Raw genomic sequence first — 144,179 nt, forward strand, 5'->3', positions numbered from 1 at the left:
TCATAGTTTGCACAGTCATGTATCGGCTCTCCTTCAGTGACTGGCTCAGCTATGAACGTAGCTGGTTTTACTGTTTTACATCAAACTATTTTGATTGATGGATTAGATATAATCACTTCATAGGCAGAAGCCCTTTGAAATGTCAATGTGCCTTTTGTTCTAATATGGCAAATAATGAGTGCTCGACGTATAATGTCATGGAGCATCCTATTACAATGGTTATTGCCTTCTCTATGGTGAACGCGGCGGCAGCTAAGCTTTGTTCGCATGGGAACTGGCCTCTCATTACTGGGTCCAGATTCCCACTGTAATATGCCAGGGGCTTGTATTCCAATGAGGTTTTTTGAGCGAGCACTGCCGTCATAACGCTGCCATTTGTGTGCGAGAACAGGTAGAATTCCTCTGCATAATTGGGAATTCTGAGAACAGGATACGCGCAAATTGCTCTCTTGAGTTCTGTGAACCCCTCTTCCATCGCTTTAGTCCATTCCATTTTTTCTTTTGTCGCTCGGCCCTTCTTCAGGGCCTGGAGCAAGGGCTTGGTATATGAGCTCTAATCGAAGACCCATGCTCTAACATAATTGCACAGGCCTAGGAAGCTCTGCATTTGTTTTATCGTGAGCGGCTTAGCCGTGTTCATGATAGCTTCATCCTTTTCTGGGGTGACCTTTTTTCCTTCATGCGAGATTAGCTGGCCTATGTACAGCACCTCTTGTTGACAATATTGTAACTTTTCTTTGTCAACCTTATATCCTTTCTCAGCCAATATAGTCAGTAGCTTGATAGAATCGCGTCTGCATTGTTCTTCAGTGGTGCTGCAGATCAGAATGTCATCCATGTACTGCAAAACAACACTGTCTACTGTAATATTGCCTAGGTCCATTTGCAAGACTCTGTTGAAAATGGATTGGGACTCACAGTACCCCTGCGGCAATCTCATAATGTTTAGGCGCATTTGTCTGAACGTGAAGGACGTCAGATCTTGTGAGTCACGCTGCAGTGAGATTGAGAAAAAAAGCATTTTTCAAATCAATCACCGTGAAATATTTTTCCTCAGTGGGTATGTTGCATAGGATTGTAGATGGATTAGGGACTAGAGGGAACTCGGCTTCAACAATATTGTTTAATGCTCTTAAATTTTGGATTAAACGCCAAGACCCTTTGATTTCTTGACGGAATAAATTACTGTATTACAGGGTGATTCTGACATCACTAAGATGCCCTGTGCCATCATAGCGGAAATTGTCTTTGCGATCCCTTCATCCGCTTCTCTGGACATGGGATATTGTCGCACTCTTGGTAAAATTGCTCCTGGTTTCGGTTTAATTTTCACTTCTCCTGCCCCTTTCAGGAGTCCTACATCATAGGGTCCTGTAGTCCATACTGAGACAGGCACTTGGGCCATGTCATCATCGAAGTATTCTGGGTGCATCAGTGCCAACATCATTCTCTGTGGCACTTCTCGTTTGATCATTTTGACCCAAAATATGAGACTCACTTCCACCCTAGTCTCTTCTAGGTCAGGGTGTTCTTCGAACAGATCATCATCAGTGACGTCAGTCACTCAGTACCCTTCTTCAATGGCGATAATTGCACACCATTGTCTTCCTTCATCGTCGAACCCTTCAACCATTACTACCTCCCCTCGTACTGCTGCAATATGTATCGATAAGGGAAATACTTGTCCCTCTTCTTCATGCATAGGTATTCTTGGTCTGAATAGAAACTCATCAGGGGTTCTCATAGTTCTATCTGTGAGGCCAGGCAATCCCGCCATAAGCACACGCACGCCATATGCAAAGACTTCCGGTTCTAATGGTATAGCTCTCATGGCTATGCGTCCTGAGTATGCTCTGATCATGTTGCACACGTGAGAATAATGCATTCCTGGAGTGGAACATACTATGCCCTCCTCTGTAAATGATATAGTCATATTCAACTTTGTCATTAAATCTCAACCCAAAATGTTTACTGGGGTCTGGCGTGAATATAACAAGGGTACATTCATTTCACAATCCCCCACCGAGACTGGGAGATTGTCCGTAAAGGGAACTCTGCTGTGAGCTCCTGTAAAACTCTGAGTATCTATGGCCTGGCCGGACAAGGAAAACTTGCCTTCCCGTATGCACGAGCGTGTAGCATCCGTGTCAACTAAGAAGGAATATTCTCTCCCCCCTATGATGACATTTCCCCTTGGTTCCCTGTTAGGGTCTGGTGTCACTGATAGGATAGAACACAACAGGGTTCCCAGCGAGCTGTCCTGTTTCATGTATAAGTTCGGTCCACTGTATACTTGTGGATTTCCTCCATTTCTAGGGTTAACTCCCCCTCCGGAGTCTGTTACCTGTGATATTTGCGGCGGTGCCTGTTGGGATTGCCCCTGTGGCAAGTTCCCCATGTTCGAGGGATGAACTCCTTGCTGCCCACCTTGCTGCACTCCCGGTGCTTGCTGCTGCACTGTGTGAATCTGTGCACCGCCCTGTGCGGGAAGACAGGCTGGTTCACCATGCCGGTTCCCATCCCTTGTCCATTTTGCCACGCGACTTGGCTTCTGCACGTGCGTGCCACATGTCTTGTTATTCCACACAGCCAACACACTGGTGGTGGTCGGGCCATTTGTCCATTTGGCATATCTGGACTGCCCATCTGCATGTTTTGAAAACCCCCTTGATTATTCTGGAAACCTCCCGGATTGCTTTGAAACCCTCCCTGATTATTCTGCCATCCTCTTCCTCTGAATCCCCTTCCCCTTGGGTAAAATCCTGCGTTACCCTAGTTGTACTGCGGCAGGTTAGGGCTGGTCAGCATAGCTCCTTCGAGAGCATACTTTGATAACTTCTTTTGCACCAGCTTTGCTTCCTCACCCTTATGAGTTGCCTCTTTTTTTCGATTCTTTTCTTGCAACAATCTACAGTAGTGTGCAATTGTCAACTGTATTTCGGCCCATGGTTTAGCTTCTACTCCTACCAATTTCTTGAGCTGTTTCTGCACTGGTTCAGGCAACCCTTGGCACAATATATGGTAGAATACAGGGATAGATTTCGACCAAGATTTGTGTGTTTCGAGCACCCACACGTCTTGAAAATTCTGGATAAAAATCAACGGATCCTCTGACTCTTTCATTTTTCGAGTCATTATAGCTCCCATATCGGAAGTGTCTGGGTACAGCACTCGTAGCGCTTGATTACCCCAGAGTACCCAGCCCGTTTCCATACATCGTCTGCTCTCTCACCAAGTATGGCGATCAGGAGACCCTTAATGTCCCCTATAGCTAACATGACACCCCCTGTCATTTTTTCTAACTCGTGTATCCACTTCTCAGCTCCTGACGTCAGCATTGGAAGCTTGTTTTTCAGGTTCTCTCAATCCATGTGTGGCGATGGAATATATTGTGGTCTTGCACCCCTCTTTTCTAGCAGTGGGAATTGAAATGCGCAGTCTTCCCTTTCCTTCCCCATAGCTCTCCTGTCTATCGCTGGGGTAGCATTCCCGCATCACTGTCTTCCTGGTAATGTCCTCAATCTGTCTACATAGGCAGGTGCTGGCACCCCCCTCTGACCGTGGGGTATACCCTCCTGTCGACCAGGCTGCGCATCGGATTCTGATGCCCTAGGTGCGGACTAGCTAGCGTCCGACCATCGTGCCCCTTCGTCCCTTGGGAGCCTCTTCTCGCACCGTCTCCCTTCTTCGTGTGTCTCGTCCTCTGTCTCCCCACCGGAGTCGGACGCTGATTGTTCCCATTTCACGCAACTCCTTGCATCTTCATTCTTACTAATTTCTAGCATGTCCAAGGACAGTCCCCTGCTCCCACTACTTCGGGTGACATCCTCGGTGTCATATAGTTGAGTGCTTTCCAAGCGCTCGTCTTCCCTTCCCCCTTGGGAAATTTGTTCCAGCCCCATTTCATTGTATATTTTATCAATCATTTCCCCGATGCTTCTGGTGTCGAAGTCATCTTCAATATTTGCCCCACTCTTGCCTGGTACTGAGTCATACGCAGGAAAAAGATTCTTCGATGTCTTCCCATTCTACAACAGGATTGGGTTTTTTAACTTCCCACTCCAAATATTCAAGATCCCGTGCCCTCTGTCTACGTTTGCGTTCCATATCATCATCGACTTCCTTGCGTTTCCTTGCTTCTTCTCTAGTCTTATGTTCTCCCTTCTCCTTTCATTTCTCTGTTCTTTTGCCCTTCTAACTTCCTCATCTTCCCGTTTCTTTACTCTCTTTTCACATACTCTTTGCTCTTCTTGCAACCTTAGCATGTTCTGCCTGTACTGTTCATAGGCTGCGTATTGTGTGAGACTGAGCGTTATTCCTTGCTCTTCACGATAAAGTTGTTCTCGTCTCAGCCTAGCCTTCCTTTTTACCTTTTCGTCCCTCATTACCTTCTCCTTTTCTCTCTCCCTTCTTTGCGTCTCATCATACTTCTCTCTCGGTCTCACATCATCACTTCCTTCACCATCGAGTTTCAACAATATCTGTCCTCCCATCCATTCGTCTTTTGCAAATGCTATCTCATCAGATCTGCCATTGCTTCCTTTCCATTTCTTTCCATCTCTCTCCTTAAAGAGAGATGCACTAATCTGTGCCTCGTCCTTCCTTTCATCATCGCATCTCTCCTTGTACCTCGGGACTACGGAGGTAAGATTAATCTCCTGCTCCTTTTCCTTGATTTCGTCACTACTGTACGTAGGTGACTCATACGTGGGATTACTGTACATCGTAGCTGCCTTAAGCTCTCTTAATGGGTAGAGTCCCTCGGACTTACTCCCCTCAATCTCTGGCTCAGGCGGGGCTGGCGGCGCAGTAGGCGTCTCACCCCCCTCCATGCATACGTTTAGTATCCAGTCTGCAGGAGGCTCTTCCTCCTTTGGTTGTTCAAACATTTTCCACAGTTCTAGAACAGCAAGATGTTTCTTTAGTTTCTTGCCTGTGTATGTGGCATGTAGATAAGTCATTATATACTGTAAGACGGCTTTAGATAAAGACCCGTTCTGTGGCCACGGCATAAACATTTTGTGGGCAGTACCCTTAACCCACTCCGTACTATACTTCTTAAGTTTGGGTGCGTGTTTGGGCAATTGCTTGCACAAATGGGCAAGTGGGGTAACCTCCTCCATTCTCAACTTTCGTTACCAACAATATTTCATGCTATTTTCACACGTCCAACAGTATGAGCGAGCACCACATACGCAAGCTCCAATCCAATCTTTCCCGCCAAAATTCTATATCATCAATTTACTCAAGAACATCAATCCATTGGCGATTCCCTCTTAGTTACGGAATCGTGTAAAGCCCAAACTTCATTTCAAACAATCAATGATACAGATCTTTACATTTGACATATAACAGGACACGCATGACAGACATTTGACAGACTAGACGGACACCAGCTGGACACACATATACCTGCCTTCTAATCAATACCCCGACATGAGGTTTAAACGAACCCCATTACTGCCATCTTTAATCGTCACCGTAGCCTAATCGTCCCCCATTATGTGGGCTCTGAGTTCACGTTTGTTCTGACCACTGTATTAAAGCGCAGGAGCAAGGCGAATCCTCTTTACTTTTTCTCTCGGGTGCCCTCCCGGTATCCTCTACTTTTTCCTCTCGGGTGTCTTCCCGGTATCCACTACTTTTTCCTCTCGGGTGTCCTCCCGGTATCATCTACTTTTTATCTCGGGTGTCTATCCCGGTAACCACCTTTTATCAATTTACACTCGAGTCATTAACCCCTTATATATATATACAGTCTTCTCTACTTCTGACTATTTTTATTTTTCTCCGCAACCCTCCTTTACCTTTCCCTTACTTGTTCTAATGCCTACAAGACATTTGCCAAAGTAATGAGTTTATTGTTTCACTCACCGTTCGATCTTTTCCTCTCTGGAATTTCGGGATCACCGCCCCTCCTTTTTCCCGCCTCTTGCAGTCTTTTGCAGGTACCTTTTTCCCGCCTCTTGCAGGTACCGTGCAGCCCATGGCTGTCTGGCTATAGGCATTTCAGCCGGTATTGCTCTTCTGATGGGCATCGGGCATAGGCCCCGTATAGCTCTCTGTTGGTTCAATTTCTCCTCATATGTCACATATCTTGGCGAGTATGCTTCTGGCATCTCCACATGGGTGGCTGGAGTGCAGGCCATATATGGGACCTCCACTACAGATGTACATATATCACTAAAGAAAAAGAAAACGTATAAATGAAAACGTGATATATCAATGAAAACTGTCTTGCCTCTTCTTTTTCTCTTTCTCTCTTTATGCCATTCTCTCACTCTCTCCTTCTCTATCCCCCTTTATTTCCCTCTATTTCTAAATAACGAATGTATAAAGAGGTACTTAACCCATTTTTATCCCACTCTGTAGGAGCAACAATGGCTGAGACTAGGCCTCTGAATACAGCCAGAAGAGAGTTAGATAGCAGTAGGGACAATGTTAGTGCCACTAGGGCTTATTCTTATGACTGTGGACTTTATTTTGTGGCCATTGTTTTTTCTGTTTTATTACTTTGTTTCGGTCTATACTGGAGCTTATCTTTTATCATTCGGAATGTAAAGGATGGGGGACAGGGGGAAAATTAATACAAGAAGGGAATAAGCTGATATGGGATGGTGTAAAGCTGATATGGGACCACGGAACCTCTGTAAATTTAATCTTATTGCATAAAAAGCACACAATGAAAACACTGCAGCCTGGGTTATCCATAATGAATGCTAGTGAAAATATAATATATGTATATGATGATTATCGACCAACCTCACCAGTAGTTTCCATACAGCACACCTATTCGCAGGCAAACTCTGATGCTACCTCTAATGTCTAATTTATGTACGGTCTATCCCCGGTTACCTCCTCAAATACTCCCCAAATGCACAGTGTGGGCAATTCAATGGTAATCAGGATGAAATGTTGAACATAGGAATTTTTCCCATATATTACCAGAATCCTAGATATGTACATAATGGCATAGGGGGGTATGGGAGAAGTAAACGGGGAAGACAACAACACAAATATGACGAATACCATGGGCTGGTACTAGACACATTAGAAGAACCCCGTCACCATGAGCAGTCTAACAAGTGGTACTCAGATATGAGTGCCAGAGGGATACAAACCACAAATGAGAGTTGTTATGTGTGTTCTCTGATCCCTCATGCATCAGGAACACCCAAGGTTTTAGTGCCACAAGAAACTCCAATAATTGAAGCCTAGTGTCGCCTTCATCTTGCATTGTGTAGAATTCAAAGTACCTTCCAGGCACACACAGTGGAACTTCAATTACTCCCTCCCGACGAAAAATGGTGCAAAAAGAAGCCAGAAGGTGTGACATGTTTCAATGAACCGTACATTATGATAAAAGGAACAATGTTCACAGAAAGCAAATGGCATGACGCAACGGTAATGTGCAAGGGTGAAGCACTTCGTGTCGAGCCGGATGACAGATTGAAATGGATAGAAGACACATGTGCTAAAACGTGGTCTGAACACATCACAAAGCTCACTTGGGTCACGGCTCTTGAAAAACCAATCAAAATACAGAATGAAGAAAAGTTTGTACTTTACTTTCACGGAGAAGGAAAGGTGCTCTTGGGAACGGACAGACATTGCAACAGAACACTTGTTATTCCTGACATGCGAAAAGGAACTGCTGCCTTGATAGACAATTCTTGGGTGTGTGGCAACCAGGCATACTGGCACCTCCTGCAATCATGGAGGGGTGATTGTGCTCTGGCATTGCTGCACTCTGTCCTGATGGTATCGTTGGGACCAGGTCACTATCAACGCTCAGTTTTCATTGGGCTGGCTTAGCTCATCCATAATGGGTGTTGTTACATGCCATCGCCCTTCATGGACAAGCTGCCCTGCAGTAGCAGTATGAACCACTACTATTCCTAATCCTTTCCTATCCCCTAAACTGGGATTGAAATAATTTGAAAAATATAACATGCAGGGTTTATGAAATATTGTACTCCGTAATATCAGCCTACTTTACTGCTGCAGTGGTAAGCCCTCACTAGGTTTAAGCACTCATATTATCGCATATGGTAAAAGTAATAATGGCATGTGAATATTCGGTCTAAAATTCTGCATAGATCAAATGGAGTACTGAGTTTGACCATCATGTGGTATTATTATAAATATACTGAACGCAGTAAATTGAGCACACAAATGGGTTGAAATGTATCCTGAAAATCCTAGGTATTTTCCCATAATGTTACCTCCACCCATCTCCATAACACTTCTATTTATCCTGTAGGTGAAAGTTTGTAGTGCAAAGATGCAGGGTACCCCCAAAAGTGGGTGAGCATGTCAGATGACAATATACAGAGGTGTCCTTACTGACACGTGTGGAACAGCAGTGGTATGGCCCCCTGCGGCCACATATGCATCAGTATCACTCTCACAAGCATTTAAAGGGCACGTGGGGTATTTAAGAAATTGGGCATTTCCACATGACTTTAACACCCTTGTAGCGGTAAAGTCATAATGAGCGTGACCCTCTGTATACCACATGTGGTAACGGTATTCACTGCCTACTGTTACGGGCCCAGGGGTGCCGGCCCACACTTGTAAAGGGCTCTGATGGCAGGCCCTCTGCCTCGCTCACGGTAAAAGCACAGAGGCGGGGTCAGATGGGATTGACTGGTGCATGGGGACAGCATCACAGACACATCACTGTCCATTCGGGCATTGGGAGACACACATCAAAAGGGGTGACATTTTAATTAGTAGCCCTTGAACCAAACGTCCACTGACCACATGCAGACAAAGCTGCACCCATGTTACCGGGGGCCACATCTGCTCTGCGGTACCAGTCCTTGGATAGCGGAGTCCCTGATGACACACAGTGCCAGTGAGATGTTGGGGCTGGCCAATGGCAGCACACATCCCGTGTCTGTGTTGTGGCAGCACCCAGGGGGAGGCAACGAAGGTAAGAATCTGCTCTCCCACCAGGACTTCTTTCCATTTTCCCCTTCCAGGCAAACATCAAGCAGGACCTGCCCCTGGCCCATGCTGCACAGCGGAGCCACAAGAATATGCAGGTTGATGGAGAAGAATGTTCCAGCCTCTCAGGCAGCACTGGCCTACATTCAGTCAGGTCCTCGGTGGTACGGCCAACGGTTGTCAGACATGGTTGGGGGGATTAGGTGAAAGTTATTGTGGTGGCGGTCCTTGCCGTGCCTCTCTCCACCCAGGCTGGAGCATTGTACTGTATTATGGGGGTCACCTCATAGAACTCACCAAAAAATTACAAAAGTAGTCAAAAAGAAGTGTACACTGGTGCAAGAAGTAATGCAGTTTTATTCAGGGCCTCAGATGCAATTGGGACAGCAAATTCAAACAGATTGCAGAAGAGATATTATTCCCCCTTTTATTAATAACTACATCTTTGTGTGCCTCTCATTCCTTTTTAGCGACTTCATCTTTATCCACATTTTTTCCAATAATGTCATGTCTCCTCCGAACCACTCAGATCCCTCACCCATACACACCCTGTCCCATCCTTCCGACATTGTATCCAACATTCCTCGTAATTCTCAACATCAGCAGGTTGTGTAAAAACCCATCCATCAGGATCCTCCCCCTGATTTACCCCCATTATTTTCTTCCTGCTCTTCACTTCAAAACTATTTTTTTCAATACTCAAGGGTAACATCAGATGTCCTTTTTGCTTGTTAAAATATACTTTAAGAATGTGCTTAATAACACAGAAGGTGATGGGAATGAGCACCAACATGGGGACGGTCACTCAAAACAAACCGGAAAGCCAGGTGGGAACGCATGCAAATACTCTGACTAGCCAGTGTTTTGCTTGCACTCCTTTAACCTCGATTTGTCCTCTTTCCCTGGAGTGTCCGTATCTCTTGTATAGCTGCACTTAAAGAATTCAATTAGAGGCATCATCATCAGGTGGTGCGGTGCAGCAGCTTGTCCCGAGCTTGGCACAAACACCTCCTTCCGTGGCTGTCAGGAGGTCCAAAATAAATCTATTTTGAAGAGCCACCAACCGCTAAGCCCTCATCTCTTCCTTGATTGCATTCAACCCTTTTGCTGTTGAGTTAGCCAGCTGCAATAACATGTAATGGGTTAGCTGCAACCATTTCAAAATTGCTGCAGCCTGTACTTTTGGAAGCAACAACAAAGTGAAAAATGTAGCAGCAGTAGAAAACAAGCAGTACCCATCCGGGATAGCAGCCAGGTTATCCACAATCTCCTTGGAGAAGTAATTATTTCTTCTTTTCCTGGTCCTCATTATTTTTTGCTGCTCATTTTGATGTGCCACATTCCCATATAGAGAAATCTTCGAATGGCACCACCAGTGCAGGGCTGAGCAGAGTGACGAGAGCGCAGACACCACTCCAGTCAGGGAGAAGCTGGACATATGCTTTGAATCCACAGGCCCACCAATAATCCATTATCGCCTCTATACCCCCCGGCCCCATCAGCGCTGTATTCTTCACCACCTTGGTGCAGCCCAAATTAGTTCCCAGGAGAAATTTGAGTCATTTGACCTGAAAGACAAAGGGAATCGTGTAAAGCTACTTATATCGACTGGTTGAGGTTTTTCATGTAATAAAGTTAAAGCATGAACATATTTTCCCCAAGATGCTCATCAGCTGTCATTAACCTTGGCTGCCACGCTTGTCCAAAGCCCACCAGTCCTTCAGCCCAACACTGCATTATTCCCTTCCCCCCCATCTTGTCCCCATACTATACTGCTCCTTCTATTCTCATCAGTGGCCTTGTGTGACACCAGGGGACACTTTGCCCTTCTTTAGTGGTACATTAGTTGTGCCACTTGAAGGGCCTCCATCTAAGGGCCCTGCCTGATCCTGGAGAAGCCTTGTCGCCTCCACTGTCCACCAACCACCCACCAGTATCACTCCATTCAATTAGATCTGTCCTTTAGCTGTGGTATTATACCTCTTCAATGCCCATACATGTAAGAGTGCCTGCAATCCCACATGATGCATACCATCTTCCTGTTCTTCCCAGTGTGCCTCTACTCCACTTGTATGTCCTACCTATTGCATTCCTCCCACCGTCCCCTTGTGTCTCTCTCACTTGCACATCACAGGGTGCCTCTGTCCCTCCAACATCCCTTGGTTCTGGTTCCATCCCAGCGTCTTTCATTGGGTTCCCATCTTGGCACCCCTTCCTGTGATACAAATGTATGCTTTGCCTGGACACTCAAACCTCATTGACTTGACATCACCTCGGTGTGCTTAGTGCCTATCCCTAGCCCCCCTTTTTTCTTTTCTTTCTCTACCTAAACACATCCTGGCACTTATGATTGTCTCTTCTGTTCATCTTATTCTACTCTCCCTCCTCCCCTCTCTCCTCACTCTATGTATAGCGCCTGCATTATTGCAACGACCATCTGGCACGTACAGTCTTTTTTTGTCATATGATGTATGCAGTTTGTCTCTACCTGTTCTATGTTTTACCTCTGCACGCATAGCACTTGCCCATTCAGAATTTCCAATGCATATTAAGAAGGTTAATTTGTTTTATTCATCCTCCTTCCAGCCCTTGTGTTGGATCGCTTTGAAATGCTTGTGCTATGTAAATGACCAATAAATAAATAAATACATTGCAATCTTTTATCGTCTCTTATTTGTAATTCCCCCTGTTTAGGACCTTCAGTGACATACTCCATCACCTTATACTGGGTTTCCTCATTTCAAAGCATTTGTGTTCATTTTACGAAGTTGTTTTCATATACATTTTGCCCTTCACCCACCCAAGGAATGGGTACGTTTTTCTGCTAGAATAACAGAACAGATTCAGTATGTAGATTAGGCTGGGAGATGACCAGCCTTTCCAAGAGTTTGTCGAGGAAAGGAATGATGGGGATCGGGTGATAGTTAGCCAGAGAGGAAGGATCGGCCAAGGGCTTCTTTGGAAGGGGATGCACAAGAGAGTGCTTAATGAGGGAGGGGAAAATTCCAGTGGCAAAGGAGTGATTGCTGAAATTGGCCAGGGCAGGAGCAAGGGTGTCGATGTAGTCTTTGATGGTTCTGGATGAGCAAGGGAGAACCTGCTTTGACAAGACTTTCATAGATCAGACTTGCCTAGAAACATCGACAGGGGTGAACATGGGAAAGGAGAAGAAATGAGGAGGAGAGACGGCCTCAGATGGGCCAGGAGTGGTAGAGCAGGAGGAAGAGGAGGTAGAGGAAGAGAGGGTGGGCAGGGAGTCCTGAATTTTAGTGGTGAAATGAGAGGCCAAGGCCGTGCAGAGGGCCTGAGAGGGAACAGGAGAAGTAAAGACTGCAGCAGGATTTGTCAGCTCCTTGTAGATTTTGAAACGTTCAACCGAGTTGCCGCAGAGCTGTGGGCTTGGATGTAGGCTCCCTTCCTAGAGAGGATAGTCTGTACTGCCTTTGGAGCAGGCGGCAGGTCTGTTTGTCAGGGGTGTGCCTGATGCCCTCCACTTCATCTCGGCCGCCCTACTCTTGCGTTTAAGGGTGGCGAGGTCAGAATCGTACCAAGGGTTGCACTTGGATTTTGGCTTCCAACGGATCCTCATGACAGGGGCATGGATATCCAGAGTATTAGAGATACAAAGATGAAGGTTAGAGGGCTGTGTCAAAGTGTGAGTCAGCCAAAGGTGCAGGAGGAGGAGAGAAAGTAGCGGCGATAGCCTCAAATGACACACGCTTCATGGGTTGGATGACCGAGAAGGTAGGTGGCAGTGCTGGAGTCGGCTTTAACTGCGGGTAAGAGAGAGAGAAGTGGGAAGAAAGGAGAAACTGATAACTCCAAGAGAGAAGAATGCAGAGAGCATTAGAGAACGGAAGGTCTGAGGAGATCAGAACATCCAGGGTGTGTCCTGCAGATTGAGTCGTGCCAGATGGAAGAATAGAGAGAGAGAGAGAGAGAGAGAGAAAGACAGAGAAAATCGCAGAGGTTGCGAAAGAGTCCTGAACAAGGGCTGGTAGCATCGAGGTGGATGTTCAAGTCTACGAGGAGAAGTTGAGAGGTAGAGGCAAGGAGCGAGCATGAGAGCTCAGCCCACTCAGAGAGTTAGAGGGTGACCTGGCCAGGTGGCCTGTAGCTAGTGGCCAGGAGAGATAGAGAGCCTGCAGACCAGGCATTCAAAGGAGGAGTAGTTCTGCATTGGAATGATAGAAACAGGGATCCACTCTGGGAAAATCAAGGCTACACCGCCACCGGGACATTTAGTTCTGAGTTCGGAGAGGATCTTGTAGCCATTGGGAAAGAGAGTATCACAACTCGTGTCAGAGCTTCCCGTGAACCAAGTCTCTGTGAGACCGAGTACATCCAAATCAAACTATTCCACTAGATGGCAAATGTCAGAGGAGTATTTGATAGCTGAACAAGAGTTAAGAGTAGCGATGTGGAGCAGGTTGCCACATTTTAAGGACTTCCAGGGAGGGGTACAGGCCAGAAGTACACCCTGCAGGAGTGTTGGAGATGCCCGAGGAAGGGCAGAGGAGGAATGAAGAGAAGGGAGGCAACAGGGTGGCCAGAGAAGCAGCAGGGGTGCTGAAAAGGTGGCAAGAGAAGGATGTGGCACAGGAGCCAGAGAGGGGTAAGAAGGGATAGCCGGAGAGGAAAGGAAGTTGATAAGGTGCAAGAAACGTCTATCAAAGAAGAGAATGGCCTGAGGGCCCTGGACCAAGACGGTGCCATTTTAGACATTAATGATGGTCTTAGAGGAGTGGAAGGGGGCCAGGAGGGCCTCCCACCAGGTGCCACCATTAATGGGAGAAGATGAAAAAGGAGGGTGGTGCACTTCCTTACTCCTCCTCCCCCTCCTCTTTCCCTTTCTCCGTCTCTTTTTACTTCTCTTCGTACCATTTCCAAAGCCCCAGAATGTCCTGCCTCTTTTTAAGCTTTGCTCCTTTGTATGTAGCTGCCAAGTAAGAGTTCATAATTTCTAAAATGTCTTTATCGAACATCCCCTCTCCAGGCCATTCTTTTATAACACTTGCCCACTGTGCTGTCTACCGACTCAAAATGGTACTTTGATATTTTATCACGACATTGGGGCAATTTCCTACACATGTGATTAAACGGAGCACTGATCCAATAGGATGTCATTGTCTCTACCTTATTCTTTTACTCAAATGTTATACACTTTGCTCGATCCCCCTAGTTTCACTTGCTCCAGCCTTCTCTGGCTTGTTATATCGTATTAGTACAGAAATGGCCCTCTCCCCAGGCCCACCACCTTAACAATGAGGCCCTATGTTAGTTCGTTACAAAAAGCGGTTATGTCGCCTCTCGCTCGACTTATTTCGGCTCTGGCTCTTCCGTTTGTTCTACAACCACATAAAAGGAACACCAACATCACTTTTTTTAACTAAAAGACCAACTGTTGCTACTCACGAAACATGTGCGCGTCTATACCCCACAAGAATCTTTCCCCAAAGGAAATAAAAATGATGCAACTATACCAATTGCCTGTACTACGCGCAACTGTCGTCTAACAAGGTCCCCCACCTACTACGCAACCCTCTGCTCTAGCGTAGATGTGCACCACCCACCTACTCCCCATCGGAACAGCAGACCTAATATATAATACGGTCAATCGCCCAATTCACTACTAATGAGGGTGCGTCCCATTCACCATAAAAAGAGTCCCTAGCGCCTTTCATGCACGGGTACACTCACGCAACCTTTTAGGAGATTCTTCACTTCTCTCGACCTCAGAGTCTCCCTTTAAAGGCCTGCACTTCAGTCGGAGTAAAGGCAGCGCCGGACCAGGCGGATCTTCTGGGAAGTGTCATCCGCGTACCTCTCCTGTTTCGAGTTCTTAGCACTGGCCAACGGACGCTGTACTGCACTCTTCCGGGAGTACGGCTGAACTACCCACGCCTCGATGGAACAGCAGAGATATCTCGCTGAGGCCTCCAAAAATGTATCATGCCGTTACCTCGTAGAACTCACCAAAAAATTACAAAAGTAGACAAAAAGGAGTGTACGCCGGGCAAGAAGTACTGCAATTTTATTCAGGGCCCCAGACGCAGCTCAGACAGCACATTCAAACAGATCGTGGAACAGAACTGCATGAAAAGGTGCTGTCAAAGAAACACCCTCAAGGTTAGAACTTTTATACAATGCAAGTAATTAGTTATTAGTAATCGTGCCACATGAAAAAATCTCCCCACACAAATCAGTTTGGACTTTGCACTTTGAACCCTTATGGAAAAGCATACATTGCGATAAATGATTGGACCTTCCCACACCGCCCTCATGTATACCCTGTGATGTCACAGTCCACCCCAATTCCCACAACACAAAGTTAAGTCATTGAAACATTTGAGATGACCAGCGGAATTTTATTCAGCTGCCTTTTTTCACCTCATCCTGATTTACATGAGAATAGCCCTTCACCATGACACCATCAGAGCCTTGAACTACGAACATTCTACCATATAATTGTTTCATATTGGGAACACTCTAACCTGTTTCCCAGGGAAGATGTCCTACGGGGCAATTTGAAACCGCTGTGGTTCTTTTCGATTGTATTAGAAAATTGTATTTCAGAAATGATTTTGAATTATAAAATGGTCATGTATTACTTATTTGTTGGCAAAACGTGTGAGCTCTAATCTGTGACCTAGAAAAATAACAACCACCGTGGACTTCTCTCAGCACTTGTCTGGGATTGCAGACTCTGCACTAAATCACCAGCCACAGGGACCTTTGCCACGCATAAAATGCTAACCCACGTTTAAAGTAAAAGCAAGCTTTTAAGGCCTATTTACAGAGTTTTGTTTTACCACTGAGTTTGATTATACTTACCTGGGATCCTGTATTTATGGATTAGTTTTATTAAGGATTTTCTTTCACAGATATAAGAAGGAGCCCCCTTCCCTCTTGCAGTACTACTCCCACAGCTGAGAAGTGCTTTCCTTCATACCACGCTGAACTTGCATTTTTATTACAGTAACATGACTGCGTCAGTGACCGTCCTTGCTGCACCTCTCTCCCTGAGGCAGAAGCACAATGGAGCAGTGATGCTGCACCAGTCTTTTGCACACCGATCTTCTCTCTCCCACAGACAGGAGCTTGACCTGGCTTTGTTTTTGTTTTTTTGCAACTGCAGCATGCACCAGGGACTCCGGGGCATGCGCCCGTTTGGTGCAGGGACCTCGTCAGAAGTACCGACCAGCCAACGTGCACTACAAGGTGGGCACATAGAGCAGCATGGTCCAGCACGGCTGGGCGTCACACCGCGTACATAATCCTTCGTCGCCAGATTTTAGGGGGCCAAGCCAGGTGCCTGGCCCATACTTGTAAAGGGCTCTATTGGCAGGACCCCTGCCTCGCTCGTGGTGCCGCAAATACACACGGAGACAAGGTCAGATGGGATTGAGTGGCACACATGGAGCCATGTGCCACTTTTATTGGAAGCACCCTGCTGTGGGGCCACGTGAGCATAGCACTTGACACGGCACGAGCCCAGGAGGGGCTTACGTTACAACACCTACTGTATTTCTGACTGGAATACCCCGAACACACAATCGGCCCCAAATTCACTATCTAGCACGGGCGTAGTAATGGATAACAGCAGCGGAATGACTGGAAGAGATCTGAACAGCAGTTGTACGCCTATTTAACATTGATGACATGCAGTTTTCCCCCTTTTTAGGGATTAAAACAATGCTGGAGGCCAATAGATTAGAGACTAGATTAATGCGGTTTTGGCGAACATGACTTGTTTTACCTTCCATCACATTACTGCCTTGCAGTTCAGTTACCACCAGCAGTATTGCAAGTGAACACCGTTGGTGGTAAATATTCCATGATCAGGAAGTGGCATACCAGCATTAACATCTGAAATATTTACCTCCACCCAAAACGTGATGGTAAAAATTGTATGTCTAAGGAATGTGTTAATTTCCTGTGGTAAATGAGTCACTGCAGGAGACACATTTCTGCAAGAAGGTTCCCAAAATGGAGTGACAAATTGGCAATCTCTGATGCCCAACTTCTCACCCTCTTTGTAATGAAATACAGACATGTATAAATCATGACTCTTCTCTGCATTATAACACATTGTACATAAGATGTATGACTTGCTACTACATACAATACACTGCAGTCCTAAAGATGTGAAATGGTAAAAAAATAATATCCTGAATACATGTGGATTTATTGCACTACCACCAGCGGTATTTCAGTAAATGGCGGTAATCGGGATAAAAACTCTCCCTTGTGCGTTACTTTTCTTGATCAGTTTTCGCCAGGTGGACATTCATTCAAATAAAAGGTGGTTGTGATGACCAAAAGCAACATCGCCCCCCTTACCACACACAACCCTTTGGACCACTTCACTTCATACAGAATACACCCCGCCACAACTATTGGTGCAACCCCAGTGGTGGCACTTAAACTGCTAAGTGGTATGCATCCTCATCCCAGAAAACGTGGAAAAGTGTACCTTTTTGAAGTAAAACACAGAGGTCTGCCTCCATTAAATCCTAAGAAAGGGTTCTTTTTTGTATGAGCAGCATGGAACCTTTCACATACTTGCCAACCCTACAGATTTAGGCAGTAGACTACTGCTTTTTAAGCAGTCCTACCGCCTACAGATTTGGATGACAGATCCTACTGCTTTTTACAGTGTCAGGTGATTCACATGACCCTTAGACAGGCTGCAGGACAAAGCATGCAACACATTAACTAGTCTGTCTGTACAATGGGCTGGTAGGTGATTACATAGATTGGGCTCAGGCCAATCCACTGACCTGACAGCTACGTGACTCTCTTGGGTGATCCCCAGTGAAGGCAAGCAGCAGAGCGTAACACCACCACACAGCATTTGCCTATCAGACTGAGGGGGGTATCAGTCTCCATGTCATTAGTGTTCAACTTGCACTGCAGGAATACATGTGTACTGCCCAGGCTGCTGCTACAGAGCAGTGGCAAACGTTGCCTACCAGCTGTGTGTGATTACCTTCTGTGAATTTGGTGTTAATTTACCATTGAGAAAAATATACATTTTTAACATTTGAACATCTTTCCATGTTGTGCTGTTTGATGGGTTGTGAATTTTAGAAAGCTCAATGGTGCCAACAATGTATGTTTTGTATTTTCTTGTGATGTCATTGTTATGTGAATTATTTTTGTTTGTTTGTTTGTTTGTTTTTATTACTTATATTGCGCACCAGACCCAGGGGTAACCGGGTGCATTTTATAAGACAACTTAAAGCTTGGTTACAAGATCAGATGGCAAATAGAGCAACAAGAAACATATAAAGTAGTAATATACAACAAAATATACAGGAATATACAGAAGGCGAAAATGAGTAAGCATGTATTTACAGTCCTAATCAGAAACTCCTAGGGATTGAATAAGTCCAGGCAGTGGATGATCTATTGTGTGTCTGCATTTTTGATCCACGTTATGAGATTGTGTCGGAAAGTGAGGTAAGGTTGGTCAGTCTTCAAGGTGGATGGTAGGGAGTTCCAGAGTTGAGCTGCTTTCACCCGAAAGCAGCAGCCGCCGACTTTAGTTAATTTAACTCTAGGTATAGATATGTTGTTGGAGTTAGCAGATCTGGTGAGTCTTGTTGGTTTTAATCTCGTGAATCTCGCAGATAGGTACTGCGGTGCGGCGTTGTTAAGGCATTTGTGGACCAAAGAGGCGACTTTTAGTTGGATTTTCTCCTGAGTAGAGAGACAGTTATTGGCTCGTCTGAATTCGGTGATGTGGGCTCGCCTGGGAATACTAAGTGCTGCTCTAAGCGCGTTGTTCTGCAAAATTTGAATTCTTTTGATAACTTCCTTATTAGCCCCAATATAGAGCGAATTGCAGTAGTCCAGCTTTGATAACACGAGCGCTCTCGCGAGTGCGATGCAGCTATTGTTTGATAGGAAGGGTTTGCCTGCTCTTATCAATTTACAGGTGTAGGCAGTTGCAGAAGCCATCGCATTGACCTGCTTGTTGAAAGAGAGGGTGGAGTCCAGGTAGAAACCCAGAGTTTTTACCGCGTGGGCGGTTGTAATTTGGTAGTTGTCAATATTAAAAGAGGAGTAGTTGGGGCCCAGTTTTTTGAGGGTGGGAGGTGTGCCTAGGATGATGATTTCAGTTTTGTCATCATTCAGGCATAGTCCGTGAGTGGCCATCCATGCCTGGATGATGAGATACACCCTGTTCACCAAGGCCAAATCCTTGTCGTAATCACCGATAAGTGGTAGGAGAATCTGAGTATCATCTGCATAATTAGTGTAGGTAATACCAAGAAGGTCCAGATCATCGAAAAGGGGCTTAGTGAAGATGTTGTAGAGTGTAGGAGAAACACAAGATCCCTGGGGCACACCACATGTGATGGGGATGGAGTCTGCTGTCGCAGTGGTGGAGAAGACTCTCATGGTCTTGTTATTGAGGAAGGATTGGATCCAATTTGTGGCTTCTTCTGAGAAATGCGTGGCTATATCCAGGTGCCTACAAAGGACCTTGTGGTCAACAAGATCAAATGCAGCTGATAAGTCCAGGAGGAGGAGTAAGGCTGGTTTGCCTTGATCCCTTAGCTCATCAATTTGCACCTTTAGGTCTAAGAGGGCAGTTTCGGTCCCATGCTGAGGACGGAAGCCAGACTGCCGTACTCCTAGTAAGTTGTTGGTTTCAAGGTGTTTCTGTATTTGTGAGTACGCCACATTGTCTATAATTTTAAAAAGGAATGGCACAGTAGTGATTGGGCAGTAGTTCGTGGGTATGGCAGGGTCTAGCGTCTGTTTTTTAAGCAATGGGAGTACCCAAGATTCTTTTAAGTTACTAGGTATGGACCCTGTTGCGAATGAGGCGTTAATACGTTTTGAGATAAAGGGAGCCAGGTCTCTAGCTGCGTCCTTTATCAGTTGGGCTGGACATTGATCCCCCTGGCAGTTAGATGGTTTGAGTGACAATATGATTTTTTCTGTCTCAATAATAGATACTTTAGAGAACTTGAAGCGAGTATTGTTGATGTTATTTTTAGAAGGGGTGATAGCTGTTTTGGGCTTAGTATCGAGACTGAGCGAGGATTTTTTCGTGGCAATTTTAGATTGGAGAGTTGTCACTTTGTTAGCTAGGGCTTGCTGAATGTTGGTGCACCATGTTTTATCTTTGACACAGTTGTCAGGCACTGGGATGGGGGATTCTATTTCCTTTAGGATAATGAAGAGTTCCATCATGCTTGAGTTGGCTTGGGCTGTTCTAGTGTTGTAAGTTTCCCGTTTAGCCGACAGTATTTCCTTTTTGTAGAGGGTAGATATATCTCTCAGGGTGCTCTTATTTTCTTCCGATGGTTGTAGTTTCCATGCGACCTTGCATTGTCTTTTTTTGGTACGAAGAGTTTTTAGATGGGGGGTGTACCAGGAGTTGAGGTGGGCTTTGGGTTTGCTGTGTCTCACTTTGAGTGGTGCAATTATGTCCAAGGCAGAGGACATAACTTTGTTGTACTCATTCACTAGAGTTTCAGAGTCCAGGTTATCTGGTAGTGAATTAAGTGTGGGGAGGATGAGTGGGAGTAGGTTTTCTGGGGTGATGTTTTTCTTGTTCCTGGTCGGGATGGATGGTGCTGGCTGGACTGAGGTAGAAGTAGGTCTGACCATTTCTAGAGCAAATGTTATAAGGTGGTGGTCTGTCCAAATTAGTGGGGAGATCGATAGGATGTAGGCATTGCAGTTATGGTCTGCCACCCAATCAAGTATTCTACCCTTGTTGTGGGTTGGGTGAAGTACTTTTTGTGAGAAGCCTAGTTCAGAGAGTAAGTTAGCCACTCTGCTTGCCTGTGGGTCATTTTGGTCATTGAAGCCTAGGTTAAGATCCCCTAGCAGGATGACTTGTGGTGATTGTTTTAGGTTATGCGATAGAATGGTAGAGATGTCTTCCTCGAAGGTTCCAATAGGGCCTGGTGGTCTATAAATAAGGTGGATGCTGAAGGTTTGGGAGTTGTTAATAACTAGTTTAGCAGTTAGGCTTTCGCATGATTTAGTGTCATTCGAGGGAGCTAGCCTGGTGGATAAGTTGGATTTAACAATAAGGGCTATGCCACCTCCACGGGCTTCGCCTCTGTCTGCTCTTAGGATGGTGTAGCCGTTGGGGATTGCTAACATGATGGCTGGTCCTGCGGCGGCATGTAGCCAGGATTCCGTGATGGCCAGGAAGTCAAGGTTTTCGGTCTGGATAAGATCAGCAATTTTAGTGGCATGAGCAATCAAGGACCTAGCATTAACTAGTGCACCTTTTAGGTGTGGGCTGGTGAATAGGAATGTGCATATCTTTTCTTGGGTCGTGACAGAGGTGTGCATACGTGCATTCTGTGTGTTCAGGTTTAGGCTGTATGGTCTTTCTATACCCCTATTAGGTGTGGGTTTGCTACGGTTAGATGCTGTCAGTGTTCTGGCGCGTGGTTCATAAAGTTTTGCAAGTCTGGCTCGGAGTCTAGTATTTCTAGATATGGTGTTGCATGGTTTAGATTCGAAGGTCCTATATTGTTGAGGTTCTTCAGTTTGGTCATTACGACTCATCAATGGTTGGGGTTGAGTCTGTGTCATGGCAGGGGAGTGGGCTGAGCGTTGAAGGGTAGTGTATTCAATGGTGGGGGTGAGTCTAAGTATGTAGACTAGGAATGTTGTTGATGTGAGAAGGGCGAATGTGCCTTGTAAGGTTTGCATCTTGTGGCGTCACCGTGGAAAGGTGGCAGTTCGATCTAAAATGAAGCTATGTATTCCAGCCTAATCAAGGTTAGAGCATGTGCGAATAAGACAGATAACTCAGGTATAGTAGGCGGCATCTAGGTTTGAGAAGGTGGCAATTGACTAAAATACAATGGGCAGTACATTTGACTCAGAAGCAGTAGGCAGCACATATGTACAAGGTGGCTCAAAGCAATGGGGAAAAGACTTAGATGGAACACCTAAATTTGAGATAGTAGCAATTGACCAAAAATAAATGCAGCTATCATGGGCAGGCTAGATGTAACTAACATAAGCAGGCTAAATGCAACTATCATGGGCAAGCTGAATGCAGTTATCATGGATAGGCTAAGTGCTTATCACAGGTAGGCTAAATTCAACTTTCAAAATACAGCTTTCAAGGGCAGGCTAAATGCAACTATCATGGGCAGGCTAAATGCTTATCACAGGTAGGCTAAATTCAACTTTCAAAATGCAGCTTTCATGGGCAGGCTAAATGCTTATCACAGGTAGGCTAAATTCAACTTTCAAAATGCAGCTTTCATGGGCAGGCTAAATGCTTATCACAGGGTGGCTAAATTCAACTTTCAAAATACAGCTTTCAAGGGCAGGCTAAATGCAACTATCATGGGCAGGCTAAATGCTTACCACAGGTAGGCTAAATTCAACTTTCAAAATACAGCTTTCAGGGGCAGGCTAAATGCAACTATTATGGGCAGGCTAAATGCTTATCACAGGTAGCTAAATTAAACTTTCAAAATGCAGCTTTCCCCTGCGCGTTCTCAATGTCACTGCGCCTAGCAAGATCGCTGTTTTGTCGTCCCCTGTTATCCTTCATTTGCCTCATAGTGCCCTGAAACACTTGTGTATGGGTGCGATATAAATACAATATCATTCCTTCATGCAAGCATGTGTAACACTTTAGACTGAGGGTGCCATCACAGAGTCGCGCACGCATGCGCTAACTTCTCACAATATCAAGCATGACTTTCGTTCTCCCTCTTAGATTTCTATAATAAAATAACATGATTGCAATAACAAAAACGCTATAAATTCCAAAAGGCGAACAATTAAGATTTCCCCCTCGCCCATCTTCCCATGGTTCACTGCAGCGAGGCTACACACAGGTGCAAGAGGCCCAGCAATGAACGAACTGTCAGCCTGTGAGCGAGTGCTTCGACACAAATATGTCCCCCTGGACGCTGTGTTCTCACAAACCGTTCTCCCTCACAAGACTCGGGCTCTCAAAGCGGTTCTAAACACCTCCCCTGGGCCCCCTCGTTTATTTACCCCACGCAACTCGTGACATGCAACATTATTGCTGTAAGTACATTTTCCTCCCTGGGGCTTAGCTTGCAGATTTAATTAAATGCGCACATTGCAATCCATCAAGGCCGAGGAGTGCTGTATGCTGGAGCAGTGGGGTGTGTATGAGCAATCGCAGAACAGAGGCGCCGCGGGCAGGTTGAAATGTAACCTGCCCCCCTATTGGACGGGGAGGAGCGCTTAACCACAGACCAGAGCCTCTAATAGGATGTCACCGCCAGGAGACGCTTTCTACGCATTTACAGCACGTGCTAAGGGTCGCTCATAGAAACCGACGGCTTATTCAATTCTGAGATCAGAGAGTTCAGTGCTGCAGTCAATGGTGTGACCTCTGTTCTGGAAGCCCCACAAATGGCAATTTATTCCACTGATCGATCCTGATGGTCCACGTTAACCTTCCACGTGCAATGTACTACCCATGATTTGGAATGGCAAATTACGTTTTATGATATATTGATCACTGATGTTATGACAACATTCAATATTAAGGGCCCTGAGTAATGTATTGGCCTTCAATTACTACAGGACACTTCAGTGATAGGAAGAGGTGTTTATTTAGCATCTGATAACAACATTGATAACAGGGGGCAAGGGGGTATTTTGAGTCCAGGGGTGTGGATGGGGCAGTACTCACAGTTCAGTCCCTTTGCCTCAAGCAGTTGTCTTCACTGCATGTTGCATCTGCTGGGGCATTGAAAACCCCTGCTGGCTGGAGCTCCCAAGAGGCTGCCCCCAGCCATGCATTACAACCCAGCTATCAAGGATTTGCATCTGTGGCAGACTTCACAGGAGGGCCGACTTCCCTCATTAAGGAGGAGCGCTGAGGCCCAACTGTATTCTCCTGCCTCGCTCCCACTCTGGCCGGATCCGTGCCTTTTGAGCTTCCTGTGCGAACACTAACGAGATCTCTCTGTGAACGAGATCTCGGCAGGTGAGTCCCCACCTGTAGGTTTACCGAATTAAGGGCATTCCTCTCAACTCGCACGCTTTTGGCGGGTGTCACCCGCCACTTAGGCAGCTCACTCACCCACCAAGCTTCCCACATGCCCATAGGAATCAATGGGCCTTCACCCACCAAATACAAAATCGGGTGTTTTCACCCGCTCAGTGCCAATAAAAGGTTGAGAGCTACTTAAGGGTGATCCCAGAGGATTTGTTTGTGAATTGGCTTTAAGCTTTCAGGATAGTACCCACAAATGTCTGCAACCTGTGGCTCTCCAGATGTTTTGGGCTACTATTCAGATCAACCCTCACCATTGATTACTCTGCCTATGGTTGATAGGAGTTGTAGTTCAAAACACCTGCTGAACAGCCAAAGGTTGCAGAAAGATGGACTTCAGAAGTGTAATGCCCTAAAAACATGAGCTGGAACTCAACATCCCCAGCTGTTCCCAATGATCAAATGAGAAGAGTGTACTCCAAATCCGGCATCAGTGGACATGCGTACATCAGGATGAAGATGTGAGAGGGAAACGGGCCATGTTGCCCTAATGAAGACATGTTAAAACAGGAATAAGAAGATAAAAAGGGATTGACTTTTGTATTGTGATTTAATATGAGGGTAGATTATCAGAAAGTACAGTTCAAATTGTCAACCCATCGAGAGTGATGTCCTGTCCATCAATGTGTCCTGTTCGCGCCGGTGGTTCATTAAAATTCACCCTCATTAAAAGCTTCCATCCACCACCCTCTGCATAGTGGGTATTTCATGTGTTCAAATTCTTCTAATTGATAGTGAATGCGTGTCTATGCACAATACGCATTCTCCATCTTCATGGCCAAGGGACTGTTAACACTACAACGTTACTTCCGCAAAGCAACAAAGTACCGTATTAAAATAATATATGGCAAAAGAAAGCATTGTCTGTTAATTATAGAGTGGGTTTTTAAATTGTATTCTGTTTCAGTGTCATCCTGAATATTCGAATTTGGCTTTGCCAACTATTAAAGGACTATCTGGATAGCTTAAAACGGAGCAGACATGATTTTTAATGGTGGGGGTGGCAAGTACTGTTGAACAGATTGCTGTTTACCGAAAGGCCAGCGGAACAAGCAGGCGCAAGGATAAGAAAGGCAGGAACCAAAGGTGTTCATCCATGTGAAGGAAACTAAGACCTTCCTTAAATTCCTCCATCATTGCAGAAAATGGCATATTACTTTCCAAAGAACACCTGCCAATGAATATTCAGAAATATGTGTGGCCTGTCTCAACTGAGCAGAACCAAATGAAGCCCAATGACCTTTTTTGAGGTCTCCCGGGGAGTACCCGGCCACTCATGAGATGTGTCCTTCATGCTGCAGCATAACTCATCAACAGACTCTGAAAATTCTAGCACAGCCCCCTAACCCTCGTCAAGCTGCACTGGCTCCTGCTGCAAGCTTGTGCCATCTTCAAATTGAGCTGCATCATCTGCACGGCTGCCAAGCTGAATACCCCACACTGCCACACTGAGAAGCTCAGCATCTCTGCAGTCCTAGGATCCACCAGACATAAGGGCATGTGCAGACTTGAACTCTGCAGAACCAGAAGAACGGTGTTATCTGTCTATGCCTCACAACTCTGGAACCTCCTCCCTGTCAACATCAGACTTGCCCCCTTCTTCTAGAACTCAGCAAGGAGCACAAGAAAGTCCTCTTCAAGGAATGACTCCTTGCTAAAAACTAGGTCCACTATGCTCCCCTCCCCTTCCCACTCTATCTAGGACTGGGTGATCTGATCCCCACTGTTTGTTCCCCAGGTTATGTTCCCCAGGTTATGTGTAGATCGCTGGTTTATAGTGATTCCCTCAAAAGAAATGGTTGACATGCCAAAGCAACAAATACAAACAGTCGAATGCAAAGGCATCGACAACCTATATTTTATATGTAAAAATGCAATTCCATTGAAACCAGTCCATCAACAATATACATGGGCTGGTTTCAATGAAAATGCACTTTTACATGTAAAAAGTAGCATTTTCATGCATTTTTGTGTAACTTTAAAACGTTACATGGCTCTGTCCAGTGCTGAAATTTCAGCACTGGCCAGCCCCTTTTAACTTTTTTTTTTTGTTTTTTATATTGAGGAGTTTCCCCCTTCTACTCCCCCAATCCCCATGCCTACCCCCACAACCCTAACCCAAGCCCCAACCCTAACCCTAGCCCTGGCCCCAACCCATAACCCTAACTCTAATGTAACCCTTATACTAACCCAAGCCCCAACCCTAACCCTAACCTTAATTTAACCCTTAAACTAACCCTAGCCCCAACCCTAACCCCAACCCTAACTCTAGCCCCAACCCTAACCCTAACCCTACTTTAACCCTTAAACTATCCCAAGCCCCATCCCTAACCCTAGCCCCAGCCCTAACCCTAATTCAACCCTTAAACTAACCCAAGCCCCAACCCCAACCACAACCCTAACCCTAACCCTAGCCCCAGCCCTAACCCTAATTCAACCCTTAAACTAACCCAAACCTCTACCCAACATCTTAAACTAACCCAAGCCCCAACCCTAATACTTACCATTACCTGTCGATGGAACCATTGAATTTTGTTCAACGAAATGGCCATTAAATGTAATGGTATTACGATGAAAAAAATGTGATGGTTTGACATTCAATGGTTTGGGTTTAGATGGAATGACTGGATACCTAGATCGCTTTCTGCCAAATTAACCAACTTCCCCCCTTTCAGGTTGTTAGGCCCCACTCCCTTGTTTCTCTGCTCCCTTCACCATCTTGATTGAGAGCACTCTGTTGCTTATCCAAGCTAGGTCTGCTCTCAATCAATATTGGATGAGGGGACCAATCAGAGTAGTGGCTGAGAGTGGTGCAGAGGAAGTATGCGAGTAAAATACATTGGTCTGCAATGATAGTATGTAGATGGGTGTGGATCACTTCACATCATTATTAGGATATTACCACTGATAACCAAACTGGATGGCAATTCGGGACCATGAAATGGTCTGCACAATGCATGTTATGTCCTATATGATCTGGTGGTTAGGAAGTGGCAACATAAATGTTTTTGTAAAAGACCCCTGGAATAAGCAGAGGCAGGCCAGGGGAAATCCCCAGCCCAGAAAATGGAGGAGACCAAAAAGTTAACAAACAACTGTTTTATTGAACAAATCCATATAAAACATGGACCAGCATGAACATTACACAAACATCTCCATGTCTCTCAGCCTGCTTCAGGATTGACAGCTGGTTTTAAGGGACTGTGATTTCACAAACAATGATACATTGCACAAACCTACAGTGGATTGGTTGAGTAGTATGGTGAAGTATACATCCTATATGGTGTTAGTAATCTAATTGGTCTAGCCATATCAGGTAGCTCCGCCTGGGACCACCAACAATATGATACATGGGAACACATGTTATCAGGGTGCTTTAGGAATGGTGGATGCAACACTGTTAAGGTGGTGTGAAAGGTGGATGGTGATTGGTCAGAGATGGCTTTCTGAAGCTTGGTACCTTGGTCTGTTGTCAGCACATGAGCATAATAGGGGGTGGTGAGAATGGCCTCATGGTGCTGCCTGTCCCAATAAGGTTACCACCCTCTGATTCAGCAGGCAGCAAACCAGGACATTTTAGCTTTTCATTTTCATGCTGTATTGTATATTTTGTTCCAAGGAGATGGATGGGAAGGGTGGTGTCTGTCTACCCCGTCTGGCTCTAATGAATAAGCATTCTCTGCCAGCTGCTAGTCACGTGTGTAGGGACAGCATTTGGAATTATTCTGATCAGTAATTTATGAATATTTTAACCCTTTAACTATGGGTGTTATTGCCTCCTTGGCCTCTAGAGGCTTGTCGATTTACTTTCCACTCTGTGTCAGGTCTGATCTGGTGGGAACTTGACCTTCCCGCAGCATATTTTTCTTTGCTTTTCAGGATATACTTATGTCCATTGTCTGGGATCTGCTTGTTGTCTGTACTTTTCCAATGCTGGTTTAAACCTGCCTTTCTCTCCTAGCCTTGGCAAACTGTGCGCTTGCGATCTGAGCTGTTCAGGCTTGGCTCAGTTCCTGGCTCAGCAAGACAGGCACCTCATTTCGGGTCTGGCGGTAAACCTGCCGGTGATACCGGTGGTTTTCCGCCAGACCGGAAAAAAATTACTGGCGCCTGACTTCCCAGGAACACAGTAGTATTACAACCCCAGTCGCCGGGAAGTCAGGGGCCGGTGCTTTCGTGAAACTCTGGCGGTGGGTCAGACCTGGCGGGCGGGCCGGCACCCGCCCGCAGTGTTGTACTTTGCCAGTCAGGTAACAACGGTGCAGGTAGGCTTACCGGCACCATTGTTGCCGCACTGGCACAGTTAGAGTGAGGCCTGTGGTCTCTCTGCAGTGGTAAGGCTTCTCAATGTCTGCATTCACCTACTGTGGCTGCGTACTCCATTTTAATTTGCATAGGCACTCATTTTAGTTCCGTTCTGCATTAAGCAAGCATGTGTGTGCATTCTCATGCTACTTGCGTTTCAGCATAGAAAGAAGAGTATTTGTCTTCTACGCTAGTGGATGCAAGCATGCTCTTTGTGTCCAAACGCAATTTGACCTAGTGTTCATGTATCTTCGTGATTGGATGTATATGTACCTTGTGTTCTAATGCACCTACGTGTGCTGGTCTCAGCCATGACGTCATTTACCTTCTTCATGATCACAGCTCATCTAGTTGCTCCACCGTTTGCAAGTTTATTGCCTGGGTGAGGTCATCTTGGTAGGGTCTGTAGCGCTGCCTCAGTGAGTAGTGTCTCTCATTTCGGCGGTACAATGGCGCGGAGGTAGACGCTAAAAGTGATGTGCACTGTTCATGTCTGTAACGTCGAAGCAAGGGGAAGGCCCAATGCAATCTATCTCTCTTCACTCTGACCTACTAAAGACCAACAGTAGCAGTGAGTGGTCACAATGTCATGGCCACTGCTTCTGGCCATCCTTGTACACAAGACTTTCACAGAGTTATGGTCTGAATGTTACGCATGCATGCATGTCACTAAAGCATGGCATGCAGCTCTATTGCATGAACTCTCTCCCAATGTATGGCCACACACAAATAAATACATGTATGTCCGGAAATGTTCATAACTGTAGTGTGATGTGCGTGCAGAATTTGTTTGTCCAAAACCTATATGCTGGCCGGGTCAAACACTTCTGATCTTGCTGAGAGGCAGAGCCATTGTGGTCAGAATGAGCAACCTTCTCGAATAGAGGACGAGAAGTCACATACACCATGTAGTGCTCCCTACATGCAGGACACTTCCAGTGGCCTTCCTCATAACTGGCGTCTGGCACCGTTCAAATGTCAAGTATTTCAGACTACAAATCCCATCAGGTCTAGTAAGCATAGTCACTGTTGAGGAATCATGGGAGTCGTAGTCCAAAACATCAGGATAGCCACAGGTTGCATATTCATGGCAACATGAGACAAGGATAAATCATACCCTGATAGAGAATGTTATGTTATGTTACTGCGCCTAATATAGTGTGGCTCCTGTGATTTCCATGGCCTTTTGGCCATTTGTGTCCTATAAGAGAGCAAGCAGGTTGGGTAGTGAAACGGAAGGCAAAGAGTAAAGTTGCTTTTGCTTAAACGGTGCTTTGAGTCACCCCAGAGAATATGTGATCCGTTGCTGGTATGTGTCTCTGCATTGGGAAACGTGCTGATGTTGACATTGCAGGGGCGGATATCACAAGTTACATTATAACTGGTTGAGTCCAAATGCATCTAACTGACCAGCGTGTGCTTGGTCATTCAGTGGTGGTTTGTTCGCTTTTTCAGTGTCTGGGGCAAAGGTCAGGAAAAGGGTTCTCAGTGTAAGTGGATATTGGCATTACCCTCATGAGCAGAGTACTAAGAGGCATGTGAGGGTGTGAAGGATTGCCATCTGGAAAATGTGAAAAAGCCCTGGCTTTTATATTTTTATTATTAATAACATGATACAGGCAGGGACGTCATTTAGGGGTTGCCAGCTGAGGTCTCCCTTGCTATCCCTGTGGTCTCCCTTGCTACCCCTACAAAAAAAAGACAAAAAAGTGTTTTTTATTCTTCATTTTTTTGTTGTAATCCAAGCTCCTGGGCTGTGGCCAGCACCATATGGCTCTTTGCTTCTGGAGTGGCTGGCTTTCTTGTTCAGGCCCCTTAAAAAATAAAATAAAAAATAAAATAAAAAGAAGAGTGGTGCCCAAGTCTCACACTTTCAGCACTGACCCTAAATAAGAAAGAATAGGAATACCAAATGATATGTCTTTCTGGAATTCTATACAATAATTACTTGACTCATTAAAGGTCTATTTCAGGCACACTTTAGGGGGTGAGTCACTAATTTAGTCCGTTCTTAAGCACCTCAACTCAGACTTTACTCCTTCCGAGGTCGATAAATGAGTGCCAACACAGGTTCGGTGATGTTGGGTGTATATTTTTTCTTTATAAAGCGCTTAAGCGCAAGTGCTATATAATAACACATAATCATTTGGCCGTGGACGTCTGCTTGCATTCACAGTAATTTGGTAATACAGCTATGAGCGTCTATGTGGAGTCCAGCCATCTGCCTGTCTGCATTCCATAGAATGAAATGAAGGCGAAGATGGATGCCTCCATTGCCTCCATTGCCTCCTTTGACTTTCCGGGGGGATGTTTAAGCTCTCCTTGCAGTGCCTGGGAACTACCAGCTAGAGATGCCCTGTGAGTCTAGCTTGAAAGAGCTACGTGCATATGAAAGGCCTGCCTCACACTTGGGGGCTACACACCCCCTCCTGCAGGCTGGGAAAGAGGCAGGTTTAGTACAGCCAGGGAAACCAGATGGGTTGGAAGAAGGGTTCAATCATCGTTTGCTTCAGTGGGCTTTTCTCTCCTTCCTCTGCCCATCTACTTCATTGGTACAAGGTACTCTGGGGATGTGAAAAGAAAAACAAAATATCGAGGCTGAGTACCCCAAAAAGAAATACACCAAACACAGGTTTCAAAGGAACATACAAAGTACTTTATTCTCTATCGAATACAATTACAAAACAGTGCAAAATCAGATAGCTATCGGCCCTCAGTACAACACAACGAACTCTAGCGTGGTTCAGTGTGTTCAGTGAGAGAGTGTACATTAGAATGCATTAGCTTTTTATACATTTTGTGAGCGCTATGGCCAACCCCTTTTCGGGTTAATATTCTACTTTATATGTTACCAATTCTAGGGTTCGTTGCAGAGTCTCAAATAACCGCATCTAACTGGTTCATTCTTTATTACATGTAACAATAAGCGTATGCATTAACTGTGTATTCTAAGTTTCGTATTGCAGGTCTTCTTAAACATTATTATAATATAGTAAAACAGATGTTCTTTGTCCAATGTGTAAATACATTATCATAATACATACTCGTGGATCGGTTTACTTGCACGAGTAATCCTTTTACACAAAGGGCAACGTAGGACGAGGTCTCAGTTCATGACCTCAACAAGTAGCCTGCAGGCAGATTGCACATTAGCGATGTACAGAGGTCAAGACGGCCATGTTGTATTTTGCAATGACATCGTCCACCATTTTAGCTCACAGGGTGACTTTTCAACATAAATCCTAAAATGGCGGTTTGACCTAAAATGGCGGCCTACATAGATTAAAGGTCAGGACCTTGTAACACAGATCTCGCAAATGACTTTTCCAACAGCTTGGCGTAGGCCAATATTAATATATTTATTACAATAGGATGCACGATATACTTTTTATTCCGACAAACCCTCCTTTTGGCCTATGCCAAGTGCTAAAAGCTATTTTGGGTCTCCATATGAATAACTCCATACATCAGTATCCATGTACCCTGAATCACTATCTGAAATATCTATTGCCATTAGGTCTTTTACTAATATATCTTTTAACACATATTCTTTGGAAGTTTTATCCGAGACATACACCTCATGTCCTATCGAATTTATTGCTTGTGCACAACACCTCCCTAGCATCGAACACATACCAGGCACACACTGAATACAGCAACAAAGGAACAACAGAACTCCTAAAATAGTTAATAAAACCGAAAGTACCTTCCAACCCCAAGATCGCAAGATGTCCCAGAACCAAGCGCTTAGATGCCAGTTTCCCTCGGGAACATGCACTTCGGAACCAAGGACGTGCAGATTTTGCACTGCCTTAAAGATAGTTGGGGAGGAATCTGGTACAAAAACACAGCAAGCGGACCCCACTAATTTACATACTCCACCACACTTAGCTAGAATGACATCTAATGCCATTCGATTTTGGAGTGCTACTAATCTTATTGCTTTCTGCTCTAATGTCATATTGTAGAGTATATCTGTGGTCCGGTTGATTGTTCTCTCCAGTACTCTCGCTAGTTTTCTGATATCTTCTGAATTCGGTATCTGCCCCCAAAATGGCACGACTGATTTTGCTATATCTCCCAATACTTGTGCCGGTGTATCACCATTCTCATCCCGTCGTAATCGAGCCTTCAAAACTTCTTTAGTACTTGCTGTAAACACCCCAGGTAACAGGATCCCTAAATAGCAGGTTCCTTGCCAATCCCTGGGCAACCATGGAAACGCTATATTACCGCAAACAAAATAGACAGGTTCGCCTACATACAAAGGTCTGTCTTCCCCAGTCAAATTTGCAACGTTGGCACAACCTTTAAAGTCTCCCATTGACCGAGTGCCATTCCTCTGTATGCAGAAAGAAACTGAATCGGGGCTATGGTTAACAGTGTAAGAAGGAGGCATGGCATCCTTATTGCCTATCGGAGCCATTTTGAAGGAAATCAAAGATTGAAAAGGACGAGACAGTCTATCAGAAGGCCTAATAGAAGCAACATCCGGTCTACTCCTACTCGAAAAAAGAGAGCATCCCAGGGGAGTCAAAACATGTTTCTCAAAACTATTCAAATTGGTGCCATCAAAGTTCCCTGAGACGCTATCATTCCATCGGCCAAAGAATAGTGCTCTAAGAGAAGCATAGCAAGCAGTTGTCAACGGTAAAGGATGAATATACCAACCTAGCCCTTTATCCCTGTGTTGTGGTAAATGTGAACAGACCCAACAATTGGATCTATTAAAAATGGCATGTGTAGCGTTCATTATAAGTATCAAAGTATTATTATGATACTTTTGTCTGTGCTGGGAATCTCTAGGGGACAAAGTATGCAAATGCAAAAAAAGGTGTATGAACAGTGGGTACATTTACAGTCTGTAGCGAAAACTCTAAAGGATAAGCTTCTTCTAAATACCAAAGGCCTACAACAGTGCCTATTATAAAACCAAATATTATTACAAAAACACAGCAGTACGTTTTCGGGGCCCAGGCATTTTGTCCATTGTCCCGGTTGGTCACCCCCTTATTTGCAAGTCCAATACGAGCGGCGGCAGTAGCAGGCATTGCAGTCTTCAGACGGAAACCCCAATGTTCGTTGCTGGCGACCCCCCGGTCACACGATTTCTGTGTCCTTCCAAAACCTTAGCCAACAGAATCCCCTTTCTCAAATTTGGGCAAAAGTAAGCCCTCAATGATTCTTTTCCTTTCTAGAATGCACAGTTGAACTGTGCCGTATGTCTATTTTCTTGGACGCAAGTGATATCTGATTTTTCCTGGTACTGATTGATCCAGAAGCAATGTGTCGTCACTTCCCGTTGGAAGCAACGTATCTGGGACAACCGAAGGGGCTGCGTTTGAAACAACCGCTCCCGGGTGCAAAATCGGTGGAGAGTGTGGAAACAAAATGGCAGCTTCCCCAAGCCTCTCGGGCTTAGAGATATTCTCTGACACACTCTCGGTGCTGTTTACTGCTTTGGGATCATTGGTTGCAGTATCAGCAAGGGGTTCTGCTTCTTCTGTAGCGTGTGGCACAGGGTGAGGAAGTTTCTTGATGTGTGACGCGTGGATCCAATTCTTTCGGCCAGCTACCCGCACCGTTGTTTGGGTGACCAACAAGACCTGGAATGGCCCATGCCAGCGAGGCGTGAGGCAGGAGGTGCGTTCAAATGACTTAGCAAGCACCCAGCTACCAGGTCATATGCCGTGGCCCGGGTCATTGTACCGCACAGGTAAGGCCTCTCGTACCGGGTGGTAAATCAAATACAGGTTTTTAGTCAATTGGCTACAATAATCTGAAAGTAATACATTTTCAATATCTCTTAACTTTCAACATTTTGGCAAATTCCAGATATTGGCAGGTCTCCCCATTACCACCTCAAATGGAGAGAGCCCAGTCTTAGTTTGAGTGGTTGTACACATGGCTAGTAACACGATCGGTAAGGCGTCCAGCCATTTTAGTTTGGTGCCGGCACACGTTTTAGCGAGTTTGTTCTTGATGATACCGTTGTGTCTTTCTACTAGTCCGGCGCTCTGAGGATATCTGGCCGAATGGAACCGTTTGTCAATTTGTAATGCTGTACATATCTGTCGGATTACAGCCGCGACAAAGTGTGGACCATTGTCCGACCAGATAACTCTCGGCAAACCGAACCGGGGAAAGTATTCTTTTAACATAGTTTTCGCAGTGGTCATAGCTGTGGCATCTTTAACAGGGAAAGCCTCGACCCACTTACTAAAAGCACAAATAACTACCAATACATATTAGAAATTATTGCATCGCTCCATTTCAATGAAATAAAAGTGAATTACTTCAAATGGGACAGAGGGTGGCCCAAAACTTCCCCTTGGGGTTGCTGTCCCCTTTCCCACATTATGTTGTAGGCAAATCATACAATTCTGGACATAGTTCTGAGCAATTTTTGAAATTTTGTCCCTTACCCTCACTCTTTCTAACATTTTCATCATCTGTTGAGCACATACATGCGTAGGACCGTGTGCCATTACAACCATCATTAGCACATACGCATCGGGGAGTAACCATTTCCCATCCACCATGTCCACCTAACACCCATCGCCATCAAATTCTCCCAAGCCATCAGTCCACCTCTTGGCTTCTTCTACTGTGGCATCGGCTTGGATATCCCGTACAGACCTCACTCCCTCATCCATCACATTAGCATTTTCAGTTTTCCTAGAAACATATATCTCCATATAGAGATCAGTGGCAGTTTGTTTGGCTATTTGATCAGCAAAAGCATTCTCTTTTCCAATGTTATCTATAATCTTGCGATGTGCTGCACATTTCACAACTGCTAACTTGGTCGGGAGCGCAAGTGCTGAGAGAAGTTGCACTATTAGTGTACCATGTTGGATCTTGGTGCCATGCGAGGTTAGGAATCCTCTTTCCGACCAAAGTCTCCCAGAGTTATGAACCACCCCAAAGGCATACTGACTATATATATATATATTCACTGCAAGCCCTTCGGAAAGTTCACAAGCTCGGGTTAAGGCTATAATCTCTGTGGCCTGCGCAGAATTATGTGTAATTCTCTTAGTTTCCACAACCGTGCTTAAGGTAGTGATTGCATAAGCGGCTGTGGATGTACCATCCGGAAATTTAAAGCAGGAGCCGTCACAAAACAGCTCTCCTTGCGGATTATCCAAAGGGGTATCTTTCAAATCAATCCTGCCCTTTGTTTCTTGCTCGGTCTTGTACAAACAATCATGTGAGTCTTCATAGCCGCAAGTAATATTTTGCGGGAAAGGTAGGAGTTCAGCCGGATTAAGAACACAATACCTCCTAATTTGAATGTGAGGGGAAAACAAGATCAATTCGTATCTTGTCAACCGTGCGGAAGTGAGGTGTTGCGTTTGATTTAGGTGCAATAGAACATCTACAGAGTGAGGCAGGCACCATCAGGGTCAAATCATGGCCTAGGACCATTCCCTCACTCTGTTTTACAGACGCAGCAGCAGCAGCGACAGCGCGCAAACATCTTGGCAAAGCGCATGCTACAGGATCAAGGGCGGAGGAATAGTAACCTCACGGCCTATTCTTCCCTCCATGCTCCTGCATTAATACAGCCAAAGCACATCCATCACGTTCATGCACAAACAATTCGAAGGCCTTTTCATAGTTTGGTGTTCCCAAAACTGGTGCAGAGCATAATGCAGTCTTAAGCAAGTCAAACGATTGCTGGTGTTCCGATGTCCATGGCAACGGCGAATAAATGCCCTTCTTCGTCAAGGCCAAAATCGGTTTTATCACTAGTGAAAAATTAGGGATCCACAACCTACAGTAAGAAACCATACCTTTCAAGGCCCTAACTTCCTTCTGCGTATTTGGGACAGACATACCATAAATGTGTTTTATTCTTTCAGTTGTCAATCTTCTTCCCTCCTTTGACAGGAGATAGCCTAAATAGGCTACCACCTGGCAACAATATTGAAATTTCTTAAGCAAAGCTTTGTGACCATGCTTAGCTAGATGAATAAGTAGTAACACGGTGCCCTCCTACAGGCACTCTCAGAGTCTGCAGCCAGAAGCAAATCGTCAACGTACTGAAGCAAAGTACAAGTAGAGGGCAATTCAAGGGTATCAAGTTGCTCTTTCAAAGCCCTACTATAAATAATAGGACTTTCTGTGTACCCTGGAGGTGCACGAGTAAATGTAAATGATCGTCCTCCTAAGGTGAACGCAAACAAATATCTACTATCCTTGTGTATAGGAATACTAAAGAACGCATTCTTTAGGTCCACAACACTAAAATAAGTAGCTGTAGCTGGAATCATGGTTAAGATCGTTGTAGCAATTGGAAACTGCGGTGCCACAACTTTATTAATGGCACGTAAATCAAATATAAAACGAAACGGAATTACATTATCGCCTTTCTTGTACACTGGTAAAATCGGACTATTACACAAACTTCCTGAAATTTCTTCAATCACACCACGGTGCACAAAATCGGAAACAATACATTTCAAGGCTCGCTCGCACTCAACCGAAATCTTATATTGGGGAATGCATGGCAGCTCAATTCCATGTTTCAAAACTATCTTAACGGGCTCAATCTGCAAAACACCGACATCATTGTCGTCAACAGCCCATAAGCTCTCTGGTACATCAATGAATTCTGGAGGCAAAGGTCTAGTCAGAAATTGCGAGATGGAAGATTGCTGCGGTGAAATTTTCAATCGTACTCCATCAGAAGAACAATGAATCACTGCATTTAATTCTTTTAACAAGTTCAATCCCAGCAAGTTTTCCCCGCAATCCGAGGTCAATAGAAAAGGGCACTTGTCCGTAAAAGGACCCAAAGAAATAGGTACTGGCATAGAGACCGGACAAACAACGGGAGTACCGGAAAACCCTACAGAAATGTTGGTTTGCCCTGACAGTGGAACGTTTGGAACCCGTGAACGATCAATGGAACACTTCTGTGCTCCAGTGTCTATTAAAAACTGATGTTTCCTATTTCCCACTAACATTTCAACGTAGGGACCTTTCTGATTGACGGGAATAGGTTTAGGTTCCAAGCCCTGCTTCGGGCAATCCTAATGAAACAAAATATTGTCAAAAGGAAGCTCTTCAGACAAATATGAAGCGGAAGGATGATCGAATATGTTCCTATGGTCCACACTCGGAGTCTGATTGTCCTGCAAAAAAGGTTGTTGAGGTTCCTCTGTGAACTGACATCTACCAGGGCCCCCTACGCCCAGGCGACCTCTAGATCGCCTACCCATACTATTATTTGACCTCTGTTGAAGGACGGGGCATTGTGCTCGCCAATGACCCTCTAATTGATAATAAGCACATTGATTAATGTTCACAGGACCCAAGGGCACCTTCCCTTGTGGGACATACTGACCTCTAACCTGAGAGTTACCCCCTCTGGGGCCTCTAACAATTTGCTGAAATAGCACCTTTGTTTTTAAATCACCTTTCCGTTTTTCAATCCTATCTTTTATATTGTTGACACGATTTGCATAATACTGAGCCATATGAAGTACTTCTGATTGCGATTTCGCCTGCCAAGCGCTCTCAGAGGACATAATCTGTGACTGGATGTCAGACAGCAATCCACGTACAAATTTGTCCACAAATAACCTTTTCCCAGACTCTGTGCCTAAGTCTTATCCACTGAAATCTGTAAATACCTGTTAGAACCGATTAAAGAACTCGGTAGCACTTTCAGACTTTCCTTGGACACAGGCCGTAAGCTTGTCCCATATAATTCTTTTTTCGGGGATTATGGTTTTTAATTTAGCAATGATTGTATCAGGCAAGGTTAATATCACCTGCTGTGGTCTTTCACCAGCTGGTCTTTCCCCATCGAATCTAATTAAATTCGCCCATGTACATTGTCAATAGTTCTTACTTGTTTCCTTAAATCTACGGGCAGGAGTACTGGAAACAACAAATCAATGTCACCCAAGGTGAACACTGAGGATTGCAAAACGGATTCCATCTCTTTATGGAACCCTGTTCGATTTTTCCTAATATCAGGAATAGATTGTCTAATGGTGTTCACTTCCTGTCGTGAAAACGGGACGTGAACAAACTGTGATACATAATGTGCGGGAATGTCCACAGCGACTATACCTCGTGCAGCATCAGCCGCAACCTCAACCTTCGGGACAAATGTCAGAGGAACCTCTCTCATAGGCAACCGAGATGTAGGCAACTCCGAACGCTTACTAAGCAACAGAGCCAAATCAAGTGCTAAAGCAGTCGAAGAATTGTCAAACGAAAAAGCTCTCTTATAAATATTCAATAACTCTTTCGGACAACTAATCTTCCTCTTTACACATTCATCTTGCAGGTACTCAATCATTACCTGTATCACTTTTCTCTGAATTTCCAACGTATATTGACTATATGTGTCATATACCTCAACTGGAGTTATCAATATGTCTGAAATCCATCTAATCGCATCTTTCTTACAAATTCGCATTTCCTCCGATATCGGTTTACGACACGGAAGGTACCGTTTCTGTACATACATACTTTCCTCTTCATCATCCTATTCCGTATCCTTTCTAACTCCTTTCTATATTCAAATAGCCTTTCGACATGCTCATTTACCTTCTCCACAGTATCTCTGCAAAGTGCTAAAGTATTTAGATCCCTTCACCCTTGCAGAACATCTGTATTATTTAATCTTCCCCACATTATACATAACTGAATCACCAAACCTTCAATAAAAACATTTTTCTCAGGAAAATTATCCGTATTAGAAAGTGTGGAAAAACACTAGCCTGATCATCCTTTTCCATACAATGTTTAGCCCATGCAATTAACTCACGTTTCTTCTCCGGTGGGTCAGTACTGCGAGTGACAACCTTCGAGCCTGCACCATGATCAATTACATGCGGCCCAAGACCACTTGGAAGAGAGGGGACAGGCAATTTCGATGGAGGAGCTATAACTGGTGTGACAGGAAGAGGCAGAGGAGCAGGCGGTGGAACAACAGTCAAAGGAATAGGAACAACAGGTTGAGCAGGAAGAGTAGGAATAACAGCAGGAAAAGGTATCGCAGCAGGAAGAGGAACATACGGACGTGGCGCAGAGGCACCAGGCCTTCGTTCATTTAATATTTTCTCAAAAAACTCATCAGAATCATGGAGATCTTTGGAAGGATAGATTTTCTGAATGCCAAGTGAAAAAGCCCTTTCCATATTCTTAGCCGACTCAGCCTGTTTATCCTGATCATATAATAATGCTTTTTCGGCAACCGTCTTATGACGGCGCGCATGTTTTTCTCTACTCTTAAGCTGTTGTAATGCCTCTTTTTTCCAATTCTGTAAAACATCAAATGCTGCAGGTCTAGACTTTTTTTTTTAACAATACTGACTCCAAATATTCAATGCGAGGGATCTCGAAACTACCATTGATTGGCCACTGAAGTTCGGAGGTATGCCCACCTCGATAAGTGGACCCTCGTCAAGATGCCGTCTCAGACCACAGGCTAGTCGTCCAGGGATCGGATTGTGCAGCGCTGCTGAGGTGTCGCGTCTCATACAGGGGCCCCTTACTTTTGTACACCGTCCGATCCCGGTCCGATAGCAAGTGTCAACCTTCAACAATCTAGCATCAATCTTGAGGGTCCCTATTCGGGCGCCAACTGTGAAAAGAGAAACAAAATATCGAGGCTGAGTACCCCAAAAGGAAATACACCAAACACATGTTTCAAAGGAACATACAAAGTACTTTATTCTCTATCGAATACAATTACAAAACAGTGCAAAATCAGATAGCTATCGGCCCTCAGTACAACACAACGAACTCCAGCGTGGTTCAGTGTGTTCAGTGAGAGAGTGTACATTAGAATGCATTCGCTTTTGATACATTTTGTGAGCGCTATGGCCAACCCCTCTTCGGGTTAATATTCTACTTTATATGTTACCAATTCTAGGGTTCATTGCCGAGTCTCAAATAACCAGATCTAACTGGTTTGTTCTTTATTACATATAACAATAAGCGCATGCATTAACTGTGTATTCTAAGTTTCGTATTGCAGGTCTTCTTAAACATTAATACAATATAGTAAAACAGACGTTCTTTGTCCAATGTGTAAATACATTATCATAATACATACTCGTGGATTGTTTTAGTTACACGAGTAATCCTTTTACACATAGGTCAACGTAGGACGAGGTCTCAGTTCATGACCTCAAGAAGTAGCCTGTAGGCAGATTACACATTAGCGATGTACAGAGGTCAAGACGGCCATGTTGTATTTTGCAATGACATCGTCCACCATTTTAGCTCACAGGGTGACTTTTCCACATAAATCCTAAAATGGCGGTTTGACCTAAAATGGCGGCCTATATAGATTAAAGGTCAGGACCTTGCAACACAGATCTCGCAAATGACTTTTCGAACAGCTTGGCGTAGGCCAATATTAATATATTTGTTACAATAGGAGGCATGATATACTTTTTATTCCGACAGGGATGTCATGAGAATTCAAAGAGTGCTTGTCACAAGGACAGGGATCGAAACCCTTAAATAAGGCCTGCTTTCATCTAATCCAATTTAACATTGTGGCTGTAAAAGAAGCTGTCTCTGATTCAATTCTGGACCCTCCAGGGCGTAAGGAAAGATTTCATTGGACCATTTCTGTGAGAGTTTATCTTTCAAAAGCCTCAGCTATTGTGGTGAAGAGGAGTGTTCCAAGGCAGAGGCAGACTCTGCTTCCTACCCACTCCCAGGGCACATTTTGATTGTTTCTTGCAGAGGACCAATGCCTGACACTCTGCTTGGAAACCTCCATAGGCTTGGAGATGAGAGAATGAGAAGGACTCATCTTGTCCTGGAGCCCCTGCTGTGCTTCTCACAGCAGAACCAAAACAGTCAGGATCCCTGTTTTGATCACAAAAAACAAAGTGGACCACTATTAAGCAGTGTTAGCCACACTGAAGCCCAGGGACCTGCTTGTTCTGCTTTTGGCACTCTCTCAAACTTTGAACCACCAATGTTTTCATCCGTTGAACCAGCTCGCTGCATCGCAGAAAGTAAAGCACTTCACCTGTTTGGTTTGAAGAACCAGTTGTGGCTGCAGATTACTTCTAACCACTACCCCACATCTACAGCATCGCAAAGCCTGTTTCAACACCATCAAACCATCCAACACTGGAATCAGGTACTCTCAAGTGACCATGTCCCCCTCGTCCTCCATTAAGTGGTCCCTAGAAACAGGTTAGGCCCCTCTTGCACCTTTTCCATCAGGAAATATGCTTGTCTAATACATTGTTGCATTTCATGTCTGTTTCCATCCCTGATTAAGTATCCAGAGTGCTTCTGCATTTCTGTTTTGCATCTTCTGTCCGCTTTTACAAGAGCTTGATTTTACAGTGTTTTAATAGTTAATTTGTCCATTAGTGTCTTTGATTAAAGTATATATATATATATATTTTTATAGTGACTTGATTGAACATTCCTTTATATTTTGGCGTGTTTTTACTTTGTTCTTTGGGTTGCTACAGGATCACATTCACACCCCTTCTCAGAGTACAGCCTTCCCTGAGCCCACATTACCTCAAAAGGCAAATGAAGTATTTCTCTGGGCTGTGTCTGTTTAACCTTTATGATTGGGATCAATGTTTGTATAAGTGTGAGGTTTGAGTTTGCGGTCTAGCCACAGGTGCTAGTAATGAAAGTTCTCTAGGGAACTAATGTAAAGGGGTGCCGGTACCAGTTAGTATACAAGGCTGAGAATACAATGTTAACGTTAGGTCAATGGTTACATCACAGCGTACTGCACGTAAAAGAGGGGCTAAGTTATCTCGCTCTTCCTTCTCTATTGCTACTGTTCCCATTACCACCCTCCTCCCAGAGATGTCTGGAGACATCTCAATTTTTCACTGTCTGTCTCTGAGTGTGCCTCTCTCAGATATAATTTCCTCTCTCTCTCTGCTCTCTCTCCCCCCGCTCTCTCTTTCTCTCTTGCTTACTCTGTCTCTTTATTTATTTCTCACACATTCTTCAGCAAGAATCAGTAAATACGAGGTCTCGGGAAGGCCCACCTAGGAACTCCCCTTTTTTCCTTAAGTAGTATGAGTGATTACAACCCTAGGATATGTTTATGGCATAATCCTAAAGTGATGGTGATCGCACATTGCATACGCAACAAAACACCCACTCTATTTTGGGGGTGTTTGCAAGGGCTGAGCCCCAGCATTTTTATTTTAGTGTGGAACTTATCTCAGACTCAGTTCGATTATGATGTGGTGTTTTTGCAACTTTGTTTCAACTGTCAGTCATCGTAGTCAAACATCAAGCAACTACAGTGTGCAATGGCTAGGCTCTCTGCATCTTGGGTCAGCTCATTGTTATTCATGAACCTGATGAGTCAAGTGGTGGGGCAATGCTAGTCCGTTTCCAGGGAGAGCAATGAGTGGGAAGGTGGCAGTCAATCCTCCGTGCTTGTGGACCAGACAGTGGCCATGCAAGCAGCACCAACATAGGGCAAAGGACAGGGAATAAGTCCATAACCAAGGCTAAGAACAGTGCCTGACATGAGTGCCAACCTACACAGAAGGATATAGCCTCAGGGTAGTTCATTAGTTTAGTTCTGACTTTTTCCTGAATTTGTTCATCATTTTTCTATAGGAGATAAGCATATTTGCTCCTTGTCTGTGGATAGAGGGTCAACATGTTCTATTTGCCACTTATAGAATCATAGCCATATGTTAATAATTAAGGGGCTGATTCATGGAATTATTTGCTCCGAAAAACGGGGTTTTGTACGCCATTCTGGCGTAAATCACTTAAATATTTCTCTCACTTCACGGCACAACTAGCATGTGGAGTTATTTTGCGTTAGGATGATTGATATCTGTAAAACGCATATCTGCCTTGGGTATTGTATCCATCATCCCTGATGAGCCAGTGAGAGTTACAGCTTTAACCCCGAATATCCTGACATTTGTGCAGCAGCCCATGGGTAGTGGGTGGCAAAAGTGGACTGCGGTGTGTAACAGGCATGCTCGAAAATAATTGGTCCATGACGCTTACTGTTTTGCAAATTAAGCACTGCAAGCATTTTCCATTTGTGTATCTTCCAAAGCAGCAGGACAAAATAACATACAGCTGACAGGACATTCCATGCAAACGTATGAGTTTGTGTTTCTAAAATGGAGTAATACAGTATAATTCGCTATGTCTGCCATTACAGGGACCTGGTACAACTGTGGTTCCCTTCAGGGGCCAAGTTACCAACAGACACTCACTCAACAGAATGCAACAATAACCAGAATGCAAGTCAAAGGTGTTTGCATAAGAGGTGAGTATGGATAGAGATGCCCAAGAATCAATCCATGTGAAAGATGTGAGGTAGGTGGTCTTGATGTAAGACCAGTGCGTAGGGAGAGTGGAGGAAATGCATGCAAGGATGTAAAGTTGCACACACCGTGCAGAGGATGACTCTACACCCAGAAGCCACACACCTCCATTTTGGGAACTGGGAATGGTGCAGTCAGATGTAGACCACATCAGGGTGATTGGGCTTTTAAAGTGGGGATTCTTTTGATAAGTAATTCAAAGGGAACAAATGTAATACATAGAAGAGTACACACCATGCAAGAACAACACAGCTTTATTGACCACCAAGAGCTGGGAAAATATGTTCAGACAGTCCTGTGGACTGAACTGGGTGAAGTGCTCTCAACCCTGCCCTCAGCTGAGACACTATTAATGGAGCAAAACATGAATTACAATTTGGGGCAGGGCACAATAAATAATTGGCCAGTGTCACTGATCCCCCTAAGGGAACCTATACATTAGTTAATGCTAATTGGTGAATACATTTCCTGGAACAAAACCCTCTACCACCCCTTCATGACATCATGATACATAAATATAGCACCCCTTGATTACATCACTTGAGCTGACCAGCAGAAAAACTCTTAGCTGTAATTGTCTGGCACAGTTCAACCCTGTGTTTAGAGATAGCACGTGGCGACTATGGATATTATTGTTGCAACCTTAGGACGCCCAGTCTTGTCCCCCTGATTAGCTCCCTGTCACTTGCTCCTCAGCCTCTGCCATGTCGCCCTTGCTTCCCAGCTCCCCTCTCATGATACTCTGCCAATTATGCTCTGCAAATCTATGCAGCACCATGCTGGATTTTAATTAACTTCATTTGATTCCTTTTCCCCAGCCAATTTTGCTTGGGCAGCCAGGTGCCAAGCCTTGTGGCCTTTAAAGTATCTCACTACGAGGCCCAGGACGAACTGCAGTGCCCTGAGAACCAGTTCCCTTGCAACTTTTCCCCACACCCTGCTTGTACCAGTCCCATCATTCTGCCTGATCTGCTTCACTTTTTCTGCTCAGATTGCAAAAATAAAACACTGCAAGCTGCACCCTTTAATATGTGCCTGCTTATTAATGCCTGGTCTTCCTCTGGGCCTACGAAAACATGGCCACCCTTCTGTTCAAATATTGTTCATAAAAAACCCTGCCCCTCCATCGCGCAGGGCCCAAAACACACACCCCTTCACCTGCTCCCCTTCTCATCCACAGGGGTAGGGATGGGGACACAGCACATTTTTTTTGGCTTCCAGCCAATAATGAGGAGGGCATGGGCTGTGGCATGCATAAGCTAGAAATCATAGAGTAGCTGAAGTGGATGCTTAGTGCAATTCACTGAAAACAGAATTAGTGTAATAGAAGGTGATCTCTGCAGAGGATACAACATGTCTTTAATGTGCAACATTACAAAACTCTGAGCGCTGCCTGGAAAGTAGCTGATGCGGGTGATTTAAATCCCAGGTTGTGACGTGTATTATTGGCATTGAAAATGGCATTTAAGCAGCAGAGGGGTTTGGTGCATCCAGTAGTTGTTGCAGAGTCTGCGTCTGATCACCTTTCTTGTCACACATATCACCCCTCTCATTTCCTCTAACATGTCCAGTACTTCTGTACTTAGAGATGACTGGGCCTTTTCTTCTGACATGGTCCTACAGATGCTCATTCTGCTCAACTGCTACCGGAGAACTGCATAGCTGACCTCGCTCTGCCTGGACACACCCTGCATCCTTGTTTGTTTGCTCTTTTAAAGTAAGTTGTACTTTTCTATTCTGTGTTGTGACTTAAGAACGTCTCCATGCTGTCACATGTTGTTGCTTGAGTGATCACTGCACGTCTCCCAAAGGGATGACTGTGATCATGTGGAATGCTTCAATAAAAAGGGTGAGCGGCTTCACGTTTGCCAGTTACGTAGACTCTCAAGCTGGCTCCCGTGCGTTATTATGTTGTGTGCATCATAGCAGGGCCTGGGCCTCCCTGGTGCCCATAACAGCTGCCGACAAGGGTTATAAATACCCACATGTGCTGCCTCCCCAGCCAATACACACTGTCTGTCCCCTGGTGTGTGGGGGCTACCGACCGGAGGTGCAAACTGCTGCATTGCCTGTCTACCCGGCGTGTACGTGGCATCCTCGGTGCAGAGGTGTCAAGGGACAGCTGGGTAGCTCTCACAGCAGGCCTGCTTCCCGGCCCATGACAGACTATCTGATTTCCTGCTGAGAGCCCTGAACCGGCGTGTAGCACCAGCGCTGTGCCGGAGTGAAAGGGGGAGCCAGCGCCAAGGGAAAAAAAAGGAAATAAGTAATGCTGGAAGGCAGGCATGTTGGCTCGCGACCTACCGGCTCATCACGATACTCACTTGTGCCGCATTGTCGGCAGGAAGGGCGCGAGCAGGGTGCACAGACAATTCTAACAGTTTAAAGAAGTTATCAGGATAAGGATAGGGTGGCTTAGAGAGTGGGATAAGGACAAAGGCGAGACAAGATAGGTTATGGGTTTCTTTGGGGATTATACTCACAGTCCACTTTTAGTTTTGAGACCGTCAACAAGTTCTGGTCACCACACAGCTGCGCGTCTGGCAAAGGAAAACTGCTGGGCCGTTCTGGTCACCAGATGGCAAGGACAGCGGAATGGCAATTCTGGTCACTGGATGTTAAAGGTCAGCGGGATAGCAGGATTGCAGCAGACATGCAGTTAGTGGGCAGCAAGCCAGTCTGATTTCAGGATGCAAAAGGAACCACAGCTTTCCCCTTTGGTCATTTGAGATTTTAGTGGATTTTTCTGGATCAATAATCTTGCTGGAGTGCTTGGGTTTTGCAGGGGGCCCTGGAGTAGGGTCAGCATTGCTTTGGCCTAATGGTGGGGTCTGGAATCTGGATGGAGCAGATCAGGAACACAGCATAGGAACTTCAGGAAATGTATGTGTCTAGAGTCATGTTAGGGACTCTTATTTATAATACATAGTGACATCATCAAAGTGTATGGCTGGCCAGGCTTAGCTAAGCACACCTCTAACAGACGGGATTAGTCAGGGGTGCTAGTCTCCACCTCGCACTCAACTGGTTGGATTTCGCAGCAGGAGGGCAGATTTATGATGTGAGTTTACAATGTTCAAAAACCCTCCCACAGTTATTTTAGATAACATCCGATTTTGTCACAAACAATACATTTACACAGTGGGAAATCTCTTAGCAAATTATATACACAGGTTACATATTTTATGTAGAGCATAACACTCCAACTCTGCAATCTGTGAGACATTGTTTTGCCCTTCTAATACTTTTTGGTAATGTTTAGTATGAACGATTGAAGCGTAAAATTCCATAATTGTATACACTTGTGTGGATTATCATAAGGGATGTAAGTATAAAAATGTCTATTGGTATCATTGATACTTTTCTTATATTCCCCAATAATTTGCCATTTCTATTCCCAAGGTGTCAGTGACTTCTACAATGTCTCAAATGATAAAACACAAAATCACTTTTAATGCAAAATCTTCACATATTTACAAAGTTTTGCTGCAGAGATAAAAGTCTTTACATTTTTATTCATAAATATTCTTTGGAAACAAATGGCAGTCCTTTGTTCCCCATATTTGATAATAGCTTCCAAGCTACCCCCCTGAAGGGCAGGGTCATCATGGAAATCTCCTCTGAATCCTCCTGTAGAAATCACAAAGACGTGCAACTTTCTTTTCACATATCCTTGTACTGGAAATTCCACTGTCAGTGGGCTCAGCCTAGACTAGATTCTGTCCAACCTAATAATTATCACTGGGGTGTTAGTATCTGATGAGAGAGGCCCTCCTGTTGGTAGCACCCCCAGCCCCCAAGCAGAACCCTAATTTTATTAAATCTAGCCAATATAGTTTAACAGTTTTACTTTCTTATATTTGGTCCTGAATGAAACAAGCCAGTTGAATAAAATAACCAATGTGTGCATTTTCCCCAGCAACAAATCCTTTCACATTGCTAGATAATGGCAGGCTTTCATTCAACAGTTTATTTTTTAAAATGGCATTTTTCTCCTTGAGTTTGCAAAGCCCATTTTACATGTGTGGTGAAAAGCTGGCATTTTTCTTTAAATTCGGTTTTTCATCTCCCTCTGGATTCCCACACTGTCTTGCAGCTATAGTTATTTTCCTTGTATGCAGGAGTTTTGGTTGAAGCACCAATGTATTGAAATTGACATGGCTCAGATAACTGGAGTTTCTTTGAACTACTGAGCTTTGATACTTTGTGATGAAAATGAACATGTTTTCCTGTGCGGGTAAAAGTGGAGTTCCTTGTTGATTTTTCTCAGAGTTGGTTTGACAGGGCCTATCATTCAGAAATCATGCCTGGTTTTGCTGAAGCACAATGAGATATACTGGGCATGGCAGGGCCTTCTTAATAACAGTGGTTTAAGGAAGAACAGATGGACATACCGTCCATGCAGCATTTGTAAAGGTGAAAAAGTTTCCTTTTTAATGAAGATTTTGGGCTTGCAGCAAGGCAACACTGCTTTTCCACTCTATTCCATTTGTATATATCAGAACACACGGGCATGCTCCCTCAGTGTATTCCCTTGTTCCATCCTGCCCAATATATGCTTGGCAAGACGGTGCAGCCATCTTTTTGTTGCTGCAAAATGCAGTTTTGAGGCCATGGTGCTCACAGGAGCCAGCACAACCATTTTGCTGTTTCTGTGCAAATGCAGCTTGGTTTTGGTGAGATTCTGTTCAGTGGGTCAATGTAGCCCACAGGAGGTATATAATACATTTGGGAATTAAACATCCAGGCCAGCCTGGGTGGTTCGCTAATGACTGGCTGGTGCATTTCTGTTTGTGCCGCCTGTGGCTTGCGCCTGCGCATTTGTGAAGGGCAATGCCCGGGGCTGGGCATTTAGCATGCACATGCCCTACTGTTTGCTGTGCTCGCATGATCAGAACGTATCATATGCGCAGGTGCAGCGCAGACTAGCCCACCCATGCCGACAGTGCTGACTGACTCTGCTGCTGAGAGGTCAGCGACTGAACTCAGGCGCTGCCATTCCTGGTAAGAATTGAGGATTGCTATATTAGTTTTATTTTTTTATTTTAAGCATATCTTGATTGCTTGGTCTCCATGCAGGGTCTGCTTGTGAGAGTAAACAGGAGCTGGGCAGTAACTGGGCACATACTCCGAGTCCTGTTCTGCCTGTTCATTAATTCCAAGACCCACCGCCAATCTCAGCAGCCTGCACTCCAATGTATGTGACGTCCTTCAGGGCTGCGCTTTGTCAGGTCTTTCTTCGCTTGCCGAGTGTCAGCTTTCCATCTGCATATAATGGGCTTTCGTGTCACAATATGTGTGCACACAAGGTATTTGTGCACTGGGTATGTATAATTTCCAACCGCACTTTAAAGGGTAAAGGCTCGCTGCACAATGCATTTTCAGTGTATATGTGATGTGGAGGACGGCGGTGTTAATCTAAATGCACCACTGTCTTCTAACATTCGAAATGATTGCAATTTTGCCAACAGTGAAACTTTTAAAAATGTATCCATCTCAGCCTATGTCGGTGAAAGTCTGCAAGATCCAAAGGGGGGCAGGTATGGACCGGGCGGTGCCTAAGTGCCTTGAATGCGGCACATGTTTACCCCAGAGACTGCCAAGCATAGAGGCTATGGGCCTGATTACACGGATGGCGGTAAGGATTTACCGGTACCAGTAAAATACCGGTACCGGTAAATCCTTACCGCCTTACTACGAGGTCCCTTTGCGGGTTGGGGGATTTAACGCCTGCTTTTTGCAGGCGTTAAAAACCAACCCGCAAAGGGACCCAGGGAGCTAATTACGGTACCGCAATTTGCGGTACCACAATTAGCGCCTTCCCCATTCCCATTATGCCCTATGGGGCAAAAATGGGAATGGGGAAGGGCAATGGTGGAAGGGGGAATTACTGCCCCGCCAACCTTGGAATGGGGCGGTAATTACCCTTTCCGCCAAGGCGGTGCCGGTATTTTACCGGCATGAACCATGGCGCTAATAGCGCCATGGTTCTCTGCCATCCGTGTAATGAGGCGCTATATTTCTGTAAATCACCTGCGGTTTAGCGTCTCCCTCATAGGGGACACTGTTGGCGATCAGGTTATGTTTTGGGCGTTCAGGCTTTCTAAAGCGTTAGGGTTGTACTAGCCCCTTGATAATCATGTGCCAATTTTCTCCAAATACCCCCTGCATTCTGCCAGCGATGGGAGTCACCAATATGGCTTGACCCACCCACCACTGACTTTGCAAGTGTTATCCACAGAGGAAGGACTGCATATACCCTGGGAGGGAGGGAGCCGGGTCAAATCTGCAATGGGCGCCGTAGAATAATCACACAAAAGGACCATTCAAACCAAGCAATATGATGTCCACAGTCTTAATTTAACACATTTTTACTTTGCAATATTTGTAAAACGTGCTGCAATTTTTTACCACCTCCTTGTCATCACGTTAAGAATGTCATACATTTTAGTCAGAGTTCACCGTTATTGAGTGCCGGTTCCAAGCGTGTGCACACCTTTTATTAGCTCGATAAGGCTGTGCTGGAGCATGTCCTCTCATGACATGTCTTATTGCAAGCTTATAATATGCTCCCACGTGCCTCGGGAGGCTTGGGGCCTCATCATGAGTTGGGCCTTAGTCCTTAAATGCGGCAGTAACGCTATTATCGCCGCATTTAAGGGTTGGCCCAATCATGAGTTGGGCGGTAAATCAGAGTTTTACCTCCAGCTTTTAACTGGAGGTTAAAAAATGCCAGTCTCTGAAATTTTCAAAATGGACACCCTGAGTTATTTTGTTCTTACGGTATGATCTTCAAAACAGCCTCACTCATGCTTTTCAGTGGCTATAGGTTTGCTTCCTCTATAATAATAATGAACATTGGAATACTGTACACTACAGCCACCAATGGCAATACTACTGGCAAACCATGTCCCTCTGCTAATCTCAATCTGCCTGTATATGGCACAGGCGAGAATGGCATTGGTGGCTGTGCATGACTCTCGGGCCTATGAAGCAGTAGAAAGAGAACTTGATTTCTCTGATTGTTGTGACATCTGACGAGTACAGGTTGTGTACATTCCATTGGCGCCAAAGTGGTGAACGGTGCTCCTCCTTTCCTCCTGTTCATGTATAGCTAAATTCAACAGTTATAATATGCCGACTTCCTGCTCTATCCCTCTCCTCCCTCTCTCTCTCTCTTTCTCTCTCTCTCTCTCTCCCTCCGTCTTTATCGCTGCACTCTCTTTCTCTCTCTCTCCCCCTCTTTCTCTCTCTCTCTCTGCCTCTCTCTCTTTGTCTCTGTCGCTTTGTCTCTCCCTCTCCACTTTGCATTCTCTTTCTTGCTCTACCTCTTTCACTCTCTGTCTCTTTCACTCTCACCCTTCCTCGCTCTCTCTTCTTTCCCGGCACTCTCTTTCTCTGACTGTCTGTCTACCCCTGCCTCTCTTGCTCACTGTCTTTCTATCCCTTTCTTTTTCTCTTTCTCTGCACCCTCCTTCTCTCTCTGGCCTTTTCCCTCTCAGCTTCTCTACCTCGGTCTCTCTCTCTCTCTCTCTTTCTACCTCTTCCTCTTTCCCTCTCTGTCTCTCTCTTTTTAACCCTTTCTCTTTCTCTGCACTCTTTTTCTCTCTCTGCCCTTTTCCCTCTTTGCCCCTCTCTCTCTCTTTCTCTCTTCCTCTTTCCCTCTCTGTCTCTCTCTCTCTCTCCCTGCACTCTCTTTATATGCCTCTATGTCTCCCTCTGCCTTTTTCTCTCTTTCTATATATCTCGGTTGCTCTCTCTTTCTCTGCACTCTCTTTCTCTGCATCTCTCTCCCTCTCTCTTAATCTCTTTCGCACTCTCTCTCTCAAACACTCTCTCGCTCCCTCTCTCTTTCTCATTTCCTCTCTGTCTTTCACTCGTTTTCTCCTTCTCGCTCTCTCTGCACTCTCTTTATCTGTCCCTGTCTCTTTCTTTCTTTCTCTGCCCCTTTCTTTCTCTCTATCTCCCTCTCTCCCTTACTGTTTCTCCCCCTTTTAACTCTGCCTCTCCCTCTCTACACTCTATTTCTTTCTCTGCCTTTTTCTCACTCTCTCCCTCACTCCCTCTTTCTTCCTCTCTGTTTCTGTGTCATTGCACACTTTTTCTCTCTCTTGCTCTCTCACTTCTCGATTTCTCCTTCTCTGCACTCTCTTTATCTCTCTGCCTCTCTCTCTTTTGCGTTTTCCATCTCTGCGTCTTTCTCTCTCTCCCGCTCTCTTTCTCTATCTCCTTTTATGTTTTTTCTGTGCCACACAGCCAGGTGTTTGTTTGCTAGAGCCACCACAGCCATTGCTGAAAGCAGTGACACCAGAGACAAATACAGCTATCTTGTGGGGTTCAGTGGGAGTTTGCAAAAGCAGCTATCAGGAAAGGGAATTATTTAATTGCACTAAAATTGTAAACTGCCTCTTTTTAAAATGTCACACTGCTACTTTCTAATGCTCATATGAATGTTATTATATTCGCATTGATTATATTCGCATTGTGATTGAATTATTTACAACATAGCAAAACAAGACAAACTGGGATTAAAACACAGGGTATAAATTACATTATATCCAGAAACCTTCCCCAAATTCCTTCATACAGATTATACTTCCTCATTTTCCTTAAAATGACTCCTTCAATCAAGGACATTTTAGGTGGAACTCCCTTCCATGTTGCCCAGGACTGGAAGTTGGCATTCTTCCAGTCATGCCATATTGCCGATGACGGGAAGTTGGCATTCTTCCAGTCTTGCCGTATTGCCCATGATGGGAAGTTGGAATTCTTCCAGTCTTGCCATATTGCCCATGATGGGAAGTTGACATTCTTCCAGTCTTGCCATATTGCCCATGATGGGAAGTTGACATTCTTCCAGTCTTGCCATATTGCCCAGGACTGGAAGTTGGCATTCTTCCAGTCATGCCATATTGCCGATGACGGGAAGTTGGCATTCTTCCAGTCTTGCTGTATGGAAGTTGGCATTCTTCCAGTCTTGCCATATTGCCCATGATGGGAAGTTGGAATTCTTCCAGTCTTGCCATATTGCCCATGATGGGAAGTTGACATTCTTCCAGTCTTGCCATATTGCCCATGACAGGAAGTTGGCATTCTTCCAGTCTTGCCATATTGCCCATGATGGGAAGTTGACATTCTTCCTGTCTTGCCATATTGCCCATGACGGGAAGTTGACATTCTTCCAAGGAAGTTGGCATTCTTCCAGTCTTGCCATATTGCCCAGGACTGGAAGTTGGCATTCTTCCAGTCATGCCATATTGCCGATGACGGGAAGTTGGCATTCTTCCAGTCTTGCCGTATGGAAGTTGGCATTCTTCCTGTCTTGCCATATTGCCCATGACAGGAAGTTGACATTCTTCCAGTCTTGCCGTATGGAAGTTGGCATTCTTCCTGTCTTGCCACATTGCCGATGACGGAAGTTGACATTCTTCCTGTCTTGCCATATTGCCCATGACGGGAAGTTGACATTCTTCCAAGGAAGTTGGCATTCTTCCAGTCTTGCCATATTGCCCAGGACTGGAAGTTGGCATTCTTCCAGTCATGCCATATTGCCGATGACGGGAAGTTGGCATTCTTCCAGTCTTGCCGTATGGAAGTTGGCATTCTTCCAGTCTTGCCATATTGCCCATGATGGGAAGTTGGAATTCTTCCAGTCTTGCCATATTGCCCATGACAGGAAGTTGACATTCTTCCAGTCTTGCCGTATGGAAGTTGGCATTCTTCCTGTCTTGCCATATTGCCGATGACGGGAAGTTGGCATTCTTCCAGTCTTGCCATATTGCCCATGACAGGAAGTTGACATTCTTCCTGTCTTGCCATATTGCCGATGACGGGAAGTTGGCATTCTTCCAGTCTTGCCATATTGCCGATGACGGGAAGTTGGCATTCTTCCAGTCTTGCCGTATGGAAGTTGGCATTCTTCCTGTCTTGCCATATTGCCCATGACAGGAAGCTGACATTCTTCCAGTCTTGCCGTATGGAAGTTGGCATTCTTCCTGTCTTGCCATATTGCCGATGACGGGAAGTTGGCATTCTTCCAGTCTTGCCATATTGCCCATGACAGGAAGTTGACATTCTTCCTGTCTTGCCATATTGCCCATGACGGGAAGTTGACATTCTTCCAAGGAAGTTGGCATTCTTCCAGTCTTGCCATATTGCCCAGGACTGGAAGTTGGCATTCTTCCAGTCATGCCATATTGCCGATGACGGGAAGTTGGCATTCTTCCAGTCTTGCCGTATGGAAGTTGGCATTCTTCCAGTCTTGCCATATTGCCCATGATGGGAAGTTGGCATTCTTCCAGTCTTGCCATATTGCCCATGACAGGAAGTTGACATTCTTCCTGTCTTGCCATATTGCCCATGACGGGAAGTTGACATTCTTCCAAGGAAGTTGGCATTCTTCCAGTCTTGCCATATTGCCCAGGACTGGAAGTTGGCATTCTTCCAGTCATGCCATATTGCCGATGACGGGAAGTTGGCATTCTTCCAGTCTTGCCATATTGCCGATGACGGGAAGTTGGCATTCTTCCAGTCTTGCCGTATGGAAGTTGGCATTCTTCCTGTCTTGCCATATTGCCCATGACAGGAAGTTGACATTCTTCCAGTCTTGCCGTATGGAAGTTGGCATTCTTCCTGTCTTGCCATATTGCCGATGACGGGAAGTTGGCATTGTTCCAGTCTTGCCATATTGCCCATGACAGGAAGTTGACATTCTTCCTGTCTTGCCATATTGCCCATGACGGGAAGTTGACATTCTTCCAAGGAAGTTGGCATTCTTCCAGTCTTGCCATATTGCCCAGGACTGGAAGTTGGCATTCTTCCAGTCATGCCATATTGCCGATGACAGGAAGTTGGCATTCTTCCAGTCTTGCCGTATGGAAGTTGGCATTCTTCCAGTCTTGCCGTATGGAAGTTGGCATTCTTCCAGTCTTGCCATATTGCCCATGATGGGAAGTTGGCATTCTTCCAGTCTTGCCATATTGCCCATGACAGGAAGTTGACATTCTTCCTGTCTTGCCATATTGCCCATGACGGGAAGTTGACATTCTTCCAAGGAAGTTGGCATTCTTCCAGTCTTGCCATATTGCCCAGGACTGGAAGTTGGCATTCTTCCAGTCATGCCATATTGCCGATGACGGGAAGTTGGCATTCTTCCAGTCTTGCCGTATGGAAGTTGGCATTCTTCCAGTCTTGCCATATTGCCAATGACGGGAATTTCCTCCAGTCTCTCAGTATGATATTTTTTGCAGAGAGGTACGCCCCGAAAAGCCAACATTTCTGATGGTAGTATGAGATACGTAGGAGATCATCGTCTCCCGAAACAATGGTCTGAAAATCAACATCCAGCTCATTTAGCACGACCTTATTCATGCTTTCAGTTACTTTGATCCCCTAACATGTGCTCAAAGGAGTCCACGCTTTGACCCCACCCCCAGCAAACATCTGATTCACTCATCCCCATAGCACTCAAATTGGACAGAGCCCATAAGACGTTGTTAAGAATTGTAGCCTCCCGTACTCCTTCCCCCAGATTTACTGAGGTCAGAGCAGTATTCATGCATCGATGTTCCCACCTCCACACCGTCATCTAAGTGCCCATTGAATCTGACCAACACCCGAGGAGTTTTTCATTGGCTTTCCTGCTGCCCAATAAATGTCTGTACACATTGGATGCAAAGTGACCTTTCCTTTTGAGATCCAGCAAGTGGTCCTTGAGAGCACCTTTTCCATAAACTTGCACTCCCCCAAGCACTCTCTCCAACTTCCTGTACTCCTTGCAGTTGCAATCCTGAAGGCTCTTTGATGACGACATTATAGTAAAGGGTGTCCATGTTTTGTCTACAATCAAATCACTAATCCACTGTACATCCTTCAGAGACCAGTTTGATTAGAAAGACCATAATGAGGATGTTACACTTGTTTTACTGAGCAAAGCACAGAATCACAGAATAAATGATCCTCCGATAGAAGGTTATCGTTCCAAGTTGGGCAGTCTGATACACTCCCATTCAACTCTGTTGAAATACCCCATCCCAGAAAGGGGAAGGGGATATATAACTCCAGTAAGGGTTCAGGACTGAATCCGAATGCATTAGAATAGCCAGAGATATTTAGAGTTGGCAAATAAGCGTATCATAAAAGGGTTCCATGCTTGCACTAATAAGTGCATGATGCCCAATGGGCTTGGTGCTCATTTCAAAACACACTCACCTTGATATTAAATATCATTTTCATTTACACTGATTTGGAGAACACAAGATGTTGATGTGAGGAGAGAATGGCTGCAACATCAGCCACCCCACTTAGATCTACAGGGCCTCTCCGATGTGTCAGTGTAGTGATGGCTGTTCACATGCTCAGTTCCACAGTCCCCAATGCACAAGCATCCCAAGATGTATGGAATAGGACCATTGCAAACATCCTCCATCTGCCAGTGCTTATTTTATGACCGGCTGGTAACGGTTTCTCTTTTCATTGAGGCCAGATCCTTCGCCTTCCTTACCTTCGATGTGATCTTTTATGGTCCAGCAGATTTATTAAGCTCTTTGAATGTGTCCTCCTTTGGAGACCATTTCAAAAAGTCATACTCTCTTTCTGTGTAGAATAATTTAAAACCAGCATGGTTGGTTTGGATAAGTGCCAATGGATTCTTAATATAAAGGGCAAATGGGTCAAGAATAAACTTTACATCATGAAAGACATAACATTTGGAGAATGTTACTTTTTGCGGAGGGTGTTGAGGTTTCCCTTTGACAGTTCAGTAGTACCCCAGTATGCGTGCCCATTGAACCATCCAAGACTGGGGAATGCTGCTTTCCCAATCTTGCATAGCCCATTCATAATGCAGGCTGGGTACTGTAGTGCGGAAAGTCCATAGCTGGGGTGGGTGCTGGCACTTCACCTCCTGCAAACTCAGAGGCCTCGACGCGGCACAATGGAGGAACTCTGGCTCCACTGCACGGAGAATGTGCAAGAAACAGGAATCTCTCCCTGAATCCTTGTTCCTAATGTGTGCTGTACAGGAGCAGAAGGGCTGTTGGGGGAGCCTGAAGAGGCATGCAACTGAGCAGAGCCTGGTCCATGGCTGCAGGTAAGAAAGAACATGTACATATGCATACATGTGCGTAAGCAAACCTTCAAGGGTTTCTCTCTTTAAGTACAGATGTGAATGTGAAAGCATATTAAAACCCTGCTTTTCAACTAACCTCCCTCCCTACTTCCCCACCAATTTTCCACTTTTGTCTGATTGCATGTAACTTGCCCACAGGCTTTGAGTGCTGCTATAAATGCTCAAATAAAATAAATACATAAATAAATATGTTTTTAGGGTTGTGCATGTGAGTGAGAGTGTATGATGTATGCATATGTTGGTGAATGAGAGAGTGTATGAATGTGTGCATGATTGGATATAAATGCTGTTTGGATGCTTTGTATGTGCCGCAGAGTAGCCACCTTTTTAGGGAGAGGTAGTGCAGGAGCAGCTAGTCTGGACATATTTCCTTACTATGGCATGCCATTTGTTACTGTTATTAAGGGTAAAGCCAGGATGATAAATGTCCTTACATGGCCATACTGGCCTATATAGGTGCAGCCTGTTTGTACATATTGTTTACTCTGGCATGGCATCTCTAGTGGTCATCAAGGTTAAAGCCAACATGAAGAGTGTTCTTACGTGGCTGTTCTGGCCTACATTGGTGCAGCCAGCAAGCACATGTTTTCTTACTGTGACAGGTCATATTTTACTGGACATTAAGGATAAAGCCAACATGAGTGTTCCTTCATGGCCATGCCTGCCTATATTGGTGCAACCAGCGTGGACATGTTTTCTTACTGTGACATGGGAATGTATACTGGCATCAAGAGTAAAGCAAGCATGGCAAGTGTTTTACATGGCTGTAATGGCCTACATTGGTGCAAACAACCTGGATATAGTTTCTTATTATGGCATGGCATTTTTCTACTGGCATCAAGTGTAAAGCCAACATGATACTTGTTCTTACATGGTCATATTGGACTACAATGGTGCAGCCAGTGTGGGCATCTTTTCTTACTATAGCATGTCATTTATTAGTTTCATTAAAGGCAAAACAAACATGATAAGTGTTCTTAAAACATGGCCATGCTGGCCTACATTGTTACAGTCAGTCTGGCCTTGATCTCTTACTGTGGCATGTGTTACTGGCACAACCAACAGGAGTATCTTCTTATATGTTTGGGCAGTTATTGGTGCAGTCAGCATGGGCATCTATGGGCAAACCAGCATTTCTTATGCGGACATATATTGTTGCCAAAAAAAATCATGAAAATGTGTTGAAAAATGCTCCTGTACAATGTTGGTGGCTTGCATCTCTTGGATTGTATCATACGTTACCCTAATAAACTGATCGCAAACCTTGTGGCTTTTCACCCAGTTTTTCACAGCAACCAGCCATGGCTGGTAGGGGCTCCCTGGCTACAAGAGGCAGCTCCAAATATTAGCTGGAAATATTTACGCCCCTCAAATGAAAAAAAAGAAATCACCAGTCGCCACTGATTACCGCCAGCATGGAAATGCATGCTGATGGTCAGACTCCTGCATTTGTAAGGCACAGCGGGAATTAGCGGTGGACATTGTGTGTCCGCCATAATGACCGACTCTGGCAAAATGGAACAAATGGTGATTAAACACTTTTTAGGCAATGTTTTCAAATCCGCTTCTTCTGGAACATGACCGCTAGTGTGTTCGCAAACTGCAGCTGCACATTCTGCCGGAACTTATAGTCAGTGCATTTTTATACCTTTGGATATGAGGCAGCAAATAGGGTAGGTGAAAAGACTTACCTTGGGAAAAAGATTTGCAAGCAACTTTTGCGCCTAAGATTGATTACTGTGTAACCTGAAAGTAAAACCAAGCTCTCTGCCTCCACTGTGAGTCTGTTCTATTTCTCAGAATTCCAGCATGAAAAGCCAGCCCTATTTATGGCTCAGCCATAGATCCGGGAGCCATGTCACAGGAATGAGGGGCACAGCAATATATTTTCTGAATCCACCCTTCTTATTTTATTCCTTTTAAGATGTCCTAATAAATCTGTGCAACCCATCTCCTCTACTTCCCAGTAAGATCAGGGGAACACCTGCCAAAAAGAAGTGTATCATTTAAAGCCAGGGAGCTCCAAGTGTTCCTTCTAAAAGGAGCAGTCCCTATATTAAGAACCGAAGTGGAACATTCAGCCTATATAGAAAATAAATCATTGAAATTGGTAGAATAGTCATGAATGTGTAAAAGTCCCTATGGATCCATCCTGATGTTACCGCCATAAAGACTAAGCGGAATGCTTAGCGACGTCCATGGTGGCTGGCCTTACTGCTTGTTTTTCGTTAGTGCTCTGAAAAGTCATCGCCCTCTCCCCTCTATAACAGCCTGGATAGCAATGACTTTTTTACACCCCTAATTAAAACAATTAAAACTGAATGGAGAGGGCTGCTGACCTGCAAGTCCAAGTGGCCATGGTCCTCTCCAAGCAATTTACTCTCCTGAATTGCTATGATATATAACACCAGAGGTGCCCTGTGCCTATACATTATCCCTTGCGTGGGTTGTGGGGGGCAGGAGGGATCAGCCGCATTGGCTGACCATGTCTGAATGTGGCCTGGTATTTTATAAGGCGCTGTTTTCACGCAAAGCCTCCCAAGGGGTATAAAAGAAGACTCACACAACTTCTCTACGGCTGGGGCTTTGCACAGGCACCCCTTGAATGCCAGCTGCTTGAAGAACTGAAGCTCTGGACCACCCTCCTTTGGCACTCTACCCAATCTGATGGCAGAGCTATGCCTTTCCTGGCAACCTTAAGGAACATACCGTTGCTTTGCCCCCTCACCTGCTGGGAGGAGCTCTATCAGCTCTCCTGTTTGAAGGCTCAGTCTCCTTGAAAGTTCTGATTGTTCCTGCCTTGCTGCATCCAGAAGTAGGAGATCATTTGCTGCCAGAAGACTGAAGACGCGCCAACACCTGGATCTGACTATCTTCATCCTAGGACACCTGGCAAGTGCCCTGCTTCCATCTCCCCCATCTCAGGGTCCTTAGCTGCCATTTGTTTTTCAAGAGCTTATTAACTCTCCTCCTGGTCTTCCTTCTGTGGATGGCCCAGTCCAGTGTGACTCCATGAGCAAATCTTTAGTGACTAAGATCATCTTAACCGGACATGAATATAACATAAGCCATCATGTCCAATACTATACATGGGAGCGTGCCCCTAATACTGACATAAAACCTCATTAACATGGGTTACATAGTCATTTCTAATTTAGATAAGACATCAAGTTTAGTCCTCACTTTGAGTCTGCCGTGCGGTACACACCTATTATATAGAATTCATATTATTTTTCAACCAAAGGCATATATATTCAGAAAACAATCCATACAACATAAGACCCCCTTTCCATCAGTTCATCCGCTGCCGCTCCTTTCCAAGATAATTTGATACAGCACAGACCCCCACCTTGACCAGCTGTTGACTTGCAAAACCCTACTGCATGGTTTTGCGTATTATCTCATGATTATTAATGCAGGTCTTTAAATTCAGTCAATTAAGGTGTTTACTCAGAGGCAATAAGAGCATGAAATATTGGACTCACTCCCTGAATGGCATACATGCTGGACCTAATTCTGATGAAGTGTTTCTGTACCTGCGTGAATGGTGAGACTGTATCTTCCACATATCGCTCAGGATAGTCTGTTTTGACCATGGAATAAGTTCCTATCAATATACTAGATGCGCTACCTGCTTCCATGTGACCGTACGTTTTGCTTGGCCTGGAGAAGCGATTCTTGAATAATGCATGTTGGACTACTTTCTGTACCAGATGGCACTCGCTTCTTGCTCCACCTGCATGGAATTCTCTTCCCCATTGCATACGAGAAACAGCCCACACCGATTTGTTCAAAGCCAAATTGAAAGCCCACCTGCTAGCCTCCGAGCTACCCTCTTAACCTACCTCTCATCTGCCTTCAAGCTAACATTTTTCCCTCCTCTTTATCACTTTCTCTGCCTCCAGTCTAACACTTCATTCATCATGGTCACATCCCTAACACAGTGGGCCGTACCGTCTACCTGCACTAAAAAATGTCTAATGTTGATTGTCCTTAATCTATGTAAGTCCATTGATGTATTGTCCCCGGTGATTGTTCCATTTAGTCCCCACCACAACCTGGTCAGAATGTCACTCATTAACACTCCCTTGTAAGATGTTCACTGCTGCCAGTGACATCTGATATCATATCTATTGTGCATCCTTTTGTGATCAAAAGAGTATTGTTCTTCCCTGTATTCATACATAAATGATAAATAAATAAAATTTAAAAGAAAACATGAGTAAACCCGAGCTGGCTACCGCTGCCTTCCTGACCTAAAGCACCTAGCATACCTACCTTGTAGCTAAGCAACTGTGGGGCCAGCCATGGCTTTATCCAGCATTTGAATGGTTTTAGAGTAGCCGTATCATAGATATAAATCCAATCAAGTACATAGTGGAGGACATATGTTGGTGTCATTCGAGGAAGGCCCAGTATCTATTTGAATATGCTTAGCAATTTGATATTATGGTGGCTCCATACTTCAGTGCTCTTTTGCAAGTGCATATTCCAGTTTCTGGGCAAAGAACACAAAGCTAAGTAATCATAAACATTTACTTCAACAAAATTGTGTTAATCCTATTCCCAGACTTGTTTGTTTTCTAGGGGCTCCCTTCGTCTAGGGGACCATGAAGTAGGCCCAGAATCACTGTTCTGACCACGTGGGCTCATTGTGACCTCATCTTGGCAGCCTCCCTAATGTTCCTAACTGGTTTAGCCTAGTAAAGGTCTCTGGACTAGTCCTCTCACTTCCTGTGGGGCTAGCTTTGGCTGAGTGGCAGCATGGTTTGTCATCTGAGACTCTGCTTCCGGGACTTTTTTGCAATTGGCTGGTTGGCTTGTGGCCAAGCCTCTTTCACAGTGATATATAGGTTCTGCCTTCCTCCTAACTCAGTCTCTTGCTGCTGTGTTCGTTGAACTTGGAGGAGGCACGTCTGCTGACCTGCTGAAAGAGTTTCCGCGCAGATACCTGCAACTTTGACCATTTTTAAAGCCCTCCCTTGGCAATAGTTGCTAAGTGCAGCGGCTTGGCTTTATCCGGATCAGCTTTGGTCCGCTGATGTGTAATCTCTACAAGAGACTGTTGGCTGACCTAATCAGATTTTTTGGAGCCAAAGTTTACATCTGAGCAGACGATACGCAATTGCGCCTAGATCATTCAGACAGACAACAGATGAAAAGTCAAAGTGATTGTCTAGTAAAGGTTAGACTGTGGATGCATCATAATCGCCTTAAGTCTAATGTGCGAAAAACTGAGATCTTAATCCGTGCATCTCCTTCCCTTAAACATACTGAAGACTATGCTTGCAACGGGGAGGAAAGAAAGCTCAGGGGCAACGTGCTTCTCTTGGAAGCAAGACAACAAAGTGTTACACAGGTTTGAATCCCGATCCCATGCTTAAAAACCACTCACTGGTATTCAGCGCATTATTAATTAACAATAAAATAAATAAATAAATAGAATGTACCAGAAGATTGTCCAGTATTAGCTCCATGGCTGGATGATCTTTGGTCCAAAACCCCTGCTACCTGGCCAGCTCCCTCTCAGAAAGTGTGGGATGTAGGAGTTTGGTTGGACCCACAGTTGTCTGTAGAGTGCCATGTCTCTACCATCTCTAGACCTTCTGCCATTAAGGGGCTGGATGTCGTGGCAGTTTAGATCTAAGCACTGCACTTGGGGTTGTTGTGCATAGAGGATCTACAGCACTTTGTGTTCATCCGTACAACAGTATTAGATCAAAGATGCAAGTCGCTTAAAAAACATTTTATTTGTAATAATATTAGAACTGTTTTGGAGGCAATGAATTGTGTTCTGTCTTGCACTGATTTATGTTTTGTGAACGATGTGTGCGTATATATTGTCGCCACTTTTAAGCACTTGGAAAGGACATTTTAATTTAATTTTGATCATTATATATTATTATACATGTACATCATTTATCTTTTTTAGCAACTTCTGTTTTAATAGGGTTTTATTTTTGTAATCTGTATTACATTGTATTTCTTTTGTAAATGGTGAAAACCAAAATAAAGTGTTACCTACCTAGTTCTTGTTTAATTTTCAATTAGGACCTGTGAGGAGATTTTTGAATTATTTTGCCTTCCTGTTGGTTAACATGTTTGAGTCCACATGGTTGGATTTTTGCAATGTTGTTTTTTTGGGGGGGGGCAAGGGGGCTACCCAAAGTGCTTCTCCATCAACTGAATATAATTCAAAATGTGGACGCAGAGTGCATGTCTCACCATCCTTGCATTCACTTCGCTGCCTGCATGTCTCACCATCCGTGCATTCACTTCGCTGGCTGCATGTCTCACCATCCTTGCATTCACTTCGCAGGCTGCATGTCTCACCATCCGTGCATTCACTTCGCTGGCTGCATGTCTCACCATCCTTGCATTCACTTCGCTGGCTGCATGTCTCACCATCCTTGCATTCACTTCGCTGCCTGCATGTCTCACCATCCTTGCATTCACTTCGCAGGCTGCATGTCTCACCATCCGTGCATTCACTTTGCTGGCTGCATGTCCCACCATCCGTGCATTCACTTCGCTGGCTGCATGTGTCACCATCCCTGCATTCACTTCGCTGGCTGCATGTCTCACCATCCTTGCATTTTCTTTACTGGCAGAATGTCTCACCATCCGTGCATTCCCTTTGCTGGCTGCATGTCTCACCATCCTTGCATTCACTTCGCTGGCTGCATGTCTCACCATCCTTGCATTTTCTTTACTGGCTGCATGTCTCACCATCCTTGCATTCACTTCGCTGGCTGCATGTCTCACCATCCTTGCATTTTCTTTACTGGCTGCATGTCTCACCATCCTTGCAGTCACTTTGCTGGCTGCATGTCTCACCATCCTTGCATTCACTTCGCTGGCTGCATGTCTCACCATCCTTGCATTTTCTTTACTGGCTGCATGTCTCACCATCCTTGCAGTCACTTTGCTGGCTGCATGTCTCACCATCCTTGCATTCACTTCGCTGGCTGCATGTCTCACCATCCTTGCATTTTCTTTACTGGCTTATATTTGATTAAGTTCAGAGCTTTGTGCCTGGAACACAAAGCTTATTAAAATCTCACCACTGTGTTTTTTGGAAAAATATCTCCCTTCCAGAGCATTTCGCTCAGCATCGGCAGGACTGCTAGTTGTGCCTAGATTTAGATTAGCATGATGGGGCGGTTGGGCTTCCAGGCCTCGAGTGAAACACTTTTTGGAATTCAAAACAGAAACTGAAGACTTTCCTATTTCTTTGATAGGTCCGTTTTGGCCTATGGTTTCTGGGTATTGTTGTTTCTTATTTTGTTCTGTGTCAGGATGCTTTTCCATAGTGATTGTTTGCACTTCATAGGTCTTATGCCATACCGCACCAACCCGTTGTTTTTTTGTTGCTGCCAGAAGTCCAGTCTGGATTTGTTAGAGACTCCAGGTGACTACTCACATCTGCTAGGTCAAGCCCTCTACTTTGGGACCATTTCTGGGCCATTTCACTGCTCATCCCACCGTTCACTTCTAGGGTGCTCCTTGTGGCTGGCGGTTGCTGCAGGATTCCAGAGAGGTGCTGCAACCTCATCACTAGACTGGATCCTCTGTTTGGGATGTGCAAGGAGGCCATGAGCCCTTGTCGTCATCATGGGACTGTTTTCTGCCTTGATGCAGCATTTTGTTTTTCCCCAGCTTCTGGGAGCCTCCTGTTCAAGTTTGCTCTTCTTCGTGGACTCTTATTCACAGGATCTTTCACTCCTGGATTGAAGGTAGATGTCCTTGGACGGCTCTCTGTTCATCTCCTGTGTCAGTGAGGTTCAAGGTTAGTATTTCAGTGTAGCCACCTGGATGGCCTTATCCCATTCTTATACTGTAGGATCTTAGGTTTCTTACTTTTATTTTTCAGTCATTTGGATTTGGTGGGACTCTGTATACTCGTGACTGCTTACTGCGGCTTATTGACTCCTCAGGTGTTATTAATCTTCAGGCTTCGTACAAAATTAGGCATTTACAAACACAGTGAAATACCATTCTCTGAACCTGTTACGAGTGATAATAATGTTCCCTGTTTACAAGTAGCACCAATTAATGCCAGGTCTGCCATAAAGATCTTATTACTGATTTAAATTTGGATTGTCTTTTTATAACTGAAACTTGGTTTACAGCCAACTCTGTCTCACATCTTCATTTGCTTCATCCTTCTAATTTCTTGATGTAATGGCAGAACCGTGAGCAACAATAAGGCCCGGGTGGGTTGCTATTGATTTTTAATCTTGATTTACATTCTCTAATCTTCAGAGCCTGAACTGGGAAGAGCTATCTCAGGTTTCTGCTTGTACTCCGTCAATCTCACCAAATGAGTCTATGCGGGTTGTTCTTTGTTACAGACCGCCAGGCCCTATTGGATCTTTTTTGAGACAATCTGGAGCTGTATCTTGGGTCAGAAGCGTTACAGTGTCCCAAATAGATGATTTCTGGTGATTTTAATCTGTGGTGCAATGTTCCTGATAATCCCGACTGCCTCAAATTGAATGCAATTCTTTAGACACATGACTTATCACTACTTACTACACTACACTGCCTGGATTTAGTTCCGTCCAGAGGTCTAAGTGTATGTCATCAGGAAAACCTGGTAGTGACATGGTCATTTCCATTCTTATTGAGTATGTGGGTTTCTCTAAGATCGGCTTGACGACTGCTGTTATTTCACGCAGCAAAAAAGAACTTGATACTATTACAGGATCCCAATTAATAGCAGCACTTATACCCTTTGATACTGATACTAATAGTGCTAATTGTTTTAAGATAAGTATGTCACATTTAAAGAATTGTTGTGATGCGACAGCACCTCTCAAAGCCAACCAAGCAAAGGAGGAAGGGAAATAAGCTGTGGTTCTCAGAGTTCCTAAAGCATCTAAAGCAAATCTATCCTAGGAAAGAAAAAAATGGGCTTAACCCTGAGGAAGTCAGTGATCGTCAAAGTGCTAAACTGGCACTGGGTGTATTTAATCAGGCAACTGTGATAGCAAAGTTACTGTTTTCTTTTCAAAAACAGATTGATTCTTCTAAGAATCAATCCAAGGAGCTCTTTGCCATGAGTGTATAGAGCGGATGAGTGTATAGAGCTGGTGAGTGCGTATGAGCGAACAACTTTGTAGAGCAAATGAGTGCATATAGCAGATGAGTGCGTGTAAAGAACGAGTGCGTCGAGTGGATGAGTGCAGGGAGCGGATGAGTGCGCAGAGCGTGATGGGTGCGCAGCGCGGAAGAGTGCGCAGAGCGGAAGAGTGCACAGAGCGATGAGTGCGCAGAGCGGAAGAGTGCCCAGGGCGGAAGAGTGTGTAGAGCGGAGGAGTGTGTAAGAACGGAGGAGTGTGTAGAGTGGATGAATGCGTAGAACAGACTAGTGGGTAGAGTGGACGAGTGTATGGAGCAGACGAGTGCGTAAGAGCGGAGGGGTGCGTAAGAGCGGAGGGGTGCGTAAGAGCAGAGGGGTGCGTAAGAGCGGGTGAGTGCGCAGAGCGGGTGAGTGTGTAGAGCAGGTGAGGGCGTAGAGCGGGTGAGTGCGTAGAGCGGTTGAGTGAGTAGAGCGGGTGAATGCGTAGAGCGTGCGAGGGCATAAAGCGGATGAGTGCCTTGAGCGGACGAGTGCCTAGAGCGGACGAGTGCCCTGAGCGGACGAGTGCGTAGGGTGGATGAATGCGTAGAGCGGATGACTACGTAGAGTGGATGAGTGCGTAGAGCGGATGAGTGCGTAGAGTGGATGAGCGCATAGAGCGGATGAGTGCACAGAGCATGTAGAGCAGATGAGTGCCTAGAGCGGATAAGTGCCTAGAGCAGATGAGTGCCTAGAGTGAATGAGTGCATAGAGCGGATAATAATAATAATAATAATAATAATAATTTAGCATTTATATAGTGCTATGAACCCTCAGGTATCTGAGCGCTGCTTATTATTACCCACGGTGTGTGGTGCTCATTTATCAACCTCGGAAGGATGAAAGGCTGAGTTTGGCCCTGCCGGGATTCAAACCTGCGATAGCAGGCTCTGCACAGATGTCAAAGCAAGCGCTCTACTTGCTCTGCTATCGCACCGGCTATGAGTCCGTAGAGCCGTTAAGTGCGTAGAGCGGGCGGAACGGGTGAAGTATGTGGATGTAATGGGTGACTGTAGAGCGGACGAGTGCCTACAGCGGATGAGTGCCTAGAGTGAATGAGTGCGTAGAGCGGATGAGTGTGTAGAGCCGTTGTGTGCATAGAGCGGATCGAACGGGTGAAGTATGTGGATGGAATGGTGACATATGTGGATAGAATGAGTGATGTATGTGAATAGAACGGGTGAAGTATGTGATGGAACGGGTGAAATAAGGGGATGGAACGGATGAAGTATGTGGAAGGTACTGGTGTAATATGTGAAAGGTACGGGGAAGTATATGGATGGTACGGGTGAAATACGTGGATGGAGTGCATAAAACAACTTAGAATACACAGAACGGATCGGAATACATGGAACAGATTCGGATACATGGAACAGATTCAAGTGCGTGGAACGGATTGGAGTGCGTGGAGCAGATTGAAGTGCGTGGAGCGGATTGGAGGGTGTGGAGCGGACTGGAGGGCGTGGAGCAGACTGGGGAGCGTGGAGCGGACTGGAGTGCATGGAGCGGACTGGAGTGCATGGAGCGGACTGGAGTTCATGGAGCGGACTGGAGTGCATGAAGTGGACAGAAGTGCATGGAACGGATTGGAACGCATAGAATTGCGCGACTTACATGGAATGTATTGGAGGGTGTGGAGCGGACTGGAGGGCGTGGAGCAGACTGGAGTGCGTGGAGTGGACTGGAGTGCGTGGAGTGGACTGGAGTGCATGGAGCAGACTGGAGTGCATGGAGCGGACTGGAGTGCATGAAGCGGACAGAAGTGCATGGAACGGATTGGAACGCATAGAATTGCGCGACTTACATGGAATGGTTTGGAGTGCATGGAAAGTTTGAAAGAGCATGTAACCCATCACATCACATCACCACACTCACTTCTTTACATCACCATTCAACTAGAACACAGAGATTCTATGACACCATTCGGTATAGCTGTTCTCATACCAACATCTGCCTCATACTCCCCATCACTCTAACTAAACACTGCTGGTTACACCCCCCCCAGCCAGGCGTTCTCCTCGGGCTTAACGCAGCCACAATCGGTCTGGATACATCCTGCCAGAACTAATACATACTCTTTATCTCTCAACCACCACACCTACCGCTAAGAAGCAGCTACTACATGAATGCCACACCAGCTGCACACATATCCGGTGCTCACACGCACCATTGACTCTCTCTAGTCTCTCTACTGACTTGAACTTCGGTTCCCAAAGGTGTTCAACCTACCAGCGCTTTCAGACTATACCAATGGTACATAAGGTGCTATATAAATGCAAAGTAACATAACATAACATAACATAACATAACATAACATAATAAAGAACTTAATATCACCTGAATGTGTTTCACTTAAGTTACCTCCATCTTTGACCTTTGCAAATGAGTTTAACTCTTTTTTTCAAGAAACAGCCAATTCTATTCATCTGAATATTGACTTACAAATGTCCGATCAACAAACTCAGATTTGAAACTCAGATTCTTTAATTGCAGCCCCCTTGCCATTGTCGGAGTTTCTGTTTTCTTTAGTAAAATCAGACGATATAGAAATCTTGATTTGGAATTTCAAACCGACGAATCATGATTATAATCCCATTCCTGCCTATTTAGCAAGGCAACATGCTTCTTCCCTTAAAGACTTCCTTACAGATGTTGTCAATGCTGCATTATCTCAGGGGAGTGTGCCTTGAGAACTTAAAACATCTGTTCTTATTCCATTGCTGAAGAAACCATCTCTAGATCATCAAGTCCGTGCAAATTTCCACCCAACTGCCGGTCTGCCCTGGCCTTCAAAGATTCTGGAGAAGATCGTTATCATACAGCTCCAGAGCTACTTGAATGAGATCTCCATTCTCGATAACTTCCAGTCTGGTTTAAGGCCTGGTCATGTAACTGAGACAGCCCTGGTAGCTGTGCAGGATGATATTCTTAGGACCGATGATGACTGAGATGTGTGCATGTTAATCTATCAGCAGCCTTGGATACGGTTGTCTTTGGACAGCTGTTGACCAGAATTAATGAGTTTGCCACGTGCTGAAGTGGTTCTCCTCTTTTCTGCAAGATTGAACTCAAGCAGTTAAACTGCGAACATTCTACTCTGATAATCTCCCAGTTTTATGTGGAGAGCCTCAGGGGTCCTCTCTGTCCCCGATACTGTTAAATATTTATCTGAGGCCACTAAGGGACATCTTTGCAAGGTTTGATTTGAAATATCATTCCTATGCCGATAATACTCAAATCTATGTTAAACTAAAATCCTCACCTGAATTCATTGAATGTATCTTGGCATGTGCAAATGCAATAAAAAGTTTGATGCTTGAGACTGGACTTGAGACTGGACTTGAGACTGGACTTGAGACTGGACTTGAGAATGGACTTTTATGCTGCAACCTCTTGTCCTGCTATCTTCTGTGTCACAACCACCTTTTCCGGTAAGGTATAAAACGTGAGTTGTATATGGCAGGCATCTATGAACTCTAAAGCTCATGTTACGGAAGTTATCAGATCTGTTTAACAACTCAGGATTCTAAAACCTGCTCTGCCATTTATCCATGAACCGGACTGTGCTGTGGTGCTGGGAACGAGGCTCGACTATTGTGGCACTGGTCTCCTAGGAGCACCAGTGAGTCAGGTACATCGTCTTCAAGTAGCTCAAAATGCTGCAGTTAGGTTGATATATAATCTCTCTAAAACAGTATCTGCCTCTGGGTATCGGAGGAAGCTGCACTGACGGCATGTTCAGAAGCAAATTGATTTAAATGTATTCAGAATGGGGCACCTTGCTGCCTGGTTTCTAAAACTAGGCCTTATCACCGGTCTCGTTCTCTTCGCTCGATGGGGCAAAATCAGCTGGTGATGGTGCCACCGTCCCATTTTGTTTTCCGATGTGACTGATGTTTTTCAATTAGGGACCCTCAATGCCCTACCTGCTGATATGCAGAAAATATCCTCCTTTATTCTTTTTCGTGAAAAGCTGAAGACTCTGTGCTGAAAGGGCTTAAACTGGTCATGTAGGAATGGAACAGCTGTGCATACATGCAGCTTTCCTGCTTGGTTCAGAAAGGATATGCGCTATATAAATTATAAAACAAAACATCATCATAAACCCTGGGAACCGGTTACTGAAAACCAGATCTGTGGAGAAGAACCATTTATTTGCTAGGTTGTTTTGGGTTACTAGGGCTATTTCTGCTGAATCCACTGATGTGAGCACCTACCTTTGGGTCATAGGAAGGGTGACTATTCACAATATTCACTCCAGGGTTCTCCTCTGGTCTATGGTAGTGATTCCTGGGAGGCAGGTCCTAATTGTGTTTCCCCATAGACTTGCATTGGATGGTCCTTCTGTTCTACAACTTCTTCTTCTGGAGTCCATCTTCTGAACTCTGGAATCCTTCCTTGAGGTCTCCTGTGGACTTCCCTGGGGTTGATCATTGCAGCCATCTCAGTTTCTACCTGTGCCTTTATACTTCATTTTCAAGTCATCTACACAGGCAAGTAGAAAGTCCTTTATTAAGGAGCTCCCCAGAGCCCTCCTCTCTCCCAGCCTCGTCGTATTCCCAACTCGACTTCCAACCGCCTCCTGTGGTCACGCGGCTCTCCTTCTAAACAATGACCCGAGAGTGCGCGTGACCACAGCGAGGCTTACAAGTAAATCTCTACATCATCCCTTTCATTTCTTCACTGGTTAATGTATTGGAAACACTCTGTCTGCATTTAGTATCAAGGTGTATATTTTTTCACATGACAAGTTTGGTGTTGTGACATAGAAATTCAGGATGCTAAGCGATCCATGAGGCAAGACTTTACGTCAGGCACATATACAATGGTTAGCTTACGCGGATGATGTGATCCTGTTGGATCACGCATTCATGGGCCCAAAAAGATCTGAAATTGAACTCATAGCATATGCTAAAGAGAGTGGGATAGAACTTAAAGGAATGGTTCGGTCAAAAGTCGCTCGATTTTAGAAAAATGTCCTATGGACCTTACCCGAGTTTTCGTCCATTAAACGCACGCGAAAACAGGCACCAAGGAGCTGCCATTTTGTGATAATCCTATCATTTCCCCCATCGCCCTGGCTGACCTGCTTTTGCGGCACTAAATCATATCCCCCGCCCCTGAGCCTGTCATCAGCAGACGCGTACCACCCATTTCACAACGCCAAAGCACGTCTCGTGTCAACATTCGCTAACTTCAGCTAATGACGTGACGCCATGGAAATGGCAGGACGCCTCTTTCCTCAATAAATATAAACAGTCCGTTTCACAACACACAGCAGCAGATTTTCGATTCCATTCCTCTCTCTGTGTTACTTTGAGTATTCTGTGACTCGTTTCTGTGCTCTGGTCAGCTACCTTCGTTGCTTGTAGCCCGTGTGGACAGATACCAGTACCACCGCTCTCAATTATTTTAGTTTGTGCAACACACAATGGATACAATAATGCCCTACATGTACGAGCCTGAGTATACCGAGGAGGAACTACTGGAAAGGGAAACACGCGAAAATGATGGGGCTTCGGACAGCAGTTGGCATGAGGAATCAACGGATGCAGACACTGGACCTAGTCGCACGGACGGTGTTTCCACCTGGTGTACATGCAATTGGTGCAAGCTAATGCCGACTGAGGAGGAGAACTGCTGCTACTGTGAAAACACGGGATGCGTGGCCTACATTTCGGAAGGCGAGCCACGACTGCAATGCATCAGCCAGCTGCCAGGCTTCAGGGCAGCCTGCCTCACACGGTCCGTGTTGAGGATAATGATGGTGCTTATGCACGAACTTCGCGCAACTGTTCATCCTCGTAATCCGAGTAACGAGTAAGTATACTCTGCTTGTCATGCCACTCCTATTTCATGGTCTTCTACTATATCCAAAATGACATATACATATCATTGTAACGCATGAAAGTCGTTCAATAGTGGGCAGTGTCTAGATAGCATTTGTCCCAGCAGAATGCCATTAGTTACAAGAATTGTCATTGACAACAAATGTTTATTAAACTTATCTTGGTCATTTAAAAACAGTTTGTTTCATTCCTTTTCACAGGTGGTACAGGCTGGTGGCCTATCGTTCCTTTAGATGGTGGCTTCACGGGAGGCTTGGACATCGCGTTCGAAGAGTGATACCCGCCTGTGCCGTTCGTGCCATAAGAGAAACGTTCCCGAGTGACAGCGGTCAGTACAGGGGATTTTCTCTCGCTGTGCTGCAACCTGAACTGTACAATGTGTAAAGTTTTGTATTTTTGTGTCATCAAAATAAGCTACAAAATAAAACACCACATATATTTTAACAACGGTTGTTTCGATTTTTTAAATCAATCAAGTGTGTCTCCATTCAAGGATGGACGTCAGACACCTGTGCTCGGAATGGGTGAAGTTCAGGTCGCTGTGAAGCGGGGTGGTCACTATCTAAGCTAACATAATATATTATCAATAATGCATGCACTAAATAACACTTGTTCAAAGTCTTTCAGTCGGTTATGTCTCTATAAAAGTCACACATATATCAATACTATCAATTAACATTGGATTATACAGGCCCTAGGTCAAGGGTCTTGGCCACTATAATACACTGTTTGAAGTGTGGGTCTGTGCTCACAAGAATCTCCGATATGTGGCATTTGTTATTGATAGGCAACGATATACTGCAGTAGGGGTTTAATGTTAGTTGGGGATCTGCTAGGTGGCCATCATGGCGTGGTCAGTGGTCTGGCACATGAAGAGAATACCTTGCAGGGACACAGGGTCAGAATGGCAGTAACTTTCCACTGGCGAGGGTGCGTGGGCAAGGACACGTTTGTGGAGATGAACGAGCTATGTGCTTGGTTCAGGCCGGTTCACATGCAGGTCTGTGATCTCAGAGGAAGAGTGATGTGTTACATTTATTAGCTGTTGCAAATACCTCTGGAGTTTTCCAGTCAGAGTGGGAACGAGGCTGTGGGCCATGTGCTCTGCACGCTGTACTATCGCAGTGAGGCCTGGTCACCAAAATGGAGTGGAAAGGGGGTACAAAAATGGATGCCCTGTGTCCTGCTCAGTGTTCCCATATACGCGAATGTCATGCAAAGTTAACATCACATAAGGGCAAGGGACGGGCGCAAACGGCCAAGGTGCCAACCAGCATGTACACTTCAAAAGGTATCCCACGCCCAGGGGCCATCGCTTGCATGGCCTCCTCAGACCCCGTGTCTCCAGGCAGGCCTCCCCTGAGGCAGGCCGCCCCCCTGCAATCCACATAAGTGTGTCTCCATTCAGCAGTCTTCCTGTGCCTTATCTGCATGCCCCAGGCCCATCCATCCCACCCCCTCTATCAAAGGCGGTTCGCACCCGGGGATGAGCACTGGCATGGGGGGCTGTGACGGGCACAAACGGCCAAGGTGCCAAACAGCATGTACACTTCAAAAGGTATCCCTCGCCCAGGGGCCATCGCTCACATGGCCTCCTCAGACCCCGTGTCTCCAGGCAGGCCTCCCCTGAGGCAGGCCGCCCCCCTGCAATAAACATAATACCACGACATACACACGTCATTCCTTCACAAACACACCCCTGTTTCTAATACTTTATAAACCACTTGATATGTCTCAGGAGAACATCTTTGTGCTTTGCAAGTCAACTCCTGAACCTTCTACCTGAGAAGCACTGAGATCTATGCTAATCTGCTTGTCGCCGTGCTATCTGTGACCGCGTCGAGCAAACTCGTCAGTGTGCTACCTGTGGCCATCTACCTGTTCTCCTGCAACATACTGCTCGGCCTGCTGAATCCAACTGTTTGTTGGTCAAGGTAAGGCCATGTATCCTAGTCATATTTCGGTCATTTTTACATTTCAATCTATTTGCTATTACAGTACCCAATAGAGCTATGGTCATTGGTCTCATTGCTATTGACTTGAGTTTCAATTGTTATGCTATCAATAGATCTATTTATTTTCATCTGTGTCAATTGTCATCGAATTGCATCCTTCGGGGGTCCAGTCTATAATGTAAGCATAGTTCCTTTTTGTGCAAGAGAAAACAGAAATTTCTGTAACTTATGCAAATACTAAGCCGCACATGATGAACTGGTATAGTTCCGGCGACCAAAACAAACCTTGCATTGAGCATGGTATGGTTCATTTACTATTTTATGACATTTTTATTCGTCAAGGTTTTATAATAATCTTGATATTTACTTTTCAGAATTTTCAACAATGCCTGCCTGTTCGATTAGCGGTTGCCCTTCGAAGACCCATGCTAAATCTGAAGGCACTACAATGCATGTATTCCCGAAAACTGTTGATCGAATAAGAGAACGGGTCAGACATTGCGGATAACCACTGGATGAGCTGGAAAGTAGAGTCCAACAAGTCTTTGAGGACAAGAGGGGTGATCGATACCGCATCTGCAGCCGGCACTTTCCCTCGAACATGTACACCACATCTTGGGTAACAAAGAAGAACAAACGGCGATCGACACGGAAATTGCTCACAAACGCTATTCCCACTCTATTCATCCACAATCCGCCACTGGTGAGTCAAGTGTCCGTTTTTAGCTTTAGGCCTTGCGGTAGTGTGTAGGTAGCCGAATGGATTCATTGATATTTTAGGTGTTGTTTCCAATTTGTAATACTTTCCACATTGATATGAGTGTATAGCTTTTTGAATAATGACATTTATCAATATATTATTTTTAGATTTCATAACCCACAAACGAAATCTATATATGGGCACAGGGAACTGTGCTATATTGCGCATTACTCAAGTATTCTGTCTCCTTACATGGCAATTTTTAAATATTGGCATTTCATTATCAAACAATAATTTACCTTTACAACTTCTTGACTATCCCTTGAATCTGAAACAAGAACATTCTACTTCCGTCACGTGCTCACAGTTATCAACAACTTCTAGCGCGTATGAGGTAATCATACTTGGCTATTCCGCTACAGACTTATTTTATGCATGTCAAGTAATAGTTTGTATGTATCGTGTGATTATTTTACCAATTGTTTGTTTAGTGCTTTCCAATTGATATACACCTTAGTTGTCGTCCCCTGGTGTTTGTTTTCAGTTATAATTAGTGTTATCCATACTAATGCAAGTAATGTCTTTCAGGGAGATGCTGAAGTGTCCACCACATTGACAACAGCCCTAGATGTTCTTCAGCAGCCCGAGGTATGGATACTGACAGATCAACTGACCGTGATCATCAGGACTGGAACACTTGTCGTTTGATTGTTCTACACCATGTTTCATTTGTGGTGTGCCGTTGATATGTACCTGTGCGGTCGACCCCAAGCGTCGGTTGTGTTTTCAATATTGTAATCCTTACTAATGCAAATACTATGTTTCAGGCAGTTGTTGAATCGTCAACCCACGCACTTGATGCGGAGCCTGACATTCAAGTAATTCCGGTGGAAGCGGGATCATGCGGATACGAATCGGCGCAACAGCTTTCGGAAGTGCGCACCTCATTGACAACAGCCCTAGATATTCTTCAGCAGCATGAGGTATGGATACTGACAGCTCCATCGAGCGTGATCATATAACGTGATTCCATTTGCTATACTTTCTTCCCTATTAATGCAAGTACTGTGTTTCAGGGAGATGATGGAGCTTCCACTACAATCACAAGATCCCATTTAGATGATGCAGATGTAAAGAAATCGGAGAAATAAGTCGATTAAATCTGATCATTTTTAAATATTCCTTGATACTTTTAGACAATGCAACATTTGCGGTTATCTCTTTATATGTACCTGTGCCGTCGACCCCAAGTGTGTGTTATGTTTACGATATTGAAAACCATACTAATGCAAGTACTGTGTTTCAGGGAGTTGCTGATGCCTCCTCTTCAATACAATCATTCGTGGCAGTCCATGTAGACCCAGAGGTATGGATACTAACATCTCCATCGAACTAGGTCATCAGAGCTTGAATACTTGTCATTTGATTGTTCCACACAATGTTTAAATCATGTTTGGCTATTGAGATGTACATGTGTGTTCGTCCTCACGTGCGTTTTACGCTAACAATATTTTGATACACAGTAATGAAAATACTATGTTTCAGGGAGTCGATGGAGCCTCATTCCGTGCTGTCTATGCAGATACAGAAAATATAGTCGTTGCAGCGCAAGAGGAAGGGGAGACATGCAGATACGTATAGGAGCAACAGCGTGCAGATGTTGAAGATCGAGTCAAAAAAGTTGCAAAGAAAAGAAACCAAAATAAGGTTAGTTACAAACAGTTCATAACTTTAGAAAATTTTTTGTGCTGGGGACTATTTTATGTTTTTTTCCAGTCTATTGTACTATACTTTATCTTGTGTTTAAACTGAACATCCCTTTTCCAATCTGTCCTCTAGTTACCCGTGGGTCTACGAACTATACATACACAGACAGTGAAGTGAATGAGAGATGTTGCTTGCCAGACCATTTACACTATGGAGCAACTATTAATTCAGACGCGGCATGTTGAGACTCGGGATGCTCATGTCCAATGGCCAGAACATGAAATGAATGTGTCCGGAGAATCCAGCAAAGTTTTATTGGACCATTGCTACAGTACGACCGCACCGCCCCAACAACATGATACTGGATGTATTGAAGATAGCTCTGAAGTAGTCGCAGATCAATTCACACAATCTACACCCGCCAAAAAATTGCCACCAAAAAAGCTGTCGACATTGTTGTGTTCTCCCATCGATGTTGAGGTAGCAGATGTTGAAATGACAGAGAATGAACCAGCAGCAGCATTCACCGACGCATCAGAACTTGATAGCAGCGATATTTCTTTCAAATGTGGTGATATGTCCTCAACGTCACAGGCCGAAACAACTTTGACGCAGGATGACAGTCTAATGAAAGAGGGCAAATACATAGTATTTGACAGTTGTTTGATGGATATTATAAGTATGCTGAAATGTGGGCATTCCGTCAGAGGGAAAGTATGTGGGAAGCCATTGATTCATGTGACTCGTCAAAAACAAGGCAGTAACGTGACAATACATGCCACCTGTAGATTACATCATACGTTCTCATGGTCTGCATAACCGATGCTGGGGAAACTGCCAGCAGGCAATCTACTGTGTGCAGCTGCATCACTTTTTAGTGGCTCCAGTTTTAGAAAGTTAGAGTCTTTCTTTCAGTTTGTGGGACTCCATTTCATTTCAAAAACGCAGTACTACAAATACCAACATGATTATCTGTTTCCGGCCATTAGTGATGCTTGGAAAATTGAACAATTGTCTCTAGCAAGTACATTCGAAGGCAAACGATTCAGGCTAGCTGGCGATGGACAGTGCGACAGCCCTGGATTTCCTGCCAAGTACTGCACCTACCACTTTCAGGACATGGATAGTAAGAAAATTGTGAGTTCGGTGGTCGTGCAGGTAACACAATGTACATCCTCAGTGGCCATGGAGAAACTAGGATTTATAAAATCAGTGGAATATCTACAATCGAGGGGAATGCACATCGACCTCATAGCCACGGACAGACACGTTTCAATTGCCAAGACATTGAGGGAGCAGTTCCCACATATTAAACATCAATTTGACGTATGGCATCTTGCTAAATCAATCAATAAGAAAATCTCGGCTGCAGGGGGAAAAAAAGGTTTGGAAAGTATTTCAGAGTGGTCCCAGTCTATCAGCAACCATCTTTGGTCGAGCTCCAAAACTTGGGAAGGGTCAGTGAAAATACTACTTGAAAAATGGTGGTCATTGATGCACCACTGTACCAACGTGCACCGCTAGTCAGAAAACCTACATTTCCACCAATGTGAACATGGCCCTTTATCCCCAGTGGAGGCACGGAAGAAGAAGTGGTTGAATCCATCTTCACCGACACACAAAGCCATTGAGAAGATTGTTTTCGATAAAACTCTATCAAGAGATTTGAGGGGACTGATAGAATTCTGTCACACAGGAGGTTTGGAGGTGTTCCACAATATGCGCCTAAAGTACAGGCCATAGCGCTTGCATTTCAGCATACATGGCATGAGACATAGGACTCTACTTGCCGTCTTGGCCCATAACGAGAATCTCGGCCGTGAACAATCTAGGACTAAGGGTAATGTAAGGATGCCTCGCTACACTAAGGCCTTTTCAAAAAGAAGTAAGCAATGGGTGATCAAACCAGTCTATGAGGAAATGGAGTTCGACTTTGTCAAAAACTTTATTGTTGCTGTATTAGAGAAGCACAGATATGGAATTTTGAACGTTTCTGTGCAGAGCACTGATCCATTGCCACACAACATTGCCACTGTGCCATGTCCACCCAAAGGAGAGCTGGTTGTGAAGTACAAATCCCGGTTTAAATAATTGTAATACAATTGTCTTTTTGTAAATACATTTTATTGTACAGTGTGCATACAAAGTACGCTAACCCTAACCCCTACCTTCACCATCCTGGGTGCTGAACTACCTGGGTGTCATCTTTGAATTCTCTCTCTATTCACCTCATATTGCTGACCTTGTCTATATGTGTATATATTTTGGTTGATGTAACTAATTTTCGCAATCTCCTATAAATGCTGGGCACTTTTAAGCGAGGGGAGGCTTGCGTATTGCAAATAATAAAACAAACAAACAATAAATCTCACTTTCAACTCAACTCCTCGGGTACTTTATACTTTCCCTGAGCTTCCCCAAAAAATTAAAAGTCTCAATAGTTATGGTTCTTTGGGGCTTCAAAGCTCGCAGACAACGAGGACAAAATTGGGGCCTTAGAATGCGCCAAGCGAGTCGTTGCAGATGGGAGAGAAGCCAGTTCGCATTTGCACATTGAGGCGCACTACATCGATGGATTCGAAACTTCAAGTTCTCACAGATGGCTTTACTACGGGATGTTGCAAAGAAAGAATGTATGCTCATTTCTAGTGAAGGTCAGCGGCTTTGATTTTCAGCTCGCGCCCTGAAGAGGCCCACAACTCGCACTGGCAGTATAAGGTTCTATTGTTTTTTGACCTTGAGAGACAGGGACCATGCAGAAAGAACTTCATTTGAAGGTGGGTTTGGGGGGTGCAATAACGTTTGAGATGATAAGGCAGAAAATTCTTAAACTAGACCGAGTTTCATGTTAGTTCAGTATACGAAAAATCGTTGTCCAGAGCACAGTGGTATTTAAGGAATGCATTACGCAGAGACACAATGGAAATCGCAAATGTAATAGACAAAAAGTCGTTTCTCATTGTGCACTTACCTCGATTTATTTCGTGAGTTTCCGCATTGATTTTAGAGCCGAACATACTCCATTGCACTATCCTTGAAAGCAAATAGTTTCAGCTCGGCCGTAATAAATAAAATGAATAATATTAATAAATATCGGCTGGCGGGACTAATTATAAATTATATGTTTTCAAAATAGGTACATCCTTCCCTTTTGCCCCTGCCACCAGTTTCAGACACCGGCAGACGGTTTCTTCAGCCGCCAGCTGCAGCTTAATGTAAACAACTGCACCATTCTGATGATCTTATGGGACGATCGCCAAGGGCCCATATGCCCTTACGCGGTACTAGCGGCTAGAAGCAACATATCAACCTTTACGCTGGCCTAGTGCCTACTTGATGGAACAGCCTTGCCGTTCAACGTGCGACAAAAGTGCTTCTTTGAACGAAAACCAACACCCTGTGTACCATAAAGGAACAGCGTGTGACTCACGATAAAATAAATTACTTTCGGAGTTCATATGGCAATTGCAGAATATTCTATAAACATTTAATGTCAAATAAATGTACTTTACCAAATTTACTGTGTTGCTGTTTGATTTTAAAGTACAGTTTCATATTCCGAATTGTGGCACGCTGTGTTGTGAGCTGATCTGTGTTGGTTTCCGGGTTCTGTCGACTGGGTGCGTTTGCCTACGCAGCACAGTAACGTCACCAACTTTACTATAGATGGCAGCCAAATCAAGGTAGCTCAGAAGGTGACGACGTTGGGCACATACATAGAAGCAAATTTAGATTGCGAAGCCCACGTATCAGCTATTACTATCAGCACTAAAAGTACTTAGGCAGGTAGCACCACTGATTTCAATAGAAAATCATACTAAACTTGTGAGAGCAGTGATCCTCCCACGTGTTGATTATTGCAATGGACTCTTAGGAGGTGCAAGTAAGGTTGAAGTCCAACAGTTGCAAAAAATCCAAAATGCAGCCATACGGATCATCTTTCAGTTGAAAAGATCAGAGCCAATGCCCATAGCAAGAAAAAAAATTACATTGGCTCCCAGTGGCAGCTAGAATTCAGTTTAAATTGTTAGCCACATGCCACAAGTGCATTTTTGGTAATGCCCCAGCATACCTGAAGGATAAGGTTAAACTCGTATCAACCTAGGAAAAATCTACGGTCAGCTGAGGGCTCCCTACTGAAACTACATCGGGTAAACAGAGCCCGAGGTTTTGGTCAGGCCTTCCATGTTCAAAGGGCCAAGGCATGGAATGACTTACCCTCACAGCTACGAAAAATGGAGAATCATCTTACTTTTTGAAAGCAACTGAAAACGATTCTCTTTAATTAGCACAAATGTCTGAATCTCTCTTCTCTACATCTCTATCTCTCTGCAACTGGATGCCCACGGGCTTTGGCGCGGTATAATCTCAATAACAATAACAATAACGTCATAACTGTGTCACTCTCCAAAACGCTAGATTCACAGTCCCTGTCTTCAGAGCTCACGTTACCCTCAACCCTCGTACAAACCACACTGCCGCTAGATGCTCTCATCTTTACAGCATTTCGATATAAATGTATATTCACGTATATCAAATGAGAGAAAATGTATACCAACTTTACATAAAATATACATTTGAAATCAATGTATATACAATTATACCCACTTCCTATAAAAATATACATTTGATATGAAATTGAAATCAAACATTATATTACGTTTATATCAATGCGTACACAAACGGGGCAGGGCTAAAACCGGAAACAGGGGCCTGGTCACCTGTCAACATTTTGATGGCGACGAAAGGGGGATCCTTCTACTACTACTCGTAGTAGGTGAACATTCATATGGGATTTCAAGACAGAGAAGTGATTTGTTGAAAAATCTACAGTTCAGCGTCAAAGATCCCCCTGTATAACTAGCTTCAGTCATTGGAGAATAGGGGGAACCATAGCTGATAGGCAGTAGAAAGGTGGGCACTGTGGGTTATTCAATCCAACATAGAGGAATCCATCATGAAGGCAGTCAGACATAAGCTGTTATTCGTCATGCAATCATGTATATGGGATTGGCACTCTGTTATGTGGAGGTTGTTGAGGGTGCTGCTACCAAAGTTAACAAGTTGTGTGTCATCACCTTATAGCAACGCAATGGGAGGTGACAGACGGGTTTTATATCATACTAGGTCCAGGGACAATTCTGATAGAGTAAGTGCATAGAAGAAAGTAAGGGGAGGAGGGGAGGAGATAGGAAACTGGAGAAAGGGAGAGGAGGAGAGAACAGCAAGAACAGAGAGTGAGCAGTCAAAAACAGTCGAGAATCAAGACGGGAGAGTGAATACAATTGCAGAAGTCAGTAGTAACACATAATGTTGTAAGCCAGGATACAAGATGAAGATGGGAACAGCATGATTCAGGGCCACCATGAGTACTAGATGCAAAGGAAGTCCAGCATGAGAGTTGAGAAAGGATGACACACCGTGAATCAATGAAGTCCATATAAGTCAAATCCAGCATTGGCCACAAGACGGTGAAGGTGAAACCAGAATGTGTCAGGACAGACTCCTGCAGAAGTAGGCTGGACGTGGTGGAGGGGGCGCAGGATAGAATAATCAAGCAAAACAGGCAACATCTGTGTGCGAGAAGGAGGGGGCACAAGGGAACATCACGGGGGGACCAGAGGGGGTGGGGGGTGGCCTGTGGGGACTGCTTACCTGAGCAGGAGTTTGGGCCCTGGGTCCTCCTGGTCCAAACAGGAATTGCCCTTTTCTTCGTATGCCCTTCACTTCAGATGCCCAGGTGAGAGATGCCCTTGACCTAAGCATTAAGAGCAGGAAGGAAGCATCAGGGCTAAGAAGGTGGGTGGTGCTTAGGCCAGGTGACCTAGACCCACTTGCACCTGCTTCCCATCTGCAAAGGAAAAGAGGCTGGAGGGCTCCTTAAGTAGGGCAAAAGAGCGGCAACCAGGAAGGCACCAGGTGGGCGGGACTTGCTAAGTGGGGAAAAGAGCAGCAACCAGGAAGGCACCGGGTGGGCGGTGCTTAGGCCAGGTGACCTAGACTCACTTGCACCTGCTCCCCATCTGCAAAGGAAAAGAGGCTGGAGGGATCCTTAAGTAGAAGAAAAGAGCAGCAACCAGGAACGCACCAGGTGGGCAGGGCTTAGACCAGGTGACTTAGACCCACTTGCACCTGCTCCCCATCTGCAAAGGAAAAGAGGCTGGAGGGCTTTTCAAGTAGGGGAAATGAGCAGCAACCAGGAAGGCACCAGGTGTGTGGGGCTTATGCCAAGTGACTTAGACCCACTTGCACCTGCTCCCCATCTGCAAAGGAAAAGAGGCTGGAGGGCTCCTTAAGTAAGGCAAAAGAGCGGCAACCAGGAAGACATCAGGTGGGCAGGGCTTGCTAAGTGGGGAAAAGAGCGGCAACCAGGAAGGCACCAGGTGGGCGGTGCTTAGGCCAGGTGACCTAGACCCAATTGTACCTGCTCCCATCAGCAAAGGAAAAGAGGCTGGTGGTTTCCTTAAGTAGGAGAAAAGAGCGGCAACCAGATCACACATCACACATTTCTAAGACGAAGTTTAATGTATTACTCATTGCTGAGCTCCAAAACATTAGTTCTGTTCAAAACAGGTGTCAAAATAAGGGAGAAGGGGGTTCTCTCCTCACACTGAACAAACACATCCCTTGTTGTAATACCAAAAGATAAGAGAGAGTAGTTTTATTTTCATCAATTGCAACTCAGTTATCAAAGGCAATGTTATTTTTCATCCACGAACAGGTAAGAAGATTCTCCTCAAGACATTCGGTACATGTGACAGCATGAACATCATATACGGCATCAAATTCCCATGTGGGAAATACTACGTGGGTCAGTCAACCGGTATCAGGTATTAATATCGCCACATATATGGTCGCCGTAAATAATATCGGCGGGAAAATGTTGTGGCGATATTATTTGGGTGACCATATATGTGCCGATAGGGGCAACAAAAAAAAAATGTGTGGGTTGCGGTGGTGTCCCCCGCATGTTCCATGCAATAATGTCACCACAAAAAACGACCATTTTCGGCGATATTTTTGTATGGCGATATTTTTGTGGCGACATTATTACATGGAACCAGTCAACCAGAGCGGCGAAGACACGGTGGAATGAACACCGGTCTTGTATCCGCAACTCCAACCCTAATTCAGCTGTAGCCCACCATTGGGCCTCGAACAATCATAACCTCACAAATCAAGTTTCGTTTTTGATCCTAGAAGTTCTGACCAAGAACAATCCCCATGAGGATTTGGGCCTGCGCCTTAATCGCAGGGAGACATTTTGGATCGACAAACTTGGCAGTCTGGTTCTGAATGGTTTGAATGAAGAAATCAACTATCACTGTTATGTTTGAGATACATTACTATTCACCACCTGGCACACTGTTTGTGCCTCCAGTGTGCTTCCTATTGTGTATTTGACTACATGTTTCGAGAATTCGTACTATTTCCAGTTTGAAACTTCGCTTTGTGTCACCTAGATCAGCCTTGCCGCATGTCCCAGACGTCGTCTGGGACCCAAGGTGCCACCCATGGGTGTCACCTTCCGCGACGAGGCTGGATCTTGATCATCTTTAGCATATGAGGTTGATTTTAGTACTTGCCTGTTGTTTATGTTTACTTGCTCATATGATATGCATTTATTGATCCAGTTGGTTACATATTTGTGTTCTCATGGAGTTTAGAAATATCCCTTTCTGCTGCCTTTACTTGCGCTTCAACCATGGAGTATTTCTTCTATTTTTAATTATTTTTGCTCTTTCCTATTTTTTGCTATCACAATTGTGGGCATATAAAGGGCATACCTCATAAATATTTAATGTCTTCATTTCCTCAGGCTAGCACCTGCTACATAACTTAATTCGTGACCACTCGCATCCCGCTGATGTGAAGCGGTCACGTGTGCTACAAAAGAACCATTGTCTTAGCAACGGCTCAACGCGGCAGTCTGAGTTACTGCAGTGAAGCCACACACAGGAGGATTTGCACACTCCCTGTGCTTAAAGGTATTTGATTCATGCTCAACACACCGCTCCTATCTCATTACACGCATCTGATTTGATCCTCTTTTTTTGACTACTATATTTGATTTGCCACATGTGCTACAAAAGTACCGTTGTCTCTGCAACGGCTTAACACGGCAGTCCGAGTTACTGCAGTGAAGCCACACACAGGAGGATCTGCACGCTCCACGTGCTTAAAGGTGTATTTAATCGCTTTTACCTTATTAAATACAAGCGTATACCAGTAATGACGAGGCATCTGATCTGATACTCTTTTTTGATTACTAGATTCGATTTGTTATGAACATAATTGGACTTTAGATTAACCCCTGCTATCCACGACATTGCTTTTGGCCCATCTCTCTGTGGGCACGTACGCTTTGTTCCTCACTATTTGCCACACCAATAAGGTAAAACTAAACTTCATTGCCTTATGTTGCTATTGATTTACATTTCATATCACTTATAGGGTATTCTTATTTTGTCTTTTTTATCCACCAATAATTGAAAAGACTGCTGATCGGTATGTTACATTTTTTTTGCTTATTATGATGTTAATGTGTGTGTTTTGTACATATCCGCTCGGATGACTAGACTTGCCCTGAAGAAGGAAAGGATTTCCGAAATGCATTGGCATATCTCAGTCTGAATTATGCATGGATTGTGGCAATTGCTCCCTCACTAAGAATTCATTAGTGACATTTTTTGTTTTGAATTTGTTTTGGATGAACAATCATTTTGGATACTCAACCATGAAACAGACTCATCTATTTTTTTGATTAAGCATTATACATTTTTGATACCTGATCATATTGCTTTGAACTTTGAATAACTATGTACCCAGATTGGGAGCAAAAGAGAGCGGCTGTGTGACCTAGTATTGCTACTTGGTCTCTAGCTTTTGTTGTATTTTTTGAGTCAGGGTGTCTCCAGACTTATCACAGCCAGCTCCTTCAGAACTACTATTCTGAACATTTAACTCTTCTCCTTTTTTTACACTGACTTTAATATTTAGAGTAATTTTTTATTGTTGTGGTTCCCACTCATCTCTTCATTTGCCAATTTCTTTTCACCGTTTGTCAGAACTGTGAGAGACGTTTTCCTGATAGAGAATAAGCCCAAATAACCAAATAGGCAGCCAGGCCACACTTTTGTCATCCAACAAGGGCCAAACACATGTCTGAGGTTGCTGTTAGTGCTCTAGTTCAGAGGAGAAATGCCTAGAATTTCAGTGCTGAACTCGCTTGGTGGGCGGGGCCAGACTGATGGGCAAATGAAGAGTTTTCCTCTCCTATGGGAGTAAGAGATAAAATGTGACTGTAGACTTTCCTACAGCGATGTCAATTCACCAAAATGCCAGTGGTAGCGAACGTCATATCACATCACACATCTGATGTAATTTCAGGCAGACATGACTTTTGATATCAATTACATCATGGAAAGTGGCATTGTATGCACCTTGTCCGTGATGAGATCACAGAAAGTGATGTAGTGGTTAGAACAGAATGAATAGACTCACTTAAAAAAAAAATAACAGCTAGTTAATAAAGTAGTCAAAAGATTATTTTGGTTACCAACCATGTTTGTCAATGGTGCTGCTTTGAGTGTTGTATACAAATTGTTCGTATTACAACTGTTCGGATTACAATTGACCTTTTCACAATTGACCGAATTGTGAAGGTCAATTGTAACATACATGCGGGGGGAAACCCCCCCAACCCGCCAACCAACCCAAACCCCCCCAAAACCCCATATATATATATATATATATATATATATATATATATATATATATATATATATATATATATATATATATATATATATATATATATGCGGTCAATTGTGAAAAGGTCAATTGTGACCCTTTAAAATCGGTCAATTGTTCATTCGAACAATTGTAAACGAACAATTTGGTGTATACCGTTTTGAGATGCCATGGGTGCGGTCATGGTACGATGGGGTCCACGCAGTAATAACATAGGCCGGGGTGCACCCTTTATATGCAAATACAGTCACAAATGCCGGTTGCCATATTTTCACAGTTAAATCTTTTCATGCCCAGTATAGTGATATGATAAATACAGTCCTGCATTCGCTGGTGCTCCTGGAATATGCCAAGTGTGTCCTCCTGAATGCAGATAATGTCGTCTGATGCCTGTCATAGCCTCCCATTTCAGGTACAATTAAAATATCTAATGTACAGCCTGCCATGCCAAGACACTGCTCCCATGTGCCAAGCACGACCTCCAGTTCCACAGAAATGATAATGAATGCCTGTCGCCGTCTCTTATCCCTAGTACAGTCACCATGTGTAAGGTGCTGCTTCACATGCGCTGCTATTGTCTAGCAAATACAGCCTGAAATACCCACATCCTCACCATTTCAGTTGCTGCATCCTGTAGCTAAGCACAGACTCAGTTACCCCAGTAATGCAAGCCAATGGAAGACAGGAGAGCGCAGGGGCAACGTGCTCGCCTTGGAAGCAAGACGACACGGAGCACCACACGTCCGATCCCTGGGTCCACGCTTAGAAACCTCTGGGTATTGTGCGTTTATTACATTTATAAGGCGCACCAGACCCGAGAGTAGCAGGGCGCCGAAGGATATGCAAAGCTTACAATTGTTACAAAATATACAGGCAATAAATGAAAAATCACAGTACACAGGAAATAATACAATATGTAGGCTAAATTATGCAAAAGAGCACGGTTAAATATATCTTAGTATCTATGGATGTACACAATTGACAAATATACAGTTTAGGAGCAAGTTAGACTGGCCTAACACAGTTTTAGAGGAAGGCTAGTTTTCAGTCAGGTAGAGATGAATAACAAGGTTTTTTCTGAAGAAGGAGTAGGGGAGGTCAGCTCTCAGCTGGTGTAGTAGGGAGTTCCACAGCTTGGCGGCCTTGACAGGGAAGCTGTTGCCGCCAATCTTGGCGGATTTAAATCTGGGTACTACCAGGCAGTTTGTATTAATGGTTCTAGTCGGTCTTCTAGAGGTTCTTCTAGCTATTCTGTCAATAAGGTAGCTTGGTGCCATGTTGTGTAGTGCCTTATAAGTCAGGGAGGCGATTTTTAGTTCAATTTTGTTGTGGGTAGATAGCCATTTGTGGTGACGTCTGATAGTGGAGATATGCACTCTTTTGTTAATGCCTAGGGCGGCTCTAATGGCATTATTTTGTAACATTTGGAGTTTTTGGATGATGGTTTTATTAGCACTACTGTAGAGGGTGTTGCAATAGTCTAGTCTTGACAGAATTAAAGCTCTGGCCAGTATGAGGCAATTGTCATTAGAAAGGAAGGGTCTACCTGCTCTGATCAGCTTGCATGTGTATGCTGTGGTAGACGCCAAGGAGTTTAGTTGTTTGGTAAAGGACATAGTTGCATCAAGATAGAAACCCAATGTTTTTACCTCCTTAGAGACAATGATATTGTTACCGTCAATGATGAAGGAGGCATATTCATGCCCTAGTTTGGTAATGTTGGAAGGAGAACCGAGGATTATCAACTCTGTCTTGTCATCATTCAGGCAGAGGCCGTGTGTAGCCATCCATGCCTGAATGATGAGATACATTCTATTCACCAAGGCCAGGTCACTGCCATGATCCCCAGAAAGAGGGAGGAGAATCTGGGTGTCATCTGCATAATTAGTGTAGGTGACACCTAGAAGGTCCAGATCCTCGAACAATGGCTTGGTGAATATATTGTAGAGAGTAGGGGACACGCAAGAGCCCTGTGGGACCCCGCACATAATGGGGGTGGGATCCGCAGCTGCGGAGGGTGAGAATACTCTACTAGTTCTATCGCTCAAAAATGATTCTATCCACTTAACAGCACCTGTGGAAAAGTGGGTTGCTGTAACTAGATGCCTACAGAGGACCTTGTGGTCGACCAGGTCGAATGCAGCTGAAAGATCAAGTAACAACAATAGTGCTGTTTTCCCTTGATCCCTCAGCTCATCGATCTGAGTCTTCAAGTCTATCAGTGCGGTCTCCATCCCATGCAATGGTCTGAATCCCGACTGTCGGGCTCCGAGAAGTTTGTGCTTTTCGAGGTGTTTCTGGATCTGTAAATAGGCAATTTTATCTGGGATCTTAAGCAAAAATGATACCATTGTGATAGGGCGGTAATTAGTAGCGATGAGAGGGTCTAATGTTTGCTTCTTGAGAAGCGGGAGCACCCAAGATTGTTTGAGATTATCTGGGACGGTGCCGGAAGTGAAGGAGGCATTAATCAATTTGGAGATAAAGGGAGAGAGGTCTCTAGCAGCCTCTTTTATGATGTGTGCTGGACAGATGTCTCCTTTACAATTAGAAGGTTTTAGAGAAAGGATGGTTTTTTCCTCTTCCAAGATTGTTGTTTTGGTGAAACAGAAAGTAGTATTTGGGACAGAGATATTTGCATTTGGAGGAGAGTGGTGGTTGTCAATTTGAGGTAAGTTCAGAGAATCTTTCTTGTTTTTTATTTTAATTTGGAGAGAGTTAATTTTATTAGTTAATGCTTGTTGAATTTCTGAGCACCAATTCTTGTCTTTGATACAGATATCGGGAGGAGAGATAGGGGACTCTAGTTCTTTGAGGATTGTAAATAATTCCTTCATACTAGAATTAGAGTTTGCTATTTGTTCATTGTAAGAATTTCTTTTGGCCTGGCATATTTCTTTTTTATAACGTGATGCAGTGGTTGCTGGCTTCTTTTTGTTCTCATGGGACGGGCAGGCACGCCAATCAGTTTCGCATTTTCTTTTTAAGAGTCGCATGTCCTTTAGTTGTGGGGTGAACCATTTATTGAGATGTAGTTTAGCTTTGCTGGCTCTTAGTTTGAGGGGCGCGACTTTGTCCAAGGTGGAGAGCATGATCTTATTGTATTCTTGTACGATGGTGCTTGGGTCAAGGTTATTTGGCAGGGAGTTTAGGGTAGGTAGAATGTTGGGGATCACACTGTCCACTGTGATGTTCTTTTTTAACCTGGTTAGACAAGGTGGAGCTACTTGGGGTGCTCTAAATTTCTGTTTTGTAGTGGAAAGTGTCAAGGACACAAGGAAATGATCGGTCCAAGATAGTGGAGTGATAGAGGAGATGGTGGCAGTACAGTTGTGGTCGGCCACCCAGTCCAAGGTTCTACCCTTGATGTGGGTGGTTGTGTTCACCTTTGAGTTAGTTCTAATGCGTTAAGGGAATTGGCTATTTGCACAGCTTTTTTATCCGAGGGATCATTCAGGCCTAGATTGAAGTCACCGAGCAGCAGTACTTGCGAGGTGTGTTTGAGAATACCAGCAATAATGTTATGCAGGTCCTCTTCGAAGGTGCCAATGGGGCCAGGGGGTCTGTAGACTATATGCATGGTGAGTGATTGAGAGTTCTTTAATGGTAGTTTGATAGAGAGGGATTTGCAAGATTGTAGGTTGCGTGGGTTTGCTAGTCTAAGAGATAAACTATCTCTGGCAATGATGGCTATCCCACCGCCTCGGGAGCCAATTCTGTCTTGTCTAATGATAGTATATCCTTCTGGGATGGCTAGCGAAAGTGCTGGACCTGCGGCCTTGTGTAACCATGATTCTGTTATGTCAATGAAATCTAAACTGTCTCCTGAGATTAGATCAGCTTTATCGATAGCGTGGGCCACCAGCGGCCTAGCATTCAGGAGAGCTCCTTTAAAGGGTTGATTGTCTGTTTTGGTTGTGGCAGGGCTCTTGGGGGCTGTGGCCTTGGCGAAGGGAATGGGAGACTGAGTGTTAGGAGTACTGCCGGTAGGTAGGGAGGTGGACTGTTTGGCATTGGTAGTGGCCATAGTAAGGTAACCATGGGTTTTCTTATTAGAAGGTGGAAGCGATCTGGTCAGTGGTTCATACATTTTGGGAAGTCTACTACGTAATTTAGGATTTCTGTTGTACGTGGTACATGGGATCATAGTATAGTCTCCTGTATGTTGGTTGGTGGGCTGGACAGGATTGCTAGGATTGGGTGCCATGTTAAAGGGAGTATAAAAGAGTAATTTCTTCTCAACCGGGCCGGAGGTGTTAGAGTAAGATATTACGCTAATGACCAGTTGAATAGTGATAGGAAGCCTGAGTACAAATGAGATACGGCGGCCTAGCAAATTGGTATTGGGAGGAGGGTCACGGTAGGCAGGTTCACCTTTGGCTAAGTAGGCTGGCACAGTATTCTAAAGTGAATCAAGGTGAGTAAATTCAAATGAACTGTAGAGGACCAAATATTAAACTGTTATAGTGCAGGGCAGTGACAGCTGTGTGGCAGAGGTGCAGAGCATGGACTAAATAGACATGTAAATGTAATTTAGCAGAAAGGCGGCTCATGGGAAATTTGCATACAGGCATGTGCAGCAGAGCAAAAAACAAGTATGAATCAGCTGTATACACGTAAGTAGGCAATCAACACAACAGCAAAGGCTAATGAGCAGTTAGCAACCTGGCAAGAGCATCGGGCAAAGGGCTTGCACAAGTATGAAACGGCTGTGTACACGTAAGTAGGCAAACAACACAACAGCAGAGGCCAAAGAGCAGTTAGCAACCTGGCATGAGCATCGGGCAAAATACGGCGAGCAATGGGCAAAGTCACACGTGGAGCGGCTGCATACATTTTAAATAGTAGTACGGCGATGCAAGCATCATATAATGCCAGGGCAATATGGGCAGGTCGGCAAGCCGTGTGCGCGACTTAATGCTACGTGAGGGTACGTTTACCAGAAATAGCGCGTTACGTAGTGGGGTAGGCTGGGAAGTACAGGCAGTTAGCTAGCAATGAGCACAATGAGCCAGCATGTCTAGTCTGAGTGGAGGCAGGGCGGTTGCACCGCAGGACGGATTGACTACACAATGTAATGACAGGCCATGTCTGATCAGTTAGCAAATAAACATCGGTAATGCCGCTTTCACAATTAGGCTGAGCAGTGGCACGCATTGAGAGCTCTATTAAGCGAGGGGGTACATACAGACTAGGATGTGAATGAATATCAATTGGAGCGTCCCGACTTATTTCGTATGTCGGTAGGAGTGATGCGATGTGCAGACAGTTCGAATGGGTTTACTATGTAAATTGTCTTACGGTTCGAGGCAGCGGGTCCTTGTCTTGCAGTCCTTTATCCGACGCATGGAACTTGCTGTAGGCTGAGGGGTAGGCAGCAGAAAAACGGGCAGAGAGTATGGGCGAACGGCGAGGAAGGCTGAGGACAGGCAAGGGACAGGGAGCCTTTGTGGGTCGAGCCTTCGTGGAGAGGGCCGGCTCTCGCCTCTTGGTTCGGATTGGCTGACAATAACAGGGCAGCAGGCAATTCGGCGACAGAGAAGGCAGCAGCACTAGGTAAGCAGAGATGGTAGGGCTGCAATCCGAACCGAGAGGCGAGAGCCAGCCCTCTGCACGAAGGCTCGACCCACAAAGGCTCCCTGTTACTTGCCCGTCTCAGCCTGACTGATCATATCACCCTTGTAAGAGCAGGAGCTCCCGGACGTACACTGCACGAGCAGTGTAACCACCATGATGATCCATTGGAAGCAACCACCTAGCTGCAAGGTAGGCCAATAGGCTTATTGTGCTGCCACTCCCATCGAAAAGAAAGAATTTAATAATTATTCTGTGACGCCGGAATCGCGGGTGCTATTTTCGACCTAATACCACAGTAGTTTACGCGCATTACAAATAACCTACCATATCAATGGCTCATGTTCAAGGAATGTCCAGTTGACCTCCAATCTCTCCCCTAAACCACAAGCAGCCAATAAGAAGCTACTGAGGGACTAGGGAAGGGATGGGAACCACTTAAAGCAGAGAGCTTTTGGCCGATCACTCTTTAACCTTGGGATTGGCACTGTCCCTGCAATCTTTATCCAGGCCCAGTTGGTGCAGTCACATGGGTATCAAGGCAGTGGCCAGGGTTACCGGGAGTCTCCCCTGGAAACTCCCAAATGATGCCCCTGCCCTTCTGAGTTGGCACCATTGCTTAGAAGTGGTTCTATAAGCTTGTTCGTTCTCCATAGAGGAGCTCACGCACTTTTGTGAAATGTTGAAACGCTTCGGGTGTCACCCTGATTTTGTAGGGGCAATGCAGACATGGACCTTCTTCTCTCTGGAGAGATGCCTGTTGTGTTCTACCTCAGCCAATGCGTCGGCAGGAGGTAGGGATGAGAGGGGCCCACGCGTGTAGGCCTTGCTCCCGCTGCTACGGCTGGAGCACAGATCACACAGACACGCTTGGCTGGTCGTAATGCCTGGAACTGCCTCCGCGGAGCCGGGGCGGGGCTTTTATTGGACGCCTTGCTTCACCACGTAGCGGGACACAAGGCGGACATAGCATTCCTCCTTTTTTTTAAACTGAACCAAAATACACAAAACATATACTTCTCCCAAACACCCAGGCTGCCCTCTTTTCTAGAGTCACGTGTGGATTTGTTCACCACTCATAGTGTCTGAGCCTGGCCGGAGGCCGGGTGGCGGTTTTTAACACATATCTTCCACCCCTAGAACTGGCCCCCAGTATTCCCTCGGGCGCCTCACCTTCAATGTCTGGCTCACCCGGTTCTGGTTCGCTCTGTGGTTCCTCGGCTCCTCCCGCCAAACTGTCTCCGCCCTGCGGGTCCTCAGGTTCCTGGTCCCTCAGCGGATCTTCTTCTTCTTCTTCTTCCGAGGGGCACTCGTCCTCTGTCCACAATTTCCTCGGCACTGCCTTAAACCATGACGCATTTCTCGTCACCTGTTTCCTTCCTCTTTGCACCGTTATCATGGTGCCTTGCCATTTGCTGACTGTCCATGGGACTGCCTCATAGCGGGTGTCCAGTTTGGATTTTGTTGGATTTCACATCATGACCACTTGATCGCCCACTCTGTGTTTTGATTGCTTTGTCCGCCTCTTGGCGCTCATGTGTGCATTTGCATCTGTCCTTCTTGATTCTGTTCATTCCTTGTCGAGCGTGTCCGGGCTTCTTCTCGGGTGATGTGGTATCGAGGATTTTATTATGGTGCCAAACATTAGGTCTGCTGGTGGGACGCCTGTTGTGCTGTGCGGGATGACCCTGTTGTTCCGCAGGAACCGATACAAGTCAACCTGCCAGGGGCTTGCGTTGACTCGTGACAAACGCAGTACTTTGTTAATTGTCCGCATGAAGCGTTCCACATCGCTGTTTGCCTGCGGCCATCTTGGCATGATGTGGTGATAGCGGATGTTGAGCTCTTTGAGATATTGTTTGAACTCTTCCCTTTGGAATGGTGGGCCATTGTCGCTTCTGATTCTTGTTGGTAGTCCATGTGTCGCAAACATCTTTTCGATCGCAGGAATGACGGCCTCGGCTGCCGTAGAGTTGACAATTTCGACCTCTGGGTACCGTGAATGGTCGTCAATGGCCACCAGTAGGTGGATGCCTTCCTGTAGTTTGCAAAAGTCAATGCTTATCACCTCCCATCTGCCAGACCCTCGCACTGCCGATTGGATGGGTTCCGCTCAAGTAGGCAGAGACACCTGTCTGTGGTTGCACTGCCTTCTCTTGGTCAGAGGAAGCGACCTGCGTCAATTCAGGGTGAAGAGTGCTTGTGGGCGGGACCAGACTGATATGCAAGTGGCTATATCTCCTCTATTATGACACAGATAGCCAAAACGTAACTATACACCTAGTCGTACGTTCCTAGCAGAGACACTCTCACACTTAACAAATGCCAATATAATAACATAGTGAAGGGATGAGAATGATAATGTTGACTCTTGTTTGATTGTAATGGTATCACTCCAAAGGTTCAGCTCAGGTTAGTGCAGGAGCGTGCAACTTCCCAGGGAGGTCAGGGCACGTAATCAAACACTGCAAGAAGCAAACAGGCAATGCCAAAGCCAGTAGGTTTTTTTTTCTTATAGGGAAGGTGTACGATCTTTGGAAGTATATACAGATGTGTGAATGCATGGCTCTATAGATAGATAGATAGATAGATAGAGAGATAAATAGATAGATAGATAGATAGATAGATAGATAGATAGATAGATAGATAGATAGATAGATAGATAGATAGATAGATAGATAGATAGATAGATAGATTGATCCCAGGACTTTAGTGAGTGTGCTTAATGTTGTTGTACCAAATGTGGTCACTACTGTGGATCTGGTTAGTGTGGTGAAGTTGTAAGTGTGGTCAATGTGAAACGTGCTATGCATGTGGAAAGTGTGAGGACTGTGGTGAGTGTGGGGACCCCTTTACAATGTTAAATATGCATCCTTCCAAGTGAGGCTTTGGTTACATCTGGCCATCAGGTTGAGACGAGAGATTGCCGGAAAGGACTGAAGGTTATCATTCTCGGGCAGGTGGGTGTGGCCTGTCTGCATGACTGCATAACTCCCTAGCAGGGCTGGCCTTAGACGTCACAACGCGAAAGCCAGCAAAATAAAACACGTGGTGATCCCCCAACCCCTGCCCTCAGCCCCCTGCATGCCCCATCTCATGCATGCGGGGGTGCCACATTTCTCAATAGGCGCTGCAATGCCCTTTTCTTATTAAATGCGCTCCGCACCTGAGTGCGGGCGTAATATGTAACCTGTGCGCCGTCTCCTATGGATATATGTAATTTTTTCAAAAATATTAACCTACTTGAGAATTAACCAAATTTATTTACCCTAAAACACGAAAATTACTTTTTACTTTTTCTATTTTTTTTTTATTCAGAGGAGCCCCCGCAGCCCCCCTTACCTCTCCCTACCTTAATTTATGCCTGTACCCCACACCTCACCTATTATGCCCTATACATATACCACATTACCTACCATTTTCGGTCAAATAACTTCTTCAGTCACTTTTCCTGTATTCAGGGAAATCTACGGCACCGTACTCCCACCAAGCCAGCTCGGGCGCAACCTTGAAAGAATCCCCCGAGGTTGGAATGGCTGGGATCTAACGGCGTCCCGGGCGGTTGCCCGTATGGCTCTGCCCTAAGGCCGGCCATGCTCCCTGGGCATGTAGACAATATGCAGCCAGATTTCTATATTGCAGTAATTAGTCAGTATTGCTGCCCGTCGAATCGTCAGATAACCGCAGTGTGCCAATCTCCTTGTGTGGAGCTCTTGCTCATACAAATGCCACCACAATCTTGAGCCTCACAAATGGGTGCTACAGCGGAATGTGGTGTGGAGCGGTGCACCTGGTGCCTGGAGGGGGTGCACCAATGGCATTGGTCCCTGGCATGGAACATGTTGTGGAGAGTAAGGGGCCTGTCCTCGCGGATGGAGTAGTCCTCAGGAAAGAATCCTTCCCGGGCTCCTTCCCAAGATCACAACACACAAAGCACTGGAAGTAGAAAAAATACTAATTTGATTTCCAGAATGTGGAGGGGGGCTGCCCCACTGCACTGCAGAAGACTTAACAGTTCTCCACAGGGTCTTTGGCCAGCCAAAATGTAGGTGTTTTGAAGTTGTTTGGGACTCATGCCCACACTGACCAAGTTCTCAATGTGTCCTATGTCACACAGTGGGGGAATGAGAGATAACAATGGGTTCCTTGTATTTGAGTACTACACTATCACCACTGGTTATGGACGATGATAATGATTTGTAATTTATATAGCGCTATTGCCAAAGGGCTTTACATAGGACATGTGCATGCAATTATCACCCAATCAAAGTTGGTAACGATTTATCGACCTCCAAAGGATGAAAGATTGAGTTGGCCTTGCTGGGATTCTCCTGCAACCCGCAGATCGCAGCATCGAGCGCTCAACATGCTGAACTATCTTACCAGCATCTCCATTTTACCAGCTTCTCCAAGATAGGAGAGGCACAGCAGTACATTTCAGATGCGGTGTTGCAAGGTTTGTAAAAGATCTGGGGTGGCACTAATGTCGGGACTGTCCGGACCCGGGCTAGCTAGCCTTTTGGTTGTAGTCTATGAGCTTCTACGCGGGGCTTGAACTAAAAGACCCGGGGCTATAGCCCCCATAGTGACTCCTCTGAATTTCAGCAAAGCAATATGTGGCTGCTAAGAGTGTGTATATGATCCATGACACTTGGGTGCCTTTAGGTACTTCACCATTTATGGCTTGTAGTAGCTGTTTTCTTCTGTATTCCAGCACCCTACGTCCTGTGTCCATGCCCATTAAGCGCTTGGCATTGGGCGCACACTCAAAAAAACTAAACTTGCATCAGCACCACTCTGAACACATCTGAGGCAGGCACTGTATGGAGTTGCAAAGGATCGGTTCAGCATAGTGATAGAAATGTGTGAAAGGGGTGGAGCCACTACTTGTTGAGAGGCGGGAACTGTACAGAGTACGTGGGTTGTGATTGGTCACCATGCAGCAGGGATTCGCTTTCCCTCCCCCAGGGATGGGTTTGGCATTGATGTGTTTGGGCATTCTCCCTCTGGGGCGGGGCTGCTCTGGTGTTGGTCTAGTGCTGCCTCCCTGTGTGTGGTCTTTGGTAGATTCTATAGAGAACCTCCATCCTATGGTGCACAGGGCAAACACTGCTGATCTACCTGGGCCATCTTGCCGCTGCAGAGGCTCTATGTAAAATGTCAGAATATTGAAGGCTACACGGAAGACGTATTTTTTTAGGGGCCCAATTTGCACAAGTAGAATTTCGCTGCAAAAGCAAAATTGGGACCACCATTCTTTCAGCCCTCCTTAAAAACATGGATAACTATGGACCTCAGTAAGGAGTCAAAAGATTATTTATGAATTGAGTGTCTACATAACTGAGCAGGGGGGCCATCCCTCATGATCCCTCATGATAGTACAAGTATACATTACAAATGTATGACCATTCTAGATCTATCCTCCTAATTAAGCATTATGGGGCTCATCGCGAGTTGGGCGGTAACGCCGGCACTATTTGACCTACCGCCAACTCCCCCCGGCGCTAATAGCGCCGGATCACGGGTTTGGTGGAACGGTTAGTGTCCATTCCCCAGTGGGCCCATTCGGGAATTCCTCATTCCCCATTGAGCCCAATGGGGAACATTTGTGCTATTACCGCCGGCAGATTTCCCGGCGGTAATAGTGCCGAAAATCGGCAAATTTGCTGCAGATTTCCCCTCACCTAAAAGCTGGGGGGAAATCCGCTAAGGCCATGATCTGGCAGACCCTTAAATGCGGCAGTTATATCGCTACAGCCGCATTTAAGGGTTACCGCCAGACTCGTCATGAGGCCCTATATGTTAAGTGGAGAAACACGTGTCGAGGACTTTTGAAAATAATGACACAGTTTACATTTCGAATCACTTCGAATTAAAATCTCAACACTAAACTCTTGTAATCTGAAAACCTTAATTTTCAACTGGCGCAAATTGGAATCCAATCCTACACCAATTTATATTTACCTAGTTATTAGAGTAGAGATGGTTGCACCTGACAAGAGAGTCATGTATATCTCGCTCCATTGGCGGCACGAGCCTGATTCTTGTCCTGCTTTTTACAGGTGATCATCCGTTCTCGGCACCTAACGCGGATATGGGTGCAGGCAGCAGTTGGCCACTGTAAGTACGCCATGTTGGTGTTAAAAACATGAGCATAATATTGCATTGTATGAATTTGTGATTACACAGACACTGACGGGTGTTTATATAGTATTGTTCTAGGTGCAGGCAACGCACACGGCCTCGTCCGCTATAATGAAGACAGCGACCTGCAAGTATCACGTTATTAAATAAACATGTTTGGACCTGCCCCATGTGATGTGTTAACACGAGTAGCTTAGAAGACGGTCTGATGAAGATGGCCGTTATGCAGATAGGCCATTGAAACCGGCGACAATCTCAGTCCGGCGAATACGTCTGCAAATAACGCATTTTTGGAGAGAATGGGACTTCTCTGATTTCACTATGTCTTCATATAAATTGTGCCTTGAATTTAGTATATGTTGGATGGCACATGTTTTTAGTATGAATAGTGTGTTATGATCCATGGGGAATACATTTTCGTAGCCTGTCCCAGCGACATCTACATATTAAAAAAAAAAATGTTTTGTTTTATCTATGGCCTATGTATAGAGCCAAGGTGTATAAAACAAACTGTACCCTGAGTTGTAGGAATGAATGAATCATTTGTTGTGTGCCAATGCCTCTGGCTTTCTCATTCTATCCTTTCATAGAGAAGCGGCCCAAGACCGAACCACTGGTTCAGGGAAGGTGGTTCAGGGACAGATAGAGATGTGTTCTGTCCCTTTTGGTCCGATCTTTTTCCAGGCATTGTGTGTCTTGATTGATACTAGTATAAAGAAGTTTGCTTTCACACAATAACTGAGCCACTGGTTTTATCAAAAAATTGGCTGATTATTTTAATCATATCTCTCAACACCCGTGGGAGATCCCTTTTGAAAAAACATGTTTCAGCACGTCTTGTGCCTTGTTCAAATGTAGGCAATTGTTGTTTCAGAATCACACATAACAAATAGTTTTCTTTTCCTTTTTATTCAAGTCTTTGGTGGCAAAAATGTCTTGTGCTTTTTTCAATGGTAATTGATAGGAGGAGCACTGACCAGGCTGCACTAGAGTAGGGAGCCACAGGTCTCCTGCAGCAGGTGGGATTAAACCCGAGACATGTTTGCCACCAAACACTTAATAAAGAGGAAAAGAAAACTATATGTTATGTGTGATTTTGAAACAACAATTGCCCAGATTTGAAAAAGGCACAAGACGTGCAAGACACCAGAGGGTGAATGTGCTCATGGCACCAGAAGTTGATAGATATAAACCCTGTGAAATTGGTGAACACTCAATTGGTTAGTTTCGATTGAGTCTAACATGAATGTGCTGTGTAGACAGGTGAGTCCCTTTTGGTTGTTATAATAAGACGTATGTTTAACAGACCCTACAGTATTTAAAATTAGGTCCTCCTGAGGATTGTGTACCACCCATGGCTACCACGTTGATATTGGTTCAACACAAGCACACTTGCATATCGAAGTTACAAATATACCCTTGGCATCACCCATTATTTTACACCCAAACAGTGCGTGCAATGTTGCCTTTGCGACTTTTGCGCAGAGCTAACATATTTGCTTGGTCCTACGGGCAACTACTCTAGACATCCAATAAATTAAAACGGGGGTTGGCTCTGATCAATAAAAATACACTTCTGCAAAACACAATTCTAGGGAATGCCAATAAATCGCGTTGCGTTTTGTCGCTCCAATTTGGCAGAGCCCGCCAATGATCACTGTTGGCCTGGCTTCCTGCTCCATTGTCTCTATAGAACTTTTAAGCAAAGATTTACCTAAAGCACAGGACGCGCTAGGAAACATAGGAAGGGGGTCACCATCCCAAAGATCAACTGCAGTAGGGCCTCATTCGTGGTTGGGTGGTGTGGTGTCAAAGCGTCAGTAACGGAATTAGCACCACTTTTACCGACTTGTGAAATTCAGATTTACAAAGTGAAACTCAGCATAAACCACATGGTTTTGTGTGCCGCACAAAACCATTACTACATGCAGTAATTATCACATGCAGTAATATCCATGTCAAATCGGACTCCAAAATGGTGAATAACTGAAATAAACGAGTAGCCTTACATGAGTCTATATCGCGTGTCACCTTTCCGTCAATGCAGGTATACTACATTCAGTAATGGAGTATGCCAGTATTGCCAAAGTAAATACCACCAAACTCTAAATGCGGCGCTTACACTTTCCAAGTCTCATACAGCACCCTGAACATTTACGTTCAGTTTCAGACACAACTTTTATTTACTTGGTGGAGCAAGGAGCCAATGGCGGTCAGCAGAATGTGTGCCACCTTCTCTTTTATGCGGTGTGAGTCCAAACTGGTCTTTCGGACGAATCGCTTGAATTGGGAAGGCTTTGAGAACATCAAGGGAACCCTTCCACAGTGGACTCACCAAGTGGTCCAGTAGAGAGCACAATTCAGCACTCCCAACACAACCATCGGGTAATGTTCTCATCATTGGCCAGGTAGTTCTCAACTATCCAGATGTGTTTCAGCATATTTATTTATTTTTATAAGGTGGCTAATTCCCTAAATACCATACCTGAGTTGTTTTTTTAAGCACGGATTCAGGATTCGAACCTCTGTTGCTCTGCTGTTGCTCTGCTACCTGAGTTCGGTTTCAAAGTACGGATCCGGGATTCGAACCTCTGTTGCTCTGCTACCTGAGTTCGGTTTCTAAGCACAAATCCGGGATTCAAAACTCTGTTGCTCTGCTACTTGAGTTCGGTTTCTAAGCACGGATCCGGGATTCGAACCTCTGTTGCTCTGCTACCTGAGTTCGGTTTCTAAGCACGGATCCGGGATTCGAACCTCTGTTGCTCTGCTACCTGAGTTCAGTTTCTAAGCACGGATCCGGGATTCAAACCTCTGTTGCTCTGCTACTTGAGTTCGGTTTCTAAGCACGGATCCGGGATTCGAACCTCTGTTGCTCTGCTACCTGAGTTCGGTTTCTAAGCACGGATCCGGGATTGGAACCTCTGTAGCTCTGCGTGCTCTTGCTTCCAAGACAAGCACGTTGCCCCTGTGCTATCCTCCGTTCACATATCGCCAGTCCTCCGCCTGAAAGGCTACACCCCTGACTGCACCTGCAGAGGATGCTGCAATCTTCCCCATTTAAGGCCTGTGTTTTATGGAGTTTTTCAGAGACACATTTTACATTCATAGCCACTTCTGCAATGCTTTATTGCTTCATTGCTGCTAATTACCAGCTGTAATAAGTATGGCACTTAAACCCACATGTTATTAGTGCTTGCTCTTTATGGGCGCCTATACATCATGTTGTTAATCAGCCCTTTGGTGTAGCAGTGCGGGCCGCTTGTGACAGCTTCACTGATTGAGATGGCGCAATGCCATTTGCTGGGAGCATGTGGGAAAATAGATCAAAACGCTTTGCAAAAATACTGCATTGGACCAGGTGAGGCGCACCTAGCCAGATACAATTAACACAAGGCCAACAATATGTGGCAACCATATTGCCGGTATTATTATACTTTATCTGAGTGTGTTTAAGGGCTCAATGTATATAGTTTGGCCTTCATCAGCTTGAAGATGAAGTGAAACGTCCTAAGCCCCGTTCTCTCAGTCAATTCAATTAATACTTGACTTCAATATAGCTCACCATGCTGACTGCCCACTGCTTCTAAGCAGTGTAAATAAGGATGTATACGATTTGGTCGTGGCACAATTGTTTGCGGCCGAATTGACTGTGGTCAATGCGGCTGTGAACACAATTTTGGCATGGACAAATCGGGCCAAATTTAAACCCCCAAACACTCCCCCACCAAACCCATACTTACGTTTTTAATGTCTGCTTTGTTTCTGACCCTGCGGCGTCAGATCCATCCCTTCTACTCAGGTCGGATCCGACGCCGCAGGGTCCGGTTTTTTTTTCCTTTTTTTTTTCCATCACTGCCTCCGAATCTCCGGAAGCGGAGGAAACCCCTGCTACCCCTAAAGGCCATCACTACCAAATGTGGGGAGCGGGGGAACACCCTCGCAATCCCCGCTCCCCATGTTTGGCAGTGATTACCCAAACTGATCGTTTACAAACTATCAAATGGTACTGGCCGAATTCGGCCAGATTTACCATATGATTCGTTATAAACGATCAATTTGGGTACTACCGTAAATAATACCCAATGTATCTCTAGCAGCCTCAGAAGGATAATTGCTAGGATTGAAACCCATGCCGTGCAGGAATAATGCACACGTCCAGGGCGAGAGCGTAGTGCGCAGAGCATATTTAGACGCCCTGAGCTGTATGCAATTTCAAAAAACCTCATATTATATATATAGCATTGAAAAATAATATTTTTAAAAATAGAGTGAGGGTTACTCTAACAAAAAGTAAAGTCTACAAACAGTAGAAATTGCAATGTAGGCATACAAACACTCAATCCATAGCATCACATTTCCCACCATGAGACTAGAGTATGACCACTCACTCCATGCCACGACAAATCCCAGTTAACATTCACTTGGGTCGTGGTATTGATGTAATCCGACTAATATTTAAAGTGAGTGTTAAGGTTGGATTTGTAGTGCTAAGGAGTTACTGTTTATACTTTGAGTGCCATTTGAATGTATGCCACAAGCGTGCACGCCATATAACTATGCCGCATAATCCATGTCCATGGCAAATGTGTTTTTGGCTTTATCAGTGTTTGCTAGGCGAGCATGAGTGTCAGGTGTTTGGGGTATCTGCGTATGGCATGTCAGAGTATGGTGTATGAGTGTATGGAGTAAGAGTGTGTGATTCCAAGAATCTTTATTACAAAACTGAACAGTATTCAACAAAGTACACAAATAGCTATTTGGCCGTCAATACATCACAGAGACCACCAGCAGGGTTCAATGTGAGCAGTGACAGAATTTCCTAGCTGGACATCGACGCATTTATACAATTCGTAAAATGACGTCCAGCCCTTTTTACAAGTTAATCATACACTCGGCTAGGTTCGCGCCAGGTTCACTTTCCTAATTTACATATCTCGTGTATGCGGTTTACTTTTTTAATACATTGACTAACACACTCCATTATTCTTTAATCTAACATTTACACTCTTTACATGCTGGTTTAATACAGACCAAACAAATGTTTCCCTTATTATATTTGGATAGCATTACTGTCCTTATATACTTGTAGTTTAACTTTGCTAATTCAAGTAATCCCCTGCTCCCGAGGTCAACAAAGGACGAGGTCTACATGACCCTAACATATAGCCTGAGGGCAGGTTGGACATTAACTCCCCCACAGAGGTTGGAGAGGTTAAGGCAAGAACAAGGACACACGAGACGGCCATTTTAGATTACAGGGTGACTTTGTATAAAACCCCAAAATGGCGGTTTCTAACCTAAAATGGAGGCTTGATTCAAGATGGCGGCTTACATTAATTTCTAAGGTCAAGACCTTGCTGTAGAGAGTTATTCGGGTACAATTTTAAGCAAATTGGCGTAGGCCAATATGCATACAAATCGTTTGTAATAAGAGGCATAATTTAATATCCAGTTTGACAAACCCTCCTTTTGGCCTATGCCAAGTGCTAATACTACTTCTGATTTGCTTGCAAGTAACTCCATGCGTCATCGTCCATACACCCCGAATCATTGTCGGACATATCTATTGCCATTAGGTCTGATACCAGAGTTTCTTTCAACACATACTCTTTGGAGAGCTCCGTTGGGGCATATATTCTTTTCCCTAATACACTTGTTGCTTGCGCGCAACATCCCCCTAATACTGAGCATATACCAGGGAAACACTGTATACAACTACAAAGAAACAGAAAACTTCCCAAGATAATCAGAAGGGCCGAGAACAACTTCCATCCCCATGACCGTAGGAGGTCCCAAAACCATGTACCAAGTTCCCAGTTTCCCTCAGGAACATGTACTTCTGAACTAAGAACATGTAGATTTTGGATCGCCCTAAAGATCGTTGGAGAGGAGTCTGGAATGTAAACGCAGCAAGCGGACCCCACTAATTTACATACTCCTCCTCGCTCTGCCAGGATGACATCTAATGCCATCCAGTTCTGAAGAGCCACTAATCTTATCGCTCTCTGCTCTAACGTCATATTATAGAGTATGTCAGTGGTCCGATTGATGGTTCTCTCCAATACTCTCGCTAGTCCCCTAATATCTTCTGAATTCGTAATTTGCCCAAAAAATGGCACAAAGGATTTCATAATATCTCCTAGAATTTGCGCTGCAGTATCCCCTTTTACACCTCGTCGTGGACGAGTCTTTGAAATTTCTGCAGTACTGGCAATAAATACCCCAGGTAATAGAATCCCTAAATGACAGGTTCTTTGCCAATCCCTGGGCAACCATGGAAATGCCACATGATCGCAAACAAAATAGACAGGTTCGCCTATGTACAGAGGTCTGTTTTCACTAGTCAAATTCGCAACATTGGCGCACTTTCTAAAATTACCCATTGACCGTGTTCCATTCCTCTGTATGCAGAAGGATACTGAATCGGGGCTATGATTAGCAGAATAAGATGGAGACGTGGCATCCTTATTGCCTATAGGAGCCATTTTGAAAGAGATTAAAGACTGAAAAGGACGAGACAATCAATCAGAGGGCCTAACAGAAGCAACGTTTGGCTTACTTCTATTTGCAAAAAGCGAGCATCCCAGGGGCATCAAAACATTTTTTTCAAAACGATTTAAATTTGAACCATCAAAGTTCCCTGAGATGCTGATATTCCATCCACCAAAAAATAGTGCTCTAAGAGAAGCGTAACAGGCAGTTGTCAGAGGCAAAGGGTAAATATACCAACCTAGCCCCTTATCCCCATGTTGCGGTAGATGTGTACAGATCCAGCAATTGGTCTTATTAAAAATTGCACGAGTGGCATTCATTATTAACAAAAGGGTATTATTCTAATAATTCCGTCTATGCAAAGAATCTCTAGGTGACAAAGTATGCAATTGCACAGAAGGAGTGGGAATAACAGATACATTTTCAATAGGTAAAAAGTCCTCTAACGGATATGCTTCTTCCAGATACCATAGCCCAAACCCAAAAGTTAATACAAATCAAGCAATTATCACGAGAAGGCAACAATACACTTTGGGGGTCCCCTTACATACTTGATCATTGTCCCTGCTAGTCACATTTTTATCTAAGAGTTCAGTACGAGCGGTAGTGGGTGCAGGCATCATAGTCTTCAATCGAAAAAACACCAATTGTTTGTTTGCTGGCGACTCCAGTCGCACGTCTTCTTAATGTCTTTCCCACAACCCTTAGCCAACAGAATCTTTCCGTACAATCGGGCCAAAAAGACAAGCCCTCAAATGATTTTCTCAATTGCACAGTCAGACCATGCTGTACATTTACTTCCTTGGGCGCAAATTATATTTTGCAGTTTCTGGTGGGAACAAAGTGTCGTCACTTCATCCTGGAAGTGGCGAACGGACGGAAATGGGATCAAGAAAGGATTGATCAGGAAGTTCCACTGTTGAGGAGTGCGGAGACAAGATGGCCGTTTTGTCCGGCCTTGCGGATTCTGAAGCTGTCTCCCATTCTCCCTTGTTGGTTTTTGCTGTTTCAGGCATGCTAGTTACAGCAGTGGGAAGGGATTCTGTGTCTTCTGTATCGTGAGGCACGGGCTGTGGGATCCGCTTGGTGTGCGTCGCATGGATCCAGTGTTTACGACCCGCTACCCGTACGGCAGTCTGAGTGACCAGCAGGACTAGGTAGGGACCGCTCCACCGAGGTGCAAGGCAAGATGACCTCTTCGTGAGGATCCAGTCCCCCGGTCGTAGACTGTGACCAGGACCCTCGTAGTGCACAGGTGTTAGGGAGAATTCTCTCTTTAGGCTGAATTTCCTAACCTAGTGAGTCCCCCAGCAGCTTTGCTGGATTTCTGGAGTTTGTTTTTTTCCTCCTGCCAAGAGTAAGACTCTTTTTCTCCCACTCTTGGACATGATTAATGGTAATCCTTTGATTGGTAATGTGTTTTATGGGCTATGGGGTCCTTTACTCCATAGGGTCTCATGTTTTTTTCCTATGTGTGTTACACAGCACCCTCCGTGCAGTAACACAGGGGTGTCCTAGTGACACCCCACCATAGACTCCATACCCTGGGACTGCCTACTGTCTCCCAGGGCATGTAACGTCGCCATTGGCTTTACTAGTCCCAAATTATTAACAGAAACCAGTACAAACCATCATATTGTGGACGTATTGGTCGGGGCAATTCGATTGCCCCGGGGTCTGTTAGTCGAGGGGGCACGTCTCCGTCACCCCTGGTCGAGTTTTGGCTGGTGGCAGTTAAAACTACTTTTTATATTCGACCGCGAATATTTCCCTATGGGAATTTCCCATTGTTCGAGGCTACCAACTTTAATTATTTAATTCTTATAGCCTCGAACATACCGCAGGTTTATTTAATTAATATTAATTCTCTGGTTGGTATTTTTTGCCAAGACTCGATTCTAAAATGGCGTTTGTGTTCTCTTCTGTGACTCCAACCCAAGTCGAGCCCTTTGTTCCACTTTTTGGCGGGCTTCTCCACAGAAGCCTCCAAAAGTGGTGCCACTCTGTCTGGGTACCACAGGGCGTGTGGGAGGGGGTTTAGGCACCCTGGACTGAGTTACCTTGGTAAATCAAGTCGCACTCTTGTGTGATTGGCCCAAGTGGTGAGCCGGCCGGCTCACCACTTAGCATGTTTGAGTGACAGCTAGGCTGAGTGAATGGGGGTTTTCTGCATAAAAGCAGGGCTTTGGGGACTGGAACTTCAGAAGTCGCCACAGGACCTGAGAATCCGACGAGGGAGAAGCTGAGCTGACCTGCCACGATGACACCACCGGTGGAGCCCTGCGGAACCGACTCACCACTTCCCGACGACAAGAAGATCTCCCGGCTGGAGAGTCTTTTTCCCCTGACTGGTGGGCACAACCAGTTTACTTTTCTTTCTTCACACCCCAGCCCGGTTTGTGGTCGAACTGGCAGTGCCAAGCACCCCAGCGGCCGGATAGCCACTCACCACTGAACCGCGAATCAACGGACCGCTCCTTGTACCTGAGAAACTCAGCGGCTGGTATCTTCCCTGGCAGTGCAACGGGCCCCTGTCTTCCTCCACGACGAGATCCTCTCTTCCCCCAGACGAAGCACCGACTTGCACTCGCTGCCAGGAACAACTGCCCCCGCTGGAGCGTTCTCGCCACTTTAAGGTACCGTGTCCGCCAGGCCTCCCTTTCTAAAGATTGCAACAAGGTAATAATAACTCCTTAACCTTCTGGACTGGGCTGGCAGCCTTGACCCTCTAACTGGTCCCTTTCTTTGGTCCAACTCCTTTTTGAATCATTACAAGACTTATGTGCACTGCAACCGTGTGACCTTGGACACATTTCGTTTTGATCCCCTTAAAGTGGATCCGGCCTACTGACTCTGAATTCACGGTTTTACTTTACCTTCCTCTCGTGTTCTGTTCTTGTAAAAGTGTTGGGATCTGTTTCAAATGGTTCTCTGCTTTTCTCTCCCTTTTTAAAACGAACTATTAGAGTGCCATCTACGTTAAGCGCTCACCGCTGTCTGAAAATAAGTGGGGCTTTACTTAAGACTTGTCTAATATTCTTTTAAGGGAGTGTATATCTTTTAGTGACCGTGTTTTTGAATTGCTTACTATTAGTGCGTGTGTTTTTCTAGATGTGGTTTTAAATAAATAATTATATCTCTTTTACACCAAGCCCTGGTCAGTGTTTACTTGTTTTATTGTGTGCTCTTGACCTATTGTGAATACTCTGTATACTGCCCAACTCTTCTTGAGGGAAATCTGACTGCTCAGCCACAGCTACCAAGTGAATCTGTGTGGTACAGACTGCTATCAAGTGGGTTTACTGCCAAACACCTGTAGTCCTAAATCTTTTGCAGTGGTCCCAGAGGGAACTGCACAGGTTTCTGCCTAACAACAGGTAATGCCTCTCGCACCTGGTGATAAATTGAAAACAGATTTTTAGTCAACTGGTTACAGTAGTCTGAAAGAAGCACATTTTCTATATCCCGTAATGAGCGACTTTTTGGCAAACCCCAAATATTAGCAGGTCTCCCCATTACCACCTCAAAGGGAGAGAGCCCAGTCTTAGTTTGAGGGGTTGTTCTCATCGATAGTAACACGATCGGTAAGGCGTCCGGCCATTTTAGCTTGGTGCCAGCAGACGTCTTAGCGAGTTTGTTCTTTATAATGCCGTTGTGCCTTTCCACTAATCCGGCAATCTGGGCATGTCTAGCTGAATGGAACCGCTTGTCAATCTGTAATCCTTTGCAAATTTGTAAGATTACAGTGGCAATAAAGTGTTGCCCATTATCTGACCAGATGACTCTCGGCCGCCCGAACCTAGGAAAAAACTCTTTCAACAGAGTCTTTGCCGTGGTTATGGCCGTTGCATCTCTAACCGGGAAGGCCTCAACCCACTTACTAAAGGCACAAATAACAACCAATACATATTTAAATTTGTTACACCGTTCCATTTCAATAAAATCAAAGTGAATAACCTCAAACGGGACAAAAGGTGGAGCGAAACTTCCTCTAGGAGTCGGGGTACCTTTTCCTAGATTGTGCTGCAAGCAAACCATGCAGTTCTGGACAAAACGCTCCGCAGTTTTGAAAATCTTATCATTGGCCCATACACTGTGTAGCATTTTTGTTAATTTCCACGCACACACATGTGTCGGACCATGAGCCATAATAACCATCATTGTAATGTAGGCGTCAGGGAGTAACCATTTCCCTTCAACATTGTCTACCCAACACCCATCATCATCCAATCTCCCTGCATCCTCGATCCATCTCTTAGTTTCCTCTATGGTAGCATCTGCTTGAATATGTTTTACAACATCGATACTTTCACCCAAAGTGCAAACATTTACAATTTCTTTTACAGCGTACATTTCTGAACTGAAATCAGTGGCAGTTTGTTTAGCTATCTGATCGGCGAAGGCATTCCCTTTTCCTACATCATCTGTAACTTTTTGATGTGCTGAACATTTTATGATAGCTAACTGAACCGGGAGTGCAAGTGCTGAAAGCAATCGCACTATTAAAGTGCCGTGCTGGATTTTTGTTCCGTGCGAGATCGAGAAAACTCGTTCTTTCCAAAGTCTACAGAAATTGTGGGCCACCCCAAAGGCATACTGGCTGTCAGTATATACGTTCACTGTACGCCCTTCACAAAGCTCACAAGCTCGAGTTAACGCTATAATTTCTGCGGCCTGCGCAGAGTTCTGCATAATTCTTTTAGTTTACACAACCATGCTTAAAGTAGTGACAGCATAAGCAGCCGTGGATGTACCGTCTGATAGTTTAAAACAAGAGCCATCACAAAATAGCTCTCCCTGAGGGCTATTCAAAGGCGTGTCTTTCAAATCGATTCTGCCTTTAGTCTCTTGTTTTGTCATATAAAGGCAATCGTGTGATGTAACGTCATCATCAACAGTATTTTGTGAGACAGGTAAAAGTTCAGCCGGATTTAATACGCAACACCTCTGAATTTGAATGTGAGGGGCAAACAAGATCAGTTCATATATTGTCAATCGTGCAGAAGTGAGGTGTTGCGTTTGAGTTCTATTCAATAGAATATCTACAGTTTAAGGTACCATTAGGGTTAACGCATGACCGAGGACCATTCCCTCACTCTGTTTTACAGACGCAGCAGCAGAAGCAACAGCATGCAAACATCTTGGCAAAGCGCATGCTACAGGATCAAGGGCGGAGGAATAGTAGCCGCACGGCCTATTCTTCCCTCCATGTTCCTGCGTTAACACAGTCAAAGCACATCCATCACGTTCATGCACAAACAATACAAAGGCCTTATCATAATTCGGAGTTCCTAAAACCGGCGCTGAACACAGCGCGGATTTGAGCAAATCGAATGCTGTCTGGTGTTCCAAGGTCCATGGCAATGGCAAAGAAATGCCCTTCTTTGTCAAAGCCAGCATTGGTTTAATCGTTAATGAAAAATTAGGGATCCACAATCTACAATAAGAAGCCATACCTATCAAGGCTCTAACTTCCTTTTGCATATTTAGGAAAGATATACCAGAAATGGTCTTTATTCGTTCAGCTGTCAACCGTCTTCCCTCCTTTGACAGGAGATAGCCTAAATAGGCGACCTCCTGGCAACAATATTGGAATTTCTTAAGTGAAGCTTTGTGGCCATGTTTTGCTAGATATCAAAGCAACAACACGGTGCCTTTTTTACAGGCACTCTCAGAATCAGCAGCCAAGAGGAGGTCATCTACGTACTGCAGTATCGTGCAAGTAGAAGGCAACTCGAGAGTATCAAGCTGCTCTTTCAATGCCCTACTATAAATACTTGGACTCTCAGTGTACCCTTGAGGTGCACGAGTGAATGTAAACGAGCGTCCACCTAGGGTAAACGCAAACAAATACCTGCTAGCCTTGTGTATGGGAATATTGAAAAACTCGTTTTTAAGATCAACAGCGCTAAAATGAGTGGCAGAAGCCAGAATCATAGTTAGTATCATTGTGACATCAGGTACAATTGGAAATTGAGGAGCCACAATTTTGTTAATAGCATGTAAATCAATTATAAAACGAAAGGGAATCGCATTATCACCTTTTTTGTATATTGGCAAAATAGGGCTGTTACATACGCTACCCGTAATCTCCTCAATTACTCCACGATGTACAAAATCAGAAACTATACATTTCAAAGCCTGTTCGCCTTCAACTGAGATCTTATATTGCGGGATGCCAGGCAATTTTACTCCATGTTTCAAAATAATTTTAACAGGTTCAAGTTGGAGAATGCCCACATCATTATCATCAATTGCCCATAAGCATTCTAGAACATTACTAAATTCTGGCGGTAAAGGTCGAGTCAAAAACTGAGAGGTGAATGATTGCTGGGGTGAAATTGTTAGCCGAATTCCATCCGGAGAACAATGAATTACTGCGTGTAATGCCTTCAACAAATTTAGCCCCAGCAAGTTCTCCCCACAATTTGCGGTAAATAGAAATGGACACTGTTCTGTGAAGGGACCCAGTGTTATCGGTACCGGCAAAGAGACCGGACAAACTACAGGTGTGCCTGAAAACCCTACGGAAACGTTGGATTGCCCTGACAGGGGAATATTTGGAACCATATTCACGGGAACATTCGAATGATTAATTCGATCAATGGAACATTTCTGTGCTCCCGTATTTACTAAAAATAGATGCTTCCTATTTCCCACTGCCACCTCAACGTAGGGGCCTTTCTGATGAACGGGAATAGGCGTAGGTTCCAAATCCTGCTTCAGGCAATCCTAGCGGAACAGAATATTATCAAAAGGAAGCTCCTCGGAGAGGTAAGCGGCAGAAGGGTGATCAAAAATGTTTCTATTATCCACATTTGAAACTTGCTTATCTTGTGAAGGAGGTTGCTGTGATTCTGGTGTAAACTGACCTCTGCCAGGGCCCCCTGCACCTGGGTGACCTCTGGAACGTCTACTCATGTTCCCAAATGACCTTTGCTGTAAGGTCGGACATTGTGCGCGCCATTGGCCTTCCTGCCGGCAATAGGACACTGGTTAATAGTTACCGGAGCCAAGGGTGCACTTCCCTGTGGAATGTACTGACCTCTAAATTGATTACCCCCTCTAGGGTTTCTAACAATCTGCTGCAATAAAACTTTAGTTTTCAAGTCACCGTTTTTTTTCTCAAGTTTCTCTTTTTCAGTATTCACACGATTTTCATAGTACTGAGCCATATACAATACTTCTGATTGGGACTTTGCCTGCCAAGCGCTTTCAGAAGACATAATCTGTAACTGGATGTCAGGCAGCAATCCACGTACAAATATGTCGACAAACAACCTTTTCCCTGACTCTGTGTCCAAGTCTTGTCCAATGAAATCCGAGAATACCTGCTTGCACCGATTGAAAAAATTGGTAGCACCTTCATACTTACCATGGACACAGCCCGTAAGCTTGTCCCAAATGATTCTTTTTTCTGGAACCATAGTTTTCAATTTTACAATAATTCTATCAGGCACGGTTAATATCACTTGAGGTGGTCGTTCGCCAGCTGGTCTTTCTCTGTCCAGCCTAGTCATGTTATCCCATGTATCTCCCAACCCAGGTATGTCATCTATAGTCCTAATCTGCTTCCACAAATCAACTGGCAGGAGTACGGGAAATAATAGGTCAATTCACTTAAAGTGAATACCGACGACTGTAAGACCGACTCTATTTCTTTATAGAATCCGGTAGGATTTTTTCTTATATCAGGAATAGATTGCTTTATGATGTTCACTTCCTGTCTTGAAAACGGGACGTGGACAAACTGTGAAACGTAATGTGCAGGAATTTCTCCGGCTACCAGACCTCGTGCAGCATCAGCCGCAATCTCAACTTTTGGGACAAATGTCGGAGGGACCTCTCTCATAGGCAACTAAGAAGTAGGCAGCTCCGAACGCTTACTAAGCAACAGAGCCAAATCAAGCGCTAAGGCAGTCGAAGAAGTATCAATCGAAAAAGCTCTCTTATAAACACTCAACAATTCTGCGGGACAACAAATCTTTCTTCTTACACACTCATTCTGCAGGTGCTCTACCATCACCTGTATCACTTTCTTTTGCATTTCTAACGTATACTGACTATATGTGTCATATACTTCATCTGGAGTTATCGACATATCCGAAATCCATCTTATCGCGTCCTTTGTACAAATTCGTGCTTCCTCACCTTTTAATTCTCGACGAGGAGAAAACCGTTTCTGTAAGTTCATAATACCTAAACTATCACCATCTACTTCCTCGTTCTGTAACTCTTCCAACTCCTTCCTATACTCAAAAATCCTCTCAACATGCTCATATACCTTCCCCGCAGTATCTCTGGACAACGCTAAGGTGTTCAAAACATCAGCTTCTCCATTGAATGTTTGGCCCAAGCAGTCAATTCACTCCTTGTCATGAGCACTGCTCCCGAGAAGCCAAGTCAAGCCCAGCATCCCCGGAAGCAGGCTCACAACCCTCGTCCCCGGCTCCAGCAAACCCCTATTGGGGCCCTTTGGACCATGTCCTGGCGCCTATGGCGCCAGGCTCATAAGGAACCTCATTCCCGGCGCCAGGGGCGCCGGGCTCATAATTCTTGCAAAGGTGCTTGGGTGGACCTACCTGTAGCAGACCATGCTGCATACTCACCTTTGCAAATGTTGGCAGGATGAAGTCCCCAGCCTTCTGCTGGGAGGAACTATTCCCTGAACTGGGACTACTTTCTTACCTGGGAGGGGCTGGTGCCACTCTTTAGCTCTGTAACACAGGAACTCTTTTACCTGGGCGAGGCTGAGGAAGAAGACACCCAATCACTCCAACACTATTTAAACCACACCCGATTGGGAAAACGTGCTTCGCGTTATTCTGCATCTGCAGCAGGACGCTCACCGAGTCAGCTCCAGCATTCCAGTTTCATCTCCAGCTTCAGATCAGCAACCTGTGGAAGAAAGACACGAGAACTATACCTACCATCCAGGAATCCAGACACCGGCAGAACCTGCAAGCAAAAGAAACATAAGGTTAGCAAGTTGCAACACGTTCGCAGCCGCGCTCGCTTACCTGATCCATCTGTGCTTTCACGGATTCTTCGCGGCCTTCTCTTCAGCAGCCTAACGGCACCTGTAAAGACAAAGAACATTGTTAAGTAGGAATCGGGTGAAGGCGGCCACATTTACTTTTCTTACCTGCTTTTGTGCGCGTATTACGATCTCTTCAACCGCAGCAGCCCAGCGCCTGAAAACAAGAAAAGACATTATTTAAGTGCCATTAAAGACTGCAAGAAAGCCTAACACTTACGTGTTTCCCCACGTGCATCCGCGACTGGGAAAACGCCCGCAAGGTCCCGACACCTGCAAATAAGAAAAGAACATTGTTAGAGGTGCTATAATAAGGTCACAGATCATTATACTCACGTACTTCGCACGTGCAACGGCAACGGACGAACAACACCCGCAACATCTCAAGACCTGAAAACAGAAAACAAGGGACATTATTGAGGTGTCATTGAAATTCCCACACCTACGTACAACCGCACGTGTCGCGCTCTCAGTGACCACGCCCTCAGCATCCAGGCACCTGAAAGAGGCAATGCAAAGACTTCATTAAAGGTGCCCATCTCTTCAAGACTATAAACTCTTTATACCTACTGGCATCCGCTCGTGCAGTAACGGCGGCATCACCTTTTGGCATCTCAGCACCTGTGCCACTTCTAAGGCCACAAAAGACTTTGAGGACCTCCAGTGACGTAACTGGAACCCACGCACCCCTACATAAATCGCAGGATGGAGAGCCCAGCATTTATACGCCTAAGGTGAGAGCTCACCAGGACATTGGACTTTCGGAGAGTTGGCGATTAGTGAGGAGGAAGTCCAGCCAGACGGTCATTAACCCTTTTTTCTTCCGCCTGCAGAAACCTTACCCTGCAAGCCAGACGGTCAATAAGAGGAAGCCCAGTCCAGAGAGTCATCCGAGCTCTACGCTTCTCAATTGAAGAGACTATAACAGTTCAGCCGGGACCAGCGCCTCCGTGGGAATCAGGTGAGCGTTACACTCCTCTTGTCTGGGGACACAGTATTATGAGTCACAACCCTTGGTCTTGCTCCCTGGTCTACTACAAGCGATGCAGGATCACTTGGAAGAGGAAGAGTAGGCACATTTTGAATAACAACAGGTGAAGGCAAGGCGGCAGGCAAAGGGGCGACGGCAGGAAGAACAACAGGAAGAACAACAGGGAGGACCGGAGGAACTATAGGAGGGGGAACTACAACAGGAAGGGGCAAAGCGCCAGGAGGAGGGACATATGGAGGTGGTGCGGAGGCATCGGGCCTTCGTTCATGCAAAAGTTTATTGTTCAATTCGTCTGACGTATGAAAATCTTTTGAAGGGTAGATTTTCTGAATGCCTAATTGAAATGCCCTGTCCGTGTTCCTAACTGACTCTAATTGTTTATTTTGATCATATAACCATGCCTTTTCGACACTCGTCATATGTCGACGCATATGTTTCTCTCTACTCTTTTGTTGCTGCAAAGCTTCTGTTTTCCAACTGTGCAATGCGTCAAATGCTTCAGGCCTAGCCTTTTTCTTTACTAATACAGACTCTAAATATTCTATACGAGGGATTTCAAAACTACCATTGGTTGGCCACCGGAGATTAGAATTATGTCTGGTTGTCTGTGCCAAATGTCATTAAATGCTATACTACCAAAGCCTTTCTTACAGTACATAGTACATGCCGGCGACCCATCCTGTGGTGCGGGATGGCTATCTTCCAAAGATTGTCTGTCGCTGCGGAAAAATGCCCAAAAGCAGGCAGACAATTTCCCAGGCATATCAAAGTTCTGGTGTTACCTGGTTAAATAGTTGTGCTCGCGAGTACAATGCTCCAAATTCAAATTTGTCAGGGTTAGATTAAAATTCGGGACACGATTCACCTGACCAAAGGACTGGGAGGCCCGACCGGGTTACTAAGGACCATGCAAAGGACCCAAGTGTCTGGTGATTTTCGGCAAATTTACCCACCTCAAATATATGGACCCTCGTCAAGACGTCGTCTCGGGCTACAGCTCACCGTCCAGGGATCGGATCATGCAGTTTCGTCGAGGAATTCACTTCTCGTCTTAGAGTGGCCGGTTCTGTTGGCACCGTCCGATCTCGGTCCGATAGCCGAGCCAACCTTCAACGAGACAAAGTCAATCTTGAGGGTCCCTATTCGGGCGCCATCTGTGGAATCAGGAAAAAATACAATATTACGGCTGTTACACCGAGCAAAGGAAAATACACCGACACAGGCTTATAAAGATTCCCAGAATCTTTATTACAAAACTGAACAGTATTCAACAAAGTACACAAATAGCTATTTTGCCGTCAATACCACACAGAGGCCACCAGCAGGGTTCAATGTGAGCAGTGACAGAATTTCCTAGCTGGACATCGACGCATTTATACAATTCGTAAAATGATGTCCAGCCCTTTTTACAAGTTAATACAGCCCTACATTGGGCTAGGGTCGCGCCAGGTTCACTTTCCTAATTTACATATCTTGTGTATGAGGTTTACTTTTTTAATACATTGACTAACACACTCCATTATTCTTTAATCTAACATTTACACTCTTTAAATGCTGGTTTAATACAGACCAAACAAATGTTTCACTTATTATATTTGGATAGCATGACTGTCCTTATATACTTGTAGTTTAACTTTGCTAATTCAAGTAATCCCCTGCTCCCGAGGTCAACAAAGGACGAGGTCTACATGACCCTAACATATAGCCTGAGGGCAGGTTGGATATTAACTCCCCCACAGAGGTTGGAGAGGTTAAGGCAAGAACAAGGACACACGAGACGGCCATTTTAGATTACAGGGTGACTTTGTATAAAACCCCAAAATGGCGGTTTCTAACCTAAAATGGAGGCTTGATTCAAGATGGTGGCTTACATTAATTTCTAAGGTCAAGACCTTGCTGTAGCGAGTTATTCGCGTACAATTTTAAGCAACTTGGCGTAGGCCATTATGCATACAAATCGTTTGTAATAAGAGGCATAATTAAATATCCGGTTTGACATGCTGCCAGCGGTGGTCCCCACTGCACCGGGCCTCACCTGACAGATGCTGCCTGGGCACACTTAAGCCCGTTCCACTCCTCCTTACCTTATTGAGGTGAGGTGGCTGATGGCACTGCCCACTTACTTGACATAAGCTTCCCCAGGCAGCACCTGGCAGACACTGCCCGGTGTCTCTAGCATGATTGCCCCTGGCCTCCGCTCACTTACCATGCTGGGCCATGTAAGAAGATTCAATTCAACACTACAGCTAAGTCAATGCCTAGTCTGGGATACTAAATGGAAACCCTTATTGATATATCTTTATGTCCAGTTCATGCGTTCTGGATGACTACCCCTATATAACACCCCTCTCTTAGAATCCCCCTGACCCTACTGAGCCAAGAAGTAGTTCTGTTTTGCAAGTTTAAAAGGTTTATTTGAGAATTTAAACAATAGATATATGTCACACTTTATAATAAATTAATATCTGATAGTACACTTAGACATATGATGTTGATCAACAATGGGTAATCTGGCACAAGCACACTTCTTTACAATCAATGGGGAGTTAGTATAGGATGGATAAAGTAGCAAAACTACTTTTATGATTTCAAGGGAAAAGCAATGAGGAATAAAATGCAGTACAGAAATACTTGATATGATTTTAGCAAAAGATAAAATAATCACTTTTTCTCTGGCAATTCACCCCCCTCCCCTATGCAATGTAAGAAATGGAAGGAGATGGAAGTAACACCCACAGTTCTTAGAAATGCAATCAAATATAAATCAGTTCACCCCAGCAAGCTTAGACCACAGATAGAAGTTTGAAACACAGGCCAAAAATTCTTTTAAAAGGTGATGGCTATGAAGTGAGAAATATGTTGCAAATGGTTTTAATTCCCTTTAGGAGGTTCAGGGGGAGTGGTAGCTACTTGGGATAAGTTCAGGCTCACTTTAGCAAAGTATAAGGAGTAGCTTGTAGAAAAGCTGAGATTCTAAGCTTTAAGAGGAAAGTTAAACCAAGTTCGTAGCCCAAACGGTTCCAGAGATACGGACGATTAAATAAAGGTAGTTTTTTGGATTTTAAGTAAACTCAAAAAGACAGGTGACAACTTTGCAGCTGCAGAATTGACAAATGACAGTGGTGCAGCTTTACAAAATAACAAGTGACAACTTCTAGGAGGCAGTTCTGGTTAGATTAAAATAGTTTGGATTAGATTATTTTAACTAAGAGATTGGTTCTGTCGAGTTCTGCTAGGTACTCACAATATATTTTTGAAATAGGCCTTGCCACGGATCTGGTCAGGTTTTGGACTGGACTCCGGTTCTGGTCTCGGCACTTCACAGCGATCTGGTCTCTGGGTCTGCGGTTTTGCACGGTCTGGTCTGGTCTGGCACTAGTCTGGTCTGTCCGGATACAGCGGTCTCTGCACGGCTCCTGGATCTCTGCACTGGTCCTGGCAAAAGTTCTTGGCAAGGGATTCAAGCAGCTCGCCCGGCTGTGAGTAGCTTGCAATGATTTGAGGCCGGCTGCAGAGAACTCAGCTTGTGGTTTTAGGCCTCTGCTTTAGGTTCTAAAGTATAAGTTCTAGGTTCTGGAGTATGTAGCTGGAGTCAGTCTGGAACTGGTATCTTCTGGATGTTGTGTGGTCCGGCAAAACGCTCCGCAGCAACTGGATTTGAATCTCTCTACCTGTCCCAGCAGTCTCTTTTTATGTGTTTTGAAAATGGGTGTGTGCCTGGGCATAGCTAAGCCTGCCCCTCTCTCCTTGTCATTGGCCCAATTCTCCCCTCTCCCATGATTGGGGGAAGGAAATGTGAGTCAGAGTGATGCTGTAGGTTTTATGGGTCAGAGGATCCTCCCCTGGTCAGTTTGCCCTCAAATCTATATTTGATTCAAATACATATTGCACAGATCCACAGTTATTTAAAATTACATGGGGGCTTGCATTCAGAAATGGCAACATTTTGCGCTTTTTAACTGGTTTTGCAATATCGGACATTTACCCAAATTTACACACATGTGCGCAAGGTGTATGGACATTAATTGATGAAATGTCAGCTTTTTAACATGCAGACATTTGGAGTGAGACCCTATTTTCCGCTAGCAACCCCCCAGAATACACCACAGGGTCCTAACGCATCTCAAAATGTTCACAGAAAAATCACAAGAATGATGGTATCATTTAGATAATTTTGACAAGTCCGCACCATGAGTTATACATCTTTCTTAAAATCATATTCTGGCCAACAGGGGTGTGTCTTCCCAGGTCACATGGTGGAGAAACCAGTCTAAGCACTTTCTTTAAGCTCAGCCTGTCCTCAGAGGGGGCTGCCCCTCCCCGTTTCTGCCAAGAGGAAGCCACTTTTACAACGCCCCCAATATAACATTTGCCTGAGTCCAGGACAGGCTTTTGTTCAACTCCCTGTAGCTGCTCCACCTCTAATCTAATCAGAGAGGTGACAACTCCTTTTGGCAAGGGGAAGAGTGGCTGAGCAGGTTTTAACTCCTGTGGGGATAGATGTCAGTGTCACATCCCGTTATGGTTGGAAATTGCCATGGCGTTTACATGAGCGCTCTTCAACACGCAGAACCCACTGAAAACTACATTTCCCAAATTTCCTGCTATATTAGTCACGTGACACGCACGTACCACGTTGCCGTGTCTTCTGAAGTCCGTATATTGTACTGCCTGTTTGATTGCTCGGCGCTCCTAAACTGTGTTAGTTTCGAGCTTTGTTCCTGACTCCTGTTTCCCCTGTGCTAATTCCGAGCCTTCGCCCCTGCCTTTCCCGTCCTGTTCTTCGACTGATCTCCCGGAATCCTTGAACTTGGTTTGCATCTCGACCTCCTCTTCTATAAGTCCTTTGGCTGTGACGCTTTTGGTATTCAAGTACGTTATTTAAGGGAACCAGCGTGAAGTAACGCTAACTTCTTTTTCCCTGTTTACTATTACCATCATTTATTTCTGGATGTTATCTGGGACGCTTTGCTGAATTTACTTTGGAACACTGTGGATATTTTCTTGGACGCTTTGCTGCAATTTACTTTGGAACACTGTGGATATTTTCTTGGACGCTTTGCTGCATTTACTTTGGAACACTGTGGATATTTTCTGGGACGCTTTGCTGCAACTTTGGAACACTGTGGATATTTTCTGGGACGCTTCGCTGCACTGAGATCCTATAGCACTAGTACCCCTCCATCACCCCTGATAATTGAGTTCCTCTCTGTGTCCACTACTAGTAGGCTACTGGTATATATTTGCTACGGACCAGGTAAGAGTGGGTACTTGGGGGGTGTCATTTGCTGTTAATACGGTAATACCTGGCTGTATACTGAACGTCTGCTCTGTCTTTTCCCTCCTTTAGCTCTGCCGAGTCTGCTCCTGCCTTTTCACTCAAGCCCTCAGCCTGACAGGTGGGATAGATTCATTGTAGGCTGAGCTCTTGGGGGGGAAGTCTTTGGCATATCACGTTAAAGACGTTCGTGTTTGAAGACAGAAAGTTACTTTTCCATAACCGGAAGAGTTATATCTGCGACAACTGGGATACCAATACCTAGGCTGTGACAGATTTAGGAGCCTAACCGTCTCTCGGTTATGGAGGCTGCAGCGGATCCGTTAGCAGCCCTCATGCAGGCTTTTTCTGCTCTTCGTACCGATATGGCATCAGCACATGCGACATTACATCAACGCATGGATGTTCTACAGAGCTTTGTGCAGCCTCTACCCCATGACGAGGAGTTTGGTGACGCTGCGGCTGCCGCGCCTCCTCCAGTACCACCTCCGGCTCCAGCTCCAGTAGTCCTCCCTGGGCCATTCCCTTTGGCCCCGCCTGAACGCTTTTTGGGTGATCCCAAAATGTATCGGACCTTTGTGAACCAATGTCGCCTTCATTTTCTTTGTCGTCCCTTAGCATTTCCAGATGCTACTACAAAGGCGGCATTTGTTCTTTCCCATTTGGGCGGTACTGCTGCAGCATGGGCTAATCCATTGCTGGAAGCAGATGACCCGGCTCTGTATGACTTCGATAGACTAATCCAAGCCATGAACAGTGTTTTTGACATGAGATATAAAGCACAATCCTCGGATCTGGAATTTTTGGCTATTAGTCAAGGCAAGTCGGATCTCCTGACATATCTTGCCCGCTTTAATCAATTAGCAGCGGAAACCACATGGCCAGAACAGAAAAAATCGGCTGTGTTTTATAAAGGGTTGTCGGACGACCTGAAAGATGCCTTATCAGTGGTACCTGCTCTTCCATCTGGCTTTCCCGAATTACTAGACCTAGTCTTACAAGTCGATGCTCGACTTCGACAAAGACGTGGCGAACGTCGCTATCCCGATATTCGCAACACCCCTCGATCAGATGGAAACACATCTGTTTCACAGGGAGAAGTCGAACCTATGCAAATCGGGGCAATTAGGGGTCCTTTGTCCAAGACCGAACGAGAAAGACGGATGGTGAATAATCTCTGTTTCTATTGTGGACAGTCAGGCCATTACATCCGTTTGTGTCCTAAAAGACCTGTTAAGTCGTCGGGAAACGCCAGGACTCGCCCTTAAACCGGGTCTTCCGGACGAGTCAAATGATCCCAGGCCCGGGAGAGTATGAGTATTTTCCGTCTTCGCATGTGTACCTTGCTATGTCCTTTACGGCCCCCGGCGTCACTACCTTTTCGAATCCGGTAATGATCGACTCAGGGGCTAGTGGGAATTATATGGACCTTAATTTGGCTAAACGTTATGGGCTAACTATAGTTCCCAAAGCAAGACCCGAGGAGATACATGCGGTAGATGGTTCACATTTAGTGTCTGGACATGTAACGGATCAAACAGGTCCACTACAAATGTCCACATTACAAGGACATTCGGAATCCATCACTTTCGACCTTATCACGGCCCCTCAATTTGGCATAATTCTGGGGCTTTCTTGGTTGCAAAGACACAATCCTGTAGTTGACTGGGTTGAACAAACCGTACGGTTTTCCTCCTCTTTTTGTATGCAGAGGTGCTTTACTTCCCGTACTGTAGCGGTATTATCCCCTTGTTTGGCGATGGTAGACTGCCTTCCTTCTATCAACGCCACGTCAACTAACCCCGTTTCGGTACTCCCGTTGGAATACCGTGAATTTTCTGACGTGTTTAATAAAGGGCTATCAGAAAAACTGCCCCCACACAGATGCTATGATTGCCCCATCGATTTGATACCTGGGGCAGTCATCCCCCATGGTCGGATTTACTCCCTTACACAGAAGGAAGAAGAGTATCTACGGAACTATATTGACAACGCCTTACGTCTTGGACACATACGTCCATCCCGTTCACCAGCGGCCTCCCCAATATTTTTTGTGCCAAAGAAAGAAGGGGATTTGCGCCCCTGCGTGGACTACCGCGCCCTTAACAAAATCACGGTGAAAAACCAGTATCCGTTGCCACTTATTACTGAACTCCTCGACAAAATGACCTCCTCCACTATCTTCACCAAGTTGGACTTGCGGGGAGCGTACAATTTGGTAAGGATGAGAAAGGGAGATGAGTGGAAAACAGCCTTTAAGTCGAAATATGGGCTGTATGAATATTGTGTGATGCCTTTTGGGCTTTGTAATGCCCCAGCGACATTTCAACATTTTGTAAATGACGTCTTCAGGGATATGCTGGATTGCTATGTTGTCATCTATTTAGATGACATTCTGATATATTCAGACGCTCTGCCCCAACATGTACAGCACGTGCGTTCTGTTCTACTTCGTCTCAGGGAATACTCTCTCTTTGCAAAATTAGAGAAGTGTGTATTCCATGTATCATCTGTAGAATTTTTGGGGTTTCAGATCTCCCAAAAAGGAGTTCTCATGTGTACTTCCAAGGTTCGGGCAGTTTTGGATTGGCCCGTTCCGAGCTCAGTGAAAGCACTTCAATCCTTCTTGGGTTTTGCCAATTTTTATAGGCGTTTCATCGCCTCATTCTCTGAAATAGTGGCCCCGTTAACCCGATTGACTAGTCCTACTGTTCCTTTTTTGTGGGATGACGAAGCGCCATTAGCTTTCCAGAACCTGAAGGATGCTTTTACCACCGCTCCTGTGTTGCAACACCCCAATCCTGCTCTCCCATTCATCGTGGAAGCAGATGCCTCTGCTATTGCAGTAGGGGCTATCCTTTCGCAGGTTTGCCTCGCTACTCAACGCCTACATCCAGTGGCTTTCCACTCTCGAAAACTTACTCCAGCAGAACGAAACTATACTATTATGGAAAGGGAACTCCTTGCAATCAAAGTGGCGTTCAAGGAATGGAGGCATCATCTTTTGGGCGCAAGACACCCGATAACTGTGTATACAGACCATCGAAACCTTCAGGCCTTGTCACACGTGAAATGCACCAACGCCAGACAGATACGTTGGCATTTGTTTTTTACCATGTTTGATTTCACGGTGACGTATCGCCCTGGTCCTTTACATGGAAAGGCAGATGCCTTATCTCGCATTGGTACTGACACGGAAACTGTCAAACAATCCACACCAGTATTACCATCAGGGGCTGTTATATGTGTTTGTTCAGTCTCTCCGTCAATAGTAGTCAGTTTACGGAGATGGGCCAGGGATCATGTTTCTGTCCTGAAGAAAATGGATGCTGAGCTAATTACCGGACTTCCCTACGTTAAAGGTTTATTATACCTACCTGACAACCAAACCAGACGAAAGGCTCTTGAATGGTCCCATGACCTTCCGTTAGCAGCCCATCCTGGCCAGGCAAAAACTTACGATCTTTTACACCGTTGGTGCTGGTGGCCTGGAATGAAGAAAGATACCGAACAATACATCCGTAGGTGTGCTGTATGTACACAGTGTAAAAGACAACCGGGTAAACCCGTGGGTCTTCTAATGTGTATGCCTTTACCACCGCACCCCTGGCACACGGTGACCCTGGATTTCGTGGTAGAACTCCCCTGTATCGGGGGTATGTCCACAATTCTTGTGGTAGTGGATGTCTTTACCAAGATGGCTCGGTTTATACCATGTTCGGGGGTACCCAACGCTCCCACGTTAGCAAATTTGTTCTTTGACCATGTGGTACGCTTTTTTGGTCTACCTACAATACTGATTTCCGACCGGGGGTCTCAGTTTACCTCGCGGTTTTGGTGCACTCTCACTTCCTCATTGGGTATTGATGCCCGCTTGTCTTCGGCCTATCACCCCCAAACGGATGGCCAGACCGAACGTACCAATGGCACTATGGAACAGTTTCTTCGATGTCTGTGCCTACAACATCAATCTAATTGGTTGTCAGTCTTAGGTGCCGCGGAATTCGCCTATAACAACTCATTACACTCATCGGTAGGCTGTTCCCCGTTCTATGCATTATATGGGTTGCATCCAAGGACCCTTCCACCTGTTTTGCCTTCCCTACGGCAGGTTCCTGCAGTCAATGCAGTTGGGGATTCATTGATTGCCATCCGTAAGTCCGTATTGGCACATCTAAAAGCTGCACAACATCGCACCAAGATACAGGCGGACAAACGGCGTACTCCGGCTCCTCCTTATTCCTGTGGGGACCGCGTATGGCTCTCAACAAAGCACCTGGCCATTCGGGGTAAACGAAAACTTTTACCATGTTTTGTGGGTCCTTACACGATACTGAGGTGTCTCAACCCTGTTGCTGTCCGTTTGGACATACCAGCACATTGGAGAGTGCACCCGGTCTTTCATGTCTCCTTGCTTCGGCCTTTTGTACCCGGCACCCGATTGCCTCCCGTCCCTGCTCCACTTACCGTTCATGGCGAGGACGAATACGAGGTACGTGCCATTTTAGACACCCGCCTATGCCGTGGAGTTCGGTCCTATTTGATCGATCGGGTAGGTTATGGCCCAGAGGACCGGTCCTGGGAACCAGCCTCTAATCTAAATGCACCCCGTTTGTTGCGTGCTTTCTGGTTGCATCGCTTGCGCGGGCACAGGAGAAATCGCTCTTTGTGGAGGGGTACTGTCACATCCCGTTATGGTTGGAAATTGCCATGGCGTTTACATGAGCGCTCTTCAACACGCAGAACCCACTGAAAACTACATTTCCCAAATTTCCTGCTATATTAGTCACGTGACACGCACGTACCACGTTGCCGTGTCTTCTGAAGTCCGTATATTGTACTGCCTGTTTGATTGCTCGGCGCTCCTAAACTGTGTTAGTTTCGAGCTTTGTTCCTGACTCCTGTTTCCCCTGTGCTAATTCCGAGCCTTCGCCCCTGCCTTTCCCGTCCTGTTCTTCGACTGATCTCCCGGAATCCTTGAACTTGGTTTGCATCTCGACCTCCTCTTCTATAAGTCCTTTGGCTGTGACGCTTTTGGTATTCAAGTACGTTATTTAAGGGAACCAGCGTGAAGTAACGCTAACTTCTTTTTCCCTGTTTACTATTACCATCATTTATTTCTGGATGTTATCTGGGACGCTTTGCTGAATTTACTTTGGAACACTGTGGATATTTTCTTGGACGCTTTGCTGCAATTTACTTTGGAACACTGTGGATATTTTCTTGGACGCTTTGCTGCATTTACTTTGGAACACTGTGGATATTTTCTGGGACGCTTTGCTGCAACTTTGGAACACTGTGGATATTTTCTGGGACGCTTCGCTGCACTGAGATCCTATAGCACTAGTACCCCTCCATCACCCCTGATAATTGAGTTCCTCTCTGTGTCCACTACTAGTAGGCTACTGGTATATATTTGCTACGGACCAGGTAAGAGTGGGTACTTGGGGGGTGTCATTTGCTGTTAATACGGTAATACCTGGCTGTATACTGAACGTCTGCTCTGTCTTTTCCCTCCTTTAGCTCTGTCGAGTCAGCTCCTGCCTTTTCACTCAAGCCCTCAGCCTGACAGGTGGGATAGATTCATTGTAGGCTGAGCTCTTGGGGGGGAAGTCTTTGGCATATCACGTTAAAGACGTTCGTGTTTGAAGACAGAAAGTTACTTTTCCATAACCGGAAGAGTTATATCTGCGACAACTGGGATACCAATACCTAGGCTGTGACAGTCAGGCAGAATTCAGTTTCATTAAGCCAGGTTTCAGATAAAATGTCACTTTTTGTCCCCCAGTTTAAGTCAATACAATTTTTACATATACAGCTAGAATGCTGATTCTAAGTTCAAAACTATGACATTTTAACAGTTACAAACTATGTGACACTCAAAAGTAGGTCACTCAGTTAATTTAAACATTTCGATTTTGGTGGTTTTAATCCAGTTTCAGTTAGGCTGCTGACATGCATAGCTCAGCCAGTTTTGTTATGAACATTGTTTTGGGCTCTTCATCTTCCCAGATTTTGTATGCACACATACTTCATTCTGCCAGATGTCCGCTGGTGTTCAGTGAGATTTTTGGATGTGTTGCAATGTTTGAAAATAGGCATTTTGAGCTGGCATTCAGAGAAACCAAAGGTAATTTTAAAGCATTTTTGAGCTAACAGGCACCCATTCCACTCATGGCACCATGGCCCATCATGCTCGCACTGGTCGGTGGCAAGTTAGGCAGCCATTTTGGTGTACCCACAAACTGCGTGGTACTTCTGGATTCTGGCACACATGTGGGCTTTTTGGCCATCTTGGATTTTCTAAGCCCACAGCACCAAATGTTGCAGCATGATAGCTCAAACGTGGGTCAGGACACCCAACAGCCACACCCGGCAGACATGGCCCGGCTGGAATATAAGCCAATCCCCTCTCTCCTCATCATCTTGAAGGTGGTTGCTGTAAAGTAGCCAGTTCCAAACAACCACTCCAGGAAGATAGCCTTTTTTAATTTTAATGTCCTTCTTTTTTTACCCCCTTCATTCCAAAAGTGGGATATGATAGCATTATAGTCGATGCCCGCGGGTCGTACCTGGAGTTATGGGCTTGTTAACCTTGTTAAGGGCCCTTGCTGTGCTCAGGTCTTTTAACTGGGTCCTCAGGGCCCAATACTCCCTCGTGCAAGGTCTAGAAAACTCAACTATTTACTGGCTTTGTGGTCAACAATCTCATGAGAAGAGGAATTTGCCAGTGCTGTCAGTCCCCCTGATGCTATTCCCCTGCTTCCTTCAGCAGCAAACCCTCTGCTCATTGCAAGTACTTTGACTAGTGAGATGGGCCCAAAGAAAGGTTCCTCAGGGTGACTACCTCAGCAGTTGAAAAAAGGTTCCTCAGGGTGACTACCTCAGCAGTTGAAAAAAGGTTCCTCAAGGTGACTACCTCAACAGTTGAAGAAACGTTCCTCAGGGTGACTACCTCAGCAGTTGAAGAAAGGTTCCTCAGGGTGACCACTTCAGCAGTTGAAGAAAGGTTCCACAGTTGAAGAAAGGTTCCTCAGGGTGTCTACCTCACCAGTTGAAGAAAGGTTCCTCAGGGTGACTACCTCAGCGGTTGAAAAAAGGTTCCGCAGGGTGTCTACCTCAGCAGTTGAAGAAAGGTTCCTCAGGGTGATCACCTCAGCAGTTGAAGACTGCTTTCAGAGGAGTCTGTCTGGTCAACTCCTCTAAAATCGCGATGAATATTCTAATTCTGTACGAGTCCATGTGATGTGCTAGCCACATGGACTATGGAAAATAAGGGGGCTACAGCCCCAGGAATTTTGGTTGTAGCCCCGGATAGAAGCTCAGGGGCCACAAAAGGCAGTCCTGACATTAGCGTAGCTCAGGATCTTTTGCAGTCCTAGCAACACCCCTGGTGGGAAGGATTTTCCAAGTAAGAAGTTTGGAATTTCATGTCCTTGCATTTGAGCGAGTCACAGAGTATCATATGCTTCGCCCCCAGCTCAAGCTTGTTGGTTTTAATGGAATGTTGTGTGTGAATTTCCAGAGAGAACGCCATTCAGTGTTGCACTTGCCAGCCACATGATCTCTTCCACCTCCTGGAGCGGCATCCACGTGCTCAAGGCCTCAGAGGACCGGAAATGAATGGGGGAGGATGGCTGTGAGATATGGACCCCCATGCCTTCGCTCTTCCTGCACAGTTGTCGCGCTGGAGACGACGCTCTCCATCCTGGTTTATAGGTCAGTGCAGAGGAAAAAAAAGGGGACAGTGCTCTCCGTCTGGATGCGCTCGGCTCTCAGAAAGGTAAATTATTAACATATTTATGTCTAACGCTTTTCAGCTTTATTAATAAAGAGCGTCTGAAAGATTCATGATGTAACCTATTTTCTAGTGATGGAAGACATCCTGACCATCACTGTTACTTACATTTATTTATGAGCCCATGAAAAAGGCAAACGTGTAAGAAGCCGCTGCGTGATCCTCTTCGGCGCTGGCCCCTTTATTATGCATGCAGGGCCTTGGAGAACATTCCCAGAATCCTCTCTGCTTTGTGTCTCTGCTACATGCAGTTGCGCTTTGCATTTCATCCCAAACAAACATTTGCAATGCCCACCGTGTGGGCCTTTGTGTAGGCATGGGAGAGGCACTGACATAATGGTATTAACTGGCCATCAATGGTAGCAGCTGCAAAATGGTGCAAGTACCTGGGCATCTAATAGCAGTGCCTGGCACATGCCTGATACTTATACATATGCCAAAACTGTTGGCTTTGCCAGTGCTTTCTTTTAAAAGGCCTTCAGTGAAAGACATAGTGCGTATAAATCAAGGGGCTGAAGGCAGACCTGGTTAAGACATTTTTATTACACCAGTAGCACTTTTACAGCTCCAATGAAGTCATTAACTCTCGGAAGACTGCTTTGAAATAACACTGGCAGGCACTTCGAGTGCAAAGTTTGATGGTAAGACTTGATTACAGTGAGCTGAAAGAGCTCCCATGAGAAGAGTTCCCACGTAGATGTGTTTTGGGCGGGGAGGGGCAGGAACTGGGTGGGGATGTCCATACGACTTAGCATTGCCATGGGAGTCAAGGAGTGACAACCCCTGCAAGCTTTGTGCCCCTCCACATATGCCATTTGTCCCTATCTGTACGAGAAAGCAATAGTTTCAGCTTATAGCGCCACCTAATAGCCCAAACTAAAACATTGCTTCTTTTTTTCTCTTAGTTTATGAGATGCTCTGTGAGTATTTAACAGTCGCGCTTAGGCTCAACCAAATGTAATATTGACCAATTAGCCCTTTGCCACGAAGTTAATAAATAATAAGACTTTTCTCGCCGGCATTAATCAGATTTTGGATAATTGGGACTAAGAGAATTAACAAGCGCCCTGCATCAGCATTTATGCATTGCCTGGCAGGACAACCTGCAATCAAAGGTTGGATAATTGTGCAAAAAGTACGGGGATAAAACCCGCAATTAGGCCGTTGAAAAGTAAGATAGATGGATATGTTATTAAGACGCTCCACTATCTTTCATTGTATGTCTTCTGACGAATTCTGCATCGCCAGCGGCCACATTGACAACACACACATACATACAGCCTTTTAACTGACTTTTAACCTCTTAAGTGCCAAGGACAAGTATGCTCGTCCTTTTTGCATAGACCTGCATAATAGCCTGCCACTGTAGGGATTTCAAACTCAAGTGTCAAAATAAACAACAGGAGAGACCATTGCACACAGGGATCGATGCAAGGCTATAGGTTTCCTCCACTTTGCCTTAAAATGGAAAGCGAGTCCGGTGGAATCATACAAGCTAGGCTCCTTTGTAGCGTTGTAGTCTGAAGGGCTGCACTACCGTGCAGATCCTCAGGAGCAGCCAAATAATGATAATAATAGCAATACAATACTACTAGTACTAATAATAAGTATACTCATAATACTAATGAAAATCGCAATAATAATACAATAGTTCAATTAAATTAATGATACATTAATGATAATGCTAATAATAATAATAATAATAATAATAATAATAATAATAATAATAATAATAATAATAATGATCTTTACACCAGGAGTCCTCAATACCAGCCCTAAAGAGCCAAAGTCACTCCATCTTTTCCAGTTGTCCACATAAATTGCATCTAAATGCAGTGAATGCAGACAACCTGGGTTGTTTCGACCACCAGAGGGTTGGACTTGGGGGCTATTATGGTGTATATTCTAAAAACAGAATTATCTTGTGACGCTCGACTGGTTGTTACCCAGCTCCTTACCTTTACCCCCGGAAAGGATCAAAGTGTGTGTGAGCACTGGCCGGGTGTGAATATGTGGCCTGCAGGGCTCAGGCGCTTGAGATATCCCACCGCCAGACTGGACCTGCTGGCACAGGCTTGTAGGCCAAGGGAGAGCTAGCCACATTCAAGTACCATCAAATATGCAAGTTAGTGAGGTCACCAATGCTTCAAGTGGGATACGGTATTGAGGTGGGCCCTACGTGTCGTCAAACCATATTAGTGGATGGAGCCAAAGAAGTGCCAGGCACAACCTCAGGATTCTTAAACATGCCCATATACTTAAAGGAGTAATTAAAGGGCCGAAAATCTGTTTTAAATGGTGTGCTAAATGGAATTAATGTGCAACAAAAAAGACTCAGATAATTACATTCAAATATATAATTGAAATCAAGGCAAAGTAGTTGAATGCACAATGCAGACCCGCAGTTCTTTTAAAAGAAATCCATGACTCATATGTATTTATTTTGCTGAATTATTCCAGTGGCAAGATTTCAATATAGTATGTTACAATAATCAAGCCATGTATTCTCTTTATTATACTTTTCATTGCTTCATCTAATTTCAAATGTCTGTAACTGATGATGCGATTGTAAACATGTGCAGACAGAGACATCTACTGGGGGCAAGCAGTATTGTCACTCATCCACTTTTCATTTACTTCAGTGCGCTGGGAAATCAGGTTGGATAAATCACACCAGCAAAGTGTGGGCTCAATGGCAATGTTTGGAGACTTCTGGGGCCTGAGCAAAAAGGACTGCAGCCAATGGGCCCCACCCCTGCATTCTCCTCCCAGAGCTGTCTGCAGCCACAACATGTGCAAGACCTGTCTGGGCGGCTTTAAAGAACACATTCTGCAGACACATTGTTAGCTCTGGAAACACGTTGTTATTGCTCCCATTGTCGCTCTGGGCAGATCTACTAACTCAAAATGTATTGCGTCATGATCTGTTACATGCGTCATTGATTGACTGGGATACTGCACCTGCCTGAGAAAGCCCTCTTGCGGTGGATTCTGAAGCCGTTCACCGCAGGTCTCTGCTCCCTCACCACAAATCAAGAATTTTCTACGCTCAAAAGCAATCGTGCGTGTGTGTGTGCGTGTGCATGTGTGTGTGAGTGTGTCTGTGTGATAACACATTTCTGTTTTGATTCAATGTATTCCTTCTTTCCCCAAAACCCTCACTGTGATTTTCTGTTGCTGCAAAATAATGCAATGTACTTCACACTAAGGCGAGTCAATGTAGTTTTCTCTTCACGTTCCCCCCCTTCTCCCACGACGCGCTGCCATTCTGCTGCATCAGAAACATCACTTGTCTTTATCACAATGAGTCCAGGCTTGGGCCTCTTCAGACTCCTTCCAGGTTCAGCTGATGTGTGACCCTCTATCCCTAATGAGAGACACAGCTGAAATCTCTGTACAAGGTGTCCCACAAGGTTCAGCCAATGCCCCCAGAGCGTGGCCTCTGACAGCTCCCATCTGGGTAGCTTGTCTCATATGGATGTATGGCGATGTACTTCTGCAACGATGGGTGTCGATGTGGGGGTTGACAAATTCACAGGGTTGGATATTGAAGTCTGTTGTAATTGTAATGGAACCCTGGACGTAGCCCTGGACTGTTTACCTATGTCCAGGGTTCCACATTCTGGTCAGTTGTCGGTTGGTGGAGTGACTCGCTGGGTACCGGGTTTGCAGTGAATAAAGTTTCAGTGAAACCCCACCTGCCTCTCCCTCCAGTCACTATACTGGCGACAAGGATTTGGGAAAACCCTGTGAGAGGCCACGTGTGCAGTTCCTGTGCAGGGAGCGGTCCGGCCACAGAAGGCAGTAACGGAAGATGAGCCCAGCAGCGTCAGAGCGACGCCCACCTTGCCAGCGGCCCGGCAGTACCTCAGTGAGCTCTGCAGAGGTTGAGGGCGGGCTGGCAGCGGTCCCCGTGCCGTGAGGGAAGCGGCGCAGCAAGACCCGGGACCCTGCGGAGTGCCTGATTGTTGAGCGAATGCCCAGAGGAAGGTAAGGGAGTTCCTTCCAGCTCGGGTGCCCAGCCGCAGCGAGCGCCGGTGGAGGCCTAGTGCCGGGTGGGAAGTCCCGGGTGCACCCTATGTGATTCTCCACAGGAGGGGAACAAGGGGCTGGCCCGAAGCATGGAAGGCCTCAGCAACGTGGTCTGAGACGTGTGCAGCCGTTGCCTGGTAACAGTTAGAGTATTGTTGCCAAGGCGCGCATGCACGTCTAGGAGGGGAGAACAGCCAGCCGCAAGTGGATTTCCCTTCAGGCCCTGGAGAGTATTGCTGAGGAACTGGAGAGTATTGCTGTGCAGAAGAGTGTGAGACACTGGGCAAACAAGGTGTGCGCAGCACGAATAAGTTGTGTGCAACAGAGCACAGGTTGCTCACTGGACAAGTATGAACGGAGGTCTGCACTGTGCAATAAAGGAAAAAAAAAAGAATTGGGCGCAACTGAAGACAGTGAGAGCACTAAAAAGATGGGAACCAGGAAATTGCGCACTGCAGGGCACATAGCACAAATGTCTTTTTGCACAGACAGTTCCAGGGAAGAAGCCACCTGTTTCAACCCTGGTTTTGTCTAACTCGGGCGGTGAAGTGTGCCACAGAGCACACACAGGATGCAACAAAGCAACAACCACCCACCTTCGGCCTTGCTTCCTAGTCCAGGGAAACCCCCCATCCCTTGGTACCTCTGGGTAGTCACTTTCCAGGTCTATCGGAGAGCAGGAGGTGGAGCCAGGTACAGTGATGACAACAAGGAAGCTGCACTTCTGAACTGCCTAGGCACGGAGGGTCTACGTGTGTTCAGGCATCTTCCAGGTGAAGATGTACGAGTGCCTGGCGACGGCAACGGAGAAGGCAGTGAGGGCACTGTGAGGGCATACGAGACTGCTCTCAAGAAACTAGAGGAGCAATTTGGAAAAAGGCAGAATGTAGTGCTGGAGAGGTATCATTTCTTTTCCAGAGTTCAAGGTGTGGGGGAAGGCATAGACACCTATGTGACTGCCTTGCGGTCACGCATTTCCACCTGCAAATTCATGGGTGTCCTGGATGAGTATATTCGTGATCAGGTTATGATGAAGACCAGCAACTCCAGGGTCAGAGAAAGGCTATGGATCGAAAAAGATCCCCCAATGGACAAGTTAATAGAAAAGGCAAGGGCCATTGAGGAGTCAAAGATAAGCGTCCAAGAGGTGACTGAGAAAAATGAGACAGTACATGCCATAGTGGCCAAAAAAGGGTCCGGAGAATACAAGGGAAGAGCGAACAGAGAAAATACATACGCCAGGGACAACAAGGGAAGGTTTGGACAAAGATAAATGTTCAGGAGATGCGGCTGGAGGGGACACCCCACAGGAGCAAGAGAATGTCCTGCAATAAACATGTAATGCAGGAAATGGAAAGGAAGGGGGCATTTTGCCAGTATGTGCCAGAGCATCGCTGAGAACAGGCAGACTGTCAAGATGTGAGAACCTGATGGGAGTTCGAAACTGTAGTGGGTTACATGGGCAGTGAAGCACATGACACATTGTGCGAGAAGTCCCATGAAGGGGTGTTGTTGAGTGTGACTGCAGCGCAGAAAAAAAGAGGTCTGCGGGCCGTGTTATCTGTGAATGGGGTGCACCTGCGAATGATGGTGGACACCGGATCCCCATACACCATGATTTCCCCAGAATTGTATGTGAAGAGTTATGGCAAGGATGTGTACACCCTGTTACCGTCTGATATAAATCCTTACACATACGGTGAAGTGCCCATCAAGGTGTTGGGTTATGACTGGGCTAGTATTGAATCCGAAGGGCGCACCACCCAAGGGAAGCTAAATATTGCACATAAGGGCGATGCCATTTTAGGCTGGGAGGAACAAGCTGCCCTTGAGATAGAAATATGCCCGGGGAAGCCAGTGCTCATATTGAGTATTGGAGGTGGGGGGGACATGATGACTGAGGGTGTGGTAACTGCTGAATACCTCAGGGAAGCATTCCCCACTATATTTTAAGAAAAACTGGGGAAGCTCAAGGGATTCTCACATAAAATTGTTCTAGAAGGAGGTGCTGTACCAAGAGTTCACAAGGTAAGGAGGGTGCCTTTGATGGCCCGGGATAGGTTAAAGTATGAGCTTGCCAAACTCCAGGCCGCCGGTATCATTGAAGGAATAGAAAGTTCACAATGGTTGTCCCCTGTGGTGTCGGTGCGTAACGGTGATGGGGGATGAGGATGTGCCTAGATTTGGGGGGAGATCAATTCTAACATTTGGGTAGACCGGCATCCTTTGCCCCAATATAAATGAGTTGTTGGCGTATGTGGGAAAGGCTACATGTTTCTACACTTTTGATTTATCATCCGCGTATCACCAGATAGAGTTGCACGAAGATTCACGTGCATTGACATCGTTCGTCACACCATTCGGGGCATATGGTTTCTGCCGCATGCCCTTTGCACTATCCTTGGCATCAGCGGTTTTTCAAAGGCTGATTCAAAACCTATTTGGTGGAATATCTGGGATACAATATTTCCAAGATGATATATTAGTATGGGGAAGGGACCGTAGCGAGCACGACGGCAGGGTGTTAAAAGTAATGAAGGTATTGAAGGAGAGTGGTTTGCCAGTTAAATGGTCTAAATGTCATGTGGGGGTGCCGAGTATAACCTACTTAGAGCACACTTTGGATGAGATGGGCATACGCCCAAAGGAGGGATTAGTGAAGGTCATGAAGGACGCGCCCGCTCCTGTTAACAAGGAGCACCTCAGTTCGTTCTTAGGAATGACAGAATACTATGTGAGGTTTATTACTTTGTCTGCTGAAAAGACAGCTAATATGAGAGCTTTGTTAAAGAGAAATATTTGATATGAGTGGACAGAGGGATGTCAGGAGGAGTTTGAAAAGCTGAAGGGTGACGTGGATCATGGCCCATCTTTGGGGTCATTTTCTCCTAAAAACAAGACTTTATTGAGAGTTCATGCCAGCAAAGTGGGCGTAGGCGCAGTGCTTGAACAGTGGGAGAATGGTAGTTATCATTCCATAGATTTTGCCTCGAAAGTGCTGAGAGATGCCAAAAGAAGGTACACAGTAATAGAGAAGGAGGCTTTGGCTGCCGTGTGGGCATCCAAACATTTCAGAACAATTTTGTGGGTGTTCCTTATGTAATACATATGGACCACAAGCCCTTCATGTATGTTTTTTCCACCAAGGGTTTGCCTTTTGCTTCTCCGAGAAATGCCAAGTGGATGGTTGATATGCAAGAGTACAACTCAGAGTAGAATACATTCCTGGCACCAGGAATGCTGTGGATGATTACTTGTCACAATTGCCCAGCCCTTTGAGTGAAGGGAAGGATGTACAAGAGGTCTGGGATGAACGTACAAGGGTAGCAAGTGTATTTCCAGCAGTGGACAAGGAGGAGTGCTACAAAGAATGTGCTGTGGACACTGCTTTGATAAAAATTAAGGAGTGCCTGTGGGGCGGAATGGCGGGAAGTGGTGACAAGGAGTTGGACAAGGGGTACAAGCATGAATAGAATGAGTTGCTGGAGGGCCCATGTGGTGTTGCTAGAGGTCAAAGGTTGGTAGCGCCGCACAATTTAAGACGCGGGTTGGTGAATCTAGCTCACAAAGGACATTTGGGCAGGTCATTGAGAAAGGGAGGCTAAGAGAGTTGTATTGGTGGCCTGGCATGGATGGAGATGTGGAGGAGGTTTTGAAGGAATGTGTGGCATGTGCGGTGAGCGACAAAAGAAAGTCACCAAGTCTGCAGCCTGGATATCCGGTGGAAGTGCCTGTGGAAGTGTGGTCAAAAGTAGCTGTGGATATTATGGGACTAATAGATGTGTTGGGTGACGGTCTAAGATTCATAGTGGTTCTGGTTGACTACACCTCATGATGGGTGGAAGCAACTGTGTTAGAGACAGTAACGGCTGAAAAGGTGGTGGCATTCCTTAGCAAGGTATTTGATAGGGAAGGGGTACCGGCAAGTTTAGTGACAGATAATGGAGTACAGTTTGTTTGTAAATGCATGCAGGAGTTCATCAGAGGATTGGGGATACACCATCACAGGACTGCATTATATAATCCTGCTGCAAACGGGTTGGTGGAGAGAATGAATAGGTTTGTTAAGGGTGCCATACAGTTGGTGTTGTCTAATGGCTTGTGTTGGAGTGATGTTTTGTCGGAGGCTTTGACGGCTTATAGGCACACACCTTCGCTTGTTACGGGTTGATCTCCCTTCGAGCTCATGAGGGGCAGGAAGCCAGCATCTAAGTTGAGAGTTGCTGCCTTGGGTGGAGGAGTGCGTTCTGAGTCGGACATGCAAGAGGTATTGGGAAGAGTTTGTTTGAGACAGGAGAGAGCTAGAGAGGTGAATGTTGGGAGGAAACCCCTTATGGTGTCTGTGGGTGACCGTGTGCAGGTAAAGAATCCCAGATTTGTGCCCAAAGGAGCCAGTGTGTATAAGGATCACCATCTGGTGGTGAAGGTAGGAAGAGGATATGTGAAGTTGGACGATAGTTCTAAATGGAGCAACAGAAGGGTAGTGGTGATAGAAAGAGGGGTGGAGAGAGAGCCCGTGATTTCTGAGGGGATGGGCGATCTTTTCGATATTCCCGGTTATGGCAGCGGAAGGACATATGGAGGTGCTGCAAGTGCTGCAAGTTTGGGTGCAGGTAGTGTCAGTGTTGATGATGGGGTGCCAAGAGGGAATCAGGTTGCGTCAGAGAGAGATGATGTTAAGATCGTGCCTGAGACGGTGGTAGAGGTGCCTCCCATGTCTGTCAGAGATGGGGGTGTGGGTCCCCCGGCAAGGTTCCTCCTGTAAGGTTCAAGGATTACGTGATGGGAAGTTCTGAGCATTGAACTGTCAACAGGGCAATTGTGTGTGTGTGTGCGGTGCGTAGTGCATGAATGTGTTAATGCGTGTGATGTTGGCCAGGAGTTTAGCTATAATTACGTAGTTGTTAACTTTTTTTGATGTTTTCATTGTTAGTTTCCTTATGGGGGGAAGAAGTGTTGTAATTGTAATGGAACCCTGGACATAGCCCTGGACTGTTTACCTACGTCCAGGGTTTCACATTCTGTTCAGTTGTCGGTTGGTGGAGTGACCTGCTGGGTGCCGGGGTTTGCCGTGAATAAAGCTTCAGTGAAACCCCATCCACCTCTCCCTCCAATCACTGTAAAGTCCTCTCTTGTACATCAAAAAGGAAATTTGAGGCACAATCAAGGGTCACGCCTTGGTGGGGTACACCTGATGGCATCATTCATCAACACCATGCTGTGGTCCACGCCTGATACCATGAGAAAGGCCAGGGTTTTAAGTAGGCTGGGGCTAGGCTGGACAGGGCCTTGGAAGTCTCCAATAAGTGGTGTCCAGCTCGGGCTCTGCCAGGGCTCTGTGATGTCCCTACAGTATGGTAAAACACCTGAGGTCAGCTTTGTTCCGTTTGCAGGTGGAAGGAGGAGAGGCAGAGTTTGCCAAGGTTGGCACCCAGGCACTTCTGCTGAACAGCCCAGTGTTTTAAATTGCAAAAAAGAAGTGCGGGAACTTACCAAGCTACGAAGGCAGACATCTGGTGAATCATCTTGTTGTTTGCAGTCAATGCCCAGTGAGTTTAAATGATGTGTCAAAGAGCACACACTTTGGTAAAGCAGGGCATCGGAGATCCTTACACCAAACTTCCAGTTTGTTGTTATGCATTGGGTTAAGAAAGTTTGAATATATACATTAAATGAGACTTCCATCTGTGGATGTTATCTTCAATTTGACACTTAAATTTCGTTTCTAGCATGTACGGTTCAGAAGTTATGAAGGTTTTAGTAGAGGTCGATTTTTCTCAGAAAAGAGTCAAGATTTCAAATGAAAGATGCACTTTTGAATTACAAACAAGAATTTCTTTACAAGAGGGAGGCTATGAAGGTACAAGATACCCAACCGTACAGCCACCAGATCAGCGGCGCCTCTGTTCTGACATTTGCCCGCCGAGGCACTTGTCTTTCTTCAGCAAATATATTAGCGCACAGATGATATTATCACTACAATTATCAAAGGACTATATGGATGAGGGAAAGATTCAGGAAAAACAAAACAGATTTTCTACAATGCAGTTCTAGATATGATAGAATGGGTTGGATAGGATTACTTCAGGGTGAGATACTGGCTATGGACAATTCTATGCTATAGATACTCACAACTCTGGTTCGGCATAGCCCCGTAAAAGATCTGGTCAAAGGGTTCTGGACTGGAATTCTGCAAGACCCCGGACAGGATTCAGGCACTCGGTTCTGCACTCAGCATGGCACTCTGGACACTGCACGGCATCTGGACTGGATCTGACGGGTTGGTTCTGGATTGCAGCTATCTGTTTACAGCTCTGCTCTACTGGTTTGGATCTCTGGGTTCTAGCAAGAGTTATTGGCAAGAAAGCAGAAACAGCACGCCCGGCTGTTCTTTTTGTTGTGCCCCTTGGAAGTCTGGGGGTAACATCAGGTTTCAAGATTTTAAAGGCCAAGCTGAGAAGGGTTCAGCTTTGGAATTGGGCCTTCTGCTTTCAGAATTCTGGAGTCTTGGATCTGAGTTTCTCCTGCAGAGCGCTTCGCCAGTAAATCAGTTGATGAGTGAATCTGTCTGTTGCTAGGTCCTAAACTGTCCCTATTTATGTATTTCCCAAAGGGGTGGGTAGGCTAAATTATACTTAGTACACCCTCTAGGAATCCTATGATTAGGGTCTGTCCTCTCTCCTGATTTGAGAAGGAGCACTTGGTTTCATGATGATGCAGTATTTTACAATCCAGGGAGTACCTCCCCTTTGTTTCTGTACAGGATATCTATTTTTCACAAAAATCATATTTACAATACAACCAAATTGCTAACAATACATATTCACATCACAGATTTAGTAGAGCAAGTATCCATCCGAGTCCCAGCTCAGTGAGAGCTTTGGGTCAAATTTGACAGTTTTTCGCGCTTTTAGTTGGGTACCCAGTGTCAGATCTGTACACATTTTTCTACATATATGCGCACCACATCTGTGCATAATCCTGTGAAGTTTCAAATTTCTAGTATTATCACAATTGCTACAACATCAACATTTTGGTAGTCCTGTCTCTGAACATCGCACAGAGTTCAGAGCAGTTTCAAACTGTGAGCAGAATTTTCATGTTAACAACCCATAATTTACAGATTTCTGCAAACTGTGCACAGTTCTCTGTGAGTCTTTTTCAAAAAGATACTTTCTTGAGATTTAAGATACACAAATCTGTCTGGTCCCGCCCCCAAGGTTTGGCTGGGTCCAGAGCACTCCTGGCCTCTTCCTGCTGGCAGTTGGTTTCTGTTGACACCGAATTTGCATTCCCTTTCAGTCCAGGAAGCCTATTGTCTCTCTACCAGAGAAGCAGAGCAAAATCCCCTCCTCCTTTCATTAACATCTAAATGACAGTTCCTGGGCAGAGAGCAAAAGGAAGGAACCCTTTGTTGGAGCAAACTGTGGAATGTGTCTATGAAGTCCTCTGGCTGACATCAGTTCACTTTAAAACACTTGGTTTAACATTTTCTTTTCTAAATAAACTTTACATTGTCAACAAATATACACACAGATCTCTTAATTCCAGTCTTTTTAGAACATAGAGATTACATAGTAGCAACCTATATTGCTTTTTATGGCAAGTCTCTTCTTTTCCACAATTTGATTTTAAGACACAAGTTTCAAACTGCCAGTATAAGTATATGACAGCTTTGACACAGGCGGCGAGCGGTACTGCGCCCATATCTGACATATTTTTCCCTGGCATTTTGTGATGAAATGTGCTTCTCCTGACAAGGTGCTTATGGGGATTCCTTAAATAAGGTGATGGTGAACACCCAACAAGGATGTTGGATCTTTTCTGATGTTTGGGGAACCATTATTTTGCAATTTCAACAGCCAAGCACGAACGGATTTTAAAGCACTTCTGGGTTTTCCTGGCAATGCAGCACTGCCCTTTCAGGTTTTGGCAGTGTGGTCTCCTGTTTTACCACTGACACAGGCAAAATAGATTTGGCAGCCTATTTTTCCGGTTTCCCTGCGCACTTCTCAAAGATTATTAGTGCACTTAGAACGTTTTGGCGGCCATTCTGTTGTTTCTGATGAAAGCAGCACACAGTGATGTTACAAGGCAGAGCCTTGTGTGTCAGAACATCCCACACACTAAATGATCACTTCCGGGCCATCTATAGCAGAAAGGTGATTTAGCCACTGACAGAACTGCTTCTATTTCAAGGGAGAAACAGATTTGTTTACGAAACTGCAATTTATGTCTAAACTGAACGAGATTTCTACATTTCTCCTGAGCCTCTTTCGGAATCAAAGGTTCATTCTTGTCGGTGTGATTTGCGAAGGACTATGTTCAAAACTACTGCATATTTTTGTACAAAACGCGAACACGTGATGTCATTGTGCTTCTGTTGACAACAAAGTCCCATTCTGCACTGTAATCCATTCTGTGCTCAGTGAAGTACACAGAGTTTGTGTGCTCACTATAGCACAACTGAAGCTGAAAAGCATATTGATAGGCCTGAGTAGAAAAAAGGGTCAGAAGATAGCTCAGTTTTTTAAGCACATGTTGCAGAAATGTGTGTTGATGTGCCAGATGACTATCAAATCTTGCTAAGGTCAACACAACCGTTCCTCTCTCTCTCTCTCTCTCTCTCTCTATCTCTCTCTCTATCTCTCTCTCTCTCTCTCTCTATCTCTCACTCTCTCTCTCTCTTTGCAAGATAAACTTGTGCATATAGACTTCAGTGTTATCACCATCCACTGTACATAAAACATAGTTATTTGACCTGATAAAGTGTAAGTTACAAACAAAATGATGGCATCCATGTTCTGCAAGTCTAGAGCTTGGTCCTCCAAATGAGGACTGTAAACAATGGGCAGCAGGCACCAACCTAGCAAAAAGGGCTGGGAGGATAGCTCAGGGGCAACAAACTTGTCTTGGAAACAAGACAACACAGAGCAACACAGGTTTGAAGTCCTTTGTCTCCGGTATTAAGTGTATTATACATTCTGAATCCATATACTTATAAGCCCCCATGTAGAATATAATGTGTTAGTAGAGAGCACCTGCTCTCAGCCTGTCAGCGTACATATTAGGGGAGGTGAAACAGCCTGTTTTTTTTAATATCTCCAGCAACCCTTTCACTCAACCAAATGTTCAAGCCTACTATGAACCCTAGCACGTAGCTTATGGTAATGAGTGGAGTCTCTTGAAATCCCACTGTTAATATGGGGGTGCAACGTCCTCAACATGAGAGAATATACCGTCTGCATGATTGCTATTGGAAAGAGGGTCTTTCCACTTGATTGAAATAGGTCTTGCTTCTACGTCATGCTAGAGAGCTTTCTATCTGCCAAGTACATGGCAGAGTGAGACAGCAGCATACATATTAACCCTTGTACCAACGAGTAGGCCTCTGAGTGTTCTGTCATTTTTGTTTAAGTCTCTCTGCCCTTTTGAATTAGGTTCTGTTTGTGCCACAGCCAAGAGAGCCTTCTGGCTGCCGAGTTCATGGCTGAGTTCATTGACAGTGAAATATTTGCTATTATTCTAAAGAGTTAGGCAGCTGTTAGACGCTCTCATGAAACCTTTCCCAAGGGAGTTGAGTGCACAATGAAATCATGTTTTTTGACTTTGGCATAGCTACACAAGCATGCAATACTAACAAGGACATGCTCTAAAATAGGGGAACAACAGGTGCAGGGAGTAGCACAGGTTGCCTTTGTTGTAAAAATACAGCCCCAGAGTGACAGAGATGCAGAGGCCAGGCGTGGCCCCTATTGTGAGAGTGACTGGCTACTGTGGAGTGCCATTGAAATTTAAAAGCCAATACAAAACATTGTTTTCTGATATAAGGCCTAGTGAATGAACAAAAATGGGCCTATTGCAACTTTAGTAAAATATAAAGGCATCAAGTTGAAGGAGAGTGTGCCTTAGAACTGTATTATTTTAACTGTGTCTAATGGAGGCAAACAGAAAGACACCAGTGCTGCAGATGCTGCCTTTGTATAAACTGGGAAAAGGCACCTTTTGGCAGATTCAAAACTGCAGCAGTACACATGTGAGAAATACTTTGAAAGGATAGGCATGTGAAAAGTACCAAGGAAGAATGATGCCTGACATTTAAGAAATAAAGTCAAGTGACAGATTGCGTTTATCAGGAATAAAGTGACTTCATTTTCATTATATAAAATAACAGCTTGTAAAGAGAAAGGCCTATTTTGTTTTTGTAGCAGTGAACGCTAGTTTCCTATGATAACTATGATCTATTTGTAGGCATTAGATTAATAATGAATCTACTGCTGTTCTAATATAGTAGAAAAGAAAGATTGTATTTTAAACCACATGCCCAGATTCAATGCTAAAATGTTAGATGTAAGCACATCTTGTCGATTTAAACCTGTATTTTCTGAAGTATGGGTGCAGCTGGTGTTTTCCCCACTGAACTGAAAGGTCTGTGCCTTTGAAAATGTGAACTCAAGACCTTTGGCTTGCCCTTCCAGGAGGAGCAGGCCTGGTTTTCATTTATAAATACAAAGAACATACAGAGAAGTTGATAACAATTGTGGGATTTATAGATAACACACCCATCAGAAATTACCTTTAAGGTAAGGTCTCCCCATTAACTGTGCATTAGCTTTGAACAAAATCCTTTGAAGCCCAAGAGGGGAGGGCATGATCACATGGGCCAGCCAGATGTCCGGATTAGGTCATAGAAGGGAAATGAAACCTAAGAGTTGGTGGGGGCTATGTGAAACTGAGGGACCCATGTGATGCCTTCCCATTGATTGACTTAAATGAAAAGAGAATCGTATGTCCCAGCGAGCTCACCCCAGACTCAGATTAAAAGCGGTAAAAATCCAGTTGGGACCATGTAAAAACAAATTTTGAGTAATGAATACAACTTGAGTTATGAGAAAAAATATGATTCCTGCCTTCTCATAATTCTGTGGGAATAGGAAGTTGTGGTGATGGTAGGTTATGGAAGTAAGGTTTGAATCAGGAAGGGGAATATTTGTGGCTATTTTGGCTCAGAAGCAAATCGCGAAAAACAATCGCTTCACCCAGGAAGGACATGCTGAAATTAAATTAGTACTTTCTGACTCGCCATAAAATATAGAGCTCAAAAATATATATATGCCGCCAATTACATTAAACATTTGGGTAGCTGTCATGTTGTTAGATTTTTAGAACCCAACAGTGTAAAACTACCTGTCATTTTGAAATGATGTATTGTTCCTCTTCCCTCAGCTTCCATAACCCATACCTCCCAACCTCTGGTCCTACCAGCAGCCAGTGGGCATCTTGGTGGGAGGTGAAGGGAGAGAGCTAGCCAAACCGTAGCGTGGGAAATATGATAATAATAGAGTGTCACCAGCCCTATAAGAGATCAGTTTTCTATCTGAGAGGGACTGACTGACTTATCTTTCTTTGACTTTTCGACTCATAGGACCTTTCTTTTGACCTTTGATTTTCCCTTGAATTTCCCACTTTATTGCTGGGCCTTAAACATTGCATGGGAGACAGAGACTGGGAAATATAGAAGCTAGCTGGGCCTGCCGTTTGAGGAGCCAGAGGAAGTCTAGGTGCTGGGGACGACCCTTGACCGAAGCCTTTGACCAGATCTGTGCTGCCTCAGAGGAGCTTCCCTGAATGCCCCAGAATCAAAGCCTCCCATGTAAGTAGTTTAATCAGAATGCCAACAAAAGTGTGTGGGGGAAATCTACCAGCCTTAATCTTCATCTCGCATAGTGGGTAAAGGGGTGGAACTGGGGAGACCCATGGCACATTTTACTAAATCCAACTCACACCATCCATTTAAATTGAATTGTGTTGGGAACTGCCTGCCTTAATCCTTTCCATTAAATTGTGGGGAGGGAGGAAGCTGTGCAGATGCTTAGTGCAGTGTATTGAAGTTAAATTAATTAATTCCCATACAGAAAATCACAGGAGGAGTGTTGTTACAGTTCACCACTAACAAAGTTCATGCCCAATGTGTTAGAGCCGGTATAGACAATAAAGTACTTTGGGTGACTCTACCTTTCTGAAAACCTTGTCTTCAGTACAGAAGGGGGATATCCATAATCCCAAAATCAGTAACCCTAAAACACAGCCATTCCAGTGAATGCAGTGTGCAGAATTACATTTCCAATTTATTTACTTGCATTCCAAAATGATTTCCCCAAAGCCCTGCCTTTTATGCAAATAAAAATCCCAAAACGATTTTCCCATTGAGTTCCTTTCCTAAACTTTACCTTTCAAATAAAAACCCCAAACTGATTTTTGTCATTGTGTCTATTTGTCAAACCCTGCCTTTTAATGAAAAGGCAAAACGATTGTGCTACTGTATTCCCACTCCCTGTACCTTGCCTTCAACTTAAGGGGTCAAATATAACTGACACCTGGGGTCAGGGGTTGCTGGGAGAAAAGAGCTTGATAACAGACTAAGCAATCACTGGGTGAATTATATTGTTGTGGGCGAAATTGCAAGAAATCTGATGTAAAGTGGTAACTACCTGTGTGTTGTAGTATCTGCAGGTTCATTAGAAATATAAGTCAGTCAATTGGTGCAAGAAATTGGAATTTGTAACATTTTGTAGTGCCACAACATTGGTGGTTGATGTTTTGGTTGCTATTCTTATTTGTCAAACCTTAAATAAATAGATATTCTTACTATACACCGGCCTGGTTCCCAACTCATTGGTGTTACAGAGGGTATTTGCCGGGTGGGTTGAGACGGGTTGGTGGCCTCACTAAAGTTGAATCTGTGAAAGCGCTTTGGGTGTGTGCCACCTTTCTTGGCCGGGAAAGGAACTCCCTGAGTTGATAGTAACCACCTGATTAATCTTGACACGCTAAGTTACCTGGTCTCAAGAGGGAGAATTATTATTATTATTATTATTATTATTATATTTATTGAGCACGGACCTAGATTCAAGAAGCAAAAGAGCGCTTTAGAGAGGTATACAACAATACAGATACACAACGGAGCACTTTACAGAGTTATAC

Source organism: Ambystoma mexicanum, chromosome 4q (genome assembly GCF_040938575.1).
Source record: "Ambystoma mexicanum isolate Mex_15411 chromosome 4q, UKY_AmexF1_1, whole genome shotgun sequence".
NCBI classification, from domain to species: Eukaryota; Metazoa; Chordata; class Amphibia; order Caudata; family Ambystomatidae; genus Ambystoma; species Ambystoma mexicanum.